The 132,327-nt window shown below is 37.6% G+C and overlaps 1 protein-coding gene and 1 pseudogene across 1 annotated transcript; both read left to right on the forward strand.

Moving 5' to 3' along the window:
* The first annotated feature begins 3,972 nt into the window (after positions 1–3,972).
* Positions 3,973–87,074, forward strand: ZNRF2 (zinc and ring finger 2). The gene is made up of 5 exons (XM_031013169.3): positions 3,973–4,614; positions 43,569–43,664; positions 75,623–75,728; positions 82,257–82,336; positions 85,911–87,074. The coding sequence occupies exons 1-4, from the start codon at positions 4,146–4,148 to the stop codon at positions 82,312–82,314; spliced, it is 729 nt and encodes a 242-aa protein (XP_030869029.1). The 5' UTR covers positions 3,973–4,145; the 3' UTR covers positions 82,315–82,336; positions 85,911–87,074.
* A 2,542-nt stretch (positions 87,075–89,616) lies between these two features.
* Positions 89,617–92,724, forward strand: LOC115930072 (26S proteasome regulatory subunit 8-like; annotated as a pseudogene).
* Positions 92,725–132,327: the final 39,603 nt, after the last annotated feature.

A 132,327-nucleotide genomic window follows, 5' to 3' on the forward strand; every position in this document is an offset into this window, starting at 1 on the left:
AATAGGCAATTATACATATAGTCCTATTTTAGTAGAGATGAGGTAGTGTATGAACACTTACTTGAAAAAAAAAAAAGCAAAGCCATAACCATCTCTTAAATCCTATAACAAGGGGAAAAGTGGGATGGCAAAACCTTAGCAAAATGTGTAGGGCTACTGCTGGCTGCAGGACAGCCCTGTAGAGAGGCTGTGGTCCCCGACCGAGAGGACTAATGGGTGTCACTATGCAAATTTGCTGTCCCACACATCAAAGGTCTGATCCAGCGGAGTTTTAAAAGAGAAACCCAGAGAGGAAAGAGGAATGCAAAGGAGAGTAAGGGAACACAAAGGGAAGAGGCTTGCCCCAACTAAACTTCAAACTAGACAACAACAAACTGATTGGTCAGGCATTTTTATTGAAAGCCCAGAAGTAGCTTACCTGTTCCAGTGTGAGTTTGTGGACAATAATTTTGTCAATGTGAAGTGCTTTAACAATACATTCAGACTAATTTTGCACCCCCAAAGCCTTTGGTCAAAATATCATTGAACTGCATCAGGAGGAATATAGTGTATTTTGAAACCTTCAAATTTGAAAAATTTTAAAGAGCTGGGGCTCTCGTCTCTTGATAAGTTGTGAAGGCAGTAAAACAACAGTTCTGATTGTAGAGGAAAGCGTCATTTAGACCAGTGCTTCTCCAAACAAGAGTCCGAAGTCTGATGGCAGCAACATCACTGGGCAGCTTGTTAGGATGCAAATTCTCCAGGCCCAACCCTGAGCTATGGAATGAGAATCATTGAGGGTGGGGCCCAACAGCCTGTTTTAACAAGGTTCTCCTGTAATCCTTGTGTGTGCTAAAGTTTGCAAAGCACTGATTTAGACTACTGTTTATCAAAGTGCAGATTACATCCCCATAGGGGGGTGTAAAATCAATCCAATAAGCAGTGACCAGCACTTTACAAAAGTGAAGTCAAATAGAAAGCAGAGTGCATTTCAGGTAGCATGGGTATTATCTCAAAAACCCGTTGCAGTTCTACATGTGTGTATACCTGTGTGTACTCATTTGGATGAAGCAGCACTTTTAATTTTTGAAGAACTGGTAGGTATAATAAAGAAGTGATGGCCAGGCACGGTGGCTCACGCCTGTAATCCCAGCATTTTGGGAAGCCGAGGTGGGTGGATCACAAATTCTGGAGTTAGAGACCATCCTGGCCAACATGGTGAAACCCTGTCTCTACTAAAAGTACAAAAAAATGAGCTGGACATGGTGGCACGTGCCTGTATCCCAGCTACTCTGGAGGCTGAGGCAGGAGAATTGCTTGAACCTGGGAGGCAGAGGTTGCAGTGAGCCCAGATCGCACCACTGCACTCCAGCCTGGTGACAGAGCGAGACTCTGTCTCAAAATAAATAAATAAATAAATAAGTGACACATTTTCAACGAAGTCAGAACTGTTTGGTTGACAATAACACACATTGACAGCTTCATGCTGGTGACTGGAGAGAGATGAGAGGGGTGAGGAGAGAGGAAAGAGGGCCAAGGAAAGAACATAGAAGGCCAGCATTTTATCTCTAGAATCTTCGTGGGGAAAGAAACAACAAGGCTCACCAGAGAGGAGGTGGAAGGGGCGCCCACCACAAGAGAAATGTCAAGGAGAATAAGAACATGATAAGTTAATGAGTGACATTCAAGAAAGAATCGTTTTAGTACAACTGGTGAGGATATATGTATTCACTCACTCATTCATTCATTCATTCACAAAACATTTATTGTACCATCACAAGACCAGACACTGTGTTAAACACTGGAGGTACAGACATGAAGTTTATCATGGAGCCAATTGTGTAGTGACAAGCAAGATATCCAATAATAATAATAACATGATCAGAGCTATGAAGGAGGTATTGTACAGCACTGAGTGGGAACACTGAAGTCAGTCTGTGATGCTGGGATGGGGGAGGAGGTGGCAGGAAACATCTATAAGGAGAGGGCCCTTAACCAAAATGATGACCATATCTTAACATGATACTGCATATAAAGCACTGAGTACCTTTGTTTTTCCATGTATATATGTGTGTGTACATAGATACACAATACATGTCTTTATATGTATACATGTATTCTCCATTTGTTTAAAAACTTGATTCCCATACCCTAAGAGTGATGAAAATATTACATAAATGACTTATTGCAAATAGTGAAAAAATGACAAAGTATTTATTTCTGTAGTTTTATAAAACACCACTTGCTATTATTTTCAAGTAGAGACTAGACATTTTCATAATGGGAGTCTCAGAGCAGGCTGTTCCCTGGGTATCCAGACCCTGCTCTGCGTGAAGAGACCACACCAACACCGAGGAAGGCACTGAGGAGAATTTTATTACATTTTAGAGAAGTTATAGGATTTTAAAGAGGCAGGTGCCCTAGGATTTAACACAAACAGTTCAGGTAAGAAACCTAAAGTCGGCCTGGTGCGGTAGCTCACGCCTGTAATCCCAGCACTTTGGAAGGCCGAGGCAGGTGGATCACTTGAGGACAGGAGTTCAAGACTAGCCTGGCCAACATGGTGAAAGACCGTCTCTACTAAAAATACAAAAATTAGCCAGGCGTGGTGGCACGTGCCTGTAATCCCAGCTACTCTGGAGGATGAGGTAGGAGAATCACTCGAACTCGGGAGGCGGAGGTTGCAGTGAGCCGAGATCACACCATTACACTCCAGCCTGGGTGACTGAGCGAGACTCCGTCTCAAAAACAAAAACAAAAATAAACCTAAAGTCCAAAAAAGTAAAATAATTTGCTCACTACAGATAATTTAGTTTGGTGTTGGGCCTAGATTCTAGGTTTTGTGAGTCAGGTGCAGCGTTCCTGGCACCACAGTATTTGCCCCACCACAGAGGGTCAAGCTGGATTATCCCGAGTTCTTCCAATCTGCGCTTCCTCCCAGGTTGGTGTTTCATGAGTAAGCCTGAGATCAAGCTGGCTTTTGAGCTTCTGTTTTTTTTAAATCAGTGTGTAACACCAACACCCACCGAAACCAAATGGCTCTGGGCAGAGGACACAGCCATTCACGCCCCCTGCCAGAAAAAGCTGCAGCTGACACAGGCTCCTACAGCGTCGGCGGGCCACGTGCGGGAGGAGGGGCCGCCTTCTGGTTGGCGCCCGGTGTCAGTTCCTCCTATCGGCGTAGGCCCCGCGAGGAAGACAAGGGCGCGCCCTGGCTGGGAGGGCGTGGCCAGAGACCTGTCCATCACCGAGTCCACGGGTGGCAGCACCTACCACACCGCAGTACCTTGGCGAGGCGGAGCAGGGGCGGGCAGGTCGCGGAAGGGGGAGGCGGAGCAAGGCCGACGGGAGCCAATCGGCCTGGCGGCACGAGGGGGCGGGGGCGGGGTCAACGCGCGCGACCCAAACACACGGGCCGGGCGCACCCTACAGCCGCGCCGCTCCGCGGCCTTCCGGCGCGAGGGCCGGGGAACCTCCTCCCCTCCTGGGCACCCCCCGCCTTCGCGGCCTAGATCCTCCCGCCAGCCCGGCCCCTCCTTCGCAGGGGGAGCGAGGCGACGGTTGCCGGGAAGCGCGCGCCACCTCTCCCTCCCATTCTTCGTCCTCCCCTCGCGCGCCACCCGTTTTTCCTCTTTCTCCGTTAATAACAGCTGGGTGGCTGGGGGAGGAGGGAAGGTGGCCCCGGCGGAGTCTGGGCGGGCGCCTCCCACTCAGCCGCCAGCCGCCGTGGGAGCCGGAGGATGGCGGCGGTAGCAGCGGCCGCCCGAGAGGAGGCGGTGCCGAGATCGGGGGCGCCGAGCGCGGCGGCAGAGAGCGGTAGCGGCCCGTCGTGGCGCACCAGAACCGAAACCAGCGGCAGCCGCACGGCCACTTGAGCCGCCCCTTCCTGCTGGAGCCAGCGAGGGGTGCCTGCAGCCGGGACCCCGTCCTCTCCGCGTCTCCTCGTCTCCCGCGCCCGCGTCAGGCCGCCGGCCTCGCCCGCCGCCCCAAGAAGAGCGCGCCGGGTGCCGACTGCCCCTTTGGACGCCGGGCGGCGGCCCTGGACGTGCGGGGGCCTCTCTGGGCCGGCCGCGGCGCCTCGGCCCTGCCCTTTAGCTCCCGCGCTCGCTCCCGCCCTCCCGGCTCTCGGGGCGCAGCGCGCGGGCCCGGCCCGGGGCAGGGCGGACATGGGCGCCAAGCAGAGCGGCCCGGCCGCCGCTAACGGCCGCACGCGCGCGTACTCGGGCTCAGATCTACCTTCCAGTAGCAGCGGAGGCGCCAATGGGACCGCGGGCGGCGGCGGGGGCGCTCGGGCCGCCGCCGCGGGGAGGTTCCCGGCTCAGGTGCCCAGCGCGCACCAGCCCAGCGCCTCCGGCAGCGCTGCGGCGGCCGCGGCGGCCCCGGCAGCCCCGGCGGCCCCGCGCAGCCGCTCCCTCGGCGGGGCCGTGGGGAGCGTGGCGTCGGGGGCCCGCGCGGCGCAGTCCCCCTTCAGCATCCCGAACAGCAGCAGCGGCCCGTACGGCTCGCAGGACTCGGTGCACAGCAGCCCTGAGGACGGCGGCAGCGGCCGGGACCGGCCGGTGGGCGGGAGCCCGGGCGGGCCGCGCCTGGTGATCGGCTCCTTACCAGCTCACCTCTCGCCGCACATGTTTGGAGGTACGGACCCCTCTCCGCGCACCCGCGCTCACTCCTCCCGCGGCTGCACGTGGGCCGTGGCCGCCGGCTATTTTTACCCTTCTCCTTTTCTCCTTCTGCCGGGGCGCCGGGGGCTGCCTCCCGGACCCGCCCGCGTCGGTCTCCATCCTGGGAAGAAACCCGGCGCTTAACACCGGCGGTGCCGCTACCGCATAGACGCGTGGTTTTGTTTTTAAACATCGTGAGCACCCTCACCTCAGCGGCTGCCCAGTAGAGAAAGTCTATTTTCCAGTGAGATGACTGGAGCAAATGTTGTTTTACAACAAACCGACGAAACAGCCCTTGTGGTTGTGGTTTTTAGTACCAGGAAGTCAGGAGGAGACCCGTTGCTAAATGTAGTTCTATCTGGGGACTCGAGTGGGGAACAGTTTTTAAAGGCCAAAAGTCAAAGCGTCTCAAATGAAGACTGAGTTACCATGTTTGGACCGACTTTTAGTATAAAGCTGTAATCCTGAAATCTGTGTCAGTAGTCCCAGTTACTATGTCATTTTAATTGGATGAATGCGTTAATGAAAAGTTTGTTTTTAAACCTCACTAAACTGCTACTTAAGATCACAGTTAATGTGAGTCTTGCTTAATTTGGAAAGCATTTAAAAAATGGAAAAGTTTCTTAAGGAAGTAAAAATTTTGCACATCTGTCTTCAGGGTACAGTAATTGGCTAGGTTCTTTTGAAGAGCAGTGTTGACTAGAGTTAAGGAAAAGTCAGTTGTGAAAAATGGACATTTTTAATAGCAAAGTGATGTGCTTTACTACAGAAACAGGAGGAAGTGTGCGTTGTCCTGGGGAAAATGAATTCTACTTCAGTTACGTTTTATGCTGATCTACTTTATTGCAAAATGCTAATAGTAAATGAATCAAGACCACCTCCCCTCTCCCCTTTATGAAAATAAATAGAAGTATAGAAGATAAGCATTCCCATTTCATCGCATTATGTATCTGGTATTAGAAAAATTAGCAACTGAGCACAGATGAGCAGCGAAAACACGATCCCCTACATTTTTGTGCCGCTTTTACTTATATATTTGTAAACGTAGGAACTTTGGAGACTTAGTAAAGTGGAATACGTAGTAATTTATCTGTTCTGATGTTCTGTACTATCAGCACCCACGCCAGCATAAATTAAAAACAGGAATGTCATGTTTCATTTTTCCCATTTTTTTAGTAACGCTTTGCAAATTCAATATGGAACGACGCTTGACTTTTAATTAGCTACCTTGTTTTAAAGTAATTTTTGCTTCTTAAAAATATTCATCCCTCTTAAAATTGGGCCATTTTTAAAAGCCATTTGCTTTTGAGTAAAAGAACTCTACTGGTGTCCTTAAAATGATTTGATCACAACTAACCTAACAGTTGAAGTTGCTGTAGTCCACACTGAAGAATATAAAAGGCAGTTTCTGAGAATTGGTGATTAGTGCGAGAATGAAGGGCAAACTGGTTTCTAATGTTTATCGTTATCTTTTTGAAGTGAAATTTTGCATTTAGCAATTATTAGAAGATGAATATTTAAGTTTGCTAAAGAAGGGTGAATAGGAAAAGCCTTGTCAAGTTAATAGTTAATATTTATTTAATATGCTGATTTCTAAAAATTCATTTTCTAAGAGCTGATAATTCCCTTTGAGAAACATTGAATTTCTATGGGTTTGTTTTGTTAAGTAAATGCATTCCATTCAGAGAAGGGACAGTTGAGCCCCATGCTATTCCCTAGTAAGTAAAAATACCTAGTTGCTTAAAGTTGGAGATAAAGCATTTATCTTTTTTCTTATCTAAGTTCTAGATTTGTGCACTCATAGTTCTTTTAGTGCTGTTGGGGTTGGGTGACTGGGGCCTAGTAGTACAGTGACACTTTCTGAGGAACTTATACCAGCCTTACTCAACCGACTTTCTGGAGAGAATTGTGCCATAGTGTGCAGTGAATTTTAACTTTTAGCTCCAGTGCATTTAGGACGGTTTTAGTTATGTATCATTCTTGGAACTATTGAGAAAAGTCACTGAAATAATTTCCTGTGTTTGGTGATTCAGATGAGGAACCTCAGTTGAGAATTGCTGCAAAGAGATCAGAGAAATTACCTGTTCTTATTATATGACAGGATCAGATGAAAGTGCCACATCCTGACATCTCTGTTGAGGCAGGGAGATGGAATACATTTACGTAAAAACCCATCTTAGTGGCATTGCCTTACTGAGATTTTTACCTATATTTTAGTGGACGGGTTATTAGGAAAACAATAGAAGCATGTTTCTCATCATCTTGAGATTTAGGGAGCTAAATAAAGAATCTTATAATTAAAAAAGACTGTAGTTCACATTTACTTAACTTTTTAGTATCTATTATAACATTGTGTTTATTCAGTTACAAATTGTATAAATGGTTATATACAAATAACTGCATCTGAAAATTGATAAAAGGATTATTTCAGAATTAGTGGAAAGTTCGTATTTTTTTTAAAACTGTTGTTTTAATTGTTGTTTATATTATTAACGTCTCCTAATAAGAAAATGTGGTACTAATAAGATTCAAAATTATTCTCTTGTGAGCTCTCATGTAATTTATAGAAAATGAAAAACAGTCCCCCCCTTTTATTTTTAACACTTAAGAGTCTAGCAAGTGGAATTGTTAGTAGTTCCCTCATAATGAATTGATTGCCACATTGAACGAGGAAGTTTTCTGTGTTGGTTTTATGTTTTGCTGTCATTTGGACATCTGTTTTGGCTGTATACACTCTTATTCTCTCTAGAGAACTGGAAGAAAAATGCCTAATCCAGATATTTCAGTGTGTAGAAATTTCCTAGAATTGAGTTGCCAGACATCAGAATGTGATTATATTTATACAGGAGTTTTTAGGTGAAGTAAATCTTGTCCTTGTTATTCTTTTCAGACTGAGGAGTGTTAAAGTGAACAGACGCTTTCTTGACTACAGCTAGTGTTGTCCATCACCTTTGTTTTAAAACAGGTCTTAAGGGTATTTCCTAATATTTAAAAATGTTGATGGTATTTTAGGGTTTGTTTGGCTTTAATTTACGTCTACGTTTTTTTTTCCACTGTCAAGTAGCTGTTGTTCGTAAGAGCATAATATGAGTGGTCAAATAGCCTTTAATGATGCAGCAAGGATGGGGTAGATGAATTGGGCTATAGAAATGTACCAATACATGGAGGTTATTTCCAGAGAAATCGTGTGGACTTCTATAATGTATCCTTGAGTCCAGAAGTGAAAATGTAAAATGACTTAATCTAAGACAACCAGTGGTGCTGGGTTGCTTTTGGCCTCCTGATTTTCTTGAGCTTTTTAGGGTGTGGCTTGCTCATGAGTATTTCAGTAGTCTGATTGTAACTCAGGTGCCTTGTTACTTGTGAAACATGTTTTCTTATATTGAAGGAGTGTGGGTTATCTCTTAAAACTGAATATGTTGAATAAGACCTGTATTTCTAGGACGATTTCTCTTAATTTTTAAGGCAGATGTGAAGTTTTATGGTGTTAGGTTATCTTCATCAATTAACCATTATGGAATTGGTCTCAGTTATCACTTCTTACCAATATCAAGTGCCAAAATGTTTGAATTTGGGATATTGTAATTAATCTATTTCCTATTCCTGAATGTTATTTTGTGCCATTGAAGGCTTTTATGGGGAGTGGCCGAAGAGGAATGTTTGCCTCTTTCTAAGAAAAATGAGCCTTCTAACCACAACCCCTGCCACTCCTGAAGTAATAAGAATTTTGGTGGTTATTGTTCCTCACTTGTAATTTCATACCTTCGTGTTACATGTTTTGCTGTGTGTAAGTGTGGCCTGTGTCATGGAAGTTTCTGCTTTGGGGATTTTTTGGAACTATTCTTGACTGCAAGGTGGGGAGGATTGGTGAGTTGCACAGGGCATCACCTGATCTGAGAGCAGCGTGACCTAAGAACCTGGTATTTTGATGCTTTGCTGGCTGGTGCAGTGCCTGAGGGAGTAAGAGCCCTGCTGTTGTAAGATAGTGTCTTACTCCCTCAGGCACATCTCCAGCAAGTCTCTTGCTCTCCTCCAATTTGATCGCTTTGCCTGGTGACCAGTAAGTAAGTTCTTCTGATTACCAAATATCATTAATGAGATATCAACTTTTAGACTATTTATTATTATTTGGGTTTTAAGGAGAATTGCCCTAATATTATACTTATTACATGTAGTATTATGTATAATTGGGTATATTGGCAAATGTGTTAAAAGAGAGTGTTGGAACTGCTTTATGTAGCAAATTACTTCCTAAGTTTTACCTTATGTGAATATTCTTAAGAACTATTGTTTATTTGAAATGTTAGTCTGTGTTTTAATTTTGCATATACATGACATTTATTTGTTAAGAAATTGGACAAAACATAGGCCTTTTTGTGAACAAAGGGTTCAGAAATACCTTAGGTTCTGATTTTATTCGTTTTCTAAGCTGCTTATTCACAAATGACTGCAAATTTAGCAGTTCTAAGCAACACGTTTATTGCCTTGCAATTTCTGTGGGTCAAGAGGCTGGACACAACTTAGCTGTGTCCTCTTTAAGACTGCAGTCAAAGTGTAGGTCAGGGCGGGGTTGTTATTTAGAGACTCACCTGGGGAAAGGTCTGCCCACAGACTTCCTTGGGTTATTGGCTGAATTTATTTCCTTGTGTCTGTTAGGTTCAGAGCAGCTTGCTTCTTCAAAGTCAGCAAAGGAAGAGAGTCTGTCAAAGGTGAACTGGTGCTATGTTCTTACATAATCGTGTACATGTAATCACATACAACCCATTGCCTTTGCTGTATTTCATTGATTAGAAGCAAGTCATAGGTCCAGTTCACGTGCAAGGGGAGGGAATTATACAAAGGTTTAAACACCAGGAAGTGTAGGAATCAAGAATAGTCACATCAGTTCTGTCTGCCACATGGATTATAGATAGATTGACAGCTGAACATGTAACTTTTTTTTTAAACTCATTTTAATTTACTTTTAAAAAGTTGTACTAATGCATATGGTTAAGTATAGCGTTAATAAACATGAACTTCACCCCTTTTAGGGGCCGGACATTGTAGATGCTGAGGGTACAAATATGGAGCTTCTTTATGCACTGCTCAACTCTCCATTGAATTTGAGAGATGGATATATGTGATCATTATACAGTGCAACAAATTCTGTAATAGAACTGTTAACAAAACACTTAGTGAAGTATCTTTGTCTAGGCTGGTCAAAAAATGCTTCACAGAGGAGGGTACGTTTGAACTGTAGTTGGAAGGATTTAGAAGTTTTACGGAGAGAGGGCAGTGCAGACTAAAGAAAAATCCACAAAAGTGTGGGGTTTGATAGGGCATACTGAAAAGTTAAATATGTCTGGATTGTAGGGTGCATAGAGGAATGATGAGAACCCGAAGCTAGAAAAATAGAAAGTGGAGCCAGTTGAAGGATTTTATAGTGCTGTAGGTTTGTTTTATCTAATGAAGTTTGAAAGCAGGGGGAGTATCATGATTAGGCCATTGGGCACAATTAACACTCGTAGTTTACATGGATGGCAACCTTCTCTAGTGGTGCAGACTTCAGGCTGTATGCAGCAACCCTGATCAGGATTCAGTTCTTAAGGAGGAGAGTGTGATAGCAGGAGAATAAGTTAGGATTCTTTTAAAATATAACTGATAGAAGATGCCTATGTTGAAAAGATGGCATTGGTGAGGGAGAAGAAAAGTTAGATTTGATTGAGATTTCTAAGGTAGAACTGATAGAATTGAGAACCTAGGTACATAGTGATGTCTTTAACCAGTATTAAAGATGAAAAGAACAAGTTTTAGGAAATGATAATGAGTTCCTTTCAGGCCTGTTAAATTTGAGTGGCTACAGGATTTTCATCTGGATAGAAGTATACTTTAAGTTGTTGGAAACATGAGTCTCTAATTCAGGATATTATAAAAAACTGAGAAATCAATTTGCAAGTTATAAATGAATCCAGAAAGTGGATAAGATTACTAAGGGATGAATATAGATTGACGAAGGACAAGGATGGGATCCAGAGGAGCAAGTATTTTAAGAGACAGGCAGAGGAAGAGGCCAGCAGTTAGAATTCAACCAGAGGGAAAGGAAGTTTTTTAAAAACCTGTTTTTTTTTTTAAATTATAAAAATAATACCTGTTCACTAGAGAAAAACTAACATACGGAAAAGCATGTATAAAAATCGCAAATTGCTTGTAATTTTACCACCAGAAATAACTGTTAATGTCTTTTATATATGTATGTGTTTTAGACACAAAATTTGGAACATTCATTTTTATATTGTTTTGATTTTAACCTTTCTGATGTTCTAATACAAAGTTTTAAAGCTACACATTTTCCTCCAAGAATTGCTTTACCTGAATCCCACTGATTTTGAAGTGTTCTTGTTAACATTCAGTGAAAAATGTATTTTAATTTCCCATATGATTTCTTCTTGATCCATGGGTTACATATTCTTTGATAACGTGCTCTTTCCATTTCCACCAGTTTCTAACATCACATTAAAATTTTTTATAACATGATTTTTAATTATTACCCAGTATTCCAAAAATCACTCAAATATTTAATGAGAACCCGCTTTTCCGGACACTATTCTGGGGATACTGCAGTGAAGAAGTAAGATAAAAATCCCTGCTTTTAGGGGCCTTATTATTCTATTTGGGAGAGATAGTAAACAAACAAATAAAATACATAGTGTGTTAGGGCATTGAGTGTAATGGAAAAAAATGGAGTGCAAAGGCTGATAGAGATTCTGGGGTGGAGGCCTATCTATAGTTGCTATTTTAAATCGGGTTTTAAGGATGACCTCACTGACAAGGTGACAATTCAAGCAGAAAGTGAAGGAGCAAGCCATGAGGATCTCTGGGGGAAAAACATATTCAGGCACAGGGAGCAGTAACTGTAAAAGCCCTGAGGCATGAGTGTACCTGATATGTAGGTTTACTACAGCTGGAGTGCAGAGGGCTGTAGAAGATGAGAGCATAGTGGGGTGGCATGAGGTTGGGACAGAATCATAAACTGCCTCATAACCACTGACCTGTGGTTTGCGGCTTTTGTTTTAAAGAGGGATGGGGAGACACTGGAGTATTTTTGTGCAGAGGATTGACATAATCTGACTTGGGTTTTAAAGGATTACTCTGGCTATTGTGTGAGGTGGCAAGAGTCAGCAAGGAGGCAAAAATCCAGATGAAAGATAATAGTGGCTTGGACTAGGGTGGCAGTGCTGGAGGTGCTAAGCAGTGGCCAGATTCTGCGTATCCCGTGTTTTGAAGATAGAGCCACCTGGATTAGATGTGGAGGTATGAGAGAAAATGAAGAGTCAAGGATTTATTTGGTTGTTCCTTATGGTTGAGCATTTAGTTTGGTACAGTTGTAATAAAATACTGTTGCCATGAACACCCTGGTAAGCAAATTTTTACAGTGTTCTTTTTTTTTTGTTTGGTTTTTTTTTTTTTGGGATGGAGTCTTGCTTTGTAACCCAGGCTAGAGTGCAGTATTGCGATCTTGGCTCATTGCAACCTCTGCCTCCCAGGTTCAAGTGATTCTTGTGCCCCAGCCTCCCAAGTAGCTGTGATTACAGGCGTGCACCACCATGCCTCACTAATTTTTGTATTTTTAGTAGAGACCGGGTTTTGCCATGTTGGCCAGGCTAGTCTTGAACTCTTGGCCTCCAGTGATTCGCACACCTCAGCCTCCCAAAGCACTGGGATTATAGGCGTGAGCGCCCGGCCAGTTCTTAGAAATTTATCAGCAACATGGGATTGACAGAAACAAAGATACACTTTTGTTCAAGGCATTGGATCTTTATTGCCAAATTGCTCATTAGAAATGGAAACAGCTTCTAGCAAGGTATAATCTTTAGGACTACGTAAAATTTTTTAACCCATAAAAACTTGTGAGGTTTTTGATATTTATAAGTGCAGATTGGTAGATATATTTCGAGTAATGTCACCTATCAGAGTCATTATTTCATTCAGGGCTCTTTTTTTTGGCGACAAAAATATTAGTGTGTCAGAAAATTATAGGTGTATTCAGTCATTTGAATTTCATAAGTTCTGACCATGTGGAATATCCTAATTTTTGCTTGAATTGTGATTAGTCTGTAATAGTTCTTTAATTTACCTATTTATATGTGAGCTGAGGAGAAAAAAGATGAAGCCATATATACATAATGGGTTATTTATTTTTATTTTTATTGTCTTTTTTTTCTTTCCTTTTTGTGGAGAACAGGGTCTCGCTATATTGCCCAGGCAGGATTATGTGTAATATGTTTCAGAGAGCCAGTGCTCAGTTTGAACAACACATTTTGCTATTTTTGTTGGTTTTTAATTTTTTCTACTGTCTCCTCTATTCTGTTCGTTCTCATTTTGTAAAGTTAATTTTGTTCTTTCTCTTAGTTTCTTTTATTTTTTATTTATTATTTTTTAATGATAAAAGCGTTTACTTCTTGTTACATATAGTCACTTCCCATAGCTTTGGATACTTACCATTTTCATTATCATTGAGTACACATTTTTGTTTCTTTTAAAAGTCAGTTCTATCGGGGAATAATCATGTTAACTGCATTTCGATATTTTCTTTTACTTGGAAGTTATTTTAAAGTGTGGCTTTATTGTGGTGGTCCTTACTAGTACCCTTTCGTTACTTCTAGTGTTAATTTAGAAATATTGCACCGTGGCTGGGCACTGTGGCTCATGTCTGTAATCCTAGCACTTTGGGAGGCCGAGTTGGGTGGATCATCTGAGGTCAGGAGTTCGAGACCAGCCTGGACAACATGGTGAAACCCCATCTCTACTAAAAATACAAAAATCAGCCGGGCATGGTGGCAGGTGCCCGTAATCCCAGCTTACTAGGGGGTGCTGAGGCAGGAGAATTGGTTGAACCTGGGAGGTGGAGGTTGCAGTGAGCTGAGATCGCACCACTGTACTCCAGCCTGGGTGACAGAGCAAGACTCCATCTCAAAAAAAAAAAAGTATTGCACCATGGTCAGAGAATCTTTTTTTTTTTTTTTTTTAATTTTAATTTTTATTTTTTTTTATTATACTTTAAGTTTTAGGGTACATGCGCACATTGTGCAGGTTAGTTACATATGTATACATGTGCCATGCTGGTGCGCTGCACCCACTAACTCGTCATCTAGCATTAGGTATATCTCCCAATGCTATCCCTCCCCTCTCCCCCCACCCCACAACAGTCCCCAGAGTGTGATATTCCCCTTCCTGTGTCCATGTGTTCTCATTGTTCAATTCCCGCCTATGAGTGAGAATATGCGGTGTTTGGTTTTTTGTTCTTGCGATAGTTTACTGAGAATGATGGTTTCCAGTTTCATCCATGTCCCTACAAAGGACATGAACTCATCATTTTTTATGGCTGCATAGTATTCCATGGTGTATATGTGCCACATTTTCTTAATCCAGTCTATCATTGTTGGACATTTGGGTTGGTTCCAAGTCTTTGCTATTGTGAATAATGCCACAATAAACATACGTGTGCATGTGTCTTTATAGCAGCATGATTTATAGTCCTTTGGGTATATACCCAGTAATGGGATGGCTGGGTCAAATGGTATTTCCAGTTCTAGATCCCTGAGGAATCTCCACACTGACTTCCACAATGGTTGAACTAGCTTACAGTCCCACCAACAGTGTAAAAGTGTTCCTATTTCTCCACATCCTCTCCAGCACCTGTTGTTTCCTGACTTTTTAATGATTGCCATTCTAACTGGTGTGAGATGATATCTCATAGTGGTTTTGATTTGCATTTCTCTGATGGCCAGTGATGATGAGCATTTTTTCATGTGTTTTTTGGCTGCATAAATGTCTTCTTTTGAGAAGTGTCTGTTCATGTCCTTCGCCCACTTTTTGATGGGGTTGTTTGTTTTTTTCTTGTAAATTTGTTTGAGTTCATTGTAGATTCTGGATATTAGCCCTTTGTCAGATGAGTAGGTTGGGAAAATTTTCTCCCATGTTGTAGGTTGCCTGTTCACTCTGATGGAAGTTTCTTTTGCTGTGCAGAAGCTCTTTAGTTTAATTAGATCCCATTTGTCAATTTTGTCTTTTGTTGCCACTGCTTTTGGTGTTTTGGACATGAAGTCCTTGCCCACGCCTATGTCCTGAATGGTAATGCCTAGGTTTTCTTCTAGTCAGAGAATCTTAAGTCTTTCAGTTGTAAAGGATAGAATCATAACTCAAAATAGCATTAAGTGGAAAAACTGTATATTGTTTCAAATTATTGAAAAGGATCCTAGGGTAACTTAGAGAATTGAAGGAACAAAGGCAGGACCCAATGCCCCTGGAGCTGAAATTTAGAGGGAGAGGGAGGGGGACAGAGAGAGAGAGAGGGAGGGAGGGAGAGAGAGAGAGAGAGGGGGGAGAGAGAGAGAGAGAGAGAGTGTGTGTGTGTGTGTGTGTGTCTGTCTGTCTGTCTGTCTGTCTGGGATTGCAGGTATCAGCCACTGCCCCCAGGCAGTATGGGCCTTCTTTAAGCTGGGCCCTTGAGACTCTGTACTTCCAACTACATGCTATCTTTCAGGCCTGAAGGGAGTACCTTTCTCTACCTCCAGCAGAAAGGACTCAGATTAGCTCAGTTTGAGTTCCGCATCTGTCCATAAATTACAAAAGCAGAGATGGGATGCACTTTATGTCCAGGCTGTATTCTGTTATTATGGGGAAGAGTTTAAGTCTTCAAGTCATGTTTCTTGGGCTGACCTTAAGCAAGTTGCTTAGTTCCTCTGTACCTCCGTTTCCTCATCTCTAGAATCAGGCCAGGTACAGTGGCTTGCACCTGTAACCCCCAGAACTCTGGGAGACCGACGGGTGTGATCGCTTGAGCTCAGGAGTTCGAGGCCAGTCTGGGCAACATGGTGAAACCCAGGTTCTACCAAAATACAAAAATCAGCCAGGTGTGGTGGTGTGTACCTGTAGTCCCAGCTACTCCAGAGGCTGAAGCAGGAGGATCGCTTGAACCCAGGAGGCTGAAGTTGCAGTGAGCCAGGATTGCACCACTGCACTCCAGCCTGGGTGATGGAATGAGACTCTGTCTCAAAACAAAACAAAAACCTGCTTTTGTAGTATTGTGAGGGTTAAAGTAGTCCACATACTTCATACCTCTGTATTTTTAACTATTGAACGAACCTCTTCAATGAATGAAAAAATTAAAACATCCAAGATTTATGCCCCACTTCCAGTCTCACCCTCCTCAGAAAGACCATGTGCTTTACTCTGATACCATATTCCTTTCTCTTCCCAACTGCTCAGATTTTGCAAAAACAATCCAGTTTTCATTATTTTTATAATGTGTCTTCCTTATATTTACAAAATTCTCCCCTGAACATTTGAATTGAGTTTTTCAGCACATTTACTATGCCAAACATATGGTAAAAACTTTGTAAATATTGAATGTTTCCCAAAATGTATTTGATAACTACATTATTATGTTTTAAGGTAAGATTATTATCAAAATTATTGCCATGTTTAAATTATATATAGAAATGTATTGCTCTAGAAAGAAGTGGTAGGTTATGTTTTTATTTGTATAATGTAAATATAGGGAAATTAATTTTTGAACCAAATAGGTATAATATAGATTGTACAAATGGAGGCAGTTATAAAATTGCCTTAGAAGTAAAATTATACTGTGCTTATAGCTCTTTTATAATCATTTGAATGTGTTACAAAGTGTTATCAATGTGAGCGTGTTTTGTGGGCGGTTGGAGACGGTTGGAAGGATGGTTGATAAGGTAGGTCAGTGTTTTCATAAGTGTGTGCTGCTGCTTCAGGGCAGAGGCTGAAAAACTTAGGTTATTTTAGTTACATGATTTACTACATCTCAGGCAACCTGGATGACTTGGCATTTACTAAAGCAATTCACTGCTTTGCTGGTGCTTCAACACCCTTCAGTCTGAGAGCCCTGAAGTCTTGATTTGTAATTCTCCAGATTTCCTGTCTATCATAGCACTTCTTCAAAAACAGCATATCTGGTCACCTTGAAATCTCAGTTCCTTAATAACTCCTTTTGTCCACTCTTCCTACCACCTTACCGTACGCAGAGTTCTTTGGAGGATTGCCATTAGTTTCTTTAAAACAAAATAACTAAAATTAAGAATATTTAATATTATTATTGGCCACTTTAAGTGTCTTTATAAATGTTGAACTAATACAGTTACTTTCATATAGTAATGTATGTGTTAGGAAAGTTACTTCATAAGCACTGTCTCTTTTGAGTCTATGTCATAAGAAGTCGGTGGTAGAGTAGATAATTTCTTTAGCTGTTATCTGGAGATGAGACTTAGAAGTTAGATCAACCACTTGTATTTTAAGTGTGAGTTATTCTGTATTTTAGTTGTGAAGTGTACAGAATCTAATTAGCTTTTAATAATTCAGAGTCCTTTTCACACTTGGCTGCTTTTCTTTTCCTGTACAATTTTGTGTTTTCTCTTTTGTCTTTTAAAAATTTGTTAGTTTAAAAATTGTTTAGTTTTACAACCCTCCCTCATTTGTATAAATCTCCTCTCAGATTATTCATATGATGAGTATTGCCTGAATTTCATTTTCTTGTTAAAGTCTCTTTTGAGACCCTCTGACCTACCCTGTTCCGAATTGATTATCCTATGAGATCCGTCTTTTTTCATCATCATCTTGGAAATTGTATTTGCCTGCCTCTCTCTTATGTTCAGTTTCCTGGTTCCTTGAATTTATGTGTCTTCTTTCTTGATGTTCTCCATTGTTTTTAGCTGATACAATCTCATAGTTCCTACTGAGAAAGAATATGTATAAGGTAAAATTTTTTTGAGGCTTCCATTCCTGAAGATATTTTATTTCTGCCCTCATTTTTGATTAGTACTTTGACTTAATATAGAATTCTAGGTTGAAGTTATTTTCCCTGAGAATTTAAAATCTGTTGCCTTGTTGCCTTCTGGCTTCTAGTGTTGCTGTTGAGTGCGTAGATGTCATTATGGTTTTTGATCCTTTGTATGAAAATTTCATTATTACATGTCTTGGGAGGGAACTGTTTTCATTCATTGTGCAACATATTTGGTAGGCTCTTTGAGTCAGCTGCTTTCTGTGATTTTTTTTTTTTTGCCATTTTTTTCTTTGATGATTTAGATGTACACCTAGAGTAATCCTTTGCTTTTTCTTTTTTCTCTTCAATTTTTTTTATGTCTTTGGTTTTTGTTCTTTTTTTCTTTTGAGGGATTTATTTATTTATTTGAAGACAAGGTCTCGAGGCTCTGTCACCTAGGTTGGAGTGTAGTCGTGTGATCCTAGCTCACTGCAGCCTTGAACTCCTGGGCTCAAGTGATCCTCCTGCCTCAGCCTCTTGAGTAGTTGGGACCACAGGTGCATACCACCATGCCCAGATAGGGACTTTTAAAAACGTGATCTTATAACTCTTTTGTCAATTTTTATTTGTTTCTGTAATTTTAATTTTTAACTTAATTTTTAATGTTTTTAAAATTTCTGAGGTCTTTAAAAATAGTTTTTTTCATATATTCCATTTTTGTTTTGTGGGTACAATACCTTTTTCTAAGAATATTACTGATACGAATTTACATGTGCATCTGTTTGTGTATATATGTATGTGTATGTGTATATATGTATGTGTATGCTTTGTTCCCTTTCCTGATGACTCAGTTTCTTCCCACTTGCTTTTTCTGTTTGTTTGGCTTCATTCTTTTGTTAGATATTTTCTTTAAATGTTTGGTGATCTTTAGCTAACTCCTGATACTTTTAAAGTGGGGGGCACTAAAAAGCAAATTGGAAGCTCTCTGTGCATGTAGTGTCCTCTGTCTGGGCCATTTTCTTAGGAATATTACTGTCTTTTCTCTTGGGCTGGTCATATTTTCCAGAAATGGCTTTTCTTGCCTGGAAGACACAATCGTTTATGCTAGTGATCTAGGAGCAGAGTGAGAAGAAGATTGAGAGTCTTAATACTCAAAATGATACTTTCATTTAATCTCAATATTTAGTATCAATACAGGACCTCTGCCTTCGGCTATTCCTGTTGTCTGCAAGTCTAGAAACTTTTCCCTCTCCTAATAACAAGCTTGTAGTATAGTGCCAGGGTTGGGGTTGCTTAGCTGCTGCAAGTCAGGGAGGACAACTAGGAGATCTCACAGCTCCTTGCACAGACTAGTGATGAATCTTTCTCTTTTAGGCCTGCCCTCACCCCTGCTTCCAGGGATATCTTGTGCTTGCCAATTCTTGTGCCTGCTGTAAATCAGTTTGCTTCTCTGCTTTCCTAGTTCTGCAGTGAAAATTATTACTCATGAATTTTCTGTCCAGAGTCTAAAGGTACTGCTTTTTATTTCATCTTCTTGATTTTTTATAGGTGTATTCCCTTTAAAAATTACATTTTTATCATTTTAGTAGGATGTTTGGACTGAGCAGAAACTAATGAATGTGTACAACTAGTTATCTTTACTTAGTTTTTTTTTTAATCGCAGAAGAAATAATAATTCACTCCTATAAAAATTTGGATGATGCCCCTGGGCGTGTTGGCTCACGCCTGTAATCCCAGCACTTTGGGAGTCTGAGGCGGGTGGATCACCTGAGGTCAGGAGTTCGAGACCAGCCGGACTAACATGGTGAAACCCTGTCTCTACAAAAATTAGCCGAGCGTAGTGACGCATGCCTGTAATCCCAGCGACTCGGGAGGCTGAGGCAGGAGAATTGCTTGAACCCGGGAGGTGGAGGTTGCAGTGAGTTGAAATCGCGCCATGGCACTCCAGCCTGGGCAACAAGAGCGAAACTATGTCTCAAAAAAAAAAAAAAAATCAGATGATGCAAAAAAAGTGAAAGTCACTTTCAGTCCTCTGGTATGAACATGTTCAATTAGTCCTCTTTAACTGGAAGTTCTCTTTTTTTAATTGCAAAAGAAATAGGAATCAACCCCAAAAAATCAGGTAAGATAAAATGACAGTCACTTCCAGTCTTCCTTTGCTGATCCCATTGTCTTCCCAGATGTAACTGTTATTTTTTTATACGTATACTTCTGTTTTAATTCATTTACATACTTTTAAGTACATAGAAAAAAGTAGTTTCATTTTGTATGTGATTTTGTGATGGAGGCTGTTATTGGCAAGAATGTGGTCATACTGTGTTCTTCTAAAACCTGCTTTTTTTTTTTTTTTTTTTTTGGGAGACAGAGTCTTGCCCTGTTGCCCAGGCTGGAGTGCAGTGGCATGGTCTCGGCTCACTGCGAGCTCTGCCTCCCAAGTTCATGCCATTCTCCTGCCTCAGCCTCCCAAGTAGCTGGGACTACAGGTGCCCGCCACCACACCCGGCTAATTTTTTGTGTGTATTTTTAATAGAGACGGGGTTTTCACTCTGTTAGCCAGGATGGTCTTGATCTCCTGACCTCGTGATGTGCCCGCCTTGGCCTCCCAAAGTGCAGGGATTACAGGCGTGAGCCATCCCGGCTGTAAAACCTGCTTTTTCTCCATAACATATATTTAGAGGATTTTTTCATGGGAAAACATATGAATACAAGTCTTTTTTTTTTTTTTTTTTTTTTTTTTGAGACGGAGTCTTACTCTCTTGTCAGGCTGGAGTGCAGTGGCACAATCTTGGCTCATTGCAACCTCTGTCTTGTGGGTTCAAGCAATTCTTTTGCCTCAGCCTCCCAAGTAGCTGGGATAACAGGTGCACGCCACCACGCCTGCCTAATTTCTGTATTTTTAGTAGAGACAGGGTTTCACCATGTTGGCCAGGATGGTCTCGGTCTCTTGACCTCGTGATCCACCCGCCTCGGCCCCCCAAAATGCTGGGATTGCAGGCGTGAGCCACCACACCCAGCCAGAATACCCCAAATGTTTAATTGATGATAGATGAGGCTTGAGTATGTGGTTATCTCTAATAAAAGATAGACTTAATTAGAATCTAACACTTCCTGTTTTATCTATTCTTTAATTTTACATTATCTGATTAGCAGTTTTTGGATGATATTAAGTGTTTTAAATAGGAATCACTACAGCAAAGTGGGATATAGTGGTTGATTCATTTGCAAATTCCAAATCCCCAGGAAAAGGAGAAAGTTCAGAGAGCTTTATTTTTAGGATCATTGTTTCCAAATTTGGGAGAAATTTCACTGTCCAAGGAATACAGAGAAATGGTTGAATGAAGATTGTGAGTTGGGAATTTATTATGTTTTGTTATAGTCTGAATCTTTAAGTATTAGGTAGACAATGACTAGATATATGTAGTTTTCTTTCTGCTTATATGTTTCTTTTTTGTTTTCATATTTAAGCCCAGGAAGTATAAATGAATCAAACAATTTAACTGTAATCCACAATTACAGCTGGGGCTAAAAAAATTTCAGCCTTGTGCAAGAGGATCCTGGGGAGTTCTTTTATAGTTCTTACAACAATCAGACTGTACTGTCTTAAATAAGGACTCTGCATTTATCAAAGATGAGAGCAGAGTCTGCTGCTCTGCTCTTACAGCCTTTCTTATCAAGTGGCCTGGATTGAGAAAAACAACTGGAATGACAACCTCATCCTGGATTCCTTTAGTATCCATGGGAAGAGAGTGTTTTTAAAGCTAGGAAACGGGCCAGGTGCCGTGGCTCAAGCCTGTAATCCTAGCACTTTGGGAGGCAGAGGTGGGTGGATCACTTGAGGTCAGGAGCTCGGGACAAGCCTGGCCAACATGGTGAAACCCCTTCTCTACTAAAATTATAAAAATCAGCTGGGTGTGGTGGCACACACCTGTAATCCTAGCTACTTGGGAGGCTGAGGCAGGAGAATCACTTAAACCTGGGTGGTGGAGGTTGCAGTGAGCCAAGATCACGCCACTGCACTCCATCCTGGGCAACAGAGTGAGACTGGGTCTCAAAATAAATAAAGAAATAAAAGCTAGAAAAGGGACTTAAATTACTAAAAGCAATCTGGGGCATGGTTTGCTGCATTCACTTTTGATATATTAAATATTTTTGGAAGAGGCACTGGGCATGGTACTCTGAGGTCAATCAAACTAGCTTTAGAACCTTCATCTTTTGCTTTCTTGGGCTTTACTTTCCAAAATGGACTACAGGATAATGAGGCTTTAAAAAAAAAAAACAAAAACAACTTATCTTTGTCTTAGATTTGAATATACTAGAGCGGGCAAAAATCCCATTATAACAATCTCCGAAAAGGTAATTAAATGTTTAATATAAGAACAGACAATTAGGTCAGTAGCCTGGAGCAGGGTCCTCTTGTAGGCTAGTGCACTGAAAAGAGCTGTGATGAGACATGGACAGGAGCATGCTGCTGCTTGTTCAGGGAAGGAGGCTGCTTCACTGTTGCCACAGGGGTGGTGAACCAGTTCTGTCGGCTTCACTCCCTGGTGTTCGCAAGGCAGTTTTTGGAATCAGAAACTCTAGAGGAATTTGAGAACACTGATACGCTTACTTCACAGAAAACTGAAGTCTGTTGAGGACCAAATTGTCTGTCATGCCTTTGACATTCCTGCTTTTGCTCTGTGTCCATGTACTTAATATTTTAAAGAGCTCTTACTTTTTAAAAATTACTGTATGTAGCAAGGACCAGAGAAAAGTGCTCCTCATTCTATATGTGAATATATGATAGTGGTCTGTAAACCCAAGCTGCACATGGCTTAAATGTTCTTTTGTATTTTCGCTGGCTTAAAATTGAGCATAGAGGAAACTGGAAATGTTCTCTAATATCATGCATAGTCTCTGTATCTTATTTTTCTTTGTTTACTTATTCATTTAGTCAAAAAATAATTCAGCGCATGTTGCAATAGGTTAGGGAGGCTTTCTGGTCATAGGAAGATGACCAGAAGGATGAAGAAAAACCTCCATCTTTAAGAAATGTATAGTCTCTAGTGTCCATCCATCAGGGCCTTGGAAACAAATGATTATGATATAAATTAAAGTACTATGGTTTTTTTTTTGGTAATTTTGTTACCAAATTTGTGTATATATGTACATAAAAAAGACAAGGTAATATCCATACACTAAAAATTGGTTATCTCGGACTAGTAGAAATATTGCTGTTGTTTTATTCTTGTATATTGCCATTTATTTTCTATGGTAACACATGTATTTTTTAAACAGAAAAGAACTGGTGGCGGTATCATCATCACTGCTACTCTTTAATTGCTCCTTCTCCTATGCTACCACTACTAATGCTTTCAGAGCTCAAATTCATACTCCAGTCTATCTGACTCCAGGTGTGTGCCATTAACTGTCAGGGCCCACAGAGCAAAATGCACTCTGGACAGCATCAATGAAAGTTTATCGTGTAGGATACTGGTCTCATAAGATTCTCCTGGAAGGAAGACTTCAGTAACCAAGCAAGTTTGTAACCTATTAAAGTTCTGTAATAAAGAAGTCTAAGGCTGGGCGTGGTGGCTCATGCCTGTAATCCTAACACTTTGGGAAGCTGAGGCGAGTGGATGGCTTGACCCCAGGAGTTCGAAACCAGCCTGGGCAACATGGAAAAACCCCGTCTCTACCAAAAATAGAAAACAATTATCCAGGCGTGGTAGTGCGCACCTGTAGTCCCAGCTAATCAGGAGACTGAGGTGGGAGGATCACTCAACTTGGCTTCAGCTCACACCACTGCACTCCAGCTTGGGCGATGGAAATGAGATCCTGTCTCAAAAAAAAAAAAAAAAAAAAAGAAAGAAAAAGAAAACTAGTTAACTCATTTTAATTCAGTATCTCCCAAATTAATTTTATAGTAACTTGACCCCTTTTTAAAATCATTAATCTTTTAGATGTTTTATGGCTCAAACAGACTTTTGGTGGGCCTGAGAATCACACAGAGGGCTGGGCTCCACTCCAAGTTTCTGATTGAGTAGTTTTGGGGTGAAGAATGAGAATTTGCATTTCTAACAAGTTTCCAGGTGTTGCTGATGTCTACTCACCCTTTGTTTTGTGTCTCCCAAGTCCCATTTTGCCTTGAGGTATAAGCTCATAGACTATGATAAACTGTGATGTTAGTGTTTTCCTACTGGAAAAAGGTATCTTAAAGAGTAGGATATGATTGTGTTGATCACAGAGTACGGGCTGGGTGCTTTATTAACTGAATTACCCACTGTAGCATTATAGTTGGTCCCAGACCAGCAGCATCAGCATCTCCTGGGAACTTGTTACACACATTTTTGGGCCTCCCCCAGACCTACTTAAAACTTGGAGGCAGAAAGGGTACCAGCAATCTGTGTTCTAATAAACCTTTCAGGTGATTCTGATGCCTGCCAAAGTGTGGGAATACAGCTTAGTGGTTTTAAACCACTTAGGAATTATAAATTCAGACTGTAAAAGCAGCAGGAACTCTATTTGTGGTTCCAGATTCTCATTGGTGATTTTTCTGTCCCTTCCCCACCCAGTGTCATTGTTGAATAGATTTTCCTTAAAGTTACCTGGGTAGTGGTGGTAAGGAGAGTAATACTATTTTACTCTCCTTACTAATAATATTAGTTTACCTTCGCAGTGAAGTCATAACCCTTTGAGGGTATTCTAGCTGAAGGCAAAAGCCAACTGCTGCTGTTCACTTTATCTCTCTGGGTTTCCAGTCTCCTCCTTTTCTGGCCTAAGCAGCTATAGCTTCTTGCCAGCTCATTCATGTTTTTTAAGATTAAAAAAAATGCTGGATTTTGAGTTGTTTTAATTAGGATGGCAGGTCCAAGTACTTATTCCACTATATTCCAGGACTAGCATTCCCTATTATTACATTTAATAGATTTTGCCAGATTGCTTTCTAGGGAAATGCAAACTGAAGTAGTAATGTGATAGCACTTTATGCCTGTCAGACTGGCAGAAAATAAAGTAGTAACATACTGTTGCAAGTGATATGGCTTGTAAATGATATTAGTGTAAATGCAAATTATTTTGGTCTTTTAGGAAACTTAAAAATGCTTGTGAGGCAAAAACCGTTGTGATGTTGAGGGAATAGATGGAGGAAAGTATATTTGCAGCAGGTGCAACTAGCCATTGCTTCATTTTTCTGTGATAAAACTACGGAAAAGTATGAATGGGTGTTACCAGTCTATTATGTTTAGGGCCATGGGTTGGGTCTTGTTTGAACAGCAAGGATAGGTGGACTTAAGGGATATTCGTCATATAGACTTAGGGTAAATCATTGAGAGAGCTGATTGATGAAAATAGCATGACTTGCTTCCTCATTAACCCACCAAAAAGTTATAGGAAAATGAGGGAAATAAAGGACTAGGGTGAGTTAAAAAGGTAGCTCTGTGCCTCTGATGTGCTGGAACTAGCTCTTCCTGGAGTTGATAAATTATTAGGACTTCGGCAAGCCAGATGTTAAATATAACCATCATTAAAATTAAATTACATAAATTACATTTAAATTATATTTAAAACAAAGGAAATACTCAAAACTTATGTCCTAGTTTTATTATATTTTACTGTTATCTGTGTTCTTGAGGTTATTGACACCTGTTGTATCTGTGTGGTGGAAATTGTGTCAGTGTGCAGTTGCACATCTCTTTCCTATTCTGTGTTCAATGATACCACTTTGGTGGCTTGAAATAGGACAGACTACTTATACCATGGAAATCACCAACTAGGACAAATCAGGATTTTTTTCCCCTGGAGAACAGTTGTTAAATATCTACCCGAATACCACTGGGTATAAAGATTTGCTGTTTGAGATACTGATTGTCTTTCATCATTGTAAATGTACTTATTTTCTGAAGCTTCGAGCATTCTAATCTTATGTAAAGTTTTATTGTTCTTAGGAAAATAGGTAACTATACTAGTTTTACTCATGTTTTAAAAGATATCTTAAGCTTCAAGGGAGATATGGCTTATTTTATTTAGCTTTTATTTTCATGTAGATAGTATTTTTGTAAGTTCTCCTTGTTTTTTAAAACATTGTCATTTAAAAAGTATACTTAAAAAACCTTTATAACAAATAACCACCCAGAATTTATCTTTCTTGTAAGCCATTAGTTTCATTTCTTGAACTCATTTTAGCAAGGAGTACACTTTTTCAATTTTTAATGTGGACATGTTTTTGTGTGTATGATTTAATTCTTATAGCAGTGTTGTAGATGAGGTTGACCAGTTACCAGCAATAAATATTGTTTCTCTAGTATTTTTAGTTAGGGCTAACATTTGATTTCTTGTAAGATTAGTGTCATATTTCCTACTTGTTTATTTAGTTTATGCTCTGGTACTTTAGTAAATCAGTGAATTGGGAAATTTTTCATAAGACTTGTGATTCTTGTTACATTCATCTGTCATACATGTTTCTAGCACTTATGGCAATGAAAATAAGATTGAAACATTGAAAACATTATTCTGGGTATCTTATTTATTACTGTTTGTATAGTGTAGTGGTTTTGATTTTTGGATCTGTAGCTGGGCCTTTGGGGCTTTGGCCCAGTCATCTAAACTCTCTAAGCCGCTCTTTCCTCAATATTAAAGTAATAATAATAATAGTAGCTACTTCATATAGTGGTTTTAAAGATTAGATGAGATAATGTAGCATTTAGCAAAGTGTTTGGCTTAAAGTGCTCTGCAAATGTGAGCTAACACTCTTACTATCAAAATAATAAATTCTCCTATCTGCAAGTTGCCTTAAATGGTGGGTATAAAGCTAGTAGTAAGTAAAGCATTACATAAAATACTTAAAATAATGAAAGCTATTGAAACAAAGTCAGGAAGAATAAAATTCAGTCTTTTATGGCTTATTATCAAAATAATAAATTCTCCTATCTGCAAGTTGCCTTAAATGGTGGGTGTGAAAGCTAGTAGTAAGTAAAGCATTACATAAAATACTTAAAATAATAAAAGCTGTTGAAACAAAGTCAGGAAGAATAAAATTCAATCTTTTATGGCATATGAGCAAGTTACAATAAGCAGTGTCACTGTTCATTTGTTTAGGATAATGGTTAGGTATCAACCATATCAGCAAATGATAAAACCACCTATTCTAGTCACTGAAATACTAAACCGCTGCTTTAGTTGTGTACATACATTATGGATAAACATAGATAATTTTCCTAAAACACTGGATAATCCAATTGCTGTGAAATAGAATTTAGGTAATAAAGGGATTCTTGGTTCCTTTAGTAGTTTAAGTTGCACATTGACTTGCCTGTCGACCGTATTTAAAATTACAGACTTTCTTTGCCTTCCCAAGTCCACTTTTTGAAATAGCTGTTAAGTAGCTCAGTGTCCAAATAATAAGTAAAACAGGAATACAAGGCAGAAGGGAGCATTGATAACCCACCTCTCAATACTACTAGAAAGTTGGCTGCCTAATCTCTCATCATTTTGTATTTATTTGCTATTTTATTCTGGGTGCATAGATTTAATATTATGTTGACACTTTTTATCCTTAGTATTGATTGGGTTTTCCCTCTTTTTCCTACTCTGCTACCTCTATCCCTTCTGGAACCAGTAGTTTAATGGTAAGTATTTAAATAAGATTTACAAAGTTTTTGACCTCGTGAGGATTTTTTTACCCTCACCTATCTTGGTGAAAACTTTGTAGACTCCAGATGGTCTCTGTGGTTTCCCAGGTTTTCATTGTTGCCTTGTTTGTGTGTAGACTGATAAAACTTTAGTTCTGAGGTTCTCCTGTCCTTGCATGCTGTGTCAAATGGCATCCATTGTTTGTGTGTTTCATAGTGATGTTTTTCTTGGAGCTTGCATTCTCTTTTTTCTCTTCTTTCTGTTTTTTTTTTTTTTTTGGCTGGGGGTGGAGGGGTATTGGAGTGGGAAGGAGAAAAGTCTTTCTCACATCTGTACTACTTTTATTTTCCATATGGCATTTGGAATCTTCCCAAATTTTGCCAGGTAGATCTCTGTAAGATGTTTGTTCTGTGTACATTAAAAGCATAATAACTAGTATCTTTGGGAAGAATTATAGACTGAGTCCAAGTCCATTGAATGATACTGTTTTTATTGACCCTTAATTCTGCTAAATTTGCTATCAAATTCTGTGTTGTTATTTCTTGTTTCACATTTCAAGATATTTGAGCCTTTCAAGTGTTTTTTAAAGGTATAAATATATTAGGATTTTTCATAGCAATAACCGTTAACCTGTTGCCTCAAGACTTTGTATTTTGATTTAATGAAATTTTTATTTACCACCGAGCATAATGTTTCACTCTTAAACTTAGATTGTGAAATATAATTTAACTGATTAAAAGAATGAGGCCAGATTTAGTGTGTTAAAACTTAAATAGTAGACTTTGGAAAGCCACTTTCATAAAATTTTAGCATCAAAGAAAATGTCTTTAAAATTTTTGTGTGTGAAATATAAATAAGAAAAATGCAGAAAATGGAAGAATAGAGTTAGAAAATGAATACCAATGCACCTGTCATCCATGTGCAGTGGAACAGTGCCAACACTCCAGAAATCCTCCCCTTTGTTTTCCTGATTATGAAGCCCTTTTTTCCTCTTAGAATAATCATAATCCGTACATTTGTAATTATTTCTTTGCCATTCTTTGTTTTATAATTTATATATACATTTGTAAAGAATATGTTTAATTTTGCCAGCTTGATATAAATGGAATCGTACTCTTTTTTGGGTCTTGCTGCTTTTATGTTTGTAAGATTCATTTATACTGTGTGTAGTTCATCATTCTGTAGTTTAAAGTTTATCATTTTTCATTCTGTAAATACACCAGAATTTTTTCAACCATTCCATTGTTGGGTGTTTGTTTCCATTTTGCCATTATGAACATTGCTACTGTGAATTTTTTGTTAATATGTATTCTGGTGCATATGTGCACAGATTTCTTTAGGACAGTATTACTTAAAATATGGTCCTTGAACGAGCACCATTGGTGGTGTCATCTGTGTGAGCTTGGGAGAAATGGAAATCTGTGGGCTCCACCCTCAATCAGAATCTCTGGGGATGGGGTCTAGGAAACCGAAACAAGCTCTCCACATGAATGACTCTTAAGCACGTTAAAATTTGAGAACCACTGCTCTGGGATATATACCTAGAAGTGGAATTGCTGAGTCATAGGTTATGTATACCTTCAGCTTAATAGTGTTTTCCACTGTGGTTATATTGCTTTTTAGTTACACTGGTGTTTGAGAGTTTGTATATCTTTACATCCTCTGTAACAATTAGTATTGTCAATATTTTATTTTTTTAAATTAGAATTTGAGTATTTTCTGAGTTACTTTTAACTAGAATTGAATTTTGGCTTTTCAGATTTACTGAAAAAATTGACTTAGATTTACTACAGACTTTCTAAAAATATTATTAGAAATCATAGAAGTAGAGGCAAATAGTACAATGAACTAAAAACTTCATATCTTCAGCATCCACATTCAGTGTTCATTATATTTTGCAGTATTGGCTTCATTTATCTCTTTTCTCTGAATTATTTTAAAGACAGGTCCTAAATATGATGTCTTCACTCCTGTATAAATTAATGCATATATAGAATATGTACCATTTTCTTTACATGATGACATTGTCTTTATTGCCGAGGGCCTTTTTACTTTAAAAAGTTAGAATAGGCTTCGTATTAAAACATGTAAAAATTCTAAAATAATGGCAAAGCAGAGTATATAAGCTTTTATTTGGATATCATGAGTGGGACTTTGAACATTCTCTGAACTCTTCTAATGTATTTAGTCAAATAGTTATACTGAATATTTTCTGTTTCAACAATCAGAGTCAAATTTAGATTTCTTAAAGGGATTATTTAACCATTATTTAGGATAAGAATGTGTTTAGAGTGCTCAGAAATTTATCACTTCTCTGATAAAACTCAGCATGTATAATGATGATGTCCTAGTTAAAGACTGGAGTAGACAGCTAAATGACACCCTGACTCTTTACTCTTAGAAGCAACTCTTTGAAAACCCAGACATACAAACTTTCACATCTGTCAACCTTTTGCTGTGGTATTGTGCAGAGTTCACTATCCTGAATCAGCACATCTCCGTCTAAACTTCCAATAGAATTAAGAGCATTGGAAGTCAGTGTTTATAGTGAATTAAGCAGTGAGTATTTTTTGAATGTGTGTACTATGTTTGGTAATTGTTGGATAAGAAGGAAAGTACAGGAAACTAACCTGTTATTAAGCAGTACAGAAAGGTACCCGGTAATTTTTGTTTTGCATTGTAGTGATTCAGTTAAATGCTAAATTTTGCTGATCAGGAAAGTATAGATATGTAGCATGTAATATATTTTAAAATGTTATGTAATTTATTAAAAATTCGTAAAAAGTTTTAGGGTATGGAAGATAAATGAGGCTGGAGTTGGAAGGAAACAAGATACATGGCTTTGTATATGAATAAAAAGTTGGTATTTGTTTATGTGTATTTTAAACCAGGGAGTGATCAGGTCTGGTTGGTGTTTTGAAGATAGTCTGTGACAACAGTTTGGGGAAGGGCAAGGTCAAGAGCAGATGCATAGAGAGGTTACTGCCATAGTCCAGGAAAAAATAACAGTAGCTACGTTGTGAGGGTGGTGTAGATGTCTAAAGAATTGGTTGAATCTGACAGGTACTCAGGAGGTAAAGTCTACCAGGTGGGTGATGGCTTGAGAATAAACAGGTGTGGCAGTAGGAAAACAGTGGTAACACTGGCCTGACTGGAACATCTTCATTATTCCTTAGCCCTTTGGTTAGACTAAACTTTTTAATCCAACTTACTGGCAGCTTACAGATGAGTTTTTGTCATAACCAAACTTTTTCAAAATGGTTTTCTTTCCTCTTTTGAAACAAATATTTGGATATTTTGAACAGTTCTTAAAGACTTAATCAGGGGTTGGCAAACGTCTAGTAAAGGGCCAGATAGTAAATATTTCAGGCTTTGCAGATCTTTTGGTCTCTGTTCCCTCTTTTTGTAGTTTGGGTAAGCCATAGAGACAATACATAAATGAATGTGTGTGGCCACGTTCAATAAAAATTGGTTAGTGGGCACTGAAATTTGAATTTCCTATAATTTTCACATGCCATAGCATTTTCTTCTTTAAAAAATTTTTATTCAGCCATTAAAAAATGTAAAAAGTTCTTGACTCAAGGGCTATACAAAAATTGGCAGTAGGCCACAGTTGGCCTGCAGACCTATGTGGGGTAAACGCCCCTGATAGCCATTTTCTTAAGCATACCTTGAGGATGACCCTGTGTGGCATACAGGACTGAATGTGAGTTCCAAGCTAGGGAATCTGAGAGTGGCTAATTAGGAGATTCGTTCCTTGTCTAAGGAGAAACATCTGAGCCCCTGTCCTGTCCTGTCCTGTCCTGTCCTGTACTGTGGAACATGAGCTGTACAGGGGATCGAGGTCCCAAGTTTGGGGTTGAAAGAAGGTTGACAGGTGGAGGTTGTTAGTGGGAGGATGCTAACTGAAAATGCTTTATAAACTACATGCCTTTTCCAAGCTGTTGTGGTTCTTCTGTCCAGCCTGCCTCCCCTTGACTGTATGTAAGGTGATTCTTCTGTCCAGTCTACTGCTGCGGTACTCTCTGCCCTGTATGTAAGCCTCCAGTAAAACCCCATGTTTTGTTTGCTGGCTCTGGGTCTTGTCTTTGTCCTCTTGAACTTGGTGCCATTCCCCTTGGAGTCAATAGGGGTCTGGCACAAGAACCTGCACTTTACCAACCCCAGAATTTTACCCCTAGTGTAATTTCTTTACGAGTAACTTTTAAGATAGATAGTAAATAGGCTGTAGGATGTTAATTCCTTTCATTCCTAAAGAGTCATAAATGCTTAAGTCTATAATGCTATATTTGATTCTTCCATTTGTGAATTTGGGGGATGTAGAAACGAACTACTAGCAAACCCAGTATAGCTAAGGAAGTATATAATGCAGAGTGAATTTCATGAAGAGCAGTATCTTTAAGAAGGTAACTAACACATACCAATGAAAAGTGGTTTCCATAGGTGAGCCCCAATGGGAAAGAAAGTTAATGACTTTTGTCAGACTAACTACAGATGTGTTAAGAAAGTTGCGCTGGGTTCTAGGGTAGTTGTAGGAAACTTGGCTTAAATACTTACGAGTTGGCATGCTACCTGCTAAGCTTGAAAATCCTTGTAGAACCAGCCCTTCAGTTCTGAATTAATTTTTGACATAACTCTTAAGGATTATATTATGTATGCGTTGTTTTAGAAAATAGTGGTAGCACTGAGTCCAATTATTTGAGTGCAAACAGTAGTCGGCAAAATTTTATCTACGTAAACGATACTGATTACAGTCAGGTGCCCAACTGCTAGACTTTAAATTAGATTTTAGTTGTGATAGTCATCTGTTAATGTATATTTAGCCTTCCTTGTTACCTGTTGATTTGCCATGGTGGCTGTAAAAAAAATTAGATTATTGACAATAACAAAAAATACTTTTAGCCAAGTATATTTAAGATTTTAAGGCCCCAGTTGCTAAAAGGGCATTTAAAATAATTCTATCAAATTTTGTTAGGTACATTTTATATTTGCTCAAGCGATCCTCCCACCTTAGCCTCTCGAGTAGCTGGGACTACAGGCACACACCACCATGCCTGGCTAATTTAAAAACTTTTTTTTCCGTAGAGACAGGGTCTCATTACATTGCTCAGGGTGGTCTGGAATTCCTGTACTCAAGCAGTCCTCCCTCCTTGGCCTCTCAAAGTGTTGGGATTACAGACGCGAGCTACTATGCCAGGCCTCTGAGGATTTTTAAATAGGTGTTTTGTTGCATTTGATACTGGTTACATCCTGATAGTTGACAGCATAGTAAAGTGCTCCTGTTGTGTTTGTGCGTTCATGTGCATATGTATGTGTGTGTGGAAAGTGAGACATAAATGTAGTGAGCCATGCTTTAAAAATGTCTTTTAGCTGTTCAGAGCTGTCTTTGTTCAATTGAGTACTAAGGAGAAAATTGTGAAGACAGAAAAAAACCACTTCATCTTCAAATCTGGGCAAGAAGCAGCATATATTGGAGGGAGGATATATTTGTTCATTCACCCAATAAATATATATGTCACTCTGCGTTGACATAGTTCTATGAAGTAAACAGATACTGTGATGTGAAACATGAGGAAGGTATGTTTTAAAATTATTCCTTATGTTTTTTAGTTCAGTATAATTATTTAAAACATTTTATATTTTTATTTGAAAGTCCTAAAGACATTGAAGTGATAGTTTCATTAAGACTGTAGCTACACCTGTGGCTCTTGGATTAATTTTAAGTCTAATGAATTTGTTATCTGGTTGCTATACATTAAAAGCAGTAATTTCTCTTTTATTTATATTTTAAAGAGGTAAGAGTTTCAGTAAAATTCAACTGAAATTTAGTAAATAGCTTTGGGAATAGCTAAAACATGATAAGACAAAAAATGTAGGAGAGGAATAATTTGTATATCTTATAATATTTTAGGGATTATATGTATACCTTACAGACAGAACCTAAAATGAAACAGTTGATAAGTATAAGCCATGTGAGCTGTACCCAAGTGGCTACTTTGGTTCTGGAGCTTACTATCATTCGTTGGTCTTAAGTTTTCTGCAACTGAAGGGAATTGGAAATGTGTTTGTTTAGAAACATTATTCTGGGACATTGAGCTTAATTGAGAATTTTAGCTGTGGCTGGTACAGGTTTTTCCTAGTGTTTTGCTTTAAGCCAATGCGTATAAACAGTAGCCATAGAGGCTAGAGTTCATTGTTGTAATTATTCTGAAACCCATAGTTGTTTAAACCTTTTTTCTCTTCATTTGACTTCTACAATATAATCTAAGACCCAGGTAAAACTAACATATTGCTCATGTTACATGTGGCCTCATAGGCTAGTGGGCATTATACATGTGAGAAGTTAGTGTCGGGTGAGAAGCTGTGGCTCAGACATGCATTTCTCCCTCTAGTTTGTGAATTCCCAGAGCAAATGCCATTACTCCATCCTTCCTCCCTCCCTGCCTTTCTACTGAGAGAAAATTCCCAGAGCAGAGGCTGTTGTCGTATTTATGAAAACAAACAAATAGACTGTAACTACTGTTAAAGCTCATGCTCAGTTCCAAAAGTGCCTTGCATACTTAGTCAGATTTCTAAAATTGCCCCCGAGAATATGGACTAAGTTACCGTTGGCACTGAGGCATCCTCCTATTCTGTAGTGAGCTTGTTTCACATCAGTGAAGAATAAAAAACTACTTAACCTTCCTGTGTCTTGTGATCATTCTGTACCCTCATTCACTACCTTCCTCCCCCAGTGGTGATGTGTGGCCATTTCGAGGTTCCCTGGTGGCAGAATATGTTCGGTATATTCGATTTTACAAGGTCCATTTGTATTAGGTAAACCACTGATCCCTAGGTACTTGTTGTGTTATTGGCATACTCTCTCATGTTATAAATTAAGGATGCCTTGTTTGTATTGCCACATGGATTTTATTTAGTTTTCCATGAGAGCTGACCTGTCCTGTGCTACCATAGTTTAAGTTGACTTTTCTACCGTTGTGAATAGTGGTTTAGTTCTTTCCCTTCATCAGCTGTTTGATAAGAGCAATCACGTTGTACTCTGTTTGACATTATTCTGTAAAATGGATTAATTTATTAATTCAAACAAATTTAAAAGAGAAATTTTTATTATATTATTTGGTTGTTTTCCCAGGGAAATACCCATGTTGCTCAAGATGACCTTTATTTTCTAATAAAGTTGTAATTTTCTGTGTCAGAATTATTTTGTATACATTTTATGGGGCACACGTAACATTACATTACGTAACATAACATTGTACAACATAGCATCACAGTGACAGGAAAATACCCTGTGTCAGTGGTTGCCCACTGTTAAGATGTTTATAGTTATTTTAATCTATCAGATTTGTAGGTTATATATATTTAAAATGATCTAGACAGTAAAGCATGAAGAATAAAGCTAATGGGATATTTTTGGGAGTGAGGTGGAGGAGACAAAAAAGATGGACAGAAAGTTGATTGATAGGCTAGAAGGTAATAAAAGGGTATCAGTAATAAAAGCAAAAAAGGGAAAAAAGGGGGCATCTCTGCAGTGTTATTTTTAAGAGTGTGAATATGCCAAAGACATAAAAATGTGTGCCTGCTTTTCTTGCATTTTATGACTTCAATAATAGCTGTCCAATTTTTTCACTTGTTGTTGAGGAATTATTAAATCTCAAATACTTTATCGCTCTGGGTTTCTGCATAGTTTTCCAAATATGGGAAATATATATATATATATATATATATATATGTATGTATGTATGTATGTTATGTATGTATTTTTTTTTTTTGGAGACAGTCTCATTCTGTCACCCAGGCTGGAGTGCAGTGACACAAACTTGGCTCACTGCAAGCTCTGCCTCCTGGGTTCACACCATTCTCCTGCCTCAGCCTCCTGAGTAGCTGGGACTACAGTCGCCTGCCACCATGTCTGGCTAATTTTTTGTATTTTTAGTAGAGATGGGGTTTCACCATGTTAGCCAGGATGGTCTCGATCTCCTGACATTGTGATCTGCCCACCTCAGCCTCCCAAAGTGCTGGGATTACAGGTGTGAGCCACCGCGCCTGGCCTATGGGAAGTGTATTTGTTAAGATATCCAAGACTTGGTCCCAGTATGGATTTTGATTTGCTCGTGGTACCTAAGTGTCTGTTCTTATCTTAGCCATTCATTCCGTTGGTGTTTTGTTTTGGTATTTTGGTATTTGTTTTTTGCCACTATTTACACGAAATAATCCCTTGGAAATCTCAAAACAGACCCCCTATGATTGTTGCATGGTTGTAACATTTTTATGTACAAGATATTGTAAATCATTTAATTGGTTATAAATGCTATGAGAGAGAGCTGGTAGAGAGATGAGTGGACTGCAGAGTGTAGTGAAAAGAGTCCTAGTTCTGGCCCTAGTCCTGACTAGTTTTATGAGTTTTGGCAAGAATTTTTACCTCACTGAGTTTTCTTATCTGTAAAAGGAGATTAGAGTGGATGTTCCCTTAGAGTGCATTTGCATTCTCACAAAGTTGAGTCTACCTGGTGTGGGAGTAATTACAGTGAACATGGAGAAGTGTAACTCTTTTTGGACAACACGGAGGGCATTTGTAAGGTACACAGTGTAAAACTTAAAAATGTCTGATCCCATAATTAAGTTTGTTTTTCGTCCCTAACTAAAGAAAAAGGTGGGGCGGGGGGGTGGGTAAAAAGACGCCTACGGGGCATACTTAAAGAATCCTTGTAAGACATTTAATGAGTCATTACAGCATACTGATATCTAACATAAAAAACTGCTTTGGATAGCTTTTCATTCATTCAAATATTTGAGTAATAGTGTGTGTCATGAGAGGCACACTAATGACTTTGGGGCTACAAAAAATAGATCATAATTTTCACTTAAAATTGCTTCATTCATGTTCTTTCCAAAGAGAATATATGAAAAAAATAAAGTAAAAGAATTGTCAGACTAGGCGCTGTGGCTCACACCTGTAATCCCAGCACTTTGGGGGGCCGAGGCAGGCAGATCACCTGAGGTTGGGAGTTGGAGACTAGCCTGACCAACATGGAGAAACTCCATCTCTACTAAAAATACAAAATTAGCTGGGCTTGGTGGCGCATCCCTGTAATCCCAGCTACTTGGGATGCTGAGGCAGGAGAACTTCTTGAACCTGGGAAGCGGAGGTTGCGGTGAGTCAAGATCGCACCACTGTACTCCAGCCTGGGCAACAAGAGCGAAACTCCATCTCAAAAAAAAAAAAAGAATTGTCATAAACCGGTAGATAGTAGGAAGTAATGATTTTCCCTAGTGGACTGAATATATGGTCCTGATGTGAACTAAGCTATTCAAGAATGTCTGTTATACAAATTGTTGTATACTGATGTTTTATAGGTTCATCAAGGATTGCTTTGGAGGATTTATCAGAGGATTAATTAGACATTTAGCTATTTAGCCTGGTAAAACGCTTGTTGAACAAGGTTAAAATGTTTCCTGCTACCTTGTTTCAGAATGTATTCTGCTATATTGTGTTATTGGAACATTTGCTGTCCTGCTATTTTAATTTTATTTCAGATATTTTTGTCCTTTATTAAGTCGCTGTCATTTTTAAGTGTATAGATTTTACTTAGGTGTTTCCTCTTTGGCCTCTTGAGCAACTTTTCCTTTATAGCAGAAAGTTTACCTATTAGAAAACCGTGATAATTTAGAGAGAAGTTAGGTCATCTGCAACTGATCCTGCCTGTGGTTATAGAAGTTAGTTAGCTTGCATTTTCTGGGAAATTTTTCATAACAGATAATTCTGTATTTGCCAGACTCAGAACAGATCCTACCAGTAAATGAGATAAGTTCATCTTTTCAGTTTAGACTCCAGGCCTTTTGCTGCGCTTATGTTTTATATACTCTAAAGTTCTTTGCTTATGGAAGTTGATTTATTTGCCCCCCTTTTTTTTTTACTGGCATGTTTAAAACAATTTTACCTTTGAACGGAATTTGAAAAAAAATGCAGTGCATTCCTGCAAGCAGTGCTTATAATTGTGGTTATAATCACCAGTAATTAGAATTTCCTGATCTGCCTTTAATTGTGCCATTCTTGCCTCTAGAACTGAGGCCAACTGTATAGTTCATTTCCGTATTTATTTGGATATTTATTAAGTGTTGACTGTAGGTCTAGCTGGGTGCTTGGACAGAGTGATCAGATGTAATACGCAGAATAATATGCAATTTCTGCCCCACAGGTATCAAATTTGGGAGATAAGATCTACACAGAAGTGGTATTATGCATGATAATGTCAAATGAGTGTTATCAGTAAAAGGAATTCAGTAGGACAGAGAAGGACATTTTGCTTTTGAGTTCTCTAAAAGATTTCATTGAGATGGTGAGACTTGATCTGGGCTTGAAGGGATGGGAGTAAATTTTTAGTAAAGTAGGGTGAAAATATTGGCTTAATCAAGAGCAAAGGCATGGAGATGTAATGGGTATGTTCTATTGGAGGAAAATAATTAAATGGCAACACCAAATTTGTATTAGGCTCATAGTGGGAAATAGTGGGAAAGCCTTGTACAGGGAATGGTGGCATGGGGTTGCTTGCATGCATTCAGTAATGCAAAAGAGGACCAACAGCCAGGATGCTGTGACAGAAAGCTCAAAGCTTAGGAATCAGAAGAGCTGAGTTCTGGGCTTTTGATGTCTTTCCACTTAGACCTATATTCTCTTTAAGTGAGCAGTTTAAACAGAGCGTAGGTTCCTTATGCTTAATATTCTTTAGTTCCGTTATCAGAGATGGAATGACAGCTTCTGTTTTGTATTACCTGAAGAGCTTTGTATGGCCTGGTGTAGCAGATGGAGGTTACTTGCTGTAAAAATCTCCTGAACCCATTCCTCTGTCACTGATTCATTCCATTGTTTGTCATATTCATTCCATTTCTACGTAGGGGAGTGTTAAGCCTATTGATTATTGCCTTCTAGAAATAACTTAAATTAGTCAAATTACCTAATTGAGATCAGATGGAGTGGAGCTTTGTTTTAGGGACAGTATAAAGGAATGGTTTTGATTTTGGGGAAACTTGGAGTGCTGGCTTTGGATAGAGAACATTTATAGCCAGTGAGGTCGATGACATAGGAGGGAGGTTCATGACATCTGGGGGAGGAGCAGAATATTTGGATTGTTATAAAGGTTAAAATAGAAGAGTCCAAACATCTGGCATCTCATCTGTCTCTAATGTAGTCCCTGGTTACCTTTATTTCTCTTTGGATATAGTGATTGAGAGGATCAGTTCTTCTGGGTGATTTTTGCTGGTGTCTTTATTTTGTTTGTGGTTATTGGGAACTCTCATAACTAAGAAAGTTGCATTTAGATGACTTGTTTGCAGTTGTAGAATAATGATTTGGTATGTAAATCTCATAATAGGGCCTTCATCTTCTGTCATGCCTAAACAGATCTGACTTGATGGTTGGAGTAATTTTTCTACCACCAAAAAACCCAAAAATCTCACCTGTATTTTTCCTGCCAGTTGGTATATTCACCAGTCTCACGTTTAGGATCAGTCCCTTTTTGTTTGTGGTTGGTTTCTAGGAGGAAACAGTGTACAAATACTGAGTTAAAAGTACGGTTGGGCCACTGGAGATACAAAGAAAAATCTTTTTGCCTTAGTCATCAACAATGGAAAAGCATTTGGTAAAGTAACTTTGATGCAGCAGTATGTGTCATTGAGTAGTTACAGAAAGTTTTTCTTAATAGGAATCTGGATTTTATTATTAAAGAATGTCATTATAGAGGCTGGGTGTGTTGGCTCACGCCTGTAACCCCAGCACTTTGGGAGGCTGAGGCGGACGGATCACCTGAGGTCAGGAGTTCAGGACGAACCTGGCCAACATGGCGAAACCCCATCTCTACTAAACATACAAAAATTAGCTGGGTGTGGTGGTGCGTGCCTGTAATCCCAGCTACTCGGGAGGCTGAGGCAAGAGAATCACTTGAACCCAGGGGGTGGAGGTTGCAGTGAGCCAAGATTGCGCCATTTCACTCCAGCCTAGGTGAAAGAGCGAAACTCCGTCTCAAAAATAAAAATAAAAATGTCGTTTTAGAACTGTACTCTTTATTTTTAGAGACAGAGTCTTACCCTGTTGCCCGGGCTGTAGTGCAGTGGTAGGATCATAGTTCACTGCAGCCTCAAACTCCTGGGCAAGAACTGTACTGTTTTAAGAATTTACAAAGAATAAGAGTTGTCTGAAAAGTGTGTAGAGGGGAAAATTTCAATAAATGATAGCCACTGTTTACTGAATACTTACTATGTTGCAGGCATTATATATACATTATAATCTTTAATTCTCACCAAATTTCTAATGTGTAAGTAGTAGTATCAGTGTTTACAGGGAAGAAGTCAGGCCTGGAGGGCTGAAGTGCCTTCCCTGGGTCACCTAGTCTGTATGTAATAGAAACAGGATTTTTACCAGGTCTATTGGGCCTCACATTTCTGTATTTTCACCTGACTATTAAGGATAATAAGGAGATTGACATGTAAATAAACACAGGGCCATGTGCTGCATTGAAGTATTGTCCAGGTATGGAAGAAATACAAAGGGAGGGAATGATCGAGTCGACCTTGGGGTAGAGCACTTAAGAGAAAGATTCTTGGAGAAAGATGACACCTTAGTAGGATACTGGTGACCATCTAAAAGTTCTTTGGGTAGAAGAGAAGGATTAATGACACTAGTGATTCATTGTCTATATGTTTTCTTCTCTGTTTAACAAGAGCAGAATGATCTGGTTCATCTCTACTGTTGACTCTCTTCATCACAGTCTCTCTTGGCCTTTTATACACCAAGATGATCCTGCTGTTCCCATCCCAGTTTTTGTTAGTTTGATCATTTTCACACTGTTTACATTTGTAATATTTAGTACTGTTTTGTAGAGATAATTCCTATAGTTGTTTACACATATTTCTATTTTTAAATAGAATCGTGCATGTGTGTACTACCTGTGTGTCCGTGAGTTTATATATTTATTTAATCACGAATTCTTTGTTTTGATTCATCTGTTGGTTGAGTCCTGAGTCTGAGTATTTAAAGATAATACACTTCTTGAGTCCCATTTTTTTTCAAGAGCTCTGAAGACCCCTCTGCCATGTGTCCCAAATAATTATCTATATATGTTATATATGTAGATCTTTATACAGATCTTTCTATATATACATAGAGAAATTTCTCTATATAAATAATTTATCTATCGATACATACATTTATAAATATATCTACTCAGGTATATAGAAAGATAACTATACAGAGAGAGATGAATCAAGGATGAATCAAAACAAAGAATTTAGAAATGGACAGGCTGTGGTTAAGTAAATATGTAAATACATACTAATAGTACCCACATGCATATCATGTATATGTATACAGTTTTAAGAGTGCTTTACATAGATGTTTAACTTAGGATTTTTGACTTTATAATGGTGTGGAGGTGATATGCATTCTGTAGAAACTATACTTTGAATTTCAATATTTTTCAGGGCTAGCAATATACATAATGAAACTCGGTGGTGCTGAGCCAAATATCTCATGTAATTTTTTGAATACGGTATTGAAAGGGTTCTTGAGCACATTTAAGGTAGGCTAGCCTAAGCTACGATGTTTGGTAGTTTAGGTGTATGCATTTTCAACTGAAGATATTTTCAATTTACCATCCTAAGTCAAGGAGCATTTGTATATTAAGGATATTGTCCTTTTGTTTTTGATATACATTGCAAATATTTTAAATTCATTATTTGTCTTTGGAATTTGCTTCTGATGTGTTTAACCATGATACATTTTTTTTTCTTTTGTTGCATAATGCCTTAGAGCTGCCTTAAAAAACTGATTGGAAGCTTTATGTGCAAAGATAAGGCTTATTAATAGGCAAGGATTTTGATGTATCATTCTGTGAGACCTTTTGATTTAAGAGAAGAATCTACCAATTTCTTAGTAGAGATGGAGGCTATGGAGTGGGGCCTTTTTCAGTTCGGAGATCTTTATTCTTCTGTTTTCTTCCCTGCCTGTTGCCGTGCCTGGTATTCTCAATTCCGAATATTCTTTGTTGTTGTTGTTTTCCCCACAGTAAATCTCCATTCTCATGCTCTAGTGGGGGTATGGTATTTGCTTGGCTGTATGTAATGGATTGGGGACCTCGGGATCTGTTTTTTATTCAGTCTCTCAGTCAGTCTAGATTTTAGCCTCATGTACTGTGTTGGGAAGTCATGGAGCTCCAGATGCCTGAGTCCTTTGGGAATTATTTAGTGAGAATTGGCTTACTTGTGCAGACACTCAGGATCTGTGTTTGCTCCGTGCCATTGATGCTTTCATCTGTTTTTTTTTCTCATTTGCTGCCAACTTCTCTCAAGTTCTTTAACTCATTTTTATTAAATATTATTTATTTTCATTTTAGTAGGTTTTGGAGGGGAGGAGAGAGAAACATGTGTTTAATTCACTGTATTTAACTAGAAATCCAGGTGGTTCTTTGTACGTACTGTTTTTCCCCTTAGGCTCTACTTTGTAGGCGGTTGGATGGCTCTCAAGTGAGGCTTTTTAGGTTTACAATATTGCACTTTTGTTTAAGTTTGTTTGCCAGTACCCAGATGATTCTGATGTTTCAAATCAGTTGCCTCTTGCCCTCGTTTATGCCAAGTTTAACTTCAGGGAAGCAAATTTTTTAAGTTTCAAGGCAAGAATTCTTTAGTTGATGCTTAAAATCTGGTTGCAGTTTTAGGATCTCTGCTTTCTCCCCATGGTTGATCAGTTTCACTGTATTCGATGTAGCCTGTGTTTGGCCATTATAGGTTTTTTGTAGTTTCATTTTTAGGGGTGTCTAATCTTTTGGCTTCTGTGGGCCACATTTTTTATAGTTTCATTTTTAGGGGTGTCTAATCTTTTGGCTTCTGTGGGCCACACATAAAATACACTAACAATAGCTGATCAGCTAAAAAAAAAAAAAACAGCAAAAAATCTCATAATGTTTTAAGGAAGTTTATGAATTTGTGTTGGGCCACATTAGGCCATGCGTTGGACAAACTTGTTTTAATCGAATCCTCCTTCCTGTTTTTTTTCTTTATCTTTTTGGTGGTTTTCAAGAAGTTGAAGTAAACATACCTTTATTCCTTTCTTTTAAAATGCATGTACTACAGTTTGAAAAACATTGTACAAAATCATATATTTCATTTAGGAAATTGAATACCTGGAGGATTAGCTGTGCCAAAATCTTTTTCCCAATCCTTATAAAGTTCGGCATGAGGTATAATTCTAGCCTCACTCATTTGGTTGCAGTGAGTTTCACGTCACAGTGAAGGGAGGACAGTTCCTGTGAGAACACATGTGCTGGAACTAGAGAGCTGCCAAAACGTCTCTTTCACCACCCATCTTATTAGTTGTCTCTCACAGTGCTTCCGTTCCTGTCTACACTCTAGCTCCATGTGGCCTTCTTTCTTGTGCATGCCCATAGTTTCTGTTCTCTCGTAAGTTCAGCTTACACCTGAGCCGTCATGGACAACACTGTCTCTCTTTTACTTACTTTTGACCTTTCTGCTTAAGCTCTTTACTGCTGGCCAATATAGTCTCTCACTGTTTCTTAATCATATTTCCAAAAAAAAAAATTGATTGGCCTATGCCATCTTTTTGTTCCACTTCTGATTTGTGCCTAGCCAAACTATAAGTTGGCTATCTGGGTTCAGGTTTCCAAACAGCTTAGTGGTGTTAGGGGAGGGAGCAGTAGGACAGCAGGGGAACATGGTATATCTGAGGACTGTCTTAGCAGCAAGAAGGCAGGGATGGGACACTTCACCTTGGTAAGTGAGGGGGCATAACAGAGCTGAATACATCAAATAGTCCCTATTTTATTATGCTAGTTTATTTTTAATGGAGTACTTCAGGCAAATACTTAATAGTGCAGATTGAATAATGTAGGAAACTAGCTAATTTTTAAGTGTCAAAAATTGACTGCAAAAACCTGTACCCCGATCTGATGCTAGTTTCTGTTTTCTTTATGACTTCAGTGCCATGGTGTGGCAGAAAGACCATTAAAGTAGAAGTCAGGAGTCTTAGATTCTAGACCTGTTTTTGCTGTTCTGAAAGGCTTCACGTTCTGCATCAGATAAAATTTTAAGGTTATTGAGGTAGAATAGTGTCTAAGGTACTGTTTAGCTATAAAACTTGTGACTCACAGTATACTATACCAAGTTGGTAAAGGTAATTTCCACAAGAGTAGTCAGATTACAAAGCTTGTAATAACATGAAATCATGAGTACAGGTTAATGTAAAAAATTAAAAACGAGAATAGCTGGACCAGTACATCAGAGAGAAATACAGGAGTTTGTAGTGGACTGCATCCCTCTCATTTGAACTTGTTTTGTTTGATGAGGAGATCATCTTCATAAACTGATACAAAAGTCAGATATTATAATCACAAAATTTTCCTGACTTGAGTTGCACATAAACAGTGTAATGCAGTATGTAATATTGAAGTTTCAAATGCTTTTTGATTTTCCATGCTTTTTAAAAGCCATAGCTGGATATTCAGAATAGTTAAGTAACTTGAGTTTCTTTTGTTTTTTAGGATTTAAGTGCCCTGTATGCTCAAAATTTGTACCCTCAGATGAAATGGATTTGCATCTTGTAATGTGTTTAACAAAGCCACGAATAACCTATAATGGTAAGTCCAATGCTTTAAAATAATATTTTAAGTTAGAATTACCTTACATTTCATGAATTTCATGTTTCAAGTTTAATTTAGAAGGAGGGAAGGACATTGTTTTCTCTCTATTTTTACTAGTGCATTAATGCAGTGGTTCTCAAATTCTGTGATCTCAAGACTTCTTTACACTTCAAAAAATTACTGAGGACTTCAAAGAGTTTTTCTTTACTTGGGTTATATCTATCCATATTTGTCATATAAATTAAAACAGAATTTATAATTTTTAATTTATTTTGTTAAATATAATTATGTTGACAACTTTTAAATGAAAAGTAAATTTTCTAAGACAAAATATTTAGTGACAAGAGTGGCATTTTCAGGATTTTTACAAACTCTTTAATATCAGGCTTCATGACAAGGAATTCTCACATCTGCTTCTTCATTCAGTTTATTGTGATATGGCACGTCTTGTGTCCTCTGGAAAACTCTGCTGCTATACTGGAGAGAATGGGAATGAAAAAGGCAGATTTGGCCAGGCACAGTGGCTCAAACCTGTAATCCCAGCACTTTGGGAGGCCGAGGTAGGCAGATCACCTGAGGTCCCGAGTTTGAGACCAGCCTGGCCAACATGGTGAAACCCCATCTCTACTAAAAAAAAAAAAAAAAAAAAAATTAGCTGGGTGTGGTGGTGCACACCTGAAATCCTAGCTACTCGGGAGGCTGAGGCAGGAGAATCGCTTGAACCCAAGAGGCGGAAGTTGTAGTGAGCCGAGATTGTGCCACTGCACTCCAGTCTTGGAGACAGAGTGAGACTCTGTCTCAAAAAAAAAAAAAAAAAAGGCAGATACTGTCTTAGTGTTACCATGAAAATAGTTTTTACTTTGTTAATCTAAAAGGATTTCAAAGGCTCTTCCACTTCTCCTACTGTACAAGATTCTTTGGACCACAGTTTGAGAACTGCTGCATTGAAATAAAATCTTTTGGGTTAAGCCTAAGTAAAATATAATGTTCATAATGGCCATTTTCAAAAGTAAGTAAGCATGGTTGAAATTGCAACTTTTTTCTTTTTGTTTAAGAGTATAGAGTAAATGAAGGGAACATATATGAGGAGTAGGGAGAATAAAAGTTTATTCAATAGTAAATAGATGCCTAATGGGAGAAAAAGTCATTAAGAGAAACCCAAAACTCTACCTATGCAGTGCATATGTGTCTCTGTCTTTCCTCCCATACACAAATTTAGTCTGTGAGCTCTGGAGCTAACTGGTATTTTTGTTAGGTCTGGTGTTTTAGACTGTACCATTCTTTCCTGACCAAAATCTCTAGATATTCCAAAACCTAGAAAAGATTTTAAATGTAGCCTTGGCATACTTTGGAATAGACTTGGGGGGGAAAAATCAAGTAGTTCTATCCTAACCAATGAATAGAATAAAATGAAGGAAAAATGAAAGTTGTTTTCAAAATTTTATAAAGAAACAGACTTCAAAAGCTTAAGAGAAATTTCATTTTTTTAAAATATAAATTTTGGCCTGAAATAAAATGTGTAGAAAGGGTACCAGTAAACACTATAGCCAATTGAAAGATTGGCTAAATTCAACATATATTTTGAGCATCAATTATGTGCGAGGTACTGTGTTAGGAATTAGAGATATAGCAGTGAATGAACAGAAATGGAGCTTACAGCCTACTAATAGTAATAGTCACTGATTTCTTTGAGCTAGGAATTATTGGTTAAATAAAAAGGTTCTATGAAAAACTCAGTAGATATAGCAGCACTTATCTGAGCTTTCTCCTCAGGTAACAAAAATGTTGGGAGGGATAAAATTTAACATTAAAATGAGCATATTACTTTGGGTAGTGTTTTGCAAGTTGATCTAAGAATCAGTCTCTCAATTTTTCCCTTTCCTTCACTTTTTCTGGTATGGTGGTGCTTCAGCCACCCTATTACAGGGTTGACAATAGAGCACTTTTTGCCATTCATTTGCTGATGAAATGTGAAAGTGGTTTTAAGCAGTTACTTGGCATAATAAATGTATTTGTTGATTATATCCTAACCTTTTTGCATTATGAAATTGAATTGGCTACTTTGCATTATCTACTTCAAGTTTAGTTATTTAAGAAATAGAAAGTGTTCTCATTCAAAATTTGAGACTAAAAGTATATGGGTTTGTTTTTCATACCTGCTCCACTATCTTATTATATTCCATGATTATTTATGTTTAATATGAGTGTCTTTAAATATCCATAAATCTTAAAGCTTCTGGCTTTCAATTTGAAAATCACAAATATATTTGACCATATAATAATATGTTTACACACAGTCTTAGTATTCTGTATGTTTTTGTGTAATATATCTAGAATACAGTCTTCTTGTGTATTGTGATATTTAACAATTTTTTTAACTTTTAAGTTCAGGGGTACATGTGCAGGTTTGTTATATAGGTAAACTTGTGTCATGGGGGTTTGTTCTACAGATATTTTTTCACTCAGGTATTAAGCCTAGTACTCATTAGTTATTTTTTCTGATCCTCTCCTTCCTCCTACTCTCTACCCTCTGGAAGGCTCCAATGTGTATTGTTCCCCTCTTTGTGTCCATGTGCTCTCATCATTTAGCTCCCACTTACAAGTGAGAACATGCGGAATTTGCTTTTCTGTTCCTGTGTGAGTTTGCTGAGGATAATGGCCTCCAGCTCCATCCATGTTTCCACAGAGAACATGATCTTCTTCTTTTTTATGGCTGTGTAGTATTCACACGGTATATATGGACCCACATTTTCTTTATCCAGTCTATCATTTGATGGGCATTTAGGTTGATTCCATGTCTTTGCTCTTGTGAACAGTGCTGCAGTGAACATATGCATGCATGTGTCTTATAACACAAGGATTTATATTCCTTTGGGTGTATACCCAGTAGTGGGATTGATGGGTCAAATGGTATTTCTGTTTTTAGGTCTTTGAGGAATTGCCATACTGTCTTCCACAATGGTTGAACTAATTTACACTCCCACCGACAGTGTGTTAAGTGTTCCTTTTTCTCTGCAGCCTCTCCAACATGTTTTTTTTTTTGACTTTTTAATAATATGCATTCTGACGCTTGAAATGGTATCTCCTTGTGGTTTTGATTTGCATTTCTCTAATGATCAGTGATGTTGAGCTTTTTTTTCATATGATTCTTGGCCACATTTATGTCTTCTTTTGAAAAGTGTTCATCTCCTTTGCACATTTTTTCATGGGGTTGTTTGCTTTTTTCTTGTAAATTTGATTAAGTTCCTTATATATGCTGGATATTAAACCTTTGTCAGATGCTTCGTTTGCAAAAATTTTCTCCCATTCTGTAGGTTGTCTGTTCACTTTGTTGATAGTTTCCTTTGCGTGCAGAAGCTCTTTAGTTTAATTAGATCCCATTTGTCAATTTTTGGTTTTGTTACAATTGCTTTTGGTGCCTTTGTCATGAAATCTTTGCCTGTTCTTATGTCTATAATGGTATTGCATAAGTTGTCTTCCAGGGTTTTTATAGTTTTGGATTTTACATTTAAGTCTTTAATTCATCTGGACTTAATTTTTGTATATGGTTTAAGGAAGTTGGCGCGGGGTGGGGGTCCAGTTTCAATCTTCTGCATATGGCTAGCTAGTTATCCTAGCACCATTTATTGAATAGGGAATCCTTTCCCCATTGCTTGTTTTTGGTCAGGTTTGGATATTTGACAGTTCTTAATTTCCTGATTTAACTGTGCCTAAGTCATTAAACTTTTCTGCTAGATCACTTGTTTGGTGTCTTAAGAACTAATATATAGCCTTCTGCTTGGGGATACTATTACAACCAAATATTTCGAATTTTAAATATTTAACAGTATTTCAATCTAGAAATTAATAAATTTCATGCAATAAGTAAATAAACTTGTAGGCATTCTTAAAGTTGCTGACTGAAAGCTTTAAAAAATAAAAATATATATATTTTTGTTTTTAGAGTCAGGATCTTGCTGTGTTGCCCGGGCTGGAGCTGAGTGGCTATCTATAGGCACAGTCATGGCACACGACAGCCTCAAACTCCTGGGCACAAGTGATCCTCCTACCTCAGCCTCCTAAGTAGCTAGGACTACAGGTGCATGCCACCATGCTTGGCTTCTTTTATTTTTTATTTTGTAGAGATAAAAAATTCAAAGTATGTATTAATTGTATAAACATTCACAGCAAGAAGCATATACAGCTTCTTAATAAAAACCGTGTATAGGTTTTGAGGTTTTAAAACTAGCTCTTGGACAGTGGCCAGTTATGAGTAAGTGAAGGAGAAAGGAGCTTTGCCTGGACTGATTTGTAGGGTTACAGAGAGGTGGCAGATTAATAATGTACTTTCCTATCATAGGCAAGGGGAATTCTAATGCCACCTTGTTTTAAAGGCAGACCCCCCCCCCCAAAATGTCTGTCACAGGTGATGAGTCCAAATGGAAATTGGCTTCTTTAATACCTAATAAGCAAACCATCTAGGATTATTATAAAGTAGAACAAGGTAAAGCCAGAGAATCTCTAAAACTGAATCTTTTTAGTCAACTGGATTCCTCACAATTTTATATTTGAATTCCTACATGTTGATTCCATAGAGAGAGACATCAGATACATTGGGCCTCTAAATTGTGTTAGTGCTCAAACAAGAACATTTTTTTCAGCATACTGTTCATTTAACTTACACTTTTGTAGCCTTTTCCAAAGTAGCTAGATCTGAAATTTTGAAATTTATTTGTTAAGTGAATGTTAACTGTCTATAAACATTCATAGTTATAACACAAGAATAGTGGGGTTGTTTTCTTCAGACTGGATATATTTATATAGATAAGCTCCTGAATTGGATGAGTTCCAGAAATTCAAATATAAGTTGATGATTTAGAGTTTCAGACTCTTTGTCACAGAGATGATATTTGAAATATTGGTTTTTCAGACTAGCTCACCAAAACATTCTTATTTTTTTAAATGCACGGTATATCTGAACACCCACATCCTGGTACCTGAAGAAGAAATTGGCTGACTAGGTAGAAGCTCTCAGGGATTGGGCAGCTGGCTCGGCAGAGATCCCAATGGGACGCCCAAGGCTGTCAGGGCAGGGAAGGATTTTGAATGATGTGGGTGGTATTATCTATTGCAGATGGTATTTTGGCAGCTTGAAAAAAATTAAGAATGCCACAGTGAGTGTTCAACAACATAGATTACCTTCATGTGAAGGACTGCCTGTTTCATATACTTTTCCCTCTTTCATGTGCTTCATTGTTGAGTTTATGGACCTAATAATTCCTTGTATAGTCTATGAATCTAATACAAATTTTATGAGTATAGAGGCTCTCTTCATTTCCTTGCTCCTTATCTTCTAGGATATTTCAGACAAGCCAACAAATTAAATATTATTAGCAAATTCTTAGTTTTTAAAAAAATTTTATTATGTGTACATAATAGTACATTTATAGGGGTCCATGTGATATTCAGATACAAATGTACAATGTGTAATGATCAAATCAGGATAATTGGGACATCCATCACTTCAAGCATTTATAATTTCTTTGTATTAGGTGCATACCAGTTCTGCTTTTCTAGTTATTTTGAAATACACAAGAAATTATTGTTAACTATAGTTGTCCTGTTGTGCTTCCAAACACTAGGTCTTATTCCTTTTATCTGAAGGTATTTTTGTACCCATTAATCAAACCCTCTTTATATCCCCCTTCCCCAGTACCCTTCCCAGCCTCTGGTAACCATCATTCTTCTCTCTGTCTCCATGAGATCAGTTTTGTTTTGTTTTGTTTTGTTTTTTAAGCTCCCACATAATGAGTGAAAATACGCTATACTTGTCTTTCTGTGCGTGGCTTATTTCACTTAACATAATGTCCTCCAGTTCCATCCATGTTGTTGAAAATGACAGATTTCATTCATTTGCATGGATGAATAATATTCCATTGTTTATAGATACCACGTTTTCTGTATCCATTCATCTGCTGATGGATACTTAGGTTGAATCCATATCTTGGTTATTGTGAATAGTGCTGCAGTAAACATGGGAGTGCAGATATTTCTTCAATATACTGATTTCATTTCTTTTGGATATATATCCAGTAACAGGATTGCTGGATCATATGGTAGTTCTCTTTTTCGTTTTTTGAGGAACCTCTGTACTGTTCTCCATAGTGGCTGTACTAATTTACATTCCCACAACAGTGTACAAATGAACATCCCCTTTCTCCACAGCCTTGCCAGCATCTGTTATTGCCTGTCTTTTTGATAAAAGCTGTTTTAACAATAAGATCATATCTTATTGTAGCTTTGATGTAGCAAATTCTTAGTCTTGATTGTATTGGTCTTTAAACTATACCTGATTGTGGTATACTTTATATCATATAAAGTTCAGTTTTTACTTTAGACTTCTGTGATTCAAGGCAGTAAGATTTATTTACATTTAAGGAATCTTTGTTTTGCTTGTGGTTGGTACTATGTTTGTGCATGTGTACTTAGAAGAGGTACAACTTGAAATAAAGTTGTCTTCTGGGAGTTAAATTATAAACTTGTGAATCAAAATAGAGCTATTCAGAATCATCAGAAAGAAGAACAACTCTATGGACAGAGCAAGATGTGACTATTACCCTGTTAAAGTAAACATGTTTGAAGAAAGATTGAGCCAGTTGGAAGGCAATTTGTTCTGCAATAAAAATGATGAAAAAAGCTGCCAATTTCTACACTGTCTGTGGGAGAATCTATTTTGTCAGGCTCACACAAATATTGCAGGTGATTGTATCAGGCTGTTAGCACCTTGATTCCAGTTTGCGTATGCAGCCTGCTAATCATCTGGGTTCCTGTCTAACATGTTTGCAGGAAAGAGCATATTTTTTCCCACTGTAGATATAATCTGGTCTTCCAGGGAGTTGAGGTACTATTATAAGTTATAAGCCTATCTTCTGCCTTATATACTATATTTTCTTGGTTTTAAGATTCTCCCCTCAAAACACATTTTAATCTTTCTGAATTCAGGATGCTTTCTGAAATTGGCATTTTTTTTTAACTGAAGTTAAAAAAAAAAAGAAAACTTGCCAGCTACTAAGCAGAATTTTAAATAAGAAAGTCTAAGTTATCGCTGCTTGAGCATGTGTGAACTTTGCCTTCTGTGGCAGGTTTCTGTTCTCTGATTTGACGTCTCTGTTCATTTATGTACATTGGTGGTTTCTGTGGTTGAGTTTTAACTTAAATGTGGATCCCTAATTGCAGTCTTAAGTAACTTGATACAGCTTACATTGTAAGGCAGAATTGAAGAGCTATTTTTTATACTACAAACTGTTCTCCATGGAGTGATGTTAAAGGCAATGGGAAATGTCAAATGTCTTTTACTGCCTTACAAAAATCTCAAAGTTGGTGATATCCCAGAAGAGCCTGGCAGAAACAAATCCAAAACTGTTCATAAACCCATACGGGATTCCTGTACTAACATACAGTCTCTATTAACGGTGAACTTGTGATGAAAAATGACAAGGAGTGAGAGTAAGCAGATATGAGAATTATTACCCCTAAGAAATTTTAAAATTAACAGCTTTATTTTCAAATAGTTAAAATTATAAACAGATGAATAGGAAATATGGGAAAAAATAAGACACTGTAAATAAAGAACAGAAAGTTTTGAAAAATATTCAGATTTAACTAGACATTAATCACTGAAATTAGAGTCTGGCTGAATAGATAGGTTAAATGGCAGATTAGATAGAGCTGCAAGGAGAATTAGTCAAGTATAAGGTAGTTCTGAGGAAATTACACAGAGTGTAACAGAGAGAGAAGCATGGAAAATATGAGAGAGTACCTGGCATGGAGCCTGGAATGAGAGCATACACCATACATATAAAAATCGCAGAAAAAGAGATGGAATTGTGGAGAGGCAGTATTTGAAGGGAAATGCTGGAGAACCTTATAGAATTGCTGAAAGCTAGAAATTCTCAGATTGAAAGAGCCCAGTGATCTTAACTGCCATAAATAAAAATAAATCCATACCTAGAGACACTATAAACCACAAATACCAAACAAAAAGAGAAAAATGTTATTGTAACCCCAAAAATAATATTTTACCGTGTTACGTTTGTGTTAACATTTCTAAAATGCTTCTTGTTTTATGGAGTAATTTGAAATTTAGCAGATGTTTACTTTATAAAGATAATGGATCAGAAATGGTCATATAAGAAATTTGACAGTAGTTACAGTCTCATCCAGTTACCAAAATTGTAAGCCCATTTTATAAGGCACTAAATTCAGTTTTACTTCCCTTCTGTAAATACACATAGCTGCCCAAAAGTAGCACCAATTTGTGTTTAAATTGTTACAAAGTATAGCAGTACTTTGTACAAACTTTAAATTCAGCTTGTTGAGTCCAGATTCTAATTCTGTCACTTAATAGGAGTGTAATCTTAGTCTTGGTTTTCTCTCTTGTAAAAAAAATGAGACTAGAAATAGTACCTGTCTTCATAGAGTTACTGTGAAAATCAAATGAGAAATCATGCATAGTTCTTCACAGAAGAACTTCACAGGTAATGAGTGCTGAAGTTAACAAGACCTGTTGGTATTACTAAGAAATATTACTCTTGACTTTGAGAGGTAAACATGCTGTAGATGCCCTGTTACCTTTTAAAAAAAAATTTCGGTTGAGGAGGTGGGGTACATGTGTAGGTTTATTACATTGATCTATTGTGTAATGCTGGGATTTGGGCTTCTAGTAAACCCATTCCCCAAGTAGCAAACATAGTACGTAATAGGTAGTTTTTTAACCCTTGTCCCCTTCCCTCTCTTCCCACTTTTGGAGTTCCCTGTGTCTGTTGTTTCTATCTTTATGTCTGTGTGTACCCCTTGTTTAGCTCACACTTATAAGTGAGAACGTGGCTGTATTTGATTTTCTGTTTCTGCGTTAATTTACTTAGTATAATGGCCTCTAGCTGCATCCATATTGCTGCAAATGATATTGTTTCATTCTTTTTTTGTGGCTGTGTAGTGTTCCATGGTGTATATGTACCACTTTTTCTTTATCCAGTCCACCATTGATGGGCACCTAGGTTGATTCCATGACTTTGCTGTTGTGAATAGTGCTGCAGTAAACATACGAGTGCAGGTGTCTTTTTGGTTAAATGATTTCTTTTCCTTTGGGTAGATACCCAATAGTAGGATTGATATGCTGGGTTGAATGGTAGTACTGGTTTTAGTTTTTTGAGAGATCTTCATACTGCTTTCCACAGGGGCTGAACTAATTTACATTCCCACCAACAGTGTGTAAGTGTTGCCTTTGCTCCATATCCTCATCAACCTCTGTTATATTTTGACTTTTTTTTTTTTGAGATGGAGTCTCACTCTGTTGCGCAGGCTGGAGTGCAGTGGCTTGATCTTGGCTCATTGCAACCTCTGCCTCCCAGGTTCAAGCAATTCTCCTGCCTCAGCCTCCTGAGCAGATGGGATTACAGGCGCCTGCCACCACACTCGGCTAATTTTTGTAGTTTTAGTAGAGATGGAGTTTCGCCATGTTGGCCAGGCTGGTCTCGAACTCCTGACTTCAGGTGATCCGCCCACCATGGCCTCCCAAAAGGCTGGGATTACAGGCATGAGCCACTGCGCCTGGCCATATTTTGACTTTTTCTCTTTTTTTTTTCTCCCTGAGACAGAGTTTCATTCTTGTTGCCCAGGCTGGAGTGCAGTGACGCCATCTCACTTCACTGCAACCTCCGCATCCCAGGTTCAAGCAATTATCCTGCCCCAGCCTTCCAAGTAGCTGGGATTACAGGTGCCCACCACTATGCCTGGCTAATTTTTGTATTTTTAGTAGAGACAGGGTTTCACCGTGTTGGCCAGGCTGGTCTTGTACTCCTGACCTTGTGATCCTTCCGCCTCAGGCTCCCAAAGTGTTGGGATTACAGGCATTAGCCATCGCACCCAGCCCATATTTTGACTTTTTAATAGTAGTCATTCTGACTTGCGTGAGGTGGTATCTCATTGTGGTTTTGATTTGGATTTATCTGATGATTAGTGGTGATAAACATTTTTTCATATGTTTGTTGGCTGCTTGTATGTCATCTTTTGAGAAGTATCTGTTCATGCCTTTGCCCACTTCTTAAGGGGGTTGGTTTTGCTTGTTGATTCAAGTTCCTTATAGATTCAGGATATTAGTCCTTTGTTGATGCACAGCTTGCAAATATTTTCTCCCATTCTGTAGGTTGTCTTTTTACTCTGTTGGAATTCCTTTTGCTGTGAAGAAGCTCTTCAGTTTAATTAAGTCCCAAATGTCAATTTTATTTTTGTTGCGTTTGCCTTTGACGTCTTACTATAAGTTTTTTTTGTCTAGGCCAGTGTTCAGAAGAGTTTTTCCTAGTTTTTTTTCTAGGATTTTTATAGTTTGAAGTCTGACATTGAAGTCTTTAGTTCATCTTGCGTGAATTTTGATATATAATAAAAGGTAGGGGTTCAGTTTCATTCTTCTGCATATGGCTAGGCAGTTTTTCCAGCACCCTTTATTGAACAGGGTGTCCTTTCCCTGTTGTTTATTTTTGTTGACTTTGTGGAAGATCAGTTGGTTATAGGTATGTGGCTTTATTTCAGAGGTCTCTATTCTTTTCCATTGGTCTTTGTGTCTGTTTTTGTACCAGCACCATGATGTTTCGGTTACTATAGCCTTGTAGTATAGTTTGAAGTCAGGTAATGTGATGCCTCTGGCATTGTTCTCTTTGCTTAGGTTTGCTTTGGCTATTTCTTTTGGTTCCATATGAATTTGAGAATGGATTTTTTGGATTCTGTGAAAAATGACGTTAGTACTTTGATAGAATTGCATTGAATGTATAGATTGCTTTGGGAGAGGACTCTATTATCTAACATGCTAACAAATCTAAAATTTTTCTTTTGATATTTTATTTAAAAATCTCATAGTTATTTAATTCCAAGTTAGAAGTCTATAAGTCTTGCATGACAGTATGAATCCTATAATATGTAAGGGTGTAGGGAGTGGGAGGTTAATTAGAAAACTACTGCTATCATATGTGACAACTTAAAGCTACAGTTTAACGGCAAAATATATAATATTTCTACTTTTTATAAGCAATGTGGTGGCCTACACAGCTGACATATAAAGTTTAGATTTGATGACAGACAGATTGCTTACTAGGATTGTAGCAGAAATTAATCTTTGTAGAAGCATAGAACCTTTTATAGTCTGTATAGAAATAGAAATGCTATAAGAGTACATGGATAAATGTATTTATGTTGAGGTACTTTTTTTTTCTTTGTGGGTTATTTTAAAAGAAATGCATAGAAGAGAAATTAAAATAAAAATACTTAGTTTGATGAGAAGGAAGGAAGTCCTGATGGATCTAGAAAGCCTGAAGTAGGATTGAGGTTCTATTTCTGATTTCATTAATAGCGTTTGAGGACTATGACATCTGTTTTCTTTGTTTACTGATTCTTAATTTACCTCATCATTTCATAAATCTTTATATTAGCCCTGCCTTTTGGGGGGGTTCTCGTTTTCCTTCTGTCACTTTCATAAGGTTGACTTTTGTATCATTCCAACATTCCAAGAACGCTTTCTTGAGTTTAAAAGGAAAGAAGAGAGAAAACAGTACAAGAGACCAAGTGAAACAGCATAGCTGTCCTCAAACTTTAAAAGCTTTTATTCTCCTGGTCATAGTTTTTATTTTCGTTAAGATGTGGTATTGGTGAAATCTGATTTTAAAGGAATAAAATACTTTCTCAAATTTATCTCATTTTTGTGTTTCCTTTATTAAGGAGCATAGCTATGACTCAGCCCACATCTGTCCAGTTTTACCCTTTTACAAAATTATTATATACATATATATATACATATTTATATGTATACATACAGTAAAAATAAATTAGTTCTTCATTCTTGAAAGGATGAAGAAGATTTGAGAGAAAGGGAGGCCACGTTTAGAGATAACTAGGCAGGGTGTAGTTGGGGGCAAGAGAGAATGAATGCTAAAGGAAAATTGAAGGCAGAAAGATAAATTATAGCTGTGTGATGAAATTCTTTTATAAACTATTTGGAACTTGGAATATTTATCTTATATTAGTATGCAAAAGTATTTGTAAGGAAAAGAATTTGTTTAAAGACTAGTTCGGAGATTGGTTCATTACTTTCCATGTTCAGGGTGTAGGTGATGTGTTGGAAGGGGGGAAAGAGGCAAATGTCAGAGGCATCATAAAGAGTGAGCTGTGTTTAGTGAGTGCTGGAAATGACTTGAAGGTTAGCAGTGGAGTGACTCAATTCAGGGGTAAAGAGATTTTGAGAGTACCTAGCTGCTGTAAACCATATGCCAGAGGTGTTGATCTTGGCAAATGTGAAAATTATAAAATATGATTATGATTTTTCTAAAGAAAGGAGTAAAGATATTACAAAGGATGCTTGAATATTTTGTTGAGTTCAGGAAACATTTTAGAGAAGATTGGTAAAGAAATGGCTTGTGAATATTTTTCCAATGACTACATATTACTTGTATAAAACTTTTAAAAGTGCTCCCCCTCCCACCTTAAGTAAACATTGCCCTGATTATCCATAGCACTGCCTTGGATTTGCCTCAGAAGTGGCCATAAGTATCTTCTCAGCCACTGAGTAGTTTGGTATCTTCTCAGCCACTGAGTAGTTTGGTTTCAGGGAGGGCAATATTAACACAGTGGCTCCGTCTTGGGGGGAACTATATTTAATTCTTAATATTTTAAGTGTTTTAAGGTAACATGAAAATAATAAAGGAAAATAATGAAAGTATTAATAATGAAAGTATTTTAGGCATAGAGATGTTTTTCTTATAGCTTTAGTTATCTGAGATTTTAATTTTTTTGTTAATTTCTAGGTAGTTTCTCATTTAATTTTTAACTTTTTCTTTGATTCAGAGATTATGTAGAAAAGATACATTATAATTGCAGAGAAAATTAGGGGAGCAGGAAAATGTGTAGTGGGAAGTCATTTTGATCTCGATATTAGAGAAAGCTGTCCATACTAGTCTATATTTTTAAAATGTTTTGATGTTTTCTATGTGGCCAAGTACATCATTGAGTTCTGGAAATTGTGAATATAAGAGAAGCATATATATTTTCTTCTGTAGAGTGTAAAATCTGCATTTTTCTGACACATACATGGACATGTATGTGTGTGTGTATATATATATGTATTAGAAAACATGGGTGTATGTGGGTGTAATTCCCATAAATTGAATTTGGTTGTATTATTGAAATATTTTGTATCCTTTATTCTGTTTGATCTACATAGTCTGACAAATTTAAGAAGTTTATTAAAGCATCCCTACTGTGACTGTGGTTTTATCAATTTTTTCTCATTTTTAAAGTCTCTTACTTGTTTTGGTAATATTTGCCTTGCAGCAATGTTTTCTGGTTTTATGTATTTCATAACTATGTTGTTTGCACAGATATTTATGACTTATGTTCTTTTCGGATTGAATCTTTTTATGTTATAAAGTATTCATCTCTATCCCATGTAAGGCTTTTAGCCTTATATTCACTTTATCTAATTTTTTTTTCTTATGCTTGTTAGTAACTGTGAAAGGTCTTGAGATTATAGCCTACTTGCCAGCCAGCAAGTTAGCCTGGCTACATTTTTTTGGATTCCTACAGAATATATGAGACTCCTTAATCAAAATCACAGAACTTTATTAATCATAGCAATAGCCAGAATATTAGCATTTTTTTGTATCAGTTCCTTAAGCCCCAAGAGGGCCAGGTGACATCTCCATACTCAGTGAGTTGCATTGTGGAAGAGGGAACCCCTGAGATTTGGGAAACTAGATCTTTTATCTTGGGAAGTAGGCATGTCTGTTCTTTTCTCTGGAGTTGACATTGTCTCTATTTTCCAGGGCTATTCGCTCATACAAACATGTTTGAAAATATAGTCTAAAACCTGCAGAAATATGAGACACCCATGGAGAATTGTCTTCCCCAATTTTTTTATTTGCATTTGCTTGCTATCTTTGCTTCTTTATTATAAATTAATAAATTAATAAAATAATTAATTTTCTCTATTTTAAATTAATTTAAATTTTATTTTTGAACAGGTAATATGTTTGCATGGTTCCTATGCAAAGAGATACAAAGTATGCCCAGTGAAAACTCTCCCTCTCACCTGAATCACCTTAACAGAGAGGTAGCCAGTACTACCAGTTTCTTGTGATCTTCCAGACATATTTAATGTATATGCAAAGATACATATATTCTTCCCACAGTACACTTTACACTGTGATACCCTGCTGTACACAATTCTGAACATTTGTAATATGTGCTAGCGGTTATTCCAGATGACCTTCATCATTCTTTACAATTGCCTTATATTTCATAGGTGGATAAACTGCAATATATTAACCAGTCTTGTGTCCGTAGATGGATATTTAAACTGTTCCTGGTATTTTGTGTGTGTATGAGTATGTCTGTAGGTTGTAATCCTTGAAGCCTTCCTTATTAATCAGGGATTATGTACATTTCTATTTTTGGTAATTATTTGCCAGATCCCTGTCCAAAGATGCTGTGCCCATTTTTTTTTTTAAATTTACTTTAAGTTCTGGGATACATGTGCAGAACACACAGGTTTGTTACATAGGTATACATGTGCCATGATGGTTTGCTGCACCCATCAACCCTTCATCTATAGTAGGTGTATCTCCTAATGCTGTCCCTCCCCTACCCCCCCCCCCCCCACCCCCCGACAGGCCCCGGTGTGTGATATTCCCCTCCCTGTGTCCATGTGTTCTCATTGTTCAGCTCCCACTTATGAGTGAGAACATGTGGTGTTTGGTTTTCTGTTCCTGTGTTAGTTTGCTGAGAATGATGGTTTCCAGCTTCATCCATGTCCCTGCAAAGGACATGAAGTCATCCTTTTTTATGGCTCCATTAGTATTCCATGGGTGTATATGTGCCACATTTTCTTTATCCAGTCTTTCATTGATGGCATTTGGGTTGGTTCCAAGTCTTTGCTATTGTGAACAGTGCTGCAATAAACATAGCTGTGAATGTGTCTTTATAGTAGAATGATTTATACTCCTTTGTGTATATACCAAGTAATGGGATTGCTGTGTCAAATGGTATTTCTGGTTCTAGATCCTTGAGGAATCGCCACACTGTCTTCCACAGTGGTTGAACTAATTTACACTCCCACCAACAGTGTAAAAGTGTTCCCATTTCTCCACATCCTCTCCAGTATTGTTTCTTGACATTTTAATGATCGCCATTCTAACTGACGTGAGATGGTATTTCACTGTGGTTTTGATTTGCATTTCTCTAATGACCAGTGATGATGAGCTTTCTTTCGTATGTTTCTTGGCCACATAAATGTCTTTTTTTGAGAAGTGTCTGTTCATATCGTTTGCCCTCTTTTTGATGGGGTTGCTTGTTTTTTTCTTGTAAATTTAAGTTGTTTATAGATCTGGATATTGGCCCTTTGTCAGATGGATAGACTGCCAAAATTTTCTCCCATTCTATAGGTTGCCTGTTCACTCTGATGATAGTTTCTTTTGCTGTGCAGAAGCTCTTTAGTTTAATTAGATCCCATTTGTCAATTTTGGCTTTTGTTGCCATTGCTTTTGGTGTTTTAGTCATGAAGTCTTTGCCCATGCCGATGTTCTGAATGGTATTGCCTAGATTTTCTTCTAGGGTTTTTATGGTTTTAGGTCTTACGTTTAAGTCTTTAATCCATCTTGAGTTAATTTTTATATAAGGTGTAAGGAAGGGGTCCAGTTTCACTTTTCTGCATATGGCTAGCCAGTTTTCCCAGCATCGTTTATTAAATAGGGAATCCTTTCCCCATTGCTTGTTTTTGTCAGGTTTGTCAAAGATCAGATGGTTGTAGATGTGTGGTGTTATTTCTGAGGCCTTTGTTCTGTTCCATTGCTCTGTATATCTGTTTTGGTACCAGTACTATGCTGCTTTGGTTACTGTAGCCTCGTAGTACAGTTTGAAGTCAGGTAGTGTGATGCCTCCAGCTTTGTTGTTTTTGCTTACGATTGTCTTGGCTCTATGGGCTCTTTTTTGGTTCCCTATGAAATTTAAAATAGTTTTGTCTAATTCTGTGAAGAAAGTCATTGGTAGCTTAATGGGGATAGCATTGACTCTATAAATTACTTTGGGTAGTATGACCATTTTCACAATATTGATTCTTCCTACCATTGAGCATGGAGTGTTTTTCCATTTGTTTGTGTCCTCTCTTATGTCCTTGAGCAGTGTTTGTAGTTCTTGAAGAGGTCCTTCACATCTCTTGTAAGTTGTATTCCTAGGTATTTTATTCTCTTTGTAGCAGTTCTGAATGGGAGTTAACTCATGATTTGGCTGTTATTGGTGTATAGGAAAGCTTGTGATTTTTGCACATTGATTTTGTATCCTGAGACTTTGCTGAAGTTGCTTATCAGCTTAAGGAGATTTTGGGCTGAGACTATGGGGTTTCTAAATATACAATCATGTCATCTGCAAGCAGAGACAATTTGACTTCCTCTCTCCCTGTTTGAATACCCTTTATTTCTTTCTCTTGCCTGATTGCCTTGGCCAGAACTTCCAATACTATGTTGAATAGGAGTGGTGAGAGAGAGCATCCTTGTCTTGTGCCGGTTTTCAAAGGGAATGCTTCCAGCTTTTGCCAATTCATTGTGATATTGGCTGTGGGTTTGTCATAAATAGTTATTATTTTGAGATACATTTCATCAATACCTAGTTTATTGAGAGTTTTTAGCATGAAGGGGTGTTGAATTTTATCAAAGGCCTTTCTGCATCTGTTGAGATAATCATGTGGTTTTTGTCATTGGTTCTGTTGATGTGTACATTTATAGATTTGTGTATGTTGAACCAGCCTTGCATCCCAGGGATGAAGCCAACTTGATGGTAGTGGATAAGCTTTTTGATGTGCTGCTGGATTCAGTTTTCCAGTATTTTTTTGAGGATTTTCGCATCGATGTTCATCAGGGATATTGGCCTGAAATTTTCTTTTTTTTGTTGTGTCTCTGCCAGGTTTTGGTATCAGGATGATGCTGGCCTCATAAATTGAGTTAGGCAGGAGTCTCTCTTTTTCTGTTGTTTGGAATAGTTTCAGAAGGAATGGTACCAGCTCCTCTTTGTACCTCCGGTAGAGTTTGGCTGTAAATCCGTCTGGTCCTGGGCTTTTTTTGGTTGATAGGCTATTAATTACTGCCTCAATTTCAGAACTTGTTATGGTCTATTCAGGGATTCTGCTTCTTCCTGGTTTAGTTTTGGGAAGGTATCTGTGTCCAGGAATTTATCCATTTTTTCTAGATTTTCTAGTTTATTTGCATAGAAGTGTTTATAGTATTCTCTGATGGTAGTCTGTATTTCTGCGGGATCAGTGGTGATATCCCCTTTGTCATTTTTTATTGTGTCAATTTGATTATTCTCTCTTTTCTTCTTTGTCTGGCTAGGGGTCTACCTATTTTGTTAATATTTTCAAAATAACCGCTCTTGGATTCATTGATTTTTTTTTTGGAAGGGTTTTTTGTGTCTCTTATCTCCTTCAGTTCTGCTGAGTTTATTTATTTCTTGTCTTCTGCTAGCTTTTGAATTTGTTTGCTCTTGTTTCTCTAGTTCTTTTAATTTTGATGTTAGGGTGTCGATTTTAGATCTTTCCCGCTTTCTCCTGTGGGCATTTTAGTGCTATAAATTTCCCTCTAAACACTGCTTTGGCTGGGTCCCAGAGATTCCAGTACGTTGTGTCTTTGTTCTCATTTGTTTCAAAGAACTTATTTATTTCTGCCTTAATTTTGTTATTTACCCAGTAGTCATTGAGGAGCAGGTTGTTCAGTTTCCATGTAGTCGTGCTTAATCCTGAGTTCTAATTTGATTGCACTGTGGTCTGAGAAACTGTTTGCTATGATTTCCATTCTTTTGCATTTGCTGAGGAGTGTTTTACTTCCAATTATGTGGTCAATTTTAGAATAGATGCGATGTGGTGCTAAGAAGAATGTATATTCTGTTGATTTGGGGTGGAGAATTCTGTGGATGTCTCTTATGTCAGCTTGGTCCAGAGCTGAGTTCAAGTCCTGAATATCCTTGTTAATTTTCTGTCTCGTTGATCTGTGTAATACTGACAGTGGGGTGTTAAAATCTCCCACTATTATTGTGTGGGAGTCTAAGTCTCTGTAGGTCTCTAAGAACTTACTTTATGAATCTGGGTGCTCCTGTATTGGGTGCATATATATTTAGGATAGTTAGCTCTTCTTGTTGCATCGATCCCCTTACCATTATGTAATGCGCTTCTTTGTCTTTTTTGATCTTTGTTGGTTTAAAGTCTGTTTTATCAGAGACTAGGATTTCAACCCCTGCTTTTTTTTTTTTTTTTTTTTTGCTTTCCATTTGCTTGGTAAATATTCCTCCATTTCTTTATTTTGAGCCTATGTGTGTCTTTGCATGTGAGATAGATCTCCTGAATACAGCACACTGATGGGTCTTGACTCTTTATCCAATTTGCCAGTCTGTGTCTTTTAATTGGGGCATTTAGCCCATTTACATTTAAAATTAATATTGTTATGCGTGAGTTTGATCCTATCATTATGATGCTAGCTGGTTATTTTCCCTGTTAGTTGATGCAATTTCTTCATAGTGTTGATGGTGATTACAGTTTGTTATGTTTTTGTAGTGGCTGGTACCAGTTTTTCCTTTCCATGTTTAGTACTTCCTTCAGGAGCTCTTGTAAGACAGGCCTGGTGATGACAGAATCTCTCAGCATTTGCTTGTCTGTAAAGGATATTATTTCTCCTTCATTTGTGAAGCGTAGCTTGACTGGATATGAAATTCTGGGTTGAAATTCTTTAAGAATGTTGAATATTGGCCCCCACTGTCTTCTGGCTTGTAGGGTTTCTGCAGAGAGATCCATTGTTAGTCTATCATTTTTCTGTTTTCTAATTCATTAATTTAGACTTTTGTTTATATTATTTATTGTGCTTTCCTTAGGTATGCATTTTCTGAGTTTATTGTGTTGGGGGTATTAATTTTTCTTTCTTGTTTTTCAGCATAAGTACACAAGCCTATGAATTTTTCTCTGAAGATGTTTTAGCTCTGTTTCAAAGGTTCTGATAAGTAGTGTTTTTTTTTTAGATGAGGTACTTTGTATTTTGGGGGTGTCTTTTTTAACTCAAAAGTTATTTGAGAGTATCTTTAAATATCCAAGTGTAGAGGAGTTTTTTCCCCTGGTTTTGCTATTTGTTTCCTAGTTTTGCCGCATTGTGATCAGAGGATGTTGTCTGTACTAGTTTTATATTTTCAAAATTTATTACTGTTTTCTTTGTGGTTTAATGTAAGGTCACTTTTGGCTAATGTTTCCTATTCATGTGTAATTTAAAAGGTCCTTTGGGAGGACAAAGCAGGAAGATCACTTGAGACCAGGAGTTCAAGACCCGACCAGCCTGGGCAACATAGTGAGACCGTATCTCTATTTAAAAAATAGGAAAGTCAACCAAGCATGGTGGTGCATGCCAATAGTCCCAGCTACTGGGGAGGCTGAGGTGGGAGGATCACTTGAGCCCAGGAATTGGAGGCTGCAGTGAGCTATAATCGCACCACTGCACCTCAGCCTGGATGACAGAGCAAGACTCTGTCTCTGAAAAAAACAAAAAGACATAGATAAAATTTAATGCCACTGCACTTCATCCTAGATGACAGAGACCGTGTTTCAAAAAAAGGTCTTTAATATTCATCTTTTTTTTAATTCACTTGATCGTCGTGGCTAAGGTGAATTAAAGTGTGCTACTACTCATGTTTCTGTTTTTCTCTATATTGCATATTTTTTTTCCTTTACAAATGTTGCTGCTGTTATATGGGTATAAACATAACTATTATAACTTGGGTGCAAATTGCATTTTTTAATATTATAAAAGCTCCTCTGTCTCCTTTAATGTTTATGCCTTATGTTCAACCTTGTCAATAGTAAGATTGTAATTCATTCTTTCTTTTAGTTTGTATTTGCCTGATAAGTTTTTTTTTTCATTTTCATTTCCTGAATATTTTTTGTTTCTTATATGCTTTTTGTATACACAGTACAGGGTTAGATTTTGTTTGCAATCCAATCTAATCTTTGTTTTTTGTTTGCTTGTTTTTGTTGGTTTAGCCCATTTATATTTCTTAATATGGTCAGTGCTAATTCTGTCATTATACTTTCCGGTTTCATGACTTTTTAAAAATGTTTCACTGGGTGGCCAGCTTTTTTTTTTTTTTTTTTTTTTTTCATAGACCGAGTCTTGCTCTGTCACTCAGGCTGGAGTGCAGTGGTGCGATCTCGGCTCACTGCAACCTCTGCCTCCCAGGTTCAAGCGATTCCCCTGCCTCAGCCTCCCGAATAGCTGGGATTACAGGCGCCTGCCATCATACACCCAGCTAATTTTTGTATTTTTAGTAGAGACGGGGTTTCACCATGTTGACCAGGCTGGTCTCGAACTCCTGACCTCAGGTGATCTGCCTGCCTCGGCCTCCCAGAGTGCTGGGATTACAGGCGTGAGCCACTGCGCCTGGCCCCAGCTCTTGTTTCTTTTTTTTTTTAATTAGAAATAACTGTGTTGTTTCTTTTGATTAGAAATAACTGTGGTGTTTCTAATTGTATTTCTTATAACTGTATTTCTGTGTTTAGTGATTACTTTTATAATTTTATAGAATACCTCTTATATTTAGATACTGTTTTTTTCTATGAGCAATAATGAAATTAGTGTATTTCCTATTTTTCTCCTTCCTTCCCGTGTTCTAATTTTAGTTGTTACATTACCTAATGTTTGCTTTTATACTATTAAGTTTTTTTTGTACTTCTCTTTGCTTTGTTAGCTTTAAATAATACTTTTTGACACCTAGTTATTTATATCATCTTCCCCCCATCCATCCTCACCTCTTTTAATTTTTGCTAGGTAGATACTTTATACATTATCTAGTCAATGTTCCAACTTTTGTTTTAATCTTACCATTACGTAGATTCAGCTGCCACTGCTAATCCTTTTGCTTTAGTTTTTTCAGACCTCTCTTGGCTAGCTGAAGTTCATCCTCATAGAAATCCTTTCACATGGGCTCATGGGAAATAATTACCTAGATTTCTTGCATGTTTAACACAGACTGCTTATCTTTGTGTCTTTTTGTTTTTTGAATAACAGTTTAACTGGGTATGAAATCTTTGGGTTATACCTTCTCTACTTGAGGACATTTTAAGCATTCTTCTGGTCTTACAAGTGTAATAATGTGTTTCTGTGGAGAAGTCTGAAACCACCTGATTTGTCCTCCTTTTAAAATTGACTTAGTCTTTTTGCCAGAATGCCCAAAGAACTCTTTATTATGACCAGTATCAACTAGGGTTGAAATGGTGTTGATTTTTTCTGGGTCAGTTTTTAGGACTCGGTGTGCCCTTTCAATATGTAGATCTAGATCTACTTTTATTTCTGTAATGTTTTCTTGAATATTATTTTTGACTACAGATAGGCATTACTGCATTTCCTTTTCTCTTTCTCTGTAGAGAACATTTTTTCCCTCTAATTCTTAACTCTTCATTTTCTATTTATTTTTCTCATTTCTACCCCTTGATGCTCCTGTGATTTCTTCTATTGCTTCTTCTGGTTTTACCTTCATTTTTGTAATAGCTTTTTTTTTCCCTTCCCTTCAGGTTTCATCCTCATTTGTGATCTCATCCTTGTATGTGCTTTTGGACAGTTGCTTCCTTATTTTCTTTAGTATTCATGGTAAATATGTTGATTTATTGAGGCTAGATAGTGGATATATAGTGTTCTGTTATACCATTGAGAAACTACACATTTGTATTTTAACTAGTAAATTTGGTGGTGTTCCTTCTCTTTTTTTAAAAAATTATTTATTATTTACTTTGTTCTTCCTAGCCTTTTCTGGATCAAGTTGCTTTCCCTTTCCTCCAGATTAATTTAGAACTTCTATTATGCACCTTTTTGTTCTTTTAGTGGTTACCTTACTTTAGTGTATATCGTTAAACATGGTTATTTTATTCTGTCAGAATGAGGGATTGTCTCTGAGTTCTTCCCCTGATATACTTGTTAACTTCCTCCATCCTCCACTGCCTCTCTCTTCAAGTCCTAGTTATTAGGAGATAATTTAGACTTCACATTAAGTTTTTACTGGCAGAATATTGCTTTTGTTTCAAAAACCCATAGTTACGTTACAGTTCCAGATACAGCATTATCTATTTAGATTTAATTTCGCTTATACATGTTTTCTTGCTCTCTGCTGTTGTTTACACTCTTTATTTTTCTGTTACTGAGATCTTCATTCTTACTAATTTTTGTTTGTTAGGAGCTCTTCCATGAGTAATTTTCCTTGGACAGTCTTAATGGGTAGTATAGTTTCTGAGCTATTAGATGCCTAAAATATTTTTTCATTTGCCTTTACATATGAATGCTATCTTGGGTGTATATAGGATTTTTAATTTCAGTGTTTTTTTTTTCCGTTAAGTCTAATTTTTTTGTGTGTGTGTGTGCGTGTGGTGGCATTTTGCTCTTGTTGCCCAGGCTGGAATGCAGTGGCACGATCTTGGCTCACTGCAATGTCTGCCTCCTAGGTTCAAGCAATTCTGCCTCAGCCTCCTGAGTAGCTAGGATTACAAGTGCCTGCCACCACGCCTGGCTAATTTTTGTATTTTTAGTAGAGACAGCATTTCACCATGTTGGCCAGGCTGTTTTCCAACTCCTCAGGTGATCCGCCTGCCTCGGTCTCCCAAAGTGCTAGGATTACAGGCATGAACCACTGCGCCTGGCCAAAGTTATTCTACTTTTTAACTTGCAGTATTGTAGATAAGAAGTCTGGCTTTGTCTCACTATTTTTTTTTTAATTTTAATAACCTAGTCTTTCCATTTGGAAGCTTACAACATAATTTCTATTTTTGAAAGCCAGAATTTTTTTGTTTTTTCACCGTACTCCCATCTCTAATTAATCATGCATCTATGTAAGTGTTTTTTCACTCTATTCCTATCTCTAATTCATCCTGCTTGAGACTTCATGAGCCCTTTCAGTCTAAAATCAAGTCTTATTTAGCCTAGGGATTACTTTCTTCTAGTATTTCTTTGATTGTTTTTTGTTTGTTCCTTTTATTCTTCCTGTGACTTCTATAATTTTAATATTAGAGTTTTTAGATTTGTCTTCTGTCTTACAGTTTTATTAATGATTTTTGGTTTCTTTGGAGTTACTTACATGATATTTATTCTGGACCACTAATTTGTTATTTTCAGTGACTTTTTCACTGCCTCTGAAATATTAAATTGAAAAATTACGGGTTTTTTCATTCTAGGAATTTTTACTGCTAAAGTTGTCATCATTGTTGCCTCCTTCCTTCCTGTCTTCCCTCATTTATTCTGTCCCTATAGTAGGTGCCTGTTTAAATTTTTTGGTGTGATTCCCCCTCATCCATTCCTGCATATACTTACATAGTTAATGATCTTTCTCAGTTATGTAATGTTACGAGTTACAGAATCTCTCATTACCTATGTCGGTCATACTGTTATCTTTTTTCTCAAATAGAAAAAAATAGAATGAAAGTTATTTCTCTTTTGTGAGCCTGTTGGTCAGTAGCCTGTCACACGAAGAATTTTTGTTTAAATTTGGAAATTGTTCCTTGGAGCAGGGAGAGTTTTCATTTTCAGCCCAACTCTGGCTTCTTTCTGGTGCTTTCAGTGTCAGTGAGAGCAGCCTTCCTCCCTGCTCTGTTAGATTCACTTAGGTACTGCTGACTGCTTGGGCAGTTTAAGGATTAGAGGCCATTGACCAAGTCCAGTGAAAAGAAATAAACCTTTTTCCAAATCAATGTGTTTTTCACCCTTTCCTTAGAACAATTAAAAAGAAAAAAAAATCCATGGTGGTACATGCTTGTAGTCTCATTTACTCTGGAGGCTGAGGCAGGAGAATCGCTTGAGCCCAGGAGGCAGAGGCTGCAGTGAGCTGAGATTGTACCACTGCACTCCAGCCCAAGTAACAGAGCAAGACTGTCTCAAAAAAAATAAAACAAAATAACTTCACACTTGCTGTTTCTTGATTTTCACATGGTTGGTTACATTACCTGAGGTTTCAGATGAATCTAGATTTATATTCTCCAGGATCCAGCAATTAGTCACAGTTATTTTAGTAGTTTAGGAGCAAGGTAAAGGGGATCAAGAAAGAATTCTCAGTTGTTCATGTTGCATAAGTTCTAATTTAGCCAGAGCTGCTGGTTCTTAGATACTTGATTTTTCTAAATATGTTAGAATTTTATGTTTTGCCTTAATATCTTAGGAATGGACATTTTAAATATTTTTCCTGTTCATACATACTTTTAATACTTCACCCACATATACTAATAAACATGCAAGCATTTATTGGTAAACTTGGCACATTTATATATTCAGTACTTTTTGGTTGAGTGGCTGACACGAACTTCCTGTATAAAGAAGTCAATACACTTAAAAATTAAAAAAAAAAAAAAAAAGATCTGACTTCAGCTGAGTCACCAAAACCACAAGCAGTCAAAGTGCTCAAGTCAGTGGCAACAACAGCCCATTGCTTTGGGGCATTTTCTCTGTTCATTGGCTCTTCACTTGTTGCTTGGTGTTTTCCTTAGTCTTCTGAGATCGGTTGCTTCATTAGTTGTTCAAAAAATATTTATTGAGCACTTAGAATGTGCAAAACACTATGCTGCCTGCTGGGATAAGCTAAATCTACAAGGTCCCCTGCCCTCATAGAATTTACCCTGTTTGTTTAATACAGAGATGGCAAAGGATTGGCCACATCTGACTCACAGCCATGTTTTATTTTGCTTACACAGCATCAGAAATGTTTTTTGAGCATTCACAAATGAGAATATTCATCTGAATACCTGTATTTCCACCTGCTTTAATATACATCTGGCCACCCTGGGCCTTTATTTTCCCATGGCATTCTACTCGTAAAAGCAGCTGCCCCTTTTTGATAGGACTGCATGTACCAGTTTGCTTCCATTCTCTAAAAATCCCTGAAACCAAGACCAAATTCAACAGGCATTTATTGTTACAATTGTACTATTCTTTTTTCTTATAAAATAGTTAAGATGAGCTGCATCTTTAGGCATCTGAGTTTGTGACCCATGCATACTGATTATAGTCAGCCTGCTAATTATCTCGCAGCCTCTAGAAGAAGCAGAAGAGAAAAAGCCTTACTTACATACTTCACTTTCAACAAAAACAGTAGTAGATATGCACATTGTAATACTACTCCTCAAATTCATTCTAACAAAATGATATCGAATCCAGATTTATAAATCTAATGATAGTTCTGATGTAACATTTGATATTTATTGTTGCATGTTGTCATAGCTGTGTGAATTGGCATTTTCCAGCTTATTTCGATATTGCTGTAGTAAAATTTTGTTTACAGTCAGCTAACATTTAGTGCCTTTTACACATTTTCACATTCATTGGATTTATTTTTAATCATCAATATTAAAGACCATGTGAGATGTAGGTATTATCACTTGCAATTTATTTTATGAAAATGAGGCTCAAAGAGGTTTGTGACTTGTCCAAAGCTCAAGCCTGTTCTTTTTCCATGAGACTGCCTTCATTTGCATTATCTCCTTAGATCTTCACAAGGATCCTAAGAGACAGGTCAAGCAGGTTTTATCATTATTACCACTTAAGATTGCAGAAAACAAACTCAGATTCCCTTCTTGCAAATAATCACGTAGCTAGTGTTCAGAACATACCTGCTCTGTTCCAGGTATCTCGCTAGGCATTTGAGAGGTATTATTTATTTCTACCACTACCCTGTGAGGTAGGTACTATTATCCTGTTATATTCCATAATAAATTGGAAGAGTTGGAGTTTGAAACTAAACTGTAAATTAAAAAAAAAAATTGCTACGTATTACCCAGATTGCTGGACTCTTTTATTGCCACTATGAGCCTACATACATTAAAATTTAAACATTTGTCTAATTTTAAAAGTATACAGTAATAAGCTTGAAAATCAGATAAAGATATTAGCTTTGTTGTGTTTTCAGGACTGGTGCTTTTCTCTCCATAGTGATTGAAGAGAAATGAACCTGAAATTTTACTTCAAAGTATACTTTATTCTATTGTGGTCTGTATTCAATAGTTCCATTTTTTTTCTTGTTCATGTAGACAACTCATTTAGGAAAATATTTGTTTAGGTTTTAACAAATCAGTGTAATTGATTTTAAGTTTTAGTTTATTGTTGATTTGTGACAATGAGAGGGCATAGGAAAATTATCTTAGTTTGATTTCATGATTGGGAAATAACTTGGTAATCTAATAATTTCCTAGACAACTTGTGTGACTACTTGTGGCTTGTTAGGTAAATACTTAATACTTATAAAATACTTAATCCTGAGTTAGCTTTTTAAGGTAAGTTAGGAGCAAAAAGGCCCAAGAAAGCTATGTCTAAGTGTGGAATTAGTGCTCCTTTTGTATATTGTAGCTTTTAGAGTTTGTGATTTGAGTTCCATTTTATTTTAGTTACATTTTCTTGGCGAATTCACCGAATTTTGATTTCCAGAATATTCCCAAGAGTATAAACTTTTTTTAAAAAGTCATCATCAAAAGAGTAACAAATTTTATTTCCTCCTAAAGAATAGTCTTAATTTTGCATTAAGTTTCTAACAGTGCAGATGAAGAGCAGCTACATGTTTAACAACCAATTCTTAGTTACATTTAAACTAGAGAGGCATTGAAAAAGCAATTTTCAGTGGCATCTAGGCAGAAAAGCCCAGATTAATAAACGTTATTCCCATATTTTTACTGATATATTTATCTTACAGTGAAAATGGCAACTTCCCTTTGTTAAATATCATTTCTAAGCCTATTTATATTTGAGTACAGTAATAGCTCATGGATCTGTAATTGAAAGAATTAATGTTACGTTCTTTTATACATATAAGAGATAACTTAATATCTGAAAGTATTTATTATTAAAACTTGTGAGCCCCAACTTTTTGTTCTTTGAGTAATTGCTTTTTACTAATGTTGTAAATTTTTTTAATTCTTGATTTTTCTAGGGATTATTTCACATTTCAGCTGCTTTTGTTTTCTACTGCTATCATTGAGGGTTCAAGAACAAAAAATAAGTCTTCAGGTAAAATGCCTGATCCATAATAGTGCTTGGCATTGTATTTTGCTGAAAAGATCATATACCTGTTTGGATGCTTGATCTGAAAATAAAGTTGTGATGATTATGAAATTTTCGCATGAAGTTCCCTTGGCTGCCTAACAAATTCAGTCTTATTTGTTGGTTTTGTTTTTTTTTTTTTTTAAAGAATTTTGGCTGTTTGCTTTTTTTTTTTCCATGTCGTCTTGATCTGCAATAACTATATGGGTATGTGCTTGGACCTGCTAAGTATTTTAATTTTGCATATTTGGCTGCTTGAATTTTAAGTAATTTCTTTGGACAATGCAAATTTAAGAGCTTGAGAAGCTGTAAGTGAAATATCAAGTAACAGAAGTTTGTAACTAGTTTATAAATGTATATTCATTACCTGTTATATATTTTAAGGTTTCATATTTTACCAAAATTAAATTAAAAATTCAGTTTCTCAGTTGCACAGGCCACATTTCAAGTGCTGTCTTCAGGCCATATGTGGCTAGTGGTTACCATTGTGGACAGCACAGATAAAAGATGTTTTTTTATCACCGTCCATAGTTCTATTGGACAGAACTGTTTTAAATTGTGTAAGCAGTTAATTGTAAGGTCATTTCAGTTATTTTATCCAGAAGATAAAGCGTGTGACCAGTCTTGAGAGTACTTCCTCTAAATTTGTAGCTTGAGTATTTAAAACTTAGTTGTTTAAAACAGTCCAGTTGCTTTGGTATTTACGTTGCTTTAAAGTGAAATTGTTTCTTGTAGCAGAATTCATGAAGTAGGAAAAATGCCAAGGACTTAGTCTAAATTTGAATCCTGACCTCAGGACTTAGTAGTTTAGTAACTTCTGGTAAGTTACTTTACTTCTTTGAGCCTCAGTTTCCTTATGTGTAAAATGAAGGTAACAATAGTTACTTCATAGGATTAACATGTGACTTAAATATGTCAAAAGCACATTAAAAAGTACACGTTTTTAATCCTTTTAAAATATAGAATGAAGCCAAAACATAAATTAATTAGACAGTGTCATATGCTTGGAGTTGTTCCCAGCCTGGCAGTTATAATAGGCGCCTAAGTTCCTGGTCTTCATGCAGTTATTTGATGACATTGTTCAGGTTTGAAACAAGTGGAATACCAAGATGGAGAGAAAAAGAAATAGGAAGATGACTGACTTTGTTTTTGGAGAGGTGCATGAAGTACTATCTGATAATAACTAACATTTTGTATAGTTTTTTTTTATAACTTATAAAGTTTTTTCACACAATTCTTTAAAATTTCATCTCTAATATTTTGAGTACTTTTAACAGAAGAATAAAAGGAAACTTGAGGTTGACGAACATTTTTGTTCGTGAGAATGGAAATTCATATTAAGTTTTCAACTTTAAATCTTAGGCTCTTTCTACTTAAACAAGCTATTCTTTGATAGCAGTCGCATTTGTGAGGCAGGCATATATTTCAGAATCTCCAGGGGTGGGACTCAGGTACATATAATTTTTCGGTATATGTTGAAAATGCACCTATTGAGGTGATTCTAGTGCCCACTTCTGGTTAAAAATCGTAATCATTGCTCTTTTCCAGTCTTTTAACTTTTCTTTTCCTGTAATCAGTACATCTAAATTAATGCATAGATTACATGAATAAGACAAGGCATTAAACTGATAAGCAGTGCGCTCATTTAACTTTTACTACTCTAGATGTTGAGGTATGAGCAATAACACTTTTTAAAAAGCAACACGTTTAGTTCCCTGTTGACAATCTCTTGTGTCTCCATTGATCATAGCTTGTGGAGGACGAATCCAGACTAGCCAACTATGGTAGTTAAATCTGTGAGTGTTCCCTTCTCTGCTTCTTTAATGAGTTTTGGCTAGTTAGTAGTCTACCCCAAGATATTCCAGTTCTGAAGTGTTGACTCCTTAATCCCTGTGGGTGTTATCTTCATAAATGTTTTCAACTGATCTTTAGATTTTTAATCTTTTCCCAGCTGTCTTGAAGATGCTTTAGTATCCTGGGTTTAGTGGTATTTCCAGGTCCTGTTTTTAAGTATGAATGTATCACATTACTAACAAGTCTTTCACAATTGTGAAATGTAGTTACCTATGTGAAGGCAAAAGCTCAAAACTTTCCTCTGAATGAAAGTGTCATTATAGGGGTGAGAGAGGGGACTACTCTAGCAAACCCCCAGGTAGGCAAAAATTAATCACATTCCACAGTGAATTTTCAAAACTGAAAATGTTTTTAAACATACAAAGACACATTCTAGTGGAAACAAGACTTTAAAATGTGAAAATTAAGCATTTACTATTTGAAGCTGTAATCATGAGGTTTTGAAGTCAGAGTGAGAACTATCTTCTAACTCAGAGTTGCTTATCAAAATGCAACTGATCAGTGGCTACAATATGTTAACATTAGCTTTTAATTTTCTGAGCAGAGATTATGTCACTAGAAGCTATTTTTAGTGGATATTAGGCTGTTTCTGCACTGAAATCAGTGTGTTTGGGATGTTTTTGTATACAGGTATACTTTTCTTGAACAGAAAATACAATTCTGAAGTACAGTTCTGATTATTTTTTATTGCTAGGGTTTAAGGGAGCTTATTTTTTAAATGACTTTAACCCAGCATTCTGAATTACACTAAAAAGATTGTTTAAACATAGTACCTGCAAAGCATCTGAGGGATAAGTCTCGCCCCTGTCAATTTTAAAATAGCATTGTGTTCTTAAAATATGTATCATTCTGTTAATTATAGGCAGGTTGGATTTGTCTTTATTGTACTATAAATTTTCTTATAAACAGGATAAAATGTAGACCTTTTAAAATATTCTCATCTCAAAGACTTTGAAGAGCTCTGAAAATGAGATGCGTCTAAAATCGATGTTGCATCATAGTTTGGTGGAAGCATTTTTTTTTTTTACTTGGTGGTATATAAAGCTAATGGTGCATGTTATGACCATTGATGTTTTAGGTTTGATAAAAAGTGGTGGTTAACTTTTTGAAGGTGTTTGTGAAACTTACACTCACATAATTCTTTGATAAGAATGGTATACCTTTGTGATGAAAAAATACGTAAGTGGTGAGAATATACCATATTACTTGGAATTATAGACCTTTACCAAGTTTTTTTAGTGTCTCCTTAGATCCTTTTTCTTTTTGTTCTCACTGCTATCAGTTAGATGCTTCACATTAAACTTGTTCCCTCTCTGAATCTCCTATTGAAAGATACTAGAACAATAAGAGAAAAATGGAGATCAAGAGAATGAGAAAAGGCATGGGGTGCAGGATGGGGTAGGAGTAGTGGGTAGGATCTCTAGGGCCAAGAGAAAAAAAAATGGGGAAAGGGAGGGCACTTCAGGGAAGTGGTAATAACATTTTCCGTTTATCCAGCTTTGCTTGTCCAGAAATCTTTACCTGCTTAAGTTTCTGACTGTAATATATTAGCTTGTGAGCTGCCCAGTAGTTAGCTCAAATCACTCCTAACGTATTCAGTCCATTCAGCTGATATAAACCCTTCTTGCTGAGGCCTTTGCTTATTCTGCAGAAGGTGCCCTGTTACCTCCTCCAGCATTCTGAGTAAATCATCTCCTGGTATCTTCTCTTACGTGGACCAAATAGAGTCTGTGTTCCTTCTTAATGTGCAGTCTCAAATGAATAATTAAAGGGAAGAACCACTTCTTATAGAATGAATTTTTCTGCAAGGTATTCTTACAGATAATGTACACAATCGAATTTGTTGGTTGGTTTTTATAGGAGGAATGGGCATATCAAACAAATACTTAACTTTAGAAAACATCCCTGCCTTTCTGTTTCTTTCAGAATTTAGGTAGAGATTGATGCAGTCTTTACCGTTTAGCATATTTGATTTTTTATTTTGAAAAGCAGTAATTTGTTTATTTATAATATAAATTCATATTGCATGTTCCTGCTTTAGCTTTCCATTCTGTAAACGAAGAACATACACTCTGGAGCAGTTTGTCCATGTTCTTCAGTAATGGCATGTTTTATTCTGCATTTAAAAAACAGTCACAAAGTAAATCTGGCTTACATACTCTATTTTAAGCAAACTGCTTTTAAAAATTAAAATTTAGCATTAGAATATAATTTAAATTTTCAGTATAAAACATGGATTGAGAGAACCTTAACATTTTTTCAAAAGGAACATTTGCATTATAAAGAGATTTACCCTTGAAGATTTTAAGCACACCATAGAGTTTTTTGTTTGTTTGTTTTTAAATACCCTGCAGATCCTTTTGGAAGCCACTCTAGTTAATGCCTGGAGTAGGCTTGCCATTGTCATGGAAAAAGATTATGAAGAATTGCTGCATCCAGTTCTGAAGTCCTCAGATTTCCAAAAGTCTCTTTCAGAATCTATACAAAAGTTTTGATATTCCTTTGCATTTTCTTGAGTTAAGCAACTTTTTAAAAGTCCCACATTCGGGGTGATTTCTTGAACTTACCCAATTTTATTATTTTATAATTTTTAAAATTATAATAGTATTTTATTTTCATGTCTTTTTAGCCACATTACACTGTAAAATTCTTTGAACTATCTTGGTCACACTAAAGGAAAAGAAATTCATGGTACAGATAACTAGCTTATTGATAAAGTTATAGAGCAAAATCTGCCCAATTTGGGTGATTCTGTACTGTTTTTGCTTACTGTAATGCTTCAATAAAATAGAAATGAAAACGTGAGACAATGGAAGTAAAGGTAAACATTATTCAGTCATTTATGAATAGTATTTCAAATACACGTGCTGAGTTTTATGTATTTCTGGCGAAAAGATATGCCAAGTAAGGTGGAATCACAACTTTTTATCAGTTAGCATTCACGTAATTCTTTTTTCAATTTGATGGATAATTTTATTGTCCTGAATTCATTTTCTCTTTCTTCAGAGGATGTACTGAGTAAAGATGCTGGGGAATGTGCAATATGCCTTGAAGAATTGCAGCAGGGAGATACTATAGCACGACTGCCTTGTCTATGCATATATCATAAAGGGTAAGTTCACCAAGTTGGTATTAGAGTAAAAGATTATTCTCACAGTTTCAGACATTGTAATTAGGGCTGAAAAGGAATCTTCATTGAAACCACCCCATCCCTGTCTCACACACACTTCTTAAAACTTAATGATCTTTTTTCTCTATTTGAACTAAGACTTGAACCCACATCTGTTTGTATCCAAAAGGCTATTTTTAAAGCATTTGCTATGACCCAGCTGTTGTCCATAGCTTCTTAAATAAATTATCTCATGTAAGCCTTGTAACCATTGCATTTTACAATTGAGAAAATAAGCTAAGGGACAGTATGGAATTGCCCCAAGGTTACAAGGCTAGTAAATGGCAGAGTTGAGATTCCAGTAGATTTGGAATCTGCTTGACTCCAAAACCTGTCTGCTTTCTCATACAGTCTTCTTGCTTTTAGAGTGATACAGGAAAAATTTGGGGTTAAAAAAAAAAGTTTAAGGTAACCACAAAAAGAAAACTATAACTTTCAACCTGATGAAAATACGGTACTTAAGATGAGGTGGAGGAAAACTTAGAGAAAACAGAGGAAATAAAACAAAATATGGATACAAAAATATATCCAAATATATCAGTTATAATAAATACACATAGAACAAACCCACTGGTTGAAAAACAGATTGAAAGGTTGGGATAGGTAGTTGATAAACAACACATTTGAACATAAGGATACATAACATTTGAAAGTAAAAGGATAGAAAACTATATCCAGGCAAATATTAACTAAAAGAAACTACAAAGCTAAACTAGTATTAGACAAAGCAAACTTTACAGCAAAAAGCATTATTAGGGATAGAATTCCTATAGAATGACAAAAAGTATATAACATTCTATTTTTTTTTTTTTTTTGAGACGGAGTCTCGCTCTGTTGCCCAGGCTGGAGGGCAGTGACGTGATCTCAGCTCACTGCAAGCTCCGCCTCCTGGGTTCACGCCATTCTCCTGCCTCAGCCTCCCGAGTAGCTGGGACTACAGGCGCCTGCCACCATGCCCGGCTAATTTTTTATATTTTTAGTAGAAACGGGGTTTCACCGTGTTAGCCAGGATGGTCTTGATCTCCTGACCTCGTGATCTGCCCGCCTTGGCCTCCCAAAGTGCTGGGAATAACATTCTATTTTTATGTATCTAATAACATCTCAAAATATTTATAAAACCCTCAGACGAAACTGACAAATTTATCATTATAATGGAACATTTCAGTACGCCTTTCATTGAGTCAAGCCACATACACAAAAAATGAATCAAGACCTAGAAAAATAGAGCAATGCAGTTAAGTTTGATCTAACTGATGTGTATATGTGTTTGTATCTGTGCCCATCAATTGATTAGAGAATACATATTTTTCAACCACACATGAAGTATTATAGAAATTGATCATGTCCTAGACCATAAAGCAAATCGCAGCAAAGTACAAAGAATTGGTACCATATAGGATGCTGCACACTGACTACTACTATTAGATGTCACTAATAAAAAGATAAATAATCCTCATACATACTTTTGAGTAACTTGTGGATCAAAGAAAAAATCATCATGGAATGCAGGAAATACTCAGAACTGAATAACAGTGATGTTTTTGGCAAGTACCTAGAGTGATCCTCACAAGGTTCATGTTACAGTAGAAAGAAAGGCTGAAAACCCAATAAGCCAGGTTTGTTACTTAAGAAATCAGAAAAGTAACAGCAGAATAAACACAAAGAAAATAGAAAAAAATAGTGAAGATCAGAGAAGAAAATAAATTTTAAAATGACACACTAGAGACCCACAAACCACCAGTTGGTTCAGAACAGGATTGTTCTGAAAAAATGAGGAATGTGAATTCAGACACAGAAGAAATTAAAAATAATGAGGAAAAACAGGCCTATAGAGACAATGCAACAATGAGTTCTACCAGATATCCAAAGAACACCATGCTAACAACCTTAGATTCTTCCAAGAAGTAGAAAAAGATGGAAGGTTCTCCCATTTATTTTATGAGAAAAGTATAAACTTGATACAAACTCAGATAAGGACAGTACAGGAAAGAAAATTAGAAAACAGTCTCATGAACATAGATATAACAGTCCAAAAACATATCAACAAACCCAACTCAACAATAAGTATCTAACAATATATATCTAAAATAATGCCTCATGACCAAGTTGCATTTATGCTAGGGAATGCAAAGAAACTGTAAGATAGAAAATGTATAGATGTAATTTACTACATTAACAAAGGAAAGAAACATTAACTCAATAAATGTGAGAAAGCTTTCAGTAAAATTCTATCCTTGCATATTAATGATTTAAAAATAAAAGCTAACAATAAATATTGGATAAATTATTAAAATTCATGAGAGTTCAGCAGGGTTGCCAGATATGAGATCAACCTATGGAAATAAGTTGCATTCATATTGCAACAAGAAAAAAGGAAATATCTCTTAAACTATAACATTAATGTCAACAGAGACTAAAAGGACTATAAGGCATATAAGGATTAAATTTTATAAAAGATATGTAAGACTTTCCTTTAGATAAAATTTGAAAACTTTATTGAAAGATATAGGTAATCTGAAATTAATCTGGACATCTACCATATTGTGGATAGAAAGACTCAGTGTCATAATGATGTCATTTTACCTCAGATTGATCTATATAGTTAATACTACCTTAGTCAAATCTCAACTAGTTAGTTCATGTAACTTGACAAGTTGCTGCCAAAACTGCATGGGAACCAACGAGTGAAGGGCCAAGAACAGTTAAGACACTCATGAAGAAGAACACCATGTTGGTGGGACTTGTCCTGTACAGATTTATTATAAGACCATATTAATTAAGACAGTATGGAAATGGTACAGGTGAGCCAGTGGAACAGAATGGAGTCCATAAACACTTGTGCCTATCTGGAGAGACAGCATAGCATGGGAGTTAAGAGCATGGACTTTGAAGTCAAGACACTCAGCATTTGAATCCCAGCTCCTCCACTGATTCTCTGTGTGATCTTGGTCAAGTTAAGTTTTTTTCTCTCTCGATTCATAAGATGAAGACAGTAGAAACAACTTCATAAAGTATAAGGGTATAAACGAGTGCTGGCACATACATAATAGATGCTATATAAATGTTGAATAAATGAAAAAGATTGATTTGCCAGAGACGAAATTACAGTATAGGAGAGAAAGAATGAACTATTCAATAAATGGTGCTGGGATCAATTGGTTATTGATATAGAAAAACAGTTGAGTCCTTACCTTGCGTTTGAAATAAAAGTCAATTCCAGGTTGACTAAATATCTGCCTCTGAGAACCAAAATCTAAAGTGGTGAGGAAAGAAAATCGTGGAAATGTTTTTGACTTCTTGGTAGGGAATTATTTTTTGTCTGGGATACACTTCTCCCCAAGAAATAATTTCAAGATTGATAAATTTGGCTATATTAAAATTTAAAACTTATTTGTATCATGACCCAGCAAAAAAGTAAAAAACTAGACTTTATACTAGGGTTGTTTTTCAACACACATAATAAAAGAGGTTTGGTATTGGAAATAGCGTTCTCCCTCTATGACTTTCTGTAATGCAGTGAACTCATTGCATTTGGTAAATGGGAGAGTGAAGACAGTATAATAACAGGATCTTACTGGTTCTGCATAATATTTTCCAGCACATTAATGTTCTGCTTCATCAGATAACAGCAGATGAAAGCATATATGCTAACAACGAGCTATGTAAGAATACAGTATACCCATCTCCCCATGTTCTTACTCTTAGTTTAATTAGACCATGGGCTTTGCTGTGGAGTCCTAATATTTCACAGTTCTCACAATTTGTGCATTAGCTTTTTTCTTCATAACTCAGCAGTCTCAATCCTACCTTAATCCTCTTTCTGTAAGGCTAACTTCACCATTTTAAAAAAACGTATTTACAGTCGTGTTCTATTTATTAGGAATGAGCATGTCTTTTGTTCTGGTGATAAAACTGTGTTATTTGAGTAGTCTGCCTTTAACCTGACTTTTCCCACAAGCCCTGTTACTTTAGCTTACAGTTTTGTGGAAAGCAGTGTTTATCAAAAGCCTGTATATTATAACTGAAATACCTGGATAATAGTTTCCTAGAAAACTATCAGTTAATTCAGAAAAAAGGACCCTCAATTGGCCAATAAATAGTATAAATAGGCATATTTGGTAGATAACCCTGTAATAGCTGTGTGGAGTACATATTCTACAACTCAGTAATTCCACCTCTACATATATGCCCTAGAGAAACTCTTGATCTTTTGCTCTAAGACAGTGCTACTATTCAAAGTACAAGTCCAGAAGGCAATAAAGAGTTTCTGCCAGTTAAATCAACACTATGCTTCTTTCATTGAGAAAGCCTTGCTGTGATTTTTTAAAGTCATTTGAAACAGTGTGATTAGTGAGGAAATTAACTTGTATTTGGGCGCAAACTCCTTATCTCAAAGAATGTTCATAGCATCATTGAAAATGTCCATCAGTGAAAGAATGTATATGTAAATTGTGTATATTTATATAATGGAATGTTGTACACAATGAAAATGTAAAAACAGGCCAGGCGCAGTGGCTCGCACCTATAATCCCAACACTTTGGGAGGCTGAGGTGGGTGGATCACCTGAGTTCAAGACCAGCCTGACCAACATGGTGAAACCTTGTCTCTACTGAAAAAAAAAAAAAAAATTAGCTGGGTTTGTGGCAGGTGGCACCTGTAATCCCAGCTACCCAGGAGGCTGAGGCAGGAGAATTGCTTGAACCCGGGAGGCGGCAGAGTTTGCAGTGAATCGAGATGTTGCCACTGCACTTCAGCCTGGGCGACAGAGCAAGACTCTGTCTCAAAAAACAAAAAGCGAAAATGTAAAAACAAGAGACTAACAATTGCAAATCTCAAATTGAGCAAAAAAAGCAAGTTACAAAAAGCATAATGCTGTTTTATGGTAGCATTTATATAAAATTTTAAACATGGAAGCAGTACTATATGTTGTTTTAGAATATACACATATATAGTTATATAGAGTAAGAAGATGCCTAGAAATGAAAAATACCAAATTGAGAATAGTGCTTTCCTGCTGGGTCTGAGAGAAGGGAATATAATCATGTAGCTTAGAATGAATATATGAATATAGCTTAGAATGGAACATACGTAGATTGACAGACGTTTATGTGAAGAGGACCTGGAATTTTAAATGATTACTTTCTCATGATGAGCCAGAATTACCTGGTTGTAAAATAAGGAGTACTCATGTTAGCTCGCAAATAGATACTATTCAGATATATTATGAATTAACACATCTGGAGTATTTTATTTGATGCTCAGAATTTTGTTTTAAGAGGTTTTCTGGTAGACACAGTGGAACTTCCAGGGCCAAGTGGTAGAGAGCAGGCTGAAAACAATGTCTTAAGCCAAACTGGCTATATATTTCGAGAACAAAAGTCTTAATGGCAGCTGAAATTCAGATATTTGAAAGAACCTGTTGATGTGGTACTCTACCTTTTTTCTTTTTAATTTAATCTATCACTTTTACCTACCAAACCAACCTATCTGGACATGAGGATGATAAATGTTAATTTTGCCCTTCAGTATATTAACCAAGTCTTGTAGCTTTGCGGCATATGCAAATTTGAAATATGTCACCAATGAAAATGTTGAACAGGTTAAATCCTGCTTGGATAACTTGCTAGCTGTTAGGCAAGTAATAGCTGGTTAGCAGACCTTGATTTTTTCACCTATCATGGTACTGTGAAATAGAACTTTCTACCATAATGGAAATGTTCTATATCTATGCTGTCCCCTAGAGTAGTCGTGAGCCATGTTGCTGTTGAGTGCTTGAAATGTGGCTAGTGTGACTGAGGAACTGGATTTTTTTATTTTATTTCAATAAATCTTAAATAACCAGTGTGTGGCTCTTGTCTACTCTGTTGGACAGTGCAGATCCACAATGACGATGATCATATGCACCGTAATATTTAGCTTCTAATAAAATAAGATCATAAAATACTTCATAAATACAAATGATTAATGTATATTTATTTGTGTATGTATATGTATTACATGGTGGGATAGGATTTAAATATTCAATAATCACATATAAATATAGCTTTAAAAATGATGAAATATTGGCAAGGATTAAAATTTAAAAGCCGTTTTTTATTACATTTATAGGTGACATGAACAGGTTGATAATGTGCATAAATGAATAACTGTTTTGAAAAGAATTATGCAAATTTGTCATTCAGTTTTGAATATTGATAAAGTGGTAGTTCAGATTATCTTTTGGAAGTAGTTCTGTTTGAACTTTAAAGTACTTTATAGCATAATTTTGCAAAGGTTTTTTTCTTAATCGCTTAGAATCAAAATATAATAAACATTCTTATCTGTTGCTTATGTATGCCAAATATAATTTTAAATGCTGATTTTTTTCTGTAAAAAATATATTAAAGTCAAGAAGTATTTTTACTGTGGCTGTCATTATATAAATAATTAGTATAAGTATCTCAATTTTTCTGGTTTTGTTCCCTTTCTAGCTGCATAGATGAATGGTTTGAAGTAAATAGATCTTGCCCTGAGCACCCTTCAGATTAAGCGTCAGCCTCCTGTTTTATAGGTAATTTTTTTTGTAATTACTTTTTAAAGCGTTTGCCCAAATTATACATTCTAAACTATAATTTTTATTTATTCATTTACTCATTGAGGTGCATGAGTGTGTATGTGTATGTTTCAGACACTTAGGCTACTGCATAGAAAACTTACATTAAAAATATTGTATAATTCTAATTCTTGGCTGGGTACGCTGGCTCGCGCCTGTAATCCCAGCACTTTGGGAGGCCTCAGGCAGGTGGATCACTTGAGGCCAAAAATTCAAGACCAGCCTGGCCAACGTGGTGAAACTCTGTCTCTACTAAAAATACAAAAATTAGCCGGGCTTGGTGGTGCACACCTGTAATCTGAGCTACTCAGGAGGCTGAGGTACAAGAATCACTTGAGGCTGGGCATGGTGTCTCACACCTGTAATCCCAGCACTTTGGGAGGCCAAGGCGGGCGGATCACGAGGTCAGGAGATTGAGACCATCCTGGCTAACACGGTGAAACCCCGTCTCTACTAAAAATACAAAAAAAATTAGCCAGGCCTGGTGGCGGGTGCCTGTAGTCCCAGCTACTTGGGAGGCTGAGGCAGGAGAATGGTGTGAACCCAGGAGGTTGAGTTGGCGGTGAGCTGAGATCGTGCCACTGCACTCTAGCCTGGGCGACAGAGCGAGTCTCCGTCTCAAAAAAACAAAAAACAAAACAAAAAAAGAATCACTTGAACCCAGGAAGTGGAGGTTGCAGTGAGCCGAGATCATGCCACTGCACTCCAGCCTGGGTGACAGAGCGAGACTGTCTCAAAAACAACCAAACCAAAAAATAATAATTCTAATCATTTAGTATTATTATGTGCCAGGTGTCGTTGTAAGCATTTTACATCTATTAGTAACTTGTCTAATTGTTACAATAACCGTTTTGAGCTCAGTACCATTACTGTTCCTATTACGCAGATGAAGAAATTAAGTATAGAGAGGTTAAGAAACTTGACTTTTCAAGTTCAGATAACTAGTTTGTTGGTGGGGATGAAATTTGAACCCAGGCATTCTGGTTCTAAAGACTGTTCTCAGCAATTTTGCTCTTTTTAGGTAGGAACATTTTCTTCAAACAGTCGCATCATAAATTTATTCATTCAATTTAATCATCCACTTTTATATCTTTAGCATGTAATACAGTGCCTGTCTATATAGTAGGCAAAAAATAAAGTTGCATTTTACAACTGAAAAAAAAACTAGTTTTGTTCTACTGATTTAAGTTTTTCATGGTTCTGCATTATCTGAAAATGTTTAGTGAATTGAATGCTGACCTCAATTGGGTATTTTCATAGGGCTTTTTTTTTCACATTTCACAAGTGCATTAAATTGACGTCATTTAGCTTTGAAAAAATAAAGGTTAACTTAATTGCTATCTTCAAATATATGAAAAGCTTTTATGAAAAGACTTGCAGAGATGATATAAAGCATTGGATTGTTATATCAAGGCAGAGCATTTTAGCTAATCCTAGAATTGTTTCAGGAGTTAGAGTCTCTTTGTTCAGGGACTCAAGACAGTAACAGCAGGCTTTTCTGGGAGGCTGAGACTGATGGCAAGGAACTAGACCAGATGACGTCCAGAGGTCTAGTCCTGTGTGGTACCCCCATTTCCTTTTATTTCAATAACTTCTCTTAAATTTGAGAATAAAAGTGTTGAGGTAATAAACACACTCAAGGAATTCTGTTGCTGTATTGGTGGAAGATGATTTAAGAGTAGCAGATTAGAATATTGACAGAGAAGATTTGAGATAATAGCAGCAATAGCACCTGAAATGAGAACTGCAGTTGAGTGTCATAAGACTACGCATGTGCATGTGAAATGTGGAAGCCTTGGTAAACTGCAGAGTACTAAAAGACTGCCAGTTTTAACCTTTCCTGTGAACTTACTTAGATCATGACTTGACATATTTAAAATATGAATTGAGGCTGAACACTAATTGCTTGAGATAAGGAGTTTGAGGCTGCAGTGAGCTATGAACACACCAGTGCACTCCTGCCTGGGTGACTTAGCAAGTCCCTGTCTAAACAAATAAATAAATAAAAGGTGAATGGAAGTAAGAATGCTAGGTAAGAGAAGTATAGTGGTGGAGTGGTATTTTGAATATATGTGCACATATGTTTTTATTTCACCATAGAAAAGGTTTGGAATGCCTTCATTGTCACCTTATGTTTGAGACAAAACAAAACTGTGGCTAAAATTATAGAAGCATTTTAAGGGAAGTACTGAAACTGATGGTAACAAAATGAAATTTTTGTCTTAGTATTTTACATGCCTAATACATCTAAATCCTTCATCTATAGATAAAATTTGTCTTTTTAGTCTTTCTTAGTGCATTTTGGGCTGCTATAACAAAATACCTTAGATGAGTAATTTATACATGACAGAAATTTAGCGCTCACAGTTCTGGAAGCTGGGAAGTCTAAGATCAAGGTTCCAGCCAGTAGATCTGGTGTCTGATGAGGGCTCATTGCTCATTTATGGCACCTTCTGTGTGTCCTCACATGGTGGGACAACAGACTCCCTCAAGCTTCTATAAGGATACTAACTGCATTCATGTGGTCAGAGCCCTCATCACCTAATCATGTCCCAAAGGCCCCACCTCTTAATACTATAGCACTGCAGATTAGGTTTTAACATAGCAATTTTGGGAGTACACAAACATTTAGACCATAGAGCTGATAAGCTTTTTTTTTTTTTTTTTTGGTGAGGTGGATTTATATTGTATAAATTTTTTTTCTTTCATCAGCTAAATTTTTCCTTTAGTGTCACAGTGAGCTTATGGGATATGTGGAGCATACATCTCATCTCATAGCTGAAATGCATATGTCTGTTGGTCTTCAACAACATTTCCATTTTCTTATGTTACATATGAGTGTTATATTTGCTTATTTGTTTGTTTTTGAATATAGAACCTGAATTTGAAACTAGCCTACTACATGGGCAGGGTGAACTCTGTTAAACAGGTGTCTACAGAAATCTGAACCAATGGAGTCTGCTTCTGTGGGTCTTGAAGAGTCATTTTTAAGAGTTTATAGACATGGAATATCTTGACTCTTGTACATTTTTGCTTCTGTCCTGACTGTTCTTATGTATCAAGTGATAAATTCTTGTATACCTTTTAATAGTTCTAGATTAAAGGTATATGGGTTTGAGGAGGATTCAGTGTTGTTAAAACATTTTGTAAGGCACTGTGTAGCCATAAAGCTCAACGTTTCTGATATCCTTTAGCATAAGAATTTAATAATCAACCCAAAATAGAGAGACATGAATATTTGTGGTCTTGATTAGTTAGAAAATTGCTGTACTTATTTTGGGGTTTTTAGTTATTTGGGAGAAATATTTTAAATCTCCGTGTGTGTGCATTCTTTACTTGCGTGTAGTCCTTATTGTGAAAGGGGAATGACTTCGTTATGTATTTTTTGTGACTAAACTTTAATTGATCCTTCTGTTTCTTAATCTGTTCTTCTCCAGATCACTGATTTTATGAGTTTTCAGAATAGTAAGTAAGGGTATGAAGACTTACAGTAACTAAAGCAGTGTTCATGGGGAAATCTATTTTTACACAGGTTTTCTTGTCTTGACAAGATGCTTGAAAAACCAAGAGGATATGAAGATCTGTCTCTGGAGAAACAAAGACGCAGGCATACTCAGCCAGAAATCTGAGTTTTGTGAGACTTGGTAATACAGAGATGGACAATCGTACTGGGGTAAAAAAACCCTGCTGAAGAGAGGACAGTGACCACAGAACTCAGTGTACCAAACATGCATACAAAGGACACACAGGGATTTTGAAAATGCTGCACATCCCTTAATAGTCATCTACATAGGTAATACTGATAAACATTTTGTATTCAGACGCCAAAGTTAACTGATTTAAAAGTTGATTTACTTTTTATTAAGTTCTCCAGAGCTGCACAACTAGTTATGTTTTGATTTGTTTTGTTTTTTAATTTGGGGTCTCTTTGTTTTCCCCAACATAATGTTTCTGCATTCATCTGTTCTTAAATTGAAAAACATATAATTTACTTCTTATAAATTAAAGTCTTAAATGTGAAACCAAGAAATGTAATCAAGCAGTAAAAACATTATCTGAATGTAGACCATGATCTCAAGTTCTTCCATTTTTTCCCCCACGAGTGGAAAATAGACTTCTACATAGGAAAGCTAAAATATGTTAATATTTTTAAATTAAAGGTTTAATATCAGAATGCAGTCCAAAGAGCAAAATCACATTACATAATTACATTTTAATTAAATATAGAATATTCTACTGAATTGCAATTTATTAAATATTCTTCAGCTAAAATAACTGTTTTAACGGGTATCTTTTGTTTGTTCTTTTCACTTAATTATTTTATTGTGCTTTGCATCTCCAGGCAGTTCTCTCACATTTGGGTAAAATGTTTAGCAGGCTGTACACTTAAGAAAAGGGTAAAATAAAATTTTCTGGAGTGGAACTTGGAATTTGAGGGAGATTTTATATACCTTTAAAAACTGTAATTTAATTGGGATGCCAGGTTTATAGCAATTTGCATCTTTAATTTTCCAGATAATCTGGAGGTTAGCATTTGATAAATGATTTTTTAAAGTAGATATGAAGATTTTGTTAATTTATAATTTATTCATGTGTTATTACTGTAATTGAAAATGTTATAGACACTTTTAAATTCAGTTTGTGTAGAAAGAAATGTGTTAAACAAAATTATGTTAATAAATATTCCCACATAATACATCTGAATGGTTAAAAATACTGGAAGAGTTGTGAGGGCTACAATAGTGAATGTCCTTTTTTTTAAATATCAAAAATATCGATAAGTAGGTTTTGTGTTTTCAACATAGGGAAAATGTTATCAGTGAATAGGTGGTGTACTTTACTTGGTATAATTGAAAGTTGCACAGTAAGTACTGTTTCGTTATTTTAATCTTTCTTTCCTCATAATGTATTTAAGAATTTACTGTTTTATTTAACGCTGCTACTCTTAATCTTCTCTAAATTTTTTCCCCTACTTTCTTGCTTCTGTTTCACATTTTTTAAAAGGGCGAGTACAGGAGCAACTGCTGCTACCCAGAAAAATGTGTGTATTATAAATAATTAAAGAGTTTTTAATTGCTTTCTGTATGATTCCAGCTCAGATAACATTTTCCCTGAAGTTATGCTGTGAAATGCCTTTTGTTATGCTGCAATTGCTAAAGGAATCCAAAACCTCCATTGTGACAGCTGAAGGCACAGTTTAATAGGTGCTTTTTTACTAATTATGGAAAATATTCGTCCCTTAAGGAAACGATTCTTTTTCTGTTTTTTTTTCTGTTACCATGAAGTCTTAATTTGATTTCATTTTATTTCACATTTTCGATTTTGTAAGCTTTCATACCCTCCTGCCCAACCCCCTCAAGTAAAACCTCTTAGAATGTGAATAATTGGTTCATTTTCTATTGCTGGTATACTCTTGTGATGAGAATTATTTTGTTGTCTTCCATTCTTAAAGGAAGAGATTTATTACAGCTGTGGGGATTAACTGTATTTTCCTGGAAGTTGATTTTCTGATAGGTTAATGCAAAAGTCATTGCAAAAACTGCCATTACTTTTGCACCAATTTAATAGTTCACTTGTTTACTTTTTAACCTATATTGGCTTAAATTCACTTTTTAGCCCCTCTTTGTCATAAGGTTCTGTGCTGCATTTGCTACAATAGAAGCTCCTATGGTTTTAAAGAAAGTTCAGTGTTTTGTCAGTGTCAAGTGCTACTTGATGATTATATTTGTCTGGAACAGTATTCACTTAAGTCTGTTTATAGCAATCCCTTTTTTGACAAAATTTACAAAGTTGGCATTTTTACTTTAAACTCCATCTCTATCAGTGACTTCCTAAAAAGAGCAACTTAGAAATTGGGGGAAACATGTTTTTAAAGCCCAAATGCTCCAGTTTTTATTCAAAGTCAAAGTCGTTATTCTGGAAAATACAAGTAATGTTCTATATAATGTCACTTTAAATATTCGTAAATCTATTATGCAAACACTGAATAGTATAAGTAAGATATAAAATCACAATAGATATTTAAATACTAAGCTGAAACTTCTGACAACTAATTATTATGGGGGACACAATAAAGATTGAAAGCCCAGGTTACCAAGTTGGTTTTAGCTTTCTAGAATCTTTGTAAATACTCATGTTCAAATAAGATCACACGTGCATATATAGAAAGCAATATGTTCTGAAATTTCACTTTAGTGCCACTGTTTGTCCATAATGGATTTATTGCCAATTTTGAATCCTCATCTTACTTTGATCTGGCTTTTTTTCCCCCCCTTGCCAGAATGTTTAGGAGAAAGTAAAATTATTCCGTTTTACTTTGGCTTTTTGCCAGAGATACAGACTGAGAATAGTCTGAATATGTGTTTTTCAGATCTGGTTACAAGACGGATTATAGATTGTGTTTTAGAGCAATGTTGTCATTGAAATATAAATAATGGTATAACTTTTTTTGTGTTAGCAAAAACAACATTAAAAAGGTTATGTTACATAATATGTAGGTTTTGGTTTCTTAGTGCAAGTCTTATATTTCTTTTAAATGTTATATAATTATTTCAGTTTTCACTCACTAGCTACTTTACTAAAATGTAGCCCCAAAATGACGGGCCAGCCTCAGCATATCTGCCATGTGTATTTCAAAGATTACAGTCAGAATGAGTTAATGAAAATGGCAGGTTCCTTTTCAAAGTTTATTTGACTCACAAGCCATATTGCTAAGTTTGGGTATAGTGAAGTTAACAACAATCACTTAAATTAATATCTCACAGCAAGATATACTGATATTGTTTTAAATGAAAAAGACTAAATTCCATGTAAATATTACCTAACTTTATGTACCAAGTTAGAGTGGAAGAGGGGAATTTTTGAAAAAATAAGCTATATTTGAACAAAGCATGAAACTCTTGTTGTTTTAAAATTTAAGAATAATTGAATTTACCATCTAATTGGCATCCGTACTGTGCGCTGATAGTAATATCCAAATCATCTTATTCTTTCATAGAGGAAGCGCTCATATAAATCACATTGCTGAGAACTATATAAAACTACATAGAGGTAAATGGTGCTTATTAAATATGAGTATAGTTTGTTACTTGCTGGAAGTTTTCTAGTTCATTTGGACCATTTTCTTACCCTGAGGTGAACTCAGTATCTATTGGTAATGGGTGGTTAAATGTGAAGTGCCCTTGTTCAGTGTCCCTTGTTCTTGTACAGGTATTTTCTTAGTTAAAAAAAAAAAAAAAAAAAAAATTCTAGCATGCCAACATTTGTCTTTGGCCTATTCCTTTTTTTCTGAAGTGTGTAACTTCTGATTTTTTCTTTGCTATGTTGTAAATAACAGTAGTTAAATTCTCTGTTTTACTATCTACTTTTCTTTTCTTCCCAGATCATTTCATTCTAAAACTAAATTGCTTGGTTTTCTTTAGAGGAAATTGCTACATTGCTACATGGTATACTTGTAGTAGTGATTCATATTAAAAAATAGCTGGTAAATCTTTCTAGGTAGTAACTTATCCAAACAATACTTTGAGTATCATATTTTGTGAATGCCTTGCTTAAACTGGGAAACTGAATATTCTTTTTAAATCATATAATTCCTGTATTAAATGTGAAACACACAGTCTCCAAAGTCACCTGATTCTCTGTGGAAAATGAAAGGCATTGAAGGAAACCAGATATATTAATACTTAGTTTTGGTTGAAAGTGCAACATTACTGTACTTAGAAGGGGCTTGGTTTATTTTTAGATATTTAAGCTATCATTAATTTTAGACCAATGGCTAATAATAAGAGAGATTTTTGGTTGCTCATTTATGGAGAGACAAAGAACAGCATGGCATAAACAAACATCCCAGAAATAAATGAAAAGTTTTAAGTGATAAAATTGTGTTTTCTATGAACCAGTGTTGTACATGAACCAACATTGTGTTTCTTAGCTCTGACCTGTACAGTGAGGTACCTGTCAGGACCCCTAGTCTTGGCACTGGAAATGACAAAGTTCTCCTATTACTAAATTCTCATGCCTTCCTTTTCTGACTTAGTAGATTGAAATTGGTAGGTACTAATGATTTATGTTTGATAAACTTAAAGTTCTGCTTATATCCTGTTACGGGTAATTCTGGTACCAAAATTTCAAACGGTTTGATTATTAGTAGCATTTTGAGTACCTATGTGCATATAATGCAGTTAGCAGACCCTTACAGAGTCAAAAGAGATTTTGGAATCTGGTGATACTGTTGTTTATTACACTAGCCTATTACATTTTCTTTCTTTATAATAACTGTTTATGTGAGTTTCATTGAAAATCGTGGCTCTATTGCTTTATTCATGGTTTCCACAACTCTTTTTGTAACACCTTAATTTTCTCTCTTAGGTATTTTCCTGTTAAATAAGATATCAAAAGCATCAATCACAAGACAGAGAAAATGTATTAGGAAAAACTTGTATTAGTATATTCTAAACTGAAATGGAAAAACTCATTATTCATATTTTAATAAATAAAACTCCCAAATGATCTTGTAAATTATCCCATTATTTAGAAGTAGAAAATAAGAGAAGAGTGCTTTCAAGGAAATTTGTCATATTCTCCCTTCTATCTAGAAGTTGACAATGAATTGCAATAAAACTAAGAAATAACTGAATGCTGAAAAATACCATGAATTAATGTTATGGCTTCTTTATTTTTGTATATCCATTCCCACAAAATTGAATTTAAGATTATTAATGAAAATTCTATATTAAGTAATAATGCTTGTATTAGTAATGGGCAAAGAAGTCTTTCTTTGTTACATTAACCGTTAGTAAAAGATGTACTTTGACATTTCTGATGTAAAACCTGTATGTAAATATTGTAATTTAAATATGATTGGACAGCTGTTAAGTTTTGGGGAGGGAAGCAGATGCCAGCGTTCTCTGCTGAAAAGACAAGATGGCGCTTGACGGACCACAGCAGATGGAGCTGGAGGAGGAAAAGGCAGGCAGTGGATTCTGCCAGTATTATCTGTCCAAGATTGAAGAACTCCAGGGTCAACTGCAATATAAATTGGATGGGGGAAAGCCACAAGGAACAGTTCTGAACTCCAGTTGCATTTGCAGCTGATTTTGAATGATAAGACCCAAAACCTCTGGAGGCGGCAGGTGCACAGGAATGAACTAAATGTTAAAGTGTGCCTATTACAGGAGGAGCTACAGCTGCTGCAGGAATAGGACTCCTGTGTCAGGGAAGTAGTCCAGGCCATGGGTAAGAAGAAAGTGTTGGTCAAGGTGCATCTCAAGGACAAGTTTGTCGTAGATGTGGACAAAAATATCAGCATCAGTGATGTGACACCCAGTTCCTTGGTGGTTCTAAGAAATGACAGCTACACTTTGCACAAGATCCTACCCAACAAGGTGGACTCATTGGTGTCACTGATGATGGTGAAGAAAGTACCAGATTCAGCTTATGAAATGATTGGTAGACTGGATAGGCAGATCAAGGAGATCAAAGAAGTGATCGACCTGCCTGCTAAGCATCCCGAGCTCTTCAAAGCACTGGGCATTGCACAGCCCAAGGGAATGCTGCTTGGAAGAGACTGTTGGCCTGGGCTCTGGCTCATCATAGGGACTGTGTACCTTTATTCATGTCTCTGGCTCTGAATTGGTACAGAAATTCATTGGGGAATTTCTGTGATGGCAGAGAAAATGCTCATCTGTCATCTTCATGGATGAAATCGACTCGGCTCCTCAGAGGTGGAGGGGGATGCTGGAGGGAACAGTGAAGTGCAGCAGACAATGCTTCGAGGATGGCTTTGAGGCCACCAAGAGTATCACGGTTTATCACGGCTGCTAATACGATTGATATCCTGGACTTGGCACTGCTTTGCCCAGGGCGCATTGACAGAAAAATTGAATTCCCATCCTGCAATGAGTAGGCCTGGCTGGTCACTTTGAAGATTTATTCTCAGAAATGAACCTGACCCAGGGGATCAACCTGAGAAAAATTGCTGAGCTTATGCCAGGAGCATCAGGCTGAAGTGAAGGGCATGTGCACAGAAACCAGCATGTATGCCCTGAGTAGCGAGTCCATGTCACTCAGAAGGACTTTGAGATAGTCCAAAGTCCTGTCTCATGCCAAAGGACATGCCAAAGGACAGTGAGGAAAAACATGTCCATCAAGAAACTATGGAATTGAGTGGACATCCTTTGTGTGTATCCCTACAATAAAACTCAGTGGGACAAGCAAAAAAAAAAAAAAAAAGTTTTGGGGAGGGATGATCTGCTAGTGTATAATCAATAACTTTTAAAATTTAGCTTGTATTTAGTAACATTTCATTATGTTTTGAAAAAAAGAGTAAAAAATCTTTTGAAGCACAATTTTCATGATGTAAAAGGTATTGAGTTTCCTAGTGTAAGAACATGAATTCTGGAAACAGTCTTAGGGACACTGGGCAAGATAGAGGCCTCCACCCCTCCCCCCCCCCCAACTTTGTTTGTAAAAGGAGATAATACTGCCTATATCAGGGTTGGTGTGAGGATTAATTAGAAGAGTACATGTATGTAAGCACCAGACACATAGTAAGCACTTAATAATATTAGTGGCTAGTATAAACAATAAACATATTTGTGCCCATTTATGAATAATTTTAGTATTCGCTGCAGTCATGAGGTGTAGTAGTAATATCTAAGACCTTAACTGAAATGTTTAAAGAAACCTAGGTATAACAGAGAACGTTATGGGTGCTGATTTCCACTCTCACTAAAACCCAGTGACTTTACTATATCAGCAAGTATAAAGCACTACTTGACTCTGTAGATTGTATGGACCAAGAATGTAGATATAAGACAGCTGATCTCTAGGAACTGAATTTTTAGTGAGTAAAGCAAGCAAGTGTGTAATAGAGAACAATAAAAGCTCTGATAGACATATGTACAAGGTGTTGTAGAGGTACAAAGGAAAGTTATTCAGACTAGGCAAGAGAGTGATTAAACTTAAGTATTGAAGAACAAATAGATCATAGCTCTAGGGGATGTGGAACATGCAAAGTGGAAAGTTTGGGAAGAGTATTCCCAAGGCAAAAAGCTTAGCACATACAAACAGGAGGAAAGCGAGACACTCTTAAAGAGTTGCTATGCTTTGGGAGGTGGAGGCGGGCAGATCACGAGATCAAGAGATTGAGACCATCCTGGCCAACACAGTGAAACCCTGTCTCTACTAAAAATACAAAAATTAGCTGGGCGTGGTGCGCGCCTGTAGTCCCAGCTACTCAGGAGGCCGAGGCAGAATTGCTTGAACCCAGGAGGCAGAGGTTGCAGTGAACTGAGATTGTGCCACTGTACTCCAACCTGGCAACAGAGCGAGACTCTTGTCTCAAAAAAAAAAAAAAAAAGTTGGCCAGGCACGGTGGCTCACACCTGTAATCCTAGCACTTTGGGAGACCGAGGCAGGGTGTATCACCACCTGAGGCCAGGAGTTTGAGACCAGCCTGGCCAACATGATGAAACCCCATCTCTACTAAAAATAGAAAAATTAGCTGGGCATGGTAGTGTGCGCCTGTAGTCCCAGCTACTTGGAAGGCTGAGGCATGAGCACAGGAGGCGGAGGTTGCAGTGAGCTGAGATTGTGCCACTGCACTCTAGCTTGGGCAATAGAATGAGACTCTGTCTCCAAAAAAAAAAAAGTTGCTATGTCTGAAGAGGTAAACAGGTGATAAATCATGAAGAGATTTGTGTCTGAAACTGTAATTGAAGGATTTCAAACAGGAAAAAGATAATCACATTTATACTTAAGATTAGAGAGGTATGATACTGGAGGCAGAGAGACCTGTTAGAAAATTTATACTAATTCAGGCAAGATGATGAAAGGCAGAACTAAAGCAATGAAAATAGGGAAAGCAAGTACAGAAGAACAAAACTTAAAAGATTTAGAGAGCAGAACTGACCCATCTGGGACAAGTTCTAGTTGTCCATTCTATTGCCAGTGCTGCAGAGTCCAGAGGCAGCACAGTGCATCATTTGGTGAGGGAGTTCACAAGGGAGAACCAAACTAGCTTTTATAACAGACCCATTTGTGGTAACTAACCCAGTCCCTTGATAATAACCATTAATCCATGCATAGATTAATCCATTTATGGGGACATAGATAGCCCTCATGACACCCAGTCACCATTTAAAGGCCCTACCTCTTAGTACTGATACATTGGGGATCAAGTTTTAGCACAAGTTTCAGTGGGGGCAAACATTCAAATCATAGCAGTGTCTATTAGGGTGCAGGAGGTGTCTCTACCCAAATGTCGGTAAGTATGTGATAAGTGGGATAGTTGAGCTAGTTTAACGATGTCTAGGTTGGTTGGGTTGGACTTTTCCTCGTGTCCCCTCCGTGCTTAGCTCTAGCTGCTTATTGGAATGCAGCCATGCTTTCCTGGGTTTACTTAGGAAATGCTGAGATGCACTCTGAAGCATTCTTGAGGTTTTCCCTTTGGTTCATTTGTCCCATACTCTCTCCGTTATACCAGTCTTCTCAGATCTTCACAACACAAGTAAATCTGTTGGAAGCAAGGTCTTGTAAATGTAGACATATGGGAAAGATAGAGCCTGCTCTCCTGATGGATGCTGTTGTTGAGATAGGTTGGGTTGGCCTAGGTAAGAGGAGGACCAGAAGAGATTTATGATTTCTTGGAAGGCTATGAGTTGCTGCTGGCCCCATCATAATCTTTTTTTGTTTAGCAGAAGTCAGGAAACGAATACTGGTACACTTACATTTCTTGGAAGAGCAGCAGAAACCTTGGGATATCCTTGTGGGTCAAGGAGGCAACTCTCCTCATGGATTCCCTGATTTGATAACAACATACTCATGGAAACACCAATCCAAGTTTTCACAAGTTTCTCTTAAAGTTAACTTAAGACTTCCTAGAGCAAGAATTCCTACAATGCAAGGCCTGTGAAAATATTGTAAACTTAATACCCGACAGGGAGATATTCAAAGATGCCAAAGTACCTGTTTTTATAAATATTACCACATGGTTAAAGATTTGACTTCTCACATAAAATGAGTAAAAATAACAATGATTTTTCTGCAGTACCTTGATGCTGTAATTATAAAGCAGGGTTTTAAAATTCTGCCATGTAGTGCCTTATTTTTATAGTAATGTTTTCTATGAACCTTCTAATTTAATGTGTATTAAGAGATTTAAAGAGTATATAATTAAAAAATATCTTTCCAACAAAGTCACCTTGAGATTTAATGCTTTCTAATTGGCTTGATCATTTGGTGGCAAGATAACTAGTTGGGTAACTGAACATAGACTCTACAGTGTTAGCAAATATAAATTTATATTTCAGAAAAATATCAAATAACTAATATCAAAGCCTGTGTGCCTGCCTTTCAAGGTAGTACATTAACACTTGGGATATTAAATCTGTAAATACTAAGGATATTATCCAAATAGATGATATTCATCAAGTGGTATATAAAGTTCATCCGTTGTTGGAATTCAAATGTTGCAAAGGCCAAAGGTATTTAATATCCAAACTATTGTTTTAGCATATATTTAGTCTTTGAAATCTGGTGTGTATTTTACACTTACAGCCCATCTCTATTCAGGACTATAGCCACATTTTAAGTTATCAAGAGTCATATGTGACCAGTGGCCACTGTGCTGGCAGCACAGGTCTAGATGACTCTGGGAGACACTTCTACTCCTATCTATCCTTACCTGAATATTTCTGAAGGCCTTCTAATTCCAACTTTGTGAAGACTCTTGGGTCTCTTTCAAAGTTTATTTAACTGCTGCACCTGAGCAGAACTTGTCCTAAATTATTACTAAAATTGAGGCAGTTTCCTCATATTTATTTATTTACTTATTTTTTAGAGACAGAGTCTCGCTCTGTCGCCCAGGCTGGAGTGCAGTGGCGCGATCTCGGCTCACTGCAACCTCTGCCTCCCGGATTCACGCCATTCTCCTGTCTCAGCCTCCCGAGTAGCTGGGACTACAGGCGCCTGCCACCTCGCCTGGCTATTTTTTTTTTTTTTTTTTTTTTTTTTGTATTTTCAGTAGAGACGGGGTTTCACTGTGTTAGCCAGGATGGTCTCAATCTCCTGACCTCGTGATCCACCCGCCTCGGCCTCCCAAAGTGCTGGGATTACAGGCGTGGGCCACTGTGCCTGTCCCAGTTTCCTCATTTTTAAATGAAAGAGCTGGAAATATCTTTAAAAGGTTGAGGGTCTAATGAATCGTCTTCATGTACATTCATAGATAGCATTGGCTTTCATTGTGATTATGGTTTTTGGTGAGGGCACATGGGCTTTTAACACCTGGTCAGTGATATAGTTAGGAATTGCAGTTTGTGACACTTTGGCCAAATAATCATCAGGAATTGTGAGTGATGCTGGTGAATAATAGCTCTAGTCAGATTTGTCCCTTGTGTTGAGTTCTATGGGGACATTTTCGTGGGTTTCAGACCTTCCAGCTAATAGTTGGCTTCTTGCCCACGTCAGTGCTTAAACTGTCAAACTTGTCCACCAAACCCTCAATTCATAAAGCTGACTCTTCAAAATCCAGCATAAGAGGCACCAAGTAGTCAAGTCTAAACTGTCTTCAGTAAGATGTTCCCTAGTTTGCCTAGAGATTCTGTGCTCAAATGCCGTCTTGAATGGAGTCAGCAGGCAGGGGTTGGCAGGGAGGTTGTCTATAAGGTTGGCATACACAGTGGGAAGATAGACATTACATTTGTCTTCTTTGGGATCCCCGTAAGCCAGTGGTTCTCAATACTTGGCTTAACATTAGGTCAACTCAGGAGGTAGGAAGGACGTATAGAGGCATCTCTTTAAATATATTAAGGTCTTGACCTCACCCCAGAGATTCTTAGTTAATCTAGTGTGATTCTGTTGTATAGCCAGTGTACAACCTATCAAAGGTTTTCTCATACATCTCAAAAATAGGGGTGAACCTATGAAGAGGAAAGGGTGCCAAGAATGTCTCAGACCTCTAACTCAGCTGTAGCTATATTCCTTTCAATTTTCTCTCCTGCTTGATCAAACTCTTGACTCTCTTTGGATGAGAAAACTGCTCTGGCATCATTATGCATTCTCCCCAAATCTGGTTTATAGGACAATGCCTAATTCAGCCAGGCTCCGATCCTTAATTTTCACAAAGAATTTGTAGATTCCCAAAAGCTCTTTTTACCTCCAGAATTGCTCTGACAAATCAAAAGCATTTGGCTTCCAGACACTTCTCTTCCTTTGGATTTAAAGAACTTGACTTTGACATTCAAAATAATATCTGATTTGTCCTCATTTTCTCTCCCTTCCGAAGCAGTGACCATCAATGAGTCATTGAATAAAATGCCATAAGCAACTAGGAACACGAACTAGGAATGAAAAATGTTCAAAAATAGTCTTCTGCTACACTCACATCAATCACTAGAAAGCTATTGAAGCCTAAATATATAACTAGTCTGATTTTCATTCTTACAGTTACCTGGTAATCTTCAGAAGTCTTATCTCCCTGAAGAAGAATATGTATAGGAGTTACTTGAACTAGAATGCAGTCACTATCATTCATTCATTTAGCACATGTGGTTGGTTGTGTTGGTTCATTCATTTAGCACGTATTGAACATTTGATAGGTGAAAGACACTGTGTGAGACACTACATATACATTGATGGGGAAAATGAATAGTGCCTGCCCTAATGGGGCTTAATCATTTATAGTATCACAAATCTATAAATAACAGGCTGTTTGAAACCTAGTTCTTGAATAAGTATTTGTGTCAGTTCTTATAAGGTATGAGGTTATTAAGGTCATTGGAAAACCCTTTATTTGACTCTACATCCGGTAAGACTTTTATACCTTGTACCAGACCTTCCTGTGTGTCAGTGCTACTAAAACAAAGGAGAAAGTAGGTGAAAGTACTTCAAACACTAGGATTGAGGTAGAGCCAGCCAGACACAGATTTCCTAACTTGTTTACATTTTTAGAGGGCTATTTCTTCAGTAAGAACAGTATTATATTTCTAATCAGCTTTTTCTTCATTGCTCTGTAAAGGCAACTTTTTTTTTAATTAATTAATTAATATTTTTTTGAGACAGAGTCTTGCTGTGTTGCCTGGGTTGGAGTGCAGTGGCGAGATCTTAGCTCACTGCAACCTCCGTAAAGGCAACTTTATTAAGTTACAATTTACATGCAACAAAAACATTATGCATGTACAGTCTGATTAATTTGGACAAGACATATGCACCTGTGTGACTATCACCACAACCAAAATGAGAATATTTTCATCACCCCTCAAAAGTTATTCAAGTCTCTTAATACTGGGTTCCCACCCATCAACCCACAGCCCTAGGCAGTCATTGATCTGCTCTTCATTGATCTGCTCTGTGTCACTGTGGATTAGATAAAATCATTCAGTATGTACTTTATTTGTGTAAATTTGTTTTGCTCAGCATAGGGTCTGAGAAACATCACAGATGCAATGATGTTGCCTGAATCATCGCAAGACATCACTTGAATCAGTAGTAGTGTTCCATTAAATGAATATGCTGCGGTTTGTTATTCTCCTATTGGTGGGTACCTGGGCTCTTTCTGGTTTGGGGCTACCCCTATGAATAAAGTGACTATGAACGTTTGAATATAAATCTTTGTGTGAACATGTGATTTCATTTCAATAAATTCCTAGGGATGAAACTGCCGAGTCATGTGGTAAGTATTTGTTTAACTTTGTAAGATACTGCCAAACTGTTTTCCAAAGTAGCCGTGCCATGTTACATTTCCACCAGCAATGTATGAGGGTTGCAATTTTACCACATTATTGCCAACACATGCTGGTGTCGGTCTTTTTAATTTTGGCCATTATAGTGGATATGTAGTGGTATCTCGTGGTTTTAGTTGGAATCTACTTAACCACTAATGACATTAATCATCTTTTTATATACTCATTTGCCATTCCTGTAGCTTCTTTGGTGAAAGGTCTGTTCAGTTCTTTATACCATTATTTTTAACAGGTTTATTGAGGTTTAATTTACATACCATAAAAATCTACCTACTAAAAGTATACAATTAAATGGTTTTTCATATATTTTTGGAGTTGTACAGTCCTTAGCATAATCAGTTTTGGAATGTTTATATCACCCTAAAGATATCTTATACTCATTAGCAATCACCCTCAATTTTCCCCTCCTCTAGACCTAGGCAACCACTAATCAGCTTTCTGTCTCCATAGATTTTCCTTGACTAGATATTGTATATAAATGGTATGATACAAAATAGAGTCATTTGCATTTGGCTTCACCTAACATAATTGTTTCTGAAGATCACCCATGTTTAGCATGTCTAATTCTTCCCTTATTTTTTGCTGAATAGCAAAAATAATTTTTAAAAACTCATTCTATTGTATAGCTATACCACATTTGTTTATCCACTTGCCAGTTGATGGATTGTATCGTCTCCACTTTTGGGGCTTTTATGAATAATGCCTGTATGAACGTTTGCCTTCAGTTTTTTGTTTGGACATATGTTGTCATTTGTTTTGGGTAAGTATTTAGAAGTACAATTGCCGGGTCGTATGTGTGCAGCTTTACACACCATGCTCACTGTTATCTCATTCCCTAGGTCTGTTAAATTCCTGGCTGTTTTGCCCATCTGTGGCTTGCCCCAGCCAGTATCTCAATCTAGGTACAATGTTGGCCTTCCCTGTTTGCTGTCCAGTTAGGTATTGTTTTCGACAACACTCCTGCATGTGTATTTTTCCCAGATTCTGCTCCATATCAGTTTAGCCCCCTCCAGCAGGGAGGCTGCAGGCCTTGACAGCCTGCCCACCCTGGTAGAACTATAGTGCCACAGAACTTGAAGGACTGGGGGAGAGTGAGACGGGGGCAGCCTCAGACTCTAATGCCACAGACTCTCACTGTTCTAACCAAGGTTCAGTAGGTTTTCTTGAGTAAATGTTTCTCAGCTTGTTGCATGCATTAGTCAGTTCTCAGAATTCTGAAATGAGTATTTTCACAGTTTTGTCAAGTTTTATCATTGCTTTTTTGGGAGAAAATTTGCCAAACTCATTACTCAGACATTCCTGAAATCTCATTGGGATGCTTTTTTTTTTTTTTTTTTTAAATTATGCTTTAAGTTCTGGGATACATGTGGAGAACATGCAGGTTTGTTACATAGGTATACACGTGCCATGATGGTTTGCTGCACCCATCAACCCGTCATCTACATTAGGTATTTTTCCTAATGCTGTGCCTCCCCTAGCCCCCCACCCCGCAACAGGCCCCAGTGTGTGATGTTCCCCTCCCTGTGTCCATGTGTTCTCATTGTTCAGCTCCCACTTATGAATGAGAACATGTGGTGTTTGGTTTTCTGTTTCTATGTTAGTTTGCTGAGAATGATGGTTTCCAGTTTCATCCATGTCCCTGCAAAGGACACGAACTTATCCTTTTTTATGGGTGCATAGTATTCCATGGTGTGTATGTGCCACATTTTCTTTATCCAGTGTATCACTGATGGGCGTTTGGGTTGGTTCCAAGTCTTTGCTATTGTGAATGGTGCTACACGTGTGCATGTGCCTTTATAGCAGAATGATTTAATAATCCTTTGGGTATATACTCAATAATGGGATTGCTGGGTCAAATGGTATTTCTAGTTCTAGATCCTTGAGGAATCGCCACACTGTCTTCCACAATAGTTGAACTAATTTACAGTCCCACCAACAGTGTAAAATTGTTCCTATTTCTCCACATCCTCTCCAGCATCTGTTGTTTCCTGACTTTTTAATGATCGCCATTCTAACTGGCATGACAATGGTATAACATTGTGGTTTTGATTTGCATTTCTCTAATGACCAGCGATGATGAGTTTTTTTTCCATAAGTTTGCTGGCCACATAAATGTCTTCTTTTGAGAAGTGTCTGTTTATATTCTTTGCCCACTTTTTGATGGGGCTGCTTGTTTTTTTCTTGTAAATTTGTTTAGGTTCCTTGTAGATTCTGGATATTAGCCCTTTTCAGATGGATAGATTGCAAAAATTTTCTCCCATTCTCTAGGTGCCTGTTCACTGTGATGATAGTTTCTTTTGCTATGTAGAAGCTCTTTAGTTTAATTAGATCCATTTGTCAATTTTGGCTTTTGTTGCCATTGCTTTTGGTGTTTTAGTCATGAAGTCTTTGCCCATGCCTATGTCCTGAATGGTATTGCCTAGGTTTTCTTCTAGGGTTTTATGGTTTTAGGTCTTACGTTTAATTCTTTAATCTTTCTTGAGTTAATTTTTGTATAAGGTATAAGGAAGGGGACCAGTTTCAGTTTTCTGCATATGGCTAGCCAATTTTCCCAACACCATTTATTAAATAGGGAATCCCTTCCCCATTGCTTGTTTTTGTCAGGCTTGTCAAAGATCAGTTGGTTGCAGATGTGTGGCATTATTTCCGAGGCCTCCATTCTGTTCCATTGGTCTGTATATCTGTTTGGTACCAGTACCATGCTGTTTTGGTTACCATAGCCTTGTAGTATAGTTTAAAGTCAGGTAGCGTGATGCTTCCAGCTTTGTTCTTTTTGCTTAGGATTGTCTTGGCTATATGGGCTCTTTTTTGGTTCTGTATGAAATTTAAAGTAGTTTTTTCCAATTCTGTGAAGAAAGTCAGTGGTAGCTTGTTGAGATTAGCATTGAATCTATAAATTACTTTGGGCTCTATGGCCATTTTCACAATATTGATTCCTCCTATCCATGAGCATGGAATGTTTTTCCATTTGTTTGTGCCCTCTCTTATTTTGAAGAGGTCCTTCATATCCCTTGTGAGTTGTATTCCTAGGCGTTTTATTCTCTTTGTAGCAATTGTGAAGGGGAGTTCACTCATGATGTGGCTCTCTGTTTTTGGTGTATAGGAATGCTTGTGAATTTTGCACATTGATTTTGTATCCTGAGACTTTGCTGAAGTTGCAGTTGTATATCTTATTAATGAGTTGTAAGAGTTCTTTGTTTTTTATGCAAGTCTTAGATACGTAAGTTGCGAATGCATTCTCAATCTGTGCTTGCCTTTCCATTTTCTTAATAGTGCCTTTGAAAGAGCGAAAGTTTTAAATTTTGATGTCAAATGTATTAGTTTATTCTTTCCTGTTTTCTTGCCTTTTTTGTCCTAAGAAATTGTTGCCTAATACAAAGTCACAAAAGATTTTCTCTATGGCTCTTAGATTCAGATCTGTGATAGAATTTGAGTTAATTATTGTCTATTGTGAGGATAAGGGCTGAGGTTCATGCTTAACCATATCACTCTCCAGTTTGTTCCAGGTCATTTGGTAAAATGAATACCTTTTCCCTATTGAATAAACTTTCCATCTTTGTTGCAAATCAGATAACCTTCTATGTGTAGACCTGTTTCTGGGCTCTATTCTATTCCATTAATTTATATGTCTATGTTAATATAACACTACCTTGATTACTGTAGAATTACAGTAAATCCTGAAATAATCACCTTCAGTTTTGAAAGAAATTTTTGCTAGGCCTAGAATTCTAGATTGTCTTTTGTTTTTGTTGTGTTTTCTTTCAGCACTTTAAAGTTGTGCTACTCTTTTGTCTTAATCATAGCTTCAGACAAGAAGTTTGCCATTATCCTTTTTTTGACATGTTTAATATATTTATATGCCATAAAATTCACCATTTTGAAGTGTACAATTCAGAGTGTTTTTTTAGCATATTCACAAGATTGTACCGCCATCACCATGGATTCCAGAACATTTACATCACTTTAAAAAGAAATCCTATGCTCATTAGTGGTCGCTCTCCATTTCCCCCTTCCCTCTTTGCCCCAAAATAACTAACCTACTTTCTGTCTCTATGGATCTGTCTATTCTGGACATTTTATTAAAGGGAATCATACAACAGATGGCGTTTTGTGTCGATTTCTTTCATTCAGCATAATGTTTTCAAGGTTCCCTCATGTTGTAACCCATGTTTGTACTTTATTTTTTTTTCATGGTTGAATCATATTCCATTGTATATACCACATTTTGTTTATGGAAATTGGGACTGTTTTCACTCTTTGGCTGTTATGAATAATGCTACCATGAGCATTAGTGTATAGGTCTTGGTGTGAATGTGTTTTCAATTCCCTTGGGCGTATACCTAGGAGTAGATTTGCTGGGTCATGGTAACTCTGTGTTTAACTTCCTGACAACTGCCAAACTTTTGACTCCACCATTTTACATTCCCAACAGCAATGTCATTATCAGGGTTCCAGTTTCTCCACATCTTTGCCAACACTTGTTATTGTCCATCTTTTTTATTGTAGCCATCCTATAATAAAACAGCTATCAGGTTGCATCTTGTGGCTTTAATTTACATATTCTAGTGACTATGTTGAGCATATTTTCATGCTTATTGGCCATTTATATATCTCTTTGGAGAAATGTCTATTCAAATCCTTTGCTCATCTAAAAATTCTACTGTAGCATTTTAAGAGTTCTTTATATGTTCTAGAGTCACCAGGGGTGTCCAAGGGAGAGAATACAGTCATGTGTTGTTAGTTTCTGTGTCTGGTTGGGCCAGTAAAGCCCCTTCCTCATCCCTCTTTTCTGCTTATCACTAGAGACAGAAACTAAAAACCATGGCTTCAGGCTGCTAAACTCTAAAAACAAAACAAAACAGAACAATAACAACAACAAAATAAGGTGAACTAGACAAACTTGTATCTAGACCCTTATCATATATGTGATTTGCAAATATTTTCATTGTGTGGGTTGTCTTTTTACTTTTTTAATAGCGACCTTTGCAGCACAAATTCTCATTTTGATGAAGTCAAATTTATCTAACTTTCATTTGGCTGCTTATGCTTTCAGTGTCATCTAGGAACCATAGCCTAATCGAAGGTCATTAGGATTTGCACCTTTGTTTTCTTCTAAGGATTTTATAACATTGGCTCTTATTTAGGTCTCTGATACATCTGCTGTGAATTTTTATGTATGGTACGAAGTGGGATGGGGGAGGGGTGTCCAGCTTTAATCTTTTGCACATGGATGTCCAGTTGTTCCAGCATCATTTGTTGAAAAAACTATTCTTTCCTCATGAACTGTCATCTTGCCTCTGTTGTTGAAAATCAATTGACTGTAAATGTATGGATTTATTTCAGAGCTGTTAATTTTATTCCATTGAGCTATATCTATTATGCTAGTACCATACAGTCTTGATGACTGCATCTTTGTAATATGTTTTGAGATTGGAAAGTGTTCTTGGGCTGAGAAATGTAAGAATTTTCCATGGTGTTTGACCTTGAGATTAGATCATTCCAGTTCATAAGTATTTGTATATGTCTTAGTCAGTTTTGTATTGCAATAAAGGAATACCTGAGGCTGGGTAGTTTATTAAAAAAAAAAAAAAAAAAGCCAGGCCGCAGTGGCTCATGCCTGTAATCCCAGCACTTTGGGAGGCCGAGGTGGGTGGATCACGAGGTCAGGAGATCGAGACCATCCTGGCTAACACGGTGAAACCCTGTCTCTACTAAAAATACATAAACTTAGCCGGGTGTGCTGGCACGTGCCTGTAGTTCCAGCTACTCGGGAGGCAGAGGCAGGAGAATCGCTTGAACCCAGGAGGTGGAGGTTGCAGCGAGCCGAGATCGCGCCACTGCACTCCAGCCTGGGTGACAGAGTGAGACTCCATCTCAAAAAAAAAAAAAAAAAAAAAAAGAGGGAGAAAGAGAGCAAGGTTAATTTGGCTCATGTTTCTACAGGCTGTACAAGAAGCATGGCACCAGCCTCTGCAACTAGTGAGGTCTCAAGCGGCTTCCGCTCATGGTGAAAGGTGAAGGGTAGCCTATGTATGCAGGTATCACAGGGTGAGAGAGGAAGCAAGGAGAGGGTGTGTGTCAGGCTCTTTTTAACAGCCAGCTCTTACAGCACCTAATAATACAGGAAGAACTCACCCCTGAAGGAAGGTATTGATCTATTTATGAGGGATCCACCATCATGACCCAAACCCACCTCCCATTAGGCCCCCACCTACAACACTGGGGGATCATATTTTAATATCAGGTTTGGGGAGACAAACCAAACCGTAGCAATGCAGCTTTATATTTTTACATATAGTAAATGATGGTGATAATATCAATGACAGGAAAGACCTCAGTTGGGCATTCTTTAATAGGAGTTGATCACCATCTTGGCTTTAAAGAATTTTCATTAACTATGCTGTGCTTTCCCTTGACTGACCAACTGAGAACTCAAACCGTGTTGATTTTTGCTGGTAAGTATTTGAATTGTTAGTTGACAGTCAAGCCAGTAGCTGTTTGAAAAACCTTTCTTTGGAACAACTACAAAAGCAAAAATGTAAGTACCTACAAATGCAAAGAAAAATAATACTACCTGAAATCCTACTGTATATGGATAACCACTGTTAATATTTGATGAATGTACTTTCACTTAGTGGTCTGTGCAAATGCAATTTTACGTAAATGCTGTCATACCATACATGCTGTCTTTCAACCTGCGCCCTCAAGAGAACATCATAAATATATTTGTCATTAAATGTGGGTCTACTTCATTATTGTGATGACAGCATTAAACCACTATTGAACTATACTATTTCATATAATTTCATTAATAGTTTTTTACTATTGAAATTTTAAGTTGTTTCTAGTTTATACTCTCACCAACAGAACATGTGAATTAAAGTTTCCTCATACTTGAGGCAAAACAGAGTTTTGTCACCCTTTTACCATCTTTGCTATACTATAAGCAAAAAATAAGTTTCTGTTGCATTTCTTTTATGATGACTGTAGTTGAATATCTTTCATTAGTGTCCTGGCCATGTGTATTTCCTTGTGAATTACTTGCTTATGACTATTGCCTGTTCTTTTTTTCCTTAGTGATTTGTTTTTATATATTTTTTAGTGTTAGACTGTTAATCTTTAATATATGTTGCAAATGTGTTTCTCAGTTTGCCATTTATCTTGGAATCTTCATGGCAGTGTATTTTCTTGTGGTGTTTTTGGGTATTTTGTTGCTGTCCAATATTTTTGCCTTCTTATAAAAGTAATCACACTTTTCAATCTTTGCTGTATGTTTTTGAACTTTGTGGTCATGCTTAGAAGGATTTTACCCATCTCAAGTTTACATAAACTTTCACTTGTATTTTCTCCTGGTACTTTTATATGTGGTTCATATTTAAAAACATTTAATCCATCCATTATAACAGCAGCTTTTTAAAACTGCAGAACTTTTTATTCTGCCCAATATGTTTGAGAGATTTGTGTCTTAGCAAGTGGAGTTTTGCTTTAAAGTCCCGTTGAACCAGTGCTGGAATAAGAATTAATAGTGAGATACAGTTTTTTGTATTATAATATTTATGCTCTTCCTCCACATCTTCATTTGGCTGGCTCTTTCTTTGTTCAGACCTCTGCATAAATCTCACACCTCAGAAAGGCCGCCTGTGGCCACCCCATCTTTATAAAATAGCCTCTCTCTGATCATTCTGTCTAAAGAAGAAGACCACCCCCATTGTTCTGCATCCTGTTCCCTGTTAAACTTCTTAAGCACTTAGCACTGCCTACCTCATCATGTTTGTTTCCTTGTTTATCTTATCTCCCTTCTCCCACTAGAATGAGGACTCGATGAAAGCGAGATTTTTTTCTGTCTTCTTCATTGCAGTATCCCAGAACCCAGAAAAGATTCTGACACAAAATAGTCATCTATAAATATTTAAGTCAATGACTGAATATTTAGAAAATTATTGTGGTTTTTTTCAGAGTGTTAACTTCTTTTGAAGTGTTGTGTGAAAGACTTACATCCATTAGTATCTCTGAAATTATGAATTAAAAAGAAGGCAATAGGCTGGGTGCAGTGGCTCATGCCTGTAATCTCAGCACTTTGGGAGGTAGGAGGATCACTTGAGCCCAGGAGTGCAAAAGCAGCCTGAGCAACATAGTGAGACCCCATCCCTATAAAAAATTTAAAAATTAGCCAGGCATTGGTGGGGCATGCCTGTAGTCCCAGCTATTCAGGAGGCTGAGATGGGAGGATCACTTGAACCCAGGAGGTTGAGGCTGCAGTGAGTCGTGATTGCGCCACTGCACTCCAGCCTGGGCAGCAGAGCAAGATCTTGTCTCGAAAAAAAGGCAGTAGGCGAATATAATTCAATATAAAATAAAACTTTGTGGAGTCATCTAATGCCAGGGACATAGGTGGACCGCACCTAATGATGATGAAAATAAGACTATTAATGAAGCAGTTCACATCAGCCTTTTGATACTATGCTTTTATCAAGTTTGTGTAAATGAGATTATGCAAATAATAGTGATGGCTCTCACTTTGGAGCACTCATCTGAGGTCAGGAGTTCGAGACCAGCCTGGCCAGCATGGCAAAACCCCGTCTCTACTAAAAATACAAAAATTAGCTGGGTGTGGTGGTGCACACCTGTAATCCCAGCTACTCAGGAGGCTGGGGCAGCAGAATCGCTTGAACCTGGGAGGCAGAGTTTGCAGTGAGCGGAGATGATGCCACTGCACTGCAGCCTGGGACAGAGTGAGACTCCATCTGAAAAAAAAAAGAAGCAAAATCTGAATTTCACTCATCTTGAGTATGAACTGGCCCTAGTAACTTGTTTCTAACTAATAGAATGCAACAGAAGTGATGCTGTATGACTTCCAGGGCTTAGTTAGAATAGGTAATACAGCTTCTAACTGGCTTTCTCTCAGGAAGGTTCTCCGTGGAACCAAGGTTCTATGCTGTGTGAGAAAGCCCTGGCCACGTCAACCACCAAACATGTGAGTGAGGAAGCCTTCTAGATGATTCCACCCTAACCACCATCTGGCTAGAGCTGGATGAGAGACCTGAGGGAGAGCTGCCTAGCTGAGTCCAGTCAATCCCCAGAATTGTGAGAGAAGATAATATATGATTGTTGTTTCATCTCACTAAGTTTGGGATGGTTTGTTACACAGCGGTTGATAACTAGACCAGAGACCTTTCCTAGAAACGCTGGAGAACACGTGCCAGGATGGTCCTGGACATCTCCATTGTTTGCTGCTTGCTTCTCTACTGTGCCCATTGCCTGTGCTTTCTCCAAACCCCCTATTAACCAGACATTCTCAGCTACCAGAAGTTTCCTGTCTTAGGATCTTGACACTTTTGAGACTCTTTGAAGTTACGAGACATGATGGACTTACTATCAAAAACTTGGCAAGCACAGTTACATCAGCAAGTGTTACTTTGTTGAAGTAAGTGGGGAAATAGTGCAGCATGGCAGTTAACCCTGTGCTCTCTAAGCTTTTACTGAATGTCAGTGGGTCATTCTAGAGACTTGGTAGCCACATGCATGTCAGTTTGTTGATATTCAGTATTGATTATTCTCATAGGAGCTGTATATAATTGTTTTGAGCTTAAAACAAAGAAAATGATTAGTTTATGGTTCTAATCTTTTGGATTTTTTTTTTTTTTTTTAGACGGTGTTTCACTTTTGTCGCCCAGGCTGGAATGCAGTGGCGCGATCTCGGCTTACTGCAACCTCCACCTCCCGGGTTCAAGCGATTCTCCATCCTCAGCCTCCTGAGTAGCTGGGATTACAGGCGCCTGCCACCACACCAAGCTAATTTTTGTATTTTTAGAAGAGACAGGGTTTCACCACATTGGCCAGGCTGGTTTTGAACTCCTGACCTCAGTTGATCCACCCCCCTCAGCCTCCCAAAGTGCTGGGATTACAGGCGTGAGCCACCACGCCTGGCCTTGGATGTTTTAAAGTAAAATTTTTCCCACTGCAAAATAATAGATATGTGTTGTAGGAACTTTTGGAAACACAAGGCACAAAGGAAAAAATACCTTCATATTTCTCCTTTTCCCATCTCCCCAGAGACTTTTTTCTCCTTATTTGTTGGCATATGTCTTTCCATACTCTTCAATGCATATATATTTACAGGATAACATTATATGTGGTATTTTAGAACCACATTTCTAACATTCCATTTATCATGTTTTGTATTTGCATAGTATTCCATTTCGTAGTTGTACCATAATATCTTTAGACAATGCTTGTGGTCAAATAATTTCCCCCAATATTTTACTGTTATAAAAAATGTTTCGATGAACATTTTGGTCTAAAGTTGATGGATCAAGGAATATAGGGGTCGTTATAAGTTAACAAATACAGCGTCAGATCATTGTACTACTCTGCTGAAAATCCCCCTTGGCTCCCATCTTACTCAGAGCCAAAGCTAAGGTCTTTACCATGACCTAAAATACCCTCAGCCATCCGGAGTGTGCATGTATGCATACACACAGACATGTACATGCCACTCACTCCTGCCTCTCTAGCTCATCTTCTCCTGCTCACCCCTGACTTGTTCCCCTGAAGCTATTCCTGGAATACACCAGGCAAGCAAGCCCCTGTGTCAGGGCCTTGGCACTTCTTCCTTCTGCTTATAACAATTCCTCCAAGTATCCACAGGCTTCCTCTTTCACTTCCTTTGTTGCTTTGGCTCAGATATCGCCTTATCTGAGTGCCCTTCCTTAACTATACAATACAAAATAAGTTCATGAATCTGCCCTCACCCCTACATTCCCTGTTTCCTTTACCTTGTTCTATTTTTCTATAGCATTTACCTGACAAATCTTATGTTTGTTTATTGTCACTCTTCTTCCAGAATGTAAGCACTGTGAAGTCAAGGACTTTGTTAGTTTTGATCACTATTGTATCCATGGGTTCTAAAGCACTGCCTGGCACATAGTTGGCACTCAGTAAGCTAAGAAATAATAAGACTAACATATTGGGATTGTGGCAAGGAGGTAAGTATACTCCACTTTTTCAAGGGGATTATAAAGGGCATCATTTTTAGGTGGGAGATATTGGACATAGGAGTTTGTGAACCAAGAGACAGAGAAAGATGTTACTTGGACATACGGAGGTTATAAGTATCAGAAGATTAGAAGTTCCGGGGATGTTTTAAAGTAAAATTTTTCCCATTGCAAAATAATAGATATCTGTTGTAGGAACGTTTAGAAATACAACTAAAGCACTTTTTGCTTTACTTGGAGTGGGTGGGACTGGAATTGGGAGGAGGGGCCATGGAGAGGCTGCTTTTTTTCATTGTGCATCTTTCTGTAAGACGTGAATTTATACCATGTACACCAATTACTTAAATAATAAGAGCATGTTTGGACTTCCAGTTTCTGGTGATGGCTGGTTATGAAAACTTGCAGAAACAAAATAATGGCTTTTTTTAAGTGAAGAACTAAAAAAACATTGAACTTCCAGGCCAGTTTTTGGATAAAAGTCTATAACCAGGGAGGGAAATGGAATACTGGAACAAAAAGCTGCCTGTGCTGAGACAGCAGTTGCTGATACCACAAACACTTGTCTGCTGTTTCTGTGGCCTGGCTGAGCCAAGAAAACATGTTAAAGCACAGAGCCCACGCAAGACAGTGTGTTTGCAGGAGACCCTACCAACAGGAATCGGATAACAAGGAGCTAAAGGTAAGGAGGAGTCAGAGCTGAACCCAGTGCCCTCTTCCCAGCAGTTGTAATGAACTGTGGCTACCTTGGTGCTCTTGGAACAGGGAGGAAAAGAAATAGAAAATACAGTTTCCCTGGAAGGCCTGTGCATATCTGCTTCCCTGAAGATTAGCTTCTCAAATATACATAGCTGGTTGGGCCAAGGATTCTCAAAATCTGAATTTGGCAGAAGCACAGCAAGATCTCTCTGGAAGAGGGCTCATCTCAAGCGTCAGGAGACTCCCGTTAAATACTTATTCAAGAATAATGTGTGGCAAGCGATAAAGATTACAAGTTACCCAAGCAACTTGAATATGAATGAGAATAGAAAATCACAGAAGCCCAGCTTCTTCCACTTAGCATAATCATTTGAGTCATCCATGTTGTCATGTGTATTCAGCAGCTTGGTCCTTTTAATTGCTGAGTGGCAATCCATAGTTTACTCATCCATTTACTAGTGGAAGATTTGTGTTGGTTCCAGTTTTTAGTGACAGTGGTTAAGCTGCTGTTAACATTCACCTAGAAGTTTTTTTGTTTTGTTTTGTTTTGTTTTTGAGACAGAGTCTTGCTCTGTCGCCAGGCTGGAGTGCAGTGGTCCGATCTTGGCTCACTGCAACCTCTGCCTCCCAGGTTCAAGTGATTCTCCTGCCTCAGCCTCCCTAGTAGCTGGGATTACAGGCACATGCCACCATGCCCAGCTAATTTTTGCATTTTTAGTAGAGACTGGGTTTCACCATGTTGGCCAGGATGGTCTTGATCTCTTGACCTCATGATCCGCCTGCCTCTGTCCCGCAAAGTGCTGGGATTACAGGCGTCAGCCACTGCGCCTGGCCTCACCTAGAAGTTTTTATGTGAATCAAAGATTTTGTTTCTCTTGAGTACATTCCTAGGAGTGGGATATCTAGTTATATGATAAATATGTATATATACTTAGTAGGAAATTGCCAAACAGGTTTGCAAACTGGTGGTGCCACTTTGCATTCCCACCAAAAATGTATGAAAATTCCAGGTGATTGACATCCTCACCAGAATTTGATATTGTCTGCAGTTTTGATGTTTTTGCTATTTTTTTGTTTTGACTTGGGTATACGGTGCATTTCATTGTGTTTTTCATTTTCATTCTCCCAATGCAAATGATGTTGTGTATTTTTTCATATTCTTCTTCGCTACAGGTATATTTTCTTTAGTGAAGCGTCTATTCAACCCTTTGGCACATTTTTGAAAAACTGGATTGTATGTTTTCTTACTGAATCTTGAGAATTCTTTGTATATTCTTGATACAAATCCTTTATCAAAAATATGGTTTTGGCCAGGTGTGGTGGCTCACGCTTGTAATCCCAGCACTTTGGGAGGCCAAGGTGGGCAAATTGCTTGAGCCCAGGAGTTCGAGACAAGCCTGGGCAGCATGGTGAAACCCCATCTCTACAAAAAAAAAAAAAGTACAAAAAATACAAAAAATTAGCCAGGCATGGTGGTGGCACACGCCTTTTGTCCCAGCTACCTGGGCGGTTGAGGCTGTACTGAGCCATGATTGTGCTGCTGCACTTCAGCCTGGGAGACAGAGTGACACCCTATCTTTAAAAAAAAAAAAAAAAAAATATATATATATATATATATATATATATGACTTATATATGACTTGCAAGTATTTTCTATTTTTTCCCAGTCTGGCTTGTTGTTTTGTTTTCTTAGCAATGTCTTTTGAAGAGCAGACATTTAAAATTTTGATGGAAGTTCAATTTATTGGGTCTTTTTCTTTTTTGAATTGTGCTTTTGGTGTCAAATCTAAGAAATCTTTGGTAAACCCAAAGTTACAAAGATCCGTCTTCTAGAAAAGAGGTGAGCAAACGTTTTCTGTAAAGGGCCAAATAGAAAATATTTTAGGCTTTACAGGTCATAGTCGCTGTTGTAGCATGTAAGCAGCCATAAAATACATAAATGAATAGGTGTTCAGTGAAACTGTTTTTACAAAAACAGATAAAGATTTGGCCCATGAGCCTTAGTTTGCTAACTCTTGTTCTAGAAGATTTAGGTATTGCAGTTAAGGTATGATCCATTTCTAGTTACTTTTTTTATGTGGTGCAAGCAATGGGTGGAGAGTTTTGTTTTTGTTTTTGTGTATGTATATACACTTATTCTAGCATTATTTGTTAAAAAGACTGTTCTTTCTCCACTGTATTATCTTTACACCTTGTTTAAAATCAGTTATTCATGGGTGTGGATTTATTTCTGAATTTTCTTTTCTGCATCTGTGTCTGCCCCTTCTTTATGACTATACTGTCTTAATTACTGTGGCTTTGTAGTAAGTTTTGAAATTGGGTAGTGTGAGTCCTCCAGCTTTATTTTTTTTTTCCTCAAATGTTTTAGTTTTTATAGCTCCTTTGCCCCTCCATATAAATTTTGGAATCAGCCTATTAATTACTACCAGACTTCCTACTGGGATTTTGATTGGGATTGCATTGAACCTATAGATCAATTTTGACATCTTAACAATATTGAGTCCTGTTACCAGTGAATGTAATATATCTCACCATTTATTTCAGTTTTTTGTTTGTTTGTTTTTGTTTTTTTTTGAGACAGAGTCTTGCTCTGTCACCCAGGCTGGAGTGCAGTGGTGCAATCTTGGCTCACTGCAACCTCCACTTCCTGGGTTCAAGTGATTCTCCTGCCTCAGCCTCCTGTGTAGCTGGGATTACAGGCACGTGCTACCACGCCCGGATAATTTTTGTATTTTTAGTCGAGATGGGGTTTCACCATGTTGGTTGGGCTGGTCTCAAACTCCTGACCTCGTGATCTGCCAGCCTCAGCTTCCCAAAGTGCTGGGATTACAGTCGTGAGCCACCACACCCAGCCTATTTCAGTATTTTAAAGTGTCTTTCATCAGTGTTTTATGGTTTTCAATATACAGATCTTTTACATAATTTGATAGGTTTATACTTGAGTATTCATGATTTTTAGTGCTATTGTAAATAATACTGTTTTAAAGTTTTTAATATTCAGTTCATTGCTGTTATATGAAAATGACTGATTTTTCTATATTTCCTTTTGTATCCTGTGATCTTCCTAAACTCACTTACTTGTTCTAGTAGCTTTTTTTTTTTTTTTTTGTAGATTCTCTGGAATTTTCTGCATAGACAATTATGTTGTCCACAGATAGAAACCATTTATTCCTTTCTAATCTGTACGCCTTTTATTTTCTTTTTTTCTCTTTTTATTGTTTGCTCCTCCTTCCCTTCATGTGTCACTTTCCACCTCTGTCCCTTCTCTCCCCTTCCCTCTCTCACTCCTCCCTTATTACATTGGCTAATATGAATAGATCTCGCTACTAACAGCCGAGAGCCTTGCGTGTTCTTGAACTTAAAGGGAAAGCATTCAGTCTTTTGCTAAGAGGATTTATTATGACTGGATATTGAATTTTGGCAATTTTTTTTCCCCATCAAATGAAATCATATGATTTTTCTAATCAGCTGATAGGATGACTTCCTTGATTAATTTTTGAATGTTGACCCAACTTTTTATGTATTTATGGATTCAATTTGCTAAAATGTGGTTGAAGACTTTTTATATGTATGTCTGTGAAGGACATGGTCTGTTGTTTTCTTGCAGTATCTTTGGTTTTGGTGTCAGGGTAATGGAGGGCTCATTAAGAAAGTTGAGAAGTGTTCTCTCCCCTTTCATTTTCTGAAAGAGTTTGTATAGAATGCTATAATTTCCTCTGCAATCTGTTGTACTGCTTTAGCTGCATCTCTCAAATTTTGATTTGTTGGTTGAAAAGAAGCCATGTAGGAATGTGGGGTCATCTGTATTGGGAGTGTAAATGATATGGTTTGGGTCTGTGTTCCCACCCAAATCTCACCTTGAATTGTAATAATCCCCACGTGTCGTGAGAGGGACCCAGTAGGAGGTAATTCATTCATGGGGGCGAATCTTTCCCGTGCTATTCTTGTGATAGTGAAGAAGTCTCATGAGATCTGATGGTTTTATAAAGTGGAGTTCTGTACATGCTGTCTTGCCTGCCACCATGTAAGAGGTGACTTTGCTCCTTCTTGCCTTCTGCCATTGATTGTGAGGCCTCCCCAGCCATTTGGAACTGTGAGTCCATTAAGCCTCTTTCATTTGTAAATTACCCACGCTTGGGTATGTCTTTATTAGCAGTATGAGAACAGATTAATACAGTAACATACATCACAGTAGGTATGAGCCAACTACTTGTGCCTTGAGGTGGGCAGATTTCCTGAGTGAATGTAAACAGTTCTCGCAAATCAGTCTGGAGAATCTGAAGAGAACCAACTGACCATGGCCACAAGGCTAGCCCCAGTATTTGTTTCCCCTCCTAGTAAGCTGTGCTAAAATCATTTCAGCAGAAGTATTTTGTTGACTTAAGGTTAGATTCCAAGTTTTAAAAGTTCTGAAGGTTGGGGCTAACAAATGTGAGGAAGCTTCGAATATGGGAAGGGACCCGTAGAAGAAAATCAGCCATCTAAGTTATTTAAAGTAACAGCTGTTAATTTTTATCAGTGAGGTCAGTTTGGAGATAAAAACAATCCAACACCTGTAATCCCAGCACTTTGGGAGGCAGAGGCAGGCGGATCACCTTAGGTCAGAGTTTGAGACCAGCCTGGGCAACATGGCGAAACCCCATCTCTACTAAAAATACAAAAATTAGCTGGGCGTGGTGGCGGGCACCTGTAATCCCAGCTACTCGGGAGGCTGAGGCAGGAGAATCACTTGAACCCAGGAGGCAAAGGTTGCAGCGAGCCGAGATTGTGCTAATGCACTCCAGCCTGGGTGACAGAGCAAGACTCTGTCTTAAAACAAACAAACAAACAAACAAAAAATCCAGCAACAATTGATTTAGATTTGTAGAGCAGGAGCTATAGACTGAGAAGAACAAACGAGAATTTGCCTTTTTTACATGGCGTAGAAGGATCATGGGAGAATGAAGTTATAACAGTGAGAACATGTAAACACAATCTGCGAGGCCTTTCGGTGCTTGCTAGGGGGCACCACAGTACAATAACATAAAGATCAGCAATAAGGTGGGAAAAATAAAGAAAAGCAGAGCTATCAGAAAAGTAATCTTGTTCTTCCGTGTTGGGTAGACGCCAACTACTTTGTGTCACCATCTCTTCAATCTGAGGGTCTTGGGTTATAGCGGCCTTCATCTATCTGATCATCTCCTCCCAGAGATTTTTAAGACTCAAGAGCTTCAGATCTCCTGAAAAGGTCCATTTCATCAAGACTCAAAGGGGTTTTTATCTTCTGATATTAAATGACTGTTTAAAATTTCTCATGTGATTTCTCAGATTTTATTATTCTATGTTTAGACAACTAAAAAGAGTTTTTTCATAAGTTTTAAGGTAATTAAAATTTGGAAATGCCAAAAAAACACTAATTATTTCGTAGCTTCCTCCCCACCCCACACCCCCCCCGCCCTCTGTATAAAAAATGGCTTCTGGTATGTTCGTTTATTTTCACAGAAAAGTCTGAGAAGTGTGTTATGATTATTTAAAAAAAAAAAGTCTTAGAAAAGTTGAGGTTAGCTAAATAGAGTAGTAATAATTGAAGAAACGTTTTCATATATGCCATCACACCCAAGGCTATCAAGAGGCAAATCTCAGGGTTGCCTTGTGGCCATTCTAGGATACCTGAAGAACATTTAGTTGTAAACCACACATTGGCAATTTTATTATTCTCAAGTTGGAAAAGGCAAAATAAGAGTTAACAAGCACACAAAATATGAACATAAGTAAGAAGTACTAACTGCAGAAAATTTTTACAATATCATGAATACATAGCAACAGTAAGAATGATGGTGATAAGAAATTTAATTTTTTCAAAAAAACTTTATGTTAAAATGATTGAAGAGTGTGCTAGAGATTTCACACTTTTATTTTTGAAAAGAAACTCTTTGGGGATAGAATGAGATTGGTCATTTTACAGGAAGAGAATACTAATTTGAATTTGACTCTTTTGTTCTATCATCCAAATAATGATTTGCTCTGAAGGATTTTTCTTCCATTAATGTACCTTCCTAAATATTTGTTTAATGTAATATGTAAATATGTAATAAATTTGAAGTTTTAATTCAGGTTTAAAATACAATTACCTTTATGAACATAGTAAGTAAAACAATATATATTACTGAATTTACCATCTTAATCAAATTGTTTGTCTAATAAACAGGTAAGCCACATTTGTTATCTCATGAGATACATATCTCATGTATTATTTTATAACTATGTTATTATCTTAACTGTTTTGTCAGTTACTACCTCAATGAAAATAACTCATTTCCTCTAAACGCAGAGAACTGGAATACATACACCAAAAACTGTAATTTTTTTCTCCATTAGTATACATTTTATATCTTATAAATCTTAAGATAGTAAAAATAAATTAATATTATCCAAACGCAATTGCACTTGGTTTCTCTTTACTCATCCTTTAAAATAAAGGGGACAAGTATAAAACCAGGTTTCCTGACAAGTTTTATATATTTTTCTTACTTAGAAATTGTCAAAGTATCTAAATATTGTTTATTAACTCTATTTAATATTAGTCTAAACTTGTAAAGTTAACTGTGGATCTGGAAACTAAAGCTCATATTAAGTCTTTATGGTTTGCAGCATTAATAAGAATTTCACATGATTAAATCTATTTGACCCATAAACCAGTGCAAGAATTTTAGAGATTTTAAATCCTAAAAACATTAAATCCAATTCTCATACAAACTAGCACTTTGTACTAACATTTTTACATGATGATAAAGTCAATAAGACAATATAGAGCTGTTTTTAAACTAAAATCATTTCAATTTGTCCAAAGGGATATGATCATAAATGTTACATGAACTCTTTTAATAGAATTCATTCTAATTTTGATACATGATGAAACTATGTATTCATAAACCAAAATTTTAAATCATGTCAAAAGGTTTTAAGTTTCCTGCTTTTTGTATCTTACAACCTAATAACCAAGACCATTATTCAAACTAACAGTTAAGTTTTTTTCTCCTATATTAGTTTTAGGAAGAAAAATTTAAAGAACCAGTGCCAGTAAAACTTGACAATTTTTAAAAACTCGTTTGAATTTTATCTGGACTGTATGAGTATGTAAATAACATCATAATACTTTTTTATTAATTCACATGTTTTTCTAAGAGCAGGAGACAGAGAAATAGAAGGCAGAAAATGAGAGCCAGCTGTGGGCAGGTCAGACAGGGCAAAAGCTAACCTACCACCTGAAAATGTTACAGTTCTGAAAAATTGAATCTTTTAAATACAATTGTGGGATTTATAGTATTACCCATGTCAACTTGAAGAGTTTGTTTCTGTCCTACTATTAAAGATACTTGTCTTCTTGGGCTAAGTGGATCGTTGGAATTTGGATGCTACAGTACCCGTTTGGTGACCCCTTTTATAATCACTCAGAGGCTTCTGGTTCTTTCTCTTCCTGACTAGAATGGAACCATTTTCCAGTGACTTTTTAAATTCACAATATGAAGTTTTTGTATCCTGGACCCACAAAAAGATGAGCTGCTTGACAGAGGTCAAGAAGGTTGTGGAGTGGGTGGGCTGGGACAGGATTCGGGAATCCTTAGCAGTGGCACAAAGTTCTGAATACAGCCTGCGTTAGACATGGACATATTGTGAAGTATTTGGGTCTTCCTCATATGGAGACTGCCATTTTAAGGGACTTTGAGTTAGACTGTATATTTCAGAGGCTGGAGGAGGAGGAGGGAAAACGAGAGATACAAACAGAAAAGTGTGGAACAGTATTTGGGTGGATCAGCAAGTGAGGCAGATTTTAAGTATTTCTTATTTTATTGGCCTAAATACAGTCTTCTAGGGAAGGGTAAAAGTCTGGATTATATTTAGAAGCCTCTTCATACCAATTTTTTAAGCTGTATTTTAAAATAAATTTTATACTCATAAAGAATTGCAAAAGCCAATACCACCAATTCCTGTGTGTCTTCACCCAGGATTCCCCAGATGCCCCAGTGACAAGATCTTAGGTAACCTTGATACATTATCAGTACTAAGTAATGGGCATTGATTAATGCTGTTAACTACACTGCAGACTTTATTTGAATTTTGTTACATGTCTTTTTCCAGTGTATATTTATATGAAATTTAGTTATGTTATAGATGCGTGGTAACTACTGCCATAATCAGCATACAGAATATCCTATCACCACAAAGTCTCTTATGCTACAGTTTTATAATCATACCTTCACAGATGTGACCCCCAGCAACCACTGATGTGTTCTCCATCACTATCATTTGGCCATTTCAATAGTGTTAGGTAAATGGCATCATGCAATACATAGCCTTTTAAAATTGGCTTTTTTTTTTTTTTTTTTTTGTACTCAGCAAGTATCCTTGAGAGTCCTTCAGCTTGTCACATGCATCAGTAGTTTCTTTTTTTTTTATTGCTGAGTAGTATTCCATTGTATGGACGAACCACTGCTTATCCATTCACTTATTGTAGGACATTGTGATTATTTCTAGCTTTCAGCTATTATAAATAAAGTTGCTATAACCATTTGTGTAGATTTTTGTATGGAAATGTGTTTTTATTTTTGTAGGATAAATACCCAGCAGACTTATGGCAAGTCTGTGTTTAACTTTATAAGAAACTGCCAAACTCTTTTTCAGAGTAGCATTTTATATTCCCACCATCAGGATATGAGAGTTCTAGTTGTTCTACATCCTCACTAACAGCATTGTGGAGTTTTGGGCATTATTTATACATATTATTCTAATAGGTGTATAGTGGTATATCACCATGACTTTAATTTGCATTTTTTTAGTAGCTACAATGTTAAACATCTGTGTTTAACATTGAATACCACATGCCATTTGAATATCCTCTTTAGTAAAGTGTCTGGTTTTGTACATTTTCTAATTGGATTTTTTGTTTTCTTACTGTTGTATTTATAGAGTTATTTATATATTCTGGATATAAGGTCCTTGTCAGAACTGCGAATTGGAAATATTTTCTCCCAGTCTATACCTTGTATTTTCATCCTCTTAACGTGGCCCTTCTCAGAGCAAAAGGATTTGGTTTTGATAAAGTCTACTTTATTGATGTTTTTCTTTTATGGTCATGATTTTAGCATCATGTCTAAGAACTCCACCTAATCCTAGCCTATTAAAAGATTTATGGTTTCACTCTTCACATTTGGATCTGTGATCCGTCTTGAGTTAATGTTCGTATTAGGTGTGAGGTTTAGGTTTAGGTTTGTTTTTATGACCAAGAATGTGCAGTTACTCTAACACCATTTGTTGAAAAAATATTTTCTCCTTTGAATTGGATTTGCCCTTTTGTTAAAATCAGTTGGCCACAGTTGCATGGGTCTATTTCTGGACACACTATTCTGTTCCTTTGATCTGCATATCTGTCCCTCCACCAGGACTTCATTGCCTTAATTGCTATCACTGTATAGTATTAGAAGACTGAATATTGTGATTCCACCAGCTTTACTTTCTTTTGTGTTTTTTATGCTTTCATGTAAATTTGAAAATTTTCTCATATCTACAAAAAATCCTTCTGAGGTTTTGATAAAAGCGGTATTAAGCCTCTGGATCAACTTGAGGGGAACACGACATCTTCAATATGTTGAATCATCTTTCAATCCATAAACACAGTTTGTTTCTGTATTGACTTAGGTCTTTTTAAGATTTTCTTCATTAGAGTTGTGTAATTTTCTCCATACAAATCCTATGCATAGTTTGTTCGATTTAGATTGAAGTTATTTTTTTGGAGCAGCTGTATAAAGGGTTTTGTGTTTCTAATTTCAGTTTCAATACATTTGTTGCTAGTGTATAGAAATAAGATCCATTTGTGTGTATGTGTGTGTGTGAACTTTGTATCCTGCAACCCTGCTAACTCACTTATTAGTTGTTCCCTTCCCTGTTTCCCAGAAGAGATGGTATAAAGTTACTGTTACTTATTCTTTTAATGTTTGTTACAGTTCAGCAGTGATACCATCTGGGCCTGGAGATTTCTTTATCAAAAGGTTTTAAACTGTTAATTCAATTTTTTTAGTAGTTATGAGACTATTCAAGTTATCTGTTATCTTGGGTGTTTTTATAGTTTGGAATTGGTCCATATCATCTAAATTGTCAAATTTATGTGCATAGAGTTGTTTGTTGTATTCCTTTATTATCCTGTAATGTCTGCTGGGTCTGTAATAGTATTCCTTCTTTCGTTACCAATATTGATCATTTATGTCTTTCTTGCACTTTCCCTCTTCTTAACTTCCTGTCTCCCCTCCTCTCCTCTCCTCTTCCCTTCCCTCTTCTCTTCTTCTCCCCACCTTTTGTCAGCCTTGCTTGAGGTTGATCAATGTTATTGATCTTTTCAAAGAATAAACTTTTGCTTTCATTTTTCTCTATTGTTTTTCTGTTTTCAATTTCATTGACTTTTTACTCTTACGTTTATTCCTTCCTCCTACTTGCTTTGGGTTTATTTTGCTCTTCCGCTTGTAGTTTCTTGAGGTGGAAGCTTTGTTTTGGATCTGAGACCATCTTCCAATATAAGCATTTAGTGTTAAATTTATAAATTTCTCTAAAAGTGACACTGCTTTAAATGCATCCCAAAGATTTTTATATGTTGTATTTTCATTCCCTTCAGTGTATTTTTACATTTCCTTTGAGACTTTCTCTTTGACCATTGGAGTATTTAAAAGTGGGTTGTTTAATTTCTAATTGTTTTGTGATTTTCCTGGTATCTTTCTGTTATTATTGATTTCTAGTTAGATTCATTATGAACAGATAATATATTTTTTGTGATTTCAGTCCTTTTAAATTTGTGAATTTAAATTTTACATGACCCAGGATAGGATGTGGTCCATCTTGGTATCTATTTATTAGTTGCCAAGGCCATTTTTTCCTTGCTGAGGGGCTTGGCTTAGAGATAACTTACATCTCTTTTGCCCACATTCCAATAGTTAGAGCTAAATCATATGGCCACACCTAACTGCACAGAAGGCTGGGAAATAGATTTTAGCTGTGTGACTTAGAAGGAAATGGGAATCAAGTCTGGAAATTACATAACACTCTCTTGTTTTTGATTTTTTTAAAATTTTCTCCCTTTATTCCCATTCCCAATCCTATAGTTATTTAACTACATACCCTAGTGTATTTAATATATGTCCTTCTGATCTACCTTCTGTACATTGAATTAGATTTTTATGAATCTTTCAAAAATACCTAAGATTTCTTTGAGGTTTTTTTTACCTGTTTATAAATGGTTATTGTCTGATATAGTTTGGATGTTGTATCCTCTAAACCTCATGTTGAATTGTAATTCCCTTTGTTGGAGGTAGAGCCTAATGGGAGGTGATTGGATCATGGGAGCAGAGTTCTCTTGGATGGTTTAGCATTATCCCCTTGGTGCTGTCTTTGCGGTACTTCTAGCAAGATCTGGCTGTTTAAAGGTGCGAGGCATCTTTCCCCTCGCCCTCTGTTGCTCCTGTTTTCACCATGTGACATGCCTGCTCCTGCTTTGCCTGCTGCCATGAGTAAAAGTTCCCTGACGCCTCTCCAGAAGCCAAGCAGATGCCAGCACCATGCTTCCTGTACAACCTGCAGAACTGTGAGCCAATTAAACCTCTTCTCAGGTTTTTTTTTTTCTCAGTCTCAAGTATTTTTTTATAGCAGTGCAAAAACGGCCTAATATATTGTCTGTATAGCATTCTGATGATTAGTTCTTCACTATGTATTAAGATTGACTTATGTTGCTGCATGTATGGCTAATTCATCCCTCTGACTGCTTCAGAAATATTCCACTTTATTCATATTTATTCAACATTTTACTTATCTATTCCCCCACACGGGGGAATAAAAGTCAAAAGCATTACTAATTTAATAATGTCATATTTGTTCTTCTAATTATTTTTTGCTGCATAACAAAGCACTCCTAACTTAGTGGCTTACAATGATAACAGTCATTTATTTTATTCAAAAATCTGCAATTTGGGCTACAATTGGCAGAACAGCTCATCTTTGCTCCTTATAGTATTGGCTGGAGTTGGCAATGACTCAGCAGATCAAGGCTGGAAGACTCATTCTCATCAGGTGGTTGACGTTGGCTGTCAGTTGGAACCTCAGCTGGGGCTGTTTGCCAGAACACCTACACATGGCATGTCCATGGAGCTATTTGACTTCCTCACTGCAATGGCTGGGTTCCAAGAGCAGTTATCCCAATAGAACAAGGCAGAAGTGCATGACTTTTAGAATCTTGTCTCACAAGTCACACAGAGTCACTTCCACCATCCCCTGTTGGTCAAGGAGGACATGAAGGTCTTCCTAGGAGCATGGGGAGAAGACAGACTCTACCACCTGTTGGAAGGAGTGTCAGTGTTACATAGCAAGAGAAGCACATGGAATGGGATGTATTGTGATGCCCATCTTTGGAACAGACAATTTGGCATATCTGTGAAAATTAAAAGTCTGATTTGGATATAACAAATGAGACTGATTAGCAAAGATGTCTAATTATAAAAGTTAAAGTTAAATTCCAAATATACTTTTTTTTTTTTGCCAAAGACCAAAGACTAGGTTATAGCCAAGGAATTCTGGCTCCCTATATCCCTAGGCTTTTTTTATTTTTATTTTTATTTCTTTTTTGAGATGGAGTCTCGCTGTGTCACCCAGGTGCAGTGGCACTGTCTCGGCTCACTGCAACCTCCGCCTCCTAGGTTCATGCGATTCTCCTGTCTCAGCCTCCTGAGTAGCTGGGATTACAAGCACACACCACCACACCTGGCTAATTTTTTGTATTTTTAGTAGAGATGGGGTTTCACTATGTTGCCCAGACTGGTCTTGAACTTCTGAGCTCATGATCTGCCGGCCTCGGCCTCCCAAAGTGCTGGGATTACAGGCGTGAGACACCGTACCCAGCCCCTAGGCTTTATTTCTAAGGTTATCAATACCTTCTTCCCCTTGATCCTTGTTTTTTATGTGATCAGCATAATACATGAGATCAACCAGTTCAAGCAACACGATTACAAAACCTATGCACACCTTGAGTGTAATAAAGAGAAACAGAGCTTTTTTCTCTTTAGAAAATATATCATATGAGAAAACAATAGTAACTAGTTCTCAACCTCTTTCTCCTTTTCTTTTGCGCTGCTGGCCAGAAGATCTCTGATGTATTGGGCATTCTGACTAGATACCTTCAGTATACACATGACTATTCTGAAAGCTTATTATCTACATCACTAGAAAATAGATCCATAACTTTTGCAGTCCTTGTGCCTTTTTCTCTGAACTTGTCTCTCCTGAGACTCTATTAAATACAATGGTGCTTGAGGAAAGCACTGCCAGAATAGCTCTGCCTCTCATAAGGTGATGTAAGAAAAATGGGAAAAGCGTTCTAGCAAAGTGGTCATGAAAAGATTGTAGTGAGTTCAACCCTGTCAAGTCCTGATTTCTGTATATCATTTTACCCATTTCTCTTAAAGTCCAGAAAGGTCATACCCAAATGGATGAAAATGCTGATCACTCTCACCTTTTAACTACATAAAGCTTTCACCAAGGCAGAAAATCACAGCTAAAAAATTAACATAAGATGGACAAACCCGATTTGTTTCTTTTCTTGAATTGCTAAGCCAAGATGAGATGAGTGTTGGGCCTTTGTTTTTATTTTTTAATGGGTAATTTCGAATATATATGAAAGTAGAGAGGATGGTTCAGTCATCCCTCAGTATCTGTGAGGGATTGGTCTGAGGACCCCCTGTGAATACCAAAGCCTGCCGACACTTAAGTCCCTGCTATAAAATGGCACAGTATTTGCATATAACCCATGCACATCCTCCCACATACTTTAAATCATCTCTAGATTACTTGTAGTACCTAATACAATGTAAATGCTATGTAAATAGTTGTCATACTGTGTTGTTTAAGGAATAATGACAAGAAAAAAAATCTGTACATGCTCAGTACAGACACAACCATCATAGACCTAACTACACTTTTGATCTGATTTGAATCCGCAGATGCAGAACCCTACAGAGGGCTATGTAGTGAAATGCCCCACCCATCCCCTAACTTCAGCAGTGACCAACCCATGGCCAATCTTGTCATCCGCACTCATCCCCAAATATATTAAAATATATTAAATATATTAAAATGTATTTAAAGCAAAACCTTGATATCATTTCATCCATAACTGCTTCAATGTGTATTTCAAGAAAGGGACTCTTTAAAAACATAACTACAATACCATTATCGCACATTTTAAAATTAGCAGTTGTGGAGGCAAAAGGTATGTCTATAACTGGGGAGAATGAAGCAAAGAATATAAGTGGACATAGAACACGAAAAACAAAACAAAAGACTGAGTCTCTGAAGTCCTGAAAGGGGTTCCAGTCCACAGGTCTCCCTTTGATGTTGAGAGTCACCTCATCTCTTTGTATCATCTAATCCGTTCTTTTTGTATTACACTGAGTTGGACTTCAGTAATTTTTTTTTGAGACAGTCTTGCTCTGTCGCCCAGGCTGGAGTGCAGTGGCACCATCTCGGCTCACTGCAAGCTCTGCCTCCTGGGTTCATGCCATTCTCCTGCCTCAGCCTCCCAAGTAGCTGGGACTATAGGTGCCCGCCACCAAGCCTGGCTAATTGGACTTCAGTAATTTTAATTTGGAAGCATCATGACTAATACTACTGCTATCTGGACAGCTTAGTGTTACTCTTCCCTCCATATTTTTTGATTTGTTTATCATACCATTCAATTTAGTTAATGTCAGTAGCTACCGTTTATCGAACACCGATCATGTACCCGGCACTCTACCACGTGTAGAGATTAAACTACACCAATTTCACAACAACCCAATGAAAAAAGTATTTCCCTATCTTGTAGATAAAGAAATCAAGGTCTAACTGGATTAGGTAATATTCCCAAGTTAAACACTTAACAAGTGTGGAACCAAAGTCTCACGCAGATCTTTCTGGCCCTCAGCCTGTTCCCACTATGCCATGCTGCATCTGACAAACGTGATTTTTATTTTCTAAAAAAGCCAGTACAATTCTGTGGTGCCTGCTGTTCATCATATTGTTTCCTCATCTTCCTAGGCGCGCAACTACTCCTTCATGGCACTTAGCCTTGGTCCCGTGATTGGGTTCTAGCCTATGGAATATGAGTAGGAGACATGTCATGTTTCTTGGCTGGGCCCAATAAAACTTCCTATTTGCTGTCCTTTTTGCTCTCTCTGCTTTTGCTGTCTGGCTGATGATGCCCAAGGTGACCTTGGGAACCACACATTGGCGATGACAGATGGACATCCTGAGTCTCTGAGTGACTGTATGGGACAGAGCCGCCTGCCACCAATCTGAAACCTCTTTGGACTGTTCACATGAGCAAGAGATAAACTTCTATTGTATTTAAGCCATTGTATATTTAGCATTCTATTTATTATTACAGCAGTTAGCCTTCCTTAACTTTTATGTACTGTTTCAATTATCTTTTACTGGGTAACAAACTACCCCCAACATTTAGCGACTTAAAACCACAGTCTTAAATTAACTCATGATTCTGTGAGTCAGAAATTTGGGCTCTTACCCCTACTTGTTCATGCGGCTACAGTGAGCAGGTGGGCAGCTGGGGGCTAGTTGGTCCAGCATTGCCTCACTCACACGTCTGGAAATAGGTGCTGGCTGGACTGTGTGTCTCCAGCAGGCCTGCCTGAGATTTTTCACGTGTTGGTGGAAGTGTTCCCAGCAGCAAGAGAGGGCAAGCCCCAATCTGCAAGTATGTCTCAAGCTCCTGCTTGCATCGTGTTTGCCGATGTGCCATTATTTAGTGAGTCACCTGCTTAGAGGGGAGTATGATTTATTGGGGACTATTTACTGCAAAAATCTGCCATATGTACAAGAGTTAGGCAAATCATTTACGTATATACAACATATTAGTCACATATTTAATACCTGAGTCCCACTCTGAGACTGTTTTCATAACCCCTGAATCAAGTTCTATTTAATAATATCTGATAATCATTTATTTTTTACTTTTCAGGTCTATATATGAGAATAAAATAATTACCAATACATCATACATTTAGGTTAGTAGAACTGGGATTTAAAGAAATGAATCCAGTTTCATCTTTGCCATTAACATTGAGCTCCCTTTGTTTTAAGTCAGATGCAGTTGCAGTAACCCTCCCTAGACTCCATATCCCCTTTGAGCTACTGTCATATCCTGTCCCTTCCATATCATATTTCTTTCTTTCCTTTTTTTTTTTTTTTTTTTTTTTGAGACGGAGTCTTGCTCTGTCACCCAGGCTGGAGTGCAATAGCGCGATCTTGGTCACTGCAACCTCTGCCTCCCAGGTTCAAGCGATTCTCCTTCCTCAGCCTCCTGAGTAGCTGGGATTACAGGCACCCACAACCACGCCTGGCCAATTTTTATATTTTTAGTAGAGACGGGGTTTCACTGTGTTGGTCTTGCTGGTGTCAAACTCCTGACCTCAGGTGATCCACAGGCCTTAGCCCCCCAAAGTGCCAGGATTACAGACATAAGCCACTGTGCCCCAGCCCACATTGTATTTCTTAAAGGATATCCTCATCTTCCAGTTATTTCTCAGTCCTTTTCAGTCTGGCTTCCTTGCATTAATTTATGAAAACAGCTCTTATGAGGGTGACCCATGACCTTCCTGTCACTAAATCCATGGGCATGAAACTTTCTTACTGGTGGTTGACTTCTTCTCAACACCACGCCACCATCTGTCTGCTTTTCCTTCAACCTTTCTGGCCTTGTCTTAGTTTCCTTTGAAGACTCATCCTCCTTTACCTTGTCTTTAAGTGACATAATTCCTCAAGACTTCATGCTTGGTCTTTTCTCACTCTACTCTTGCCCTAGGTTGGCCTCATCTTTGACCATGTCTTCAATACTATCTATATCCTGTTGAGTCCCAAACTTGTTTCTCTACCTCAGGCCTCTGTTATGCCCCAGGCCTGTGTATGTCCAGTTGTTTATCTCACATGCACCTCAAACTCAATTTATGTCCACACCGGCCCTGTGCTTCCTCCTCATTCACCCTTCCCTCCAAACAAAATCCAGTTCTTTTCTAGTAGTTTCAAAATGACCCCACAATCCAAAAGCCCGTGAATCATTCTTGACTCCCTGTACCATCACTGCCCCCTATGCCATCCTTCACCCATTCCTGTTGTGCCCCTTTCTTTTCTGGGAAAATCTCCCATTGTGAGTCATCTGGGTGGGTGACTGCCCCAGCTCCCACTATGAAAGACAAAGGGGCTAACATCCTCCCTCTCTCTGTCTCCTGTCAGCTAAGGCATTGCCTGTGACCTGACCTTGGTTGATTGGCTGTGTCTGCCAAGAACTTTGAATATTAAGAGTAAAACTAAGACGGTACTATTAGAAGTCATTCATGAATGTATCAGTGGAGTACTGGTGGTGTTGATCCTGCTTCCTGTATTTCTTAGCCTTCCAGAACTATCTTGGTTCCTGCCCCCCCACCACATTTTCCATGCTGGTGTGCTAGCCCCCAGTGGATTTATCCTATAAATGCCCCCATTTGCTTAAGATACCCAGAGAAGGATGTTGTTATTTGCTACCAGAGAAGCTGTGACCAATATAGGCACTGATGTTCCAGGTAGATTCAGATGCCATCACAAAATTTTCTCCACTAATCGGCCACCTAGCCACAGAATGCACAAAACAGCTCTCAAGATCTCTGCATGCAATATCAGTGCCTATGGGTCCCTGTGGCCATTTCTTAGTGCTGCCCATGAGCCACCATCATCTCTGCCTCAACTTTCGCGAGAGCCTCCCAGCTGGTTGTCTCATAAGGTCCTCAACTTCATACTGCAGCCAAAGCCATCTTTTCAGAATGTAAACCTGTTGGTGCCACTCCTCTCTGATGAAATCTTTCAGGGGCTTCAGATTTCTGTGAAAGACCAAAATTCTTAAACTTTTTTGACCTTTACTCACAATAAAGACAGTTTATATTGAAACTCAGTACACTTGATGTATATTTTATAAAAGTGTCACAAGACAATACTTACCCTTTATTCGATTAACAAATACTTGCATGGCAGTTACTGATTGCCAGACACTGTTCTTGCTATGCTGTGAATGGTAACTCATCTAGTCCCTGTAAGAACCCATGCGATGCACATGTTCTTATGACCACTTTAAAGCTGAAGCCACTTGGGCACAGAGAGGTTCAGTTGCTTGTCTGAGGTTGTACAGTTAATGAGTGGCAGTCTGGGTCCAGACCCGTGCTTTTCACTGCTTCTTGGTGCTACTCTGTGGTGGACTCTGATATTCTTTTCTGTTTCATTTTTTAAAAACAGAGGTTGGGCGTACACCACATTGGTTTCACAACCTCCTAGCAGGTCACAGTATACAGTTTAAGAAACACTGGCCTGTCTTGGGGTGGGCCCTTACCTTGTATTTCCCAGCTCCACCTGTGCTGTGCTCCTCCTTGAGTTCCATGATCCAGTTTTCATGGCCAGGCTCCTCGGAGCCATGGGGCCTTGGCCCATGCTGTTCATTTACTGAACCTCACTGTCCTCCCTGCAGATTGTGTCCTTGATTTCAAGGGAGAACGGTACGCCTTTGATAGGCCCTGAAAGCCCTTGCACCTCTCCTTGGGCACTCATCATGGTTGCAGTTTGGCAGTCACCCACTTGGTGGTTTGAATAAATATATCCATCTTCCCCACTAGACTGTACGTGCTGCGAGTGTAGGCTCTCTGCGTGTTTTTAGTTGACTGTTGAGAGAGGTGATCTGCCCTGAGTCCTGAGCATCCAGCACATTCTTGCTGGGTATGCACACAAGGCGAGGCCCTGACCACTCTACTCAGACTGCTTCTCAGCAGACATTATGTTCGCAGCAGACAACCTTGAGGATAAAGTAGTAGCTCCCTCCAGTTCGGAGAGCAGACTTGCTACTGCTTGCTATAAAATGGCAGGCTCCTCAAGCTCAGTGTTCTTCAGCTGCCATGCAAAGCCACTGTATGTGTAGCATCCACCTGTGCCCCAGCACGCTGTCTTCGTGGGCTACGGGGCACAGGGGCTGATGCAGACATGCTCGTGCTCATGTTGTCTACTGTTCTGTTGATCATAAAGTCCTGTGCTTCTGACCCAGGAGGCTTGCGTCCTGTGCCAGCATCCACAAAACAGTAACAGTCTAACTTACTAACTTGCAAGTTGGGTAAAAAGTCCAGACATGACACTAACCTTTTCCTATCAGCCAGCATAGTACCTGGCCTAAAGCAGATGTTCAGTATTTATTTGTGAAACAAATGGATGGTTGGATAGATAGAAAGTAGATGGACTTTGAGCTCTGCTTAAGGTGTTGCAGGGATCAAACCCTTTCAGAAATGCCAACCATACCCTGGAATGATTCTGGAACTGTGGGGAAGACAATTGAGGAGAAATGAAGATTATCTTGACCTGAAGTTTCTCATCCTTTGTGTTTCTAAGTAGAGTTTTTGGATCAGCTAGCTCCGCTTCTGATATTAAACTATCTGACATGGGTAGTCCTGTGAGACAGTTGCATTTTATTCTGAATTGCCTGAATGAGTCTGATGTCCCCAACACCTAGCGAAGCTCAGCAATGATGCATGGGGTGGGCTGATGTGGGAAGTAGGCAGCTCGGAGTGGCAGAGGCCTGGGTTCTATTTTAAAAGGGAATTCTGGGTATCACTGGGTCTCTTAGAGGGGGAGTTAGGGAGGGGGAACTGGAAAGTGAGAAAGGGAAGTTTGCACAGCAGCAAAGCCAAAGTTAGCTTCAAGTTCTCCCCAAAGGCCAGGTGGCAGTAATTTGGGACATGTTGCAGAAATTCATTGCTGAAGCAACTGGGACCAGAAAGCTTCAGACAACAACTGTCCCTGCTAGGAGGGCCTGTTCCCCTTTCACAAACAGCACTGCTTTTCCTAATATAAGCACAGTTCTTGCACATAGATAAAACTGTCTTTAGGATAGAGTGAAAAGAGAATAAGAATGTTAAATTTATAACTATTAAGATGTATTGAAAGTTGAATAATGTGCAGAAAGCAAATCACTCTACACAGAGAGGGTGATAGAAGGGTTCTTGGAGACAACAAGCATGAGAAGACTTATCTAGGGTTTGATGAGATTTTCAGTAAGAGCTTTATCATCCCCACAGGGGCAAAATTAATTCTTGGGAGACAAAAAGGAACTTAGTTATTCGATGGTTTGTGGCCTTCAGAGGGTTGCAGTTGTACATAAACAGAAACACAGTATATCAGTGTTATTAAAATTTCAGGATGGGAGAGAGATTGGGGAAAATATCTAAAATGTCTCCTTACAGGGGTGATAATGAGAAGCAATGGACTAGAGGATTCAAGTGGAAGAGTCTTCATCACCAGTGAGTTCTCCTGGGAAAGTGAATTGGAAACAAGCTAAGTGCATTTTCTCAGCAGAAGGAAGATCTTACACATCACCTAGTGAATATCCAGTTGGGAATCTGAAAGCAGCAGTGGGCAGGTGAGCTGTCCCTACAGCTGTTCAGCAGGTGATGAGCTTACTGGCTCCAGGAAACGTCAGTGTGCTTAGGATGCAGCTGATGGCCTTAGGCACCAGGCCAGTCCCTGGACACACCAATAGGATGGTGGCAATAGAGGGTGGAAGTTAAGATTCCAGGAATTAGCCCACCCACGTCCTTCCTTGCTGTTCTGTTCTTTTCTCATCTCCCTCCTTCCTACTCTCCTCTCCGGCTCACTCATTCATTTTTGCTGCAGGCAGGGGAATCAGGAGCAATGTTCATCAGTGAATGAAAGGAGTGCTGGAAAGAGAACCACATGCTGACATCAAAGAACTTTCAATCATATGATTTTAGTGTGGAAAGCCAGATGATACACTCTAACATCTGTGAAATCAAATCAAAATGCAAATTGGTTTTTGGCTTTCCTAATCTATGTTTCTGGATATGTGTTCACTGGGACATGTGGCTTCTTGACAGAATAAGACTGAAGACAATTTCAAGTATAGACAATAGTTAGTTCCAATCCCACAGGTATTCAGCCTTGGAAATGGGTTCCAGTCTCTGGGCTTAAAAGACTGGACTTTGCTATCAGTTAGAAAATGGCAGTGTCGTAGAGGGGCTCTTAATGTTAGGAAGGATGGCCTGGCAGAGTCTCTTTTTTTCTCTTGCCCTATCCCTGATGCTCATTAAGGCAGTGCTAGAGGAAAAAGTTCTCATTAGGTAACAGGAGTTGCTACTGGGTACCGTTTAAAGTGCTTTACACCTATTAATTCATTTACTCACAACCAGACAATTCTGCAAGGGGAGCACTGTTTTATAAACTCTTATGGATGGGGAGCTCAGGTACAGAAATGCTAAGTCATTTGTCCAAGCTCACACAGCTTCTGGTAGCACCGGGATTTGAACCCAGATCCTCAGTCTCCAGAGAACTTGCCACAATAGTGTTCTTTTAAGGTGCCCTCAGCCAACTCTTGCACTAATTGATATCTTTGAACTCATGGATGAATGGGCTTAAAATTGTTTTTAACACAATGTAC

The sequence above is a fragment of the Gorilla gorilla genome, chromosome 6, assembly GCF_029281585.2.
Source record: "Gorilla gorilla gorilla isolate KB3781 chromosome 6, NHGRI_mGorGor1-v2.1_pri, whole genome shotgun sequence".
Classification (NCBI taxonomy): domain Eukaryota; kingdom Metazoa; phylum Chordata; class Mammalia; order Primates; family Hominidae; genus Gorilla; species Gorilla gorilla.

What these genes read in the sequence shown, in the direction of transcription:
- ZNRF2 (XM_031013169.3), top strand. Translation starts at nt 4,146, where the DNA reads ATGGGCGCCAAGCAGAGCGGCCCGGCCGCCGCTAACGGCCGCACGCGC. An exon ending in GCCACGAATAACCTATAATG is followed by an intron (nt 43,665 to 75,622) that starts GTAAGTCCAATG and finishes CTCTTTCTTCAG; the next exon opens with AGGATGTACTGAGTAAAGAT. An exon ending in CTATGCATATATCATAAAGG is followed by an intron (nt 75,729 to 82,256) that starts GTAAGTTCACCA and finishes TTCCCTTTCTAG; the next exon opens with CTGCATAGATGAATGGTTTG.